The following is a 103,907-nucleotide window of genomic DNA, read 5'->3' on the forward strand; positions in this document are numbered from 1 at the left end:
AATCTCAATTTGGAAAAAAAAAACATTCCTGCCCGCCCACACCTCATTTCTCGTTTTCCTGCCCGTTAACCATAATGACGGCCTAATTCTTTACTTCTCCTCTCCCACCCGCCCCCTTGTAATTTCAAACCTATTTCTTTGCTCCTCCCCTCCCCACATTCCCTCCAATCCCGACCGGGCGTTCGCAATGAAAGCCCCGCCCATGCCCATCTCGGCCCCGCCCAGTATGCTCAACCATTCCGGATGGGAGGGGCAGAGCCTCTCTGCGGGAGCGCTTCCATTGGCGCGAAGTAGGTCACCCCTCCCTCCCTTTCCTTTCGGTGCCGTCACGTGACCTCGCCTGTCAGCGCCTCCGCTTGGGTCTAAACTGCAGAGAGAGAACTCCAGCGTGGGAGCACAGCTGAGCGGGCGGGGCCGGTAAAGGCGGAGCAGGCAGCGCGATTCTCTGGTTCGCCGTTTGCTGGAGGGATGGAACGCCACGCGGTCGGGCAAGAAAGACATATAGGCGGGGAAGCAGGAAAGTTTCCTCTTTTTCTTTTTGGTTTCCGTTTCCATCTCCTTTTTTTTTCTTCCCGTGGGAGGCTGGATGAGAGTCCAACACCTGTGCTCTGGCACGTGGGGCTGACTTTATGTGTTTATTTATTTTGTTGGTGGGCACGTTCAGAAAAAAAAGACACCCTTTGTATTGATTTTTCAGTACACAAAAAATCTGCATCATCACTATAAAAAGAAAAAGATATAGAAAAAATAATGACATGCATATATGTTGTTTATACAAACACATATAAATATATATACAAACACATATAAAATATATACAACTAAAATTGAAACTAAAGTTGCATCTACATGGTCGAGTTAATTGCAGTTTGACACCACTTTAATAGCCATAGTCCAATACTATGAAGTCCTGGAAGTTGTAGTTTCACAAGGCCTTTAGCCTTCACTGCCAAAGGGTGTAGGTGTCCCACCAAACTACAAATCCTACTATTCTATAGCATGAAGCGTTGGCAGCAAAAGTGGTATCAAACTGCCTTAACTACAGTATGTAGATGCACCCATAGAGAACGTCATCTTATACCATTGTCAGTTGCCCATGCTGGCAGTGGCAGATCTGGAACTGGGATCTGGAGGTTTCCCAGCCCTTACCTAGAGTCGAAGGCATTTCTTTTTAGATCTAATCCCCAAAAGGAGAGAGGATCTCATCCCTGCAGTGCTGGGGATTGGACTAGATGGCCCATCTTCCAACTCTTTTATTCTATGATTCTAAATCAGTGGTTCCCAACCTTTGTGCCTCCAGGTGTTTTGGACTTCAACTCCCAGAAATCCCATCCATATTACCAGATGTTAGAATCCTAGAGTTGGAAGAGATCTCGTAGGCCATCCAGTTCAACCCTATTCTGCCAAGAAGCAGGAAAATCACATTCAAAGCATCCCTGACAGATGGCCATCCAGCCTGTTTAAAAGCCTCCAAAGAAGGAGCCTCCACCACACTCCGGGGCAGAGAGTTCCACTGCTGAACAGCTCTCACAGTGAGGAACTTCTTCCTAATGTTCATGTGGAATCTCCTTTTCTGTAGTTTGAAGCCATTGTTCTGTGTCCTAGTCTCCAGGGCCGCAGAAAACAAGCTTGCTCCCTCCTCCCTATGACTTCCCCTCACATATTTATACATGGCTCTCTTCATGTTCTTCTCTCAGCCTTCTCTTCTGCAGACTAAACATGCCCAGCTCTTTAAGCTGCTCCTCATAGGGCTTGTTCTTCAGACCCTTGATCAGTTTAGTCGTCCTCCTCTGGACACCTTCCAGCTTGTCAACATCCCCCTTAAATTGCGGTGCCCAGAATTGGACACAGTATATTGTATAGTAGAGTTAAACAGTAAAACTTTACGTGAAGTTCCCCTTCTAATTACTGGGGTTTTTTTTCAGTATCAATAATATCAATATAAAGGTTGTGGTGTGATATTGTAGGGGGTATAGGCTTACTTTTAATAAAAACTCTCAAGCAACCAGAAATTAAATTTATCTCGCATCTGCCAATCCCTGTTCATGCCAGTTCACTAAGGCTGGATCTACACTGGCCTATACTCTCGGATCTGATCCCAGACCGGAGTTGCTTCTGGAGTGAGAGAATTGGCCGTCTGCAAGAATGTTGCCCAGGGGACGCCCGGATGTTTTGATGTTTTACCATCCTTGTGGGAGGCTTCTCTCATGTCCCCGCATGGAGCTGGAGCTGATAGAGGGAGCTCATCCGCGCTCTCCCCGGGTGGGATTTGAACCTGACAGCCTTTAGGTCAGTAACTCAACCTTCAAGTCACAAGGCTTTTTATCTCCTGGGCCACCAGAGGCTCCTGCATCCCTGATTATATGGCAGTGTAGACTCATATGATCCAGTTCAATCTTGGATCAGGGCAGTGTAGATCCAGCCTGAGAATCTGCTGTATATGTGTGTGTCTTCTTTATGGATTTCATAGGGTTTTCTTAGGCAAGGAATTCCTACCGGCTGTTAGGAGTTGTGGAAGTTGCAGTCCAAAACACCTGGAAGGCCCAAGTTTGCCCATGCCTCTTTTAGGGTATTGAGTCCTGAATGGCGTTCTGCTTAAGGCCCTATGAATCAGTCCAACAAGCGACTGAAGTCAGAGGTCTTTTTACTTAGTAGTCTGCTTCTGGGGCCAGATGGGGAAGCATACTGTTCCTTCGGCTTGTGCCTCACGTTTTTGTCAGCCTTAGGGAACACGGTCCACGACTGCTGCACCGCACGGACAGCATCACCGTCCGGGGCTTATCTCCATCAGCTGGCCTGCTTCGGAGCAAGTTATCCCTGTCGCCTAGCAACGGGATTCGGATGACCGTGTAAACGCGTCGTCGGCTGCTGTTCCACGGCGAGGGGGTCACGTGCGACATTTGCTTTTGCTGCAGTTTCCCAAGGCACAACCTGCTCAGCAGGGAAAAGGCTTTGCGGCCCTGGCGCAAAGAATCAACAACTTTCGTAGTTTCACATCTTTTGTTGAAGTCATAGACTGGACCTCTGAAGGGCTCATTTGTTCAAACCTTGTCTCGCCTAAGGGCAAAATAAAATAAAATAAGATGGCAAATACAGAAAGTAGCAGAAGAAAATCATAAATATAGTCTATTGTACATTATCCTTTAATAACATGATTGATAAGATTGAGAAGAGACAATATATTACACTTCCCAGTGGGATATAGGGACTGTGTGGAAGAGCCCTTTGATATGGTTATCATGATTTTCTATGGGCAAGCAGATGGTGACTGGTAAACGGCATATGTTCTGTATCTCAAAAACTAGAGCAGGTAGATAGGGGGAAACTGGTGCCATTTTTGGAACCAGCAGGTCAAATATACCCAGAAACAGGTCTAACAAATTTTGATTGGGGAAGTACAGTACCTCTGGCACACTCTTTGAACTAATGTTGTGCAGCACTGTTGTCTAATTTGCACACTCCACTGCCATTTCTCTTTCTGTTGCTAAGCCTACCTACATATATAGACTTGCAAGCATTTTGCTTCCATTCAGGACTGCCTCCTTTTTGTCAGGGTGTCCGTAACAGGCAACATCTGCACTATATGTGTGAGCCAACAATTTTTTCCCCATATGAAAATGAGCACATGTGTCCAAACAGTGTGATGGAGGTTTTTAAGCAGAGGCTGGATGACCATCTGTTGGGAATGCTTTGATTTCATATTTCTGTATGACAGAATTGAGTTGGACTGGATGGTCCTGGTGTGGGGAGAGGGGATTTCTTCCAACTCTGTGATTCAAGGTGGCAAAAATATCAATGGGGAGGAATACACAAGCTAGAAGAGGCTGCAGTGGTTTTGTTTTTCCATGAGAAAATTAGGAATGGCAAGTTTCCACCCTTTCCTCTCTGTCCTATTAAGTGAATGGAGTACAAACTACTTTTACACTTGATCTGTTTCCAGCAATAGAAATAAGCCTAGGGCCAAGGGGAAACATGGGAGGAGGAGAGAGTGACTTGGACATTTTAAAAGCAGCTGCAAAAGTGGGATAACGGAAGATTATTTGTGGCCACTATTCCAAATCTTTTTTTTTTCCGTGTCAGGAGCGATTTGAGAAACTGCAAGTCGCTTCTGGTGTGAGAGAATTGGCCGTCTGCAAGGATGTTGCCCAGGGGACGCCCAGATGTTTTACCATCCTGTGGGAGGCTTCTCTTATGTTCCCGCATGGGTAGCTAGAGCTGACAGATGGAAGCTCACTCTGCTCCCCGGATTCGAACCACTAACCTTTCGGTCAGCAGTCCTGCTGGCACAAGGGTTTAACACATTGCGCCACCTAATCATGACAGTTGGTAGGTACACTTGCCCTTCACTTGCCTTTATGGACGCCACGGAGGGGGAGGGGACATTTTAAGTGTCCCAGAAGTGGTGCTTCTCATGTGAAACCAATCATACATGTGCCTAGTTTTGCCAAAAGAAGGAAATGGAGGGGTTTAAAAAATTAAATGTGGGCTTTTAGAGGACAACAGTTTGGAAGGGTGGTTCAGGATATGGTAGTTTCCCTGGGGAAGAAAATAGACTTGCAAATTCCTCTAAATTTCCCACTCCACCTTTATCAAGTGCGAACTCTCACTCTTTGTCCTGTAGAGTTTTAATCTAGATTTTATGGAAACTCTCTAAAGGTGGGGAAGTCTTTTCTCTCAAGCAGGATCAGCAGTTTGGATAGTTGCTTTAATACCTGGATTAACCCAGGATTCCTTAGTATACTGCCATAGCATTTAACATTAAATAATATCTGAATGCATTTCTATACTGTGTAAAAAAAAAAAAAAGGTCTCAGGTAGAAGCCAATTTCCAAGGTCTCATCTTGCCCTCCTTAAGTCTGTATGGACCAAAATTGACAGTTGAAGAACGTGGCTTCTCCAACACAGCATGTCTCGCAAGATTATGGTGATACGTTGCTATTACATTGTAATGCGACCATCTAAAGCCCAGTTAAAATTTACAGAAAAAAGGGCCGGAAAAGATTTAAATTGCATGGAATGTTGAACAGCTGTGCCAACACTAAACCTCAAAGTGTAATTTTGGGATAGCATGGTGTTTAGCAGCTCCATAACTATGAACGCCATATGCTTACATTTTAAAGTGCCACCTGAAATTCTTTTGATTTTTAAAATGTGTCTCCATTTTAGGCTTTCAACAGCTTCCTAAAAATAGCATGGTTTGAAAAAACCATGAAAGTTGTCAGTCTCGTGACTGAGCTGTGAAATGTATGCACTAGAAGAGGTTTTGGAAAAGAGCAACTTCTAAGTTTTCTTGTGCAGATCAAGAGTGACTCTGTTAAAGGCAGAAAGCACCAGATGTTGATACATATAGAACTACCATTAGAGCCAGGCCTACCCTTAGACCAGTGGTTCTCAACCTGGGGTCCCCAAATGTTTTTAGTCTACAACTCCCAAAAATCCCAGCCAGTTTACTAGCTGTTAGGATTTCTGGAAGTTGAAGGCCAAAAACATCTGGGGTACCCAGGTTGAGAACCACTGCCTTAGGCAGAGAGTGCATCTGTACTGCAGAACAAATGTAGTTTGACACCCCTTAAATTACCGTGGCTCAATGCTATGGAATCCTGGGAGTTGGAATTTGGGCAGAGAAGGCTGAAGACCATGTCAAAGTACAGCTCCCGTAATGCCCTAGCATCGAGCCCTGGCTGTTAAAGTGGTGTCAGACTACATTAATTCTACAGTGAAGATGCACCCTGAGAGAGGCAGCTATCCCAGGCAGCAGATTTCAGATGTCAAAGAAGAGCAAATACTCAGTTACTTAAATGAAAGTAGTTTTTTCTTTACTTCCAGAGATGGAGAAATGACTATGGGAATTTTCTGTTATGCTTCATAAACTTGAATAACCTCTCTGAATCTGTATAAGAAGGCTTAATGTGTATCTCAGGTTCATTCCCACATCGTTCATTCTTATCCTTTCCTCTTTTCATCTCTTACAGGACAAGAAGAGTATTTACTTCTGTGAATTAGGCATACTTTTCTCTTTTGCTTCTGTTCCAGATAGGAAGATGTTTGCATGTATTGGTCTTATGTGCAATTACTGAGGAGTAAATTCCTATTGTGTTCAATGGGACTTCTGAGCGGCCATCCCCAGGATTACGTTCATGCTTTTCTCCATCCTCCATCTGTTACATGATTGCAGTAAGTAGGGAGGTGCAAATGGACAACTGGCAGGCTAAAGTGACTTTATGTTCTACAATTTTAAAGAATATTTCAATACCAGGAGGAGACTGAAATTAATTGTCACTGGTCTAACAATTCTTCCTGACAGGATCTCCTAACTTTTAGGAGATAATCAATAATTACACATACTCTTTGATCTTCTGCAAGTTGGTAGAGGAGGGCTGGAGTGGTTGCCTGCATGGACTTTTTAGTCACCTGTAGCTACCAGGTGAATGCTTAAAAACAAGCTTGTGTAAATAATTGGGAGCTGCTCTTAGCCATAACTGTTGAAGTGAAAGGGAAAAATTTAGTCTTCCATCCTTAATGCTAGGTGACATCTATTTCACTAGAAGGGATTTCTGTCAGCTCCAAGTTTACCTGTGAAATAAAGACGTTCTGTTCCTATAAGGATCATTGCAGTAATCAAGTTCTTGCCATACACACCATCCAATAATAGTTACTTGACTTGCAATAAAATATACAAAAGCTGTGTTTGAAGCAGCCCTGTGTTCCTTGAGCCCTTTGCACGGGTTGGGTTTCTTTGAAGAAAGCCGTGATAATAAAAGGAACATAAACATCTACTTGGTTAATGTTTAGCTAAGCAGTCAAGGCAATCCTTTCTCTAGTGAAAGCCCCCTTGGCTGTGATCTGAGCACCATGACACGAGTGCTCTGAATGTTAGCCCCAGCTTCCAAAAGTCTTTTGGATGGGTGTTTTCCCATCATGTATGTAGTAGCTGCTGTCTGATGTCAGAGAAGCTCCTCTTTCCCAAAAAATTGGATGGTGGATATGACGAATGGGTATAAGTGAACAGCACTTCAAAAATTAAACTTGGAAATCAGCACATACAAACTAATGAAAACTAAAATGGATGCCCCTACATTACAAGTGAAGAATTTGGGTAATTTGGGAGCATAAAATCCTCTTTGAGTCCCCTTTGGGAGAGAGAGCAGGGTAAGAAGAAGAAGAAGAGGAAGGAGAAGAAGAAGAAGTCATGTGTGGTTCAGAATTTCATAAAATGGAAAACAAAGGGGATTATTACAGATAAAATGTCAACACGATCACGTCTGGTTTGACAAAAAAAAGAGCATTCCCCTTACCTCCAGTGCTGAGATTGTACATGGGTTTTGTACAATTGCTTTAAATAGGCTTCAAGGAAAAGCAGTTTTCCATAAAAAGGAAAATGAGCACTGCATAAACCCTGATGTGGACTCTGAGGTGCTTTTCACCCATCTCTCTCGGGTCCCATGAACACTAATACATATATAATACAGTTTGAAACTGCATATGGTCAGTGTAGACTCGTAGCTGGCTGTGTAGATGGGGTTAACAGAGGGAGCTCATCCTGCTCCCTGGATCTGAACCGCCGACCTTTCAGTCAGCAAGTTCAGCAAGAGGAAGAGGGGTGCCCCTGGGGAAGAACCAATGTGCCATTTGCCGTCAGGAAGGTCATTGGAAGAATGAGTGTCCCTCCGCGCAAGGAGCGGTAGGAATACAGAGGGGAGTACCACCCCAGAGAGGACAATGGAGAGGAAGAGGCCGGGGAGGAGGCCATCGGGGAGGATATACCAATCCAGCTCCTGTGGCTAGATATGGAGGAAACTTGGAAGAGGAATTTGTTGGTTTGGCTGGACTAGGAGAAGATTGGACAGAATAGGACAGACCGGCCCCCTTATGCCTAGGCCCGGGGGAGCCACTGGTCAAAATGAAAGTTGAGGGCCAGGAAATGACTTTTTTAGTAGATACCGGAGCTGACCACTCTGTGGTGACAAAACCAGTGGCCCCTAAAAATGGACAAGAACTTCGAGTGATTGGAACTTCGAGTGATCACAGCGGTTTAACCTGCTGTGACACTTTCCTAGGATGAAGTTTTTGTAACTAAGCACATAAGAAGAGCTATGCAGAACCAGACCTTATTTGTCTGTGTCTTCGTCTTACGGTGGCCAATCAGTCAGTAGTGGTGCCCATATCACAGGCATAGGCTGTTAGGAATTGCGGGAGTTGAAGTCCAAAACACTTGGAGGGCCAAAGTTTGCCCAGGGTTGCCATATAATGAATCTGCTCCATGCTTACTTTGGTCTTTGAAGGAGTTATCCAAGGTATTGAATTATTACATCCCCAGAGATATTGATTCTTTGATGTTCAGACAACAGTTCACCAACTCTATCAATGGAGCACTAGACTCAATGGTTGTCAAAAGCACATGGGTGCAACATCACCTGACAGCTTGCATCTTATAGAAACTGGTATCACAGACATAATACTTCTGCAAATAATATATAGCCAGCTTGATGTCCAGACATATCTACCTACCTACAAATGTGTGGACAACTAACTTTAGTGGCTTAGGGGCTCAATTTCTTCTGCTGGAGCTTTTCAGGGACCACATACTACCAAAGCTAAATGATAATGATAGTGGTGGCGATAGGTACTTTGGGAGCAATTCCCAAAAGATTGACAAAGGCATCAGATGAAATTCCCATAAATAGAATCACAATAGCTCAATTACAAAAACACTACTTGGGGGGTGGTACATTATCCAATGACACCTAATTGATTCTTAGATTTCTGGAGATAATCTCAACCTACTGTGGTCCAAAACTCCAGTCAGTTATTGCCTGGCAGACAGTGAAACTGAGATATACACCACCACCAGACATGGTCAGATATCTCTTTTCTATTTCGAAAAGCATTTTTAAATGTTTATCTGCACAGGGAGAACTGTAATCTGTTAAAAGTATAATCTGGTAAAAATCCCCACACATGGAAGTTTCTTCTTTTTTTTTCTTTTTTTGGGGGGGGGGGGGGGTCATTATTTTGGCCAGAAAATGAATCATCGAGAATCTGCAACAGTAAAAAAAAAAAACCTACTTTGGGCACTGTCTCTTTAAGTGTAACTTAATTACTTTTCAGTGTGCAGGCTAAGCTCTAAATACTCCAAGACTTTGTTCCATCTCCTTTTAAAGTAGTTTAACCTGACAGCCATCGTGACATCTTGGATTTTCAAATTTTGTAGTTTAGGTAAGCACAGCATAAGGAAGCATTACACCATTTTATTTGTTTTAAGCTGCCTTGTTTTAATATTATGTACAATGCTTTTATTATTGTTTATTGTTTAAATCAGTCAGGTCAGGTTGATTTTAATGTACACCATCCCGAGATTTCAATATACTGTATTAACATTAATATTTTAATAAATATAATAAATATTCTGGGGGATAGGGTTAGTGGGAATGTTTGTATCTTGTGTTTATTTGTTTTACTGAAAGACTTCCATATCTCCCCCAATTTTTCGAAAAGCATTTGAGTTGCTAGAAGTTAATTGTTTCTTGAATCACAGCTCGTTTTGCTATTCCTTACCTCATAATTGCATAATGATTGCCACACTGTATTATTTAATTATTATTTATTTTTGTATCATACTTTTTAAACCCTGACCAAAGTGTGAGATTATTAGCCACCTTAAATCCCCACAGGGAGAAAGGCGGGCTATAAATAAAGTTAAGAAGAAGAAGGAGAAGAAGAAGAAGAAGAAGAAGAAGAGGAAATAATAATGGATGGATGAATGAATGAATGAATAGCATCCAATCTGTCACTTCTATTAATTCCAGAACTTGAAATGAAGGTGCTTTTCTATGTTTTCTATATCCTGCCTTTCTTTAACTAAAAACAAACCAGTTTGTATAAAATCACCTGGTGACAAAAATTTCTTTAACAAAAAAAAAAAAAAAAAACTCCCAGAATCGTCCAAAGCAGCCCAAGCCTGCTTAATTTCAGTAAGGTTTTTTCACAATGTTCAGTTCATGTTTTGTGTGAAGGATTTACACTAGAAAGAATGCATTAGCAGCTTGTGCATCTCCATTTTGCACTTCAGTTATGAATCTTCAAATACTCTGCTGTGGACCCATGCATTAACCAAAGACAGATCTAGATGAAGACAGTGGGAACGTTTGCAGAAGGCTATCATCTCTCCTTGTCTTTGCAGATTTTGACTTTTGGTGGTTGGATCGTTTTTCATAGTTAGACTTTTGTCCCCTGGAACCTGGGATTTATTTCACAATCAGAACCAGGTCTCCCTGGCTTTCCTGTTTGGCAGACTATTGTATTTCACCTAATAATATTGTGCATGTTTTGCTTTAGACTGAAAACACGCTTAAGAAAGTTCAATTGTGTTGCTCTTCCTGCTCAAGGTTCCTTTGCTAATCCTAATCTCGGATTAACATTATTTGCTGGTATTTCTCAGCTTTTTCATTCCTGCTGCAGTTTATATTTCTGTTTGCTTTCCCTCTCACTTAACCTTATACTTCATAAGGGCTTTTCTTTGTCTTTACCAATGCAGAGATCAAATAAAATTCCATTATGTGGCATATCTCTCCCAAACAGTGCCAGCTATTTCCTCCTTGCTGGTGTCAATCTGGATTTAGGTAATGATGTCTCCGATAGCTAGTAATTTGGTGCGTTTACACACTCTGGTTGTGGATACAAATGCTTAATCCAGTGGTAGTTTTTGTGCTAGTGATTTGTAACTCCCTCTATCCAAAGAAATCTATTGTATGTTGGTTCTTAAGGCACTTCAATTACGTTTCAGTCATTGGTGCATTATAACAGTGGTTCTCAATCTATGAGTCCCCAGATGGTTTGGCTTTCAACTCCCAGTAATCCTAACAGCTGGCAAATTGGCTGGGATTTCTGGGAGTTGTAGGCCAAAACACCTGGGGACCCACAGGTTGAGAACCACTGCATTATAGGATCCTTTTTATTTACCTAGGATGACAATAGACGGCCGCTAACATACAAAAACAGAGGAGCCATTTATGTTGGCACCACTTTAAAGATGGGAAGCTGGTATAGTGTTCCTCCTATACTGGGAAATGTTATGCCCAAACTAACACTGGCACAATATCATTATGATTCTGGGCATGTGGAGCAATTGGCTGAATAGTAGCAGCAGAGATCAAAGTGAGTGCAGCAATCCCTGGAAAATCTGTTGCAACCCATCCATCACAATGTGTGTATTGACCTGTCCTTGTATTACCCCAGGAAAGAAATCTCCAGAGCCAAAGATGGTAACGGCTGAACAAGGGTGGGGGCAAAATGAGGGGCATTTCCCCAAATTAGATTATCTTCACTCCCCAACCTTCTAGCATTGCAATAACTTCTCATTTAGAAATGGAACCATGGAGATTCAAAATACAACATCCAGTCCAACCCCATTCTAGAATGCAGGAACACACAATCAAGGCACCCCTGATAGATAGCCATCCAGCCTCTACTTAAGAAAACACATGGGAGACTCAAATGCATCTTATTCTACTGTGTTTTTACCATTATGAAGTTCTTCCTCATGTTCAGGTGGAATCCCCTTTCCTGCAATTTGAATCCATTACTCCATGTCCTGGTCCTAGAGCAGCAGAAAACAAGGTGACCCCCTCTTTAGTGTGGCATTGTTTCACATATTTAAACAAAGCAATGATGTCCCCTCTCAGTCTTCCCTTCTGCAGGCTAAACAGACCCAGCTCTTTACACCACTCCTTATAGGGATTAATGATCTCCAGGCCTTGGATCATTTTGGTCACCCTCCTGTGGACACCTTCCAGTTTGTCAGTATCCGTCTTGAATTTCAGTGCCCAGAACTAGACACAGTCTTATTCCCGGGGAGGTCTCGCCAACACAGAATAGAGTGGGACTATGGTTTCCCTCGATCTTGACACTGTCCTTCTGTTGACACAGCCTATAATCACAGTGGCTTTGTAAAACTTTTTTAGAGTTTAGATTATTGCTGTGTGTCTTCACAACTACATGGTGACCCTAAAGTGACCCTATCACTGCAAGATTTGTTCAGAGATGATTTGCTTTTGCATTGCTCTAAGCTGAGAGGTTGATTGCGACCAGCATTGTTTGGATTTTTTTCCACGTTTTGCAACACCTGTATTTTTTATACATACAAAATCTCTTTGAGATTAGACCCGAGTGTAAACATGAAACGCTTTGATGTTTCGTATTCACCTTATACATATTTTCCCCCAATAATTTTGTGCATGAAACAAAGACTGTGTGCACTGAACCACCAGAAAGCAAAGATGTCAGTATCTCTTTCACCCTCGAAACAATGTTGAATTTTTGGAGTACTTCAGAATTCTACTTAAAGGATGCTAATGCTGTACTTTAGCTACAATGTGGCGGTGTTATCTGGTATGGGAGGAGATCCATAGGGGTGACAACTTGGGGAGCATCTTTAATGAAAAATTAATGTAGTTTGACCCCAGTTTAAACAGCTGTGGCTCAGTGTCAGGGGTTTGTAGTTTTACAGGCCTTCTCTGCCAAAGAGTTCTACTGTCTCACTAAGGCCCCACCTACACTGTCATATAATTCAGTTTGAATTGCATTATAATGGTCAGTGGTAGATTCATATAATGCAGATGGAAGTGGATTGTATGAGTTAATCCGTGTCAGGAGCAACCGGAGTGGGCAGGTGTTACCGTGTTTCCCCGAAAATAAGACAGTGTCTTATATTAATTTTTGCTCCCAAAGATGCTCTAGGTCTTACTTTCAGGGGATGTCTTATTTTTCCATGAAGAAGAATTCACATTTATTGTTGAACAAAAAAATGAACATTTATTATATACTGTACAGTAGTTGTCATCACAAACCAGCATAACCAGACAAACTATGAATCCTATCAAGAATTTCTTGTTATTACCAATATTTCCATGTACAAGTTAACACTCTATGGTATGTACATTTACCGATCCTGCATTCTCTGGTGTTCTGTTCGTTGGGCATGCTTCCAAACAAAAACTTTGCTAGGTCTTACTTTCGAGGGAGGCCTTATATTTAGCAATTCAGCAAAACCTCTACTAGGTCTTATTTTCTGGTGATGTCTTATTTTAGGGGAAACAGGGTAGCTGCCCCTGATTGTTTCATGTCTGGAATTCCTATTTTCAGTGTTGATCTTTATTTACTGTTCTGATTTTGCAGGGTTTTTTTTATACTGGTAGCCAGATTTGGTTCATTTCCATGGTTTCCTCCTTTCAGTTGAACTTGTCCACATGTTAGGCTGTTAGGAATGGTGGGAGTTGGAGTCCAAAACATTTGAAGGGCCGAAGTATGCCCATGCCTGGTGTAGTTTGACAAGGTTTTCCGCTTTCTCTGCCAAAGAGTGCAAACTACAGATCCCAGGACTGCATGGGGCTGAGAGCCATAGCAATTAAAGTGAGCGGTGCGGGGCTGAGTGAGTGAGAGAGAAAAGGCGGGCGCTAGGGCCTGGCGGAGTCCTCGCTTCCTCCCTCCCTCTGGGTGGGAGGGGTTGGGGCTTTGACGTCACGGCTGTCAGTGTCAGCACATGGAGGCGCAACTGGGCTGAGCGCGGAGGGAGGGAGCCAGGGAAAAGAAGGCAGGAAGGCGGAGCGAGGGAGCCTCGGAAAAGCGCTGCGGGGCTGTCGGACGGAGGGTTGCCCCTCTTTTTGCACTCCTCGCTCTCTCTCGATCTCCTCCTCTCGGCCGTGCTGCTGCCAAAGGGGGCTCCAGAGGGCAAGAGGACGGTCCCGCTTCGCCTGGAACCGAGGAAGCATTGAGGGCATCTTCGCGAGAAGACCGATCCTTTCCCTGGAAGCTATGGCTCGGCCCCTCGCCTTGAACCCCTCTTTCCTGCCTCCGACTTACGGAGTGCTCAAGTCGCTGCTGGAGAACCCGCTCAAGCTCCCGCTTCAGCACGAAGACGGTGAGTGCCCTGCCTTTAAGTCCCCCTCTCGCGCTGCAACAAATCCCACCATTCCATACCATTGAGCCATGGCCGTTGAAGCGGGCCGAAACTGCGTTAAATCCACAGTGTAGACAAGTCAACACGCACCGGCCATTTCGGTTTGTAGAATCAGAGAAGAATCAGGACCATCCAGCCCAACCCCATTCTGCCAAGAAGCAGGAAAGTCACATTCAAAGCACCCCCAACAGATGGCCATCCAGCCTCTGCTTAAAAGTCTCCAAAGAAGGAGACTTTATTTAGTCAGTCTTTGGATGTTTGTTTACCCATCTTCCCAGCTCGATAATAGGTTCAGGGATAGAGTTAATGCGGGTTGATACTACCTTGACTGCCAGGGTTCAGTGCTATGGAATCCTGAGAGTTAGTTGAGCCATAGCAATAAAAAGTGTTGTCAAACTACACTGATTTCATAGTGTAGGCCAGGCATGGGCCTGCTTGGGCCCTCCAAGTGTTTTGGACTCCAACTCCCAGCATTCCTCACAGCCTCAGGCCCCTTCCTTTTCCCCCTCAGCCGCTTAAGCGGCTGAGGGGGAAAAGGAAAGGGCCTGAGGCTGTGAGGAATGCTGGGAGTTGGAGTCCAAAACCCCAAGTTGGCCCATGCCTAAACACATCCTTAACTCCTGCAAGAAGTGTATCCCGGGATAGCGTTTGCATTCGAAGCAAAGTTCCTTTTCGGACTTTGCAGAGTTTGCTTTCAAGTAAACAACATCCTCTCAGGATTTTTTTTTTCAATCGCTTGGCAGTGGCATGAAGTTAAACAACATACCAGCTGCCAGCCTCCTCTTCATCCTCAGGGTTATTTCTGTCCTTCAGCTGGAAACTGGGCAAGAAGGCTGCTGGATTGGGTTTTAGACTGCAGAATTAATGCATTTTTCACATTTCCAGGTCTCAGTTTTCTGAATTGTAGCTCGGTGAGGCACCAGCCCTCTTTGGTAGAGAAAGCTAAAGGCCTTGGGAAATTACAGCTCCTCTGATTCTATAGCACTGAGCTATGGCAGGGAAAGTGGTGTCAAACTGCATTCATTCTGCAGTGTAGATCCACTCTAAAAGAAAGACTTTAGGGACCTCATCACATTAGAGCTTGGATCCATTTTAAATCCACTTTAGGGAGGGGGCTTTAAACAGCTCAGCCAGACAGATCCTCGGCCTCACCAAACTACAAACCCCAGAATTCTGCAAGAGGCAGAAACTGGATTTAAAGTGAATCCATGCTGTAGTATGGTGAGGCTGCATGTGTGGGTTAATGTGTGTTTTCCAGGCTGTATGGCCATGTTCCAGAAGCATTCTCTCCTGATGTTTCACCCACATCTATGGTAGGCATCCTCAGAGGCTGTGAGGTCTGTTGGAAATTAGGCAAGTGGGGTTTATATATCTGTGGAAAAATGTCCAGGATGGGAGAAAGAACTCTTGTCTGTTGGAGGCAAGTGTGAATGTTTCAATTGGCCACCTTGATTAGCTTTGAATGGCCTTTCAGCTTCAAAGTCTGCCTGCTTACTGCCTGAGGGAATCCTTTGTTGAGAGGTATTAGCCAGCCCTGATTGTTTCTTGTCTGGAACTCCCCTGTTTTTAGAGTGCTGTTTTTTACTTACTGTCCTGATTTTAATAATGGTAGTCAGATTTTGTTCATAAATTGTTTAGTATTAAAAAAAAACCCTCTAAAATCAACACTTTGAATACAGGGGAATTTCAGACATGAAACAATCAGGGCCAGTTAACACCTCCCAACAAAGGATTCCCCCAGGCAGGAAGCAGCCGGGCTTTGAAGATGCAAGGCTTTTCAATGCCAATCAAGGCGATGAATTGCAACATTCACACTTGCCTCCAACAGACAAGAGTTATTTCTCCCACCCTGGACCTTCCACAGATCTATAAACCTCACTTGCCTAGTTTCCAACAGACCTCACAACCTCTGAGGATGCCTGCCATAGATGTGGGTGAAAAGTCAGGAGAGAATGCTTCTGGAACATGACCATACAGCCCGAAAAACTCACAGCAACCCAATGATTCCGGCCATGAAAGCTTTCGACAACACTTTAGGTGTGTCTTGTCGAGTTTGTCCAGAACTAAGACTCACTCTCCTTTTCCATGACTTGCTTTCAGGTAGCTGTGCTTGCAGTCTGAGAGGATGTATCTCCACTGTAGAATTAATGCAGTTTGACTCTACTTTCACTGCCATGGCTCAAAGCCATGGGATCATGGGAGCTGTAGTTTAACAAAGTCTTTAGCCTTATCTGCCAAAAGGCACTGGTGCCTCACCAAACGACAACTCCAAGGACACCATAATAATATTGAACCGAAGTGGTGTCAATTAAAGGGATACAATATATGTCTCTGTGGATCCGAGTACTTTCAAAACCGATTGATCCTAACATTGGAAAAATTGTGGGGGGCTTTTCAGAAGATATTAGGAGACTGTGCCCCCTTCCACACAGCTGAATGAAATCCCACATTTTCTGCTTTGAACTGGAATATAGCAGTGTGGACTCAGATAACTCAGTTCAAAGCAGTTATTGTGGGATTTTCTGCCTTGATATTCTGGGTTATATGGCTGTCTGGAAGGGCCCTGTGGTTCTTTTCTGGGGTTTTAAGTTTAATTTGTAGTTTACACAATCTGTTATAATCCATTTGTAATTTTTTGTGTAACACTGCGGACTAAGGGATGAGTCCACACTGTAGAATTAATGCAGTTTGACACTGCTTCAACTGCCATGGTTCAATGCTATGGAATTATTAAAGGTGAGGTTATATATACAAGGTCTGTAGCCTTCTCTGTCAAAGAGTGCCGGGGCCTCCCCAAACTCCAGCTTCCAGGATTGTATAGCATTGAGCCAGCACAGTTAAAGTAGTATCAAACTGCATTAATTCTTCAGTGTAGAGCAGGCATGGGCAAACTTGGACCCTCCAGGTGTTTTGGACTTCAATTCCCACAATTCCTTATAGCCTCCGGCCCTTTCCTTTCCCCCCTCAGCCGCTTAAGGAATTGTGGGAATTGAAGTCCAAAACACCTGGAGGGCCCAAGTTTGCCCATACAGGAGGAGTTTCTTCTGAGTACACATGTGTAGGAGCATCGCTAGTACTGTATATTCTGGGTATAATCCTTTCTTTTTGAGAAATATGTAATTGCTTTCTTAGAAATTTTTGGCCACCTCTTGCCAAAAGGGACAGCGTTCTTAGATCTCTGTTCTAAAGTCAGTTTCTACCTGGAAGCAAGAGCCAAACCGCAAGTACAACCAGAGATCCTTGATTAAATCTCTTGATTTAACCCTGAAGCATAGCAGTGACTTTTTGTTCCCAGTAGTAGGGAGAAAAGGTATATTATTGAATGACAGGAACATTATATGTTATAGACTGGAGTAGAGTGCAATATATGTTTCGATATGATGCCTCATGAACTTGATATTATTGATGTACTCTGATTGTTGTTTATGTAATTTTAATATGTCGTAAGCTGCTTTGGGTCCCGTGAGGGAGAAAAGCAGGATATAAATAAAGATTTATTATTATTATTATGCAGTAGAGTCTCACTTATCCAACACTCGCTTATCCAATGTTCTGGATTATCCAACGCATTTTTGTAGTCAATGTTTTCAATATATTGTGATATTTTGGTGCTAAATTTGTACATACAGTAATTACTACATAGCATTACTGCGTATTGAACTACTTTTTCTGCCAAATTTGTTGTCTAACATGATGTTTTGGTGCTTCATTTGTAAAATCATAACCTAATTTGATGTTTAATAGGCTTTTCCTTAATGCCTCCTTATTATCCAACATATTCGCTTATCCAACATTCTGCAGGCCCGTTTATGTTGGATAAGTGAGACTCTACTGTAATTACTATTCAACACTCTTATCCTAAAGCAATTTTCCCATTTAAAAAATCCCCGTTCTGGTGTGAGTGTGTGTATTCATCTGCACCCTTGACTCCAGGCCAATAACAGCTCCAAATGACAGGCCACATTTGGGGGTGGCATGGTGCCAGGGCGTAGAAAGAGAATTACTGTATATCCAAACTACTTGATCTACACATGAGTGGAGAAGAGGCTAGAGTTCTTCTGGACCTCAGCTGCCACGGAGTTATCAATAAATGCTGCAAGAGCTAATCAAAGTTTTTCTGTGTAAGGAACAGTTTGGCCCACAATAAAATTTTAAAAACCTTAACCCTATTTTCGTTCTGGAAAGTTTCACATAGGCTGGATCCACACTGCCATGTAAAATCCAGATTATCTGCTGTGAACTAGATTATATGGCTGTGTAGATTCATATAACGCAGTTCAAAGCAGATAATTTGGATAATTTGCTTTGATAATCTGGATTATATGGCAGTATAATTCCAGCCTTAAAAATCTATGGAGACCCCCCACCTCCACCATAAATTACTCTTTACTTGCAAGTGCTTGTTTGAGCCTTTGCCATTTTTTCATATCTTAGAATGCATCTATACCAGGCATGGGCAAACTTTGGCCCTCCAGGTGTTTTGGACTTCAACTCCCACAATTCCTAACACCTGGAGGGCCAAAGTTTGCCCATGCCTGATCTATACCATAGCATGAATGCAGTTTGACCCCACCTTAACTGCAATGGCTGAATGCTATGGAATCATGGAAATTGTAAGGGGCCGTGGCAGCGCAATGGGTTAAACCCTTGTGCCGGCTGAACTGCTGACCTAAGGTTGGTGGTTTGAATTAGGCCTAGCTTTCCATGTGGGGACATGAGAGAAGCCTCCCAGCAGGATGGTAACACATCTGGCCATTCCCTGGGTAACGTCTCTGTAGACGGCCAATTCTCTCAGACCAGAAGCAAAAGGAAATTGTAGTTTTACATAGTCTTTAACCTTCCATGCCAAAGCGTGTTGAGGCTTTACCAAATTATAAATCCCAAGATCCAATAGCACTCAGCCATGACAGTTAAAGTGGTATCAAACTGCATTAATTCTACACTGTAGTTGCACCCTTAGTTTGAAGACAAATCTTTTCTAACTGCATTTATTTTTGTAGCACTTAAGTTGTATATTCTATACACCATTTTCTGTGAGCGAGTCCAACAGCACATTTCTTAGTAGCCACACATAAAGAATAACAACAACAACAACAACAACAAACAATAATCCTGTTTTTCTTACTTGATCGGGACTCAAAGCGGCTAATTACCTCTGAGTAGATGTGCACAAGGATGTGCCGTTCCTCGCTAATATATTCAGACGTAATTATTCTGTGTTGGGAATAATCTCATGGAACATTTTTTGAGGGTTTCAGCATTTTAAGATAAATAATTCAAGCTTAGAAATGAAAACTTCAGCTGCATTTTCCCTCCAGTCTGAGCCTCATTGAAATGAATATCAGGGAGCATTAGAAACACGTAGTGCTCTCATGTTTCTCCAATTCAGTTTGCTTTATTTTTTTAATTTTTTGCACTAGAGAATTTCCTCATGGATTGTGCCTCCAAGGCACTTTCTCTGATTCTCTCTCTCCCCCCCACCCCCCACCCCCCCACCCCAATTCCGTCTTTGGGTTTAAGTGTTCTGGTGAAATTTCAGAGTGGTGTTGTTTGAAGCTTTCATTTGCTCGAAGCTAAGAACGCAGAATAATCGCTAATTAAAAACAGAGGTGGAAGCTGGGCATAGATTTTAATGAGCTGGAAATATATCCAGAGATCTTTGAATTCTATACCAAACGTAAAGCCAGAAAGAGAGAAAGTTTTGGTTTATTTAAAAGTAAAAATCCAATAAAACCTTTATGGGATTTTTTGTTCCCAAACCATGAAACGATTCAAAAGTACTTTGCTAAAAATTCTGACTTCCTTTCCTGTTCCCCCTTTCTTCCCTTCTAGCTTTTTATAAAGAGAAAGACAAAGAAAAAAAGTTGGACGATGACAGTAACAGTGCCACTGTCCCGCAGTCGGCTTTCCTGGGCCCGACATTGTGGGACAAGACTCTTCCATATGACGGTGACACTTTCCAGTTGGAATACATGGACCTGGAAGAGTTTCTCTCAGAGAATGGCATTCCGCCCAGTCCAGCCCAGCACGACCACAGTCCTCACCAGCCCGCTCTCCAACAAGCTACCTCAGCATCACCCCCTTCGGTGGTGGACCTCAGCAGCAGAGCATCCACATCGGTCCACCCAACCATGGTTACTCAAAACTGCATGCAGAGTCCAGTCAGGCCAGGTAAAATCAGCCATACACGTGTTTTCTGTGAACACTAAACTATGAGCAAAGAAACATCTCTGGGGTTGGACTAGATGGTCTTTGTGGTCTCTTCCAGCTCTGTAATTCTATATAAATGTAGAAAAGCCAACACGGTGTAATGGTTTGAGTGCCGAATTAGGGGTGCACACACACATATATATGTCAGAAGCGACTTGAGAACATACTGCAAGTCGCTTCTGGTGTGAGAGAATTGGCCATCTACAGAGATGTTGCCCAGGGGACGTCGTGTTATCCTGCTGGGAGGCTTTTCTCATGTCACCCGAAGCTAGAGCTGACAGACGGGAGCTCACACCATCTCACGGATTTGAACCGGCAATCTTCAGGTCAGCAACCCAACCTTCAGGTCAGCAGTTTAGCCGGCACAAGGGTTTAACCCACTGCGCCACTGCGGCTCCATCTTATATTGTAGATATACCGGTAGCACTTGATGGTTTGGTGAGTACCAGCACATTTTGGCTGGTGAGGGCAACGGCCATACAAAACTACAACTCCCATGATTGCATAGCATTGAGCTATGGTAGTTAAAATGTTGCCAAACTACATTCATTCTAGCGTAGATGCACCCTAGATCTCTAGGAGACTCGAATCCCCATTTGGCCATGGAAACCCACAGAGTGACCTTGAACAAGCCACATCCTCTCAGCTTTAGAGGAAGGCAATGGTTCAACTTCTTAGTATAAATATGGAGTCCTTTTGCAATAACCATTAAAGCACAATGATTCCACATTAGCTGTCTTTATAGTTCCATCTTATAGAATTGGGGAATTTGCAGTCTAAGGAGTGTGACTAAGAATTCTTGAGTGCCTCCACAAACTGCAAATTCCAGGATTCTGTTGGATGTGTGGGTATGACATTTAAAGTGGAATCATAGTACTATACTTTTCCAGGGAAGCCCTATGATAGAGTCACTTAAATAAGTGAGTGTCCACTTGAATGCACACAACCTATAGATATAGATATGATGTCCACTAGCAGTGAGTGGCATGCAAGCCCTTGGACATACAGATCATGAACAAACAGAGCTTTATTCCTGTGTTATGTCTCAAAAAGGAAGGTCAAACCTGTATGAGGTAAGTGGCAGTGGCTACACCCCATTTCCATCTCTCTGTGCCACATTGAACAGCCCAATATGAGAGAGGCTTCTGTGCATGTTAATTTGAGCAGGAGGAGAACTTATGCATTATCTAAAACAGTGTTTCTCAAACTCTGCTCCTCCAGGTGTTTTGGACTTCAGCTCCCAGAAATCCGAGCCAACGTACCAGCTGTTAGGAATTGTGGGAGCTGAAGTTCAAAACATCTGGGGGAGCACAGTTTCAGAAACTCTGATCTAGAACTCTAATCCATCAGGGGTCCTAATTTCACAAAAATGCTTCACATGCCTTCAAAGCAACATACATAGAAGCTCCCTTTAGAGCAGTGGTTCTCAACTTGTGGGTCCCTGGATGTTTTGGCCTTCAACTCCCAGAAATCCTAACAGCTGGTAAACTGGCTGGGATTTCTGGGAGTTGTACGCCAAAACATCTGGGGACCCACAGGGTGAGAACCACTGCTTTAGACAGTGCCATCAATGGGGCAAGCCCATCATACTGGGATCACAGCATGAGTGTGGGTTCATATTATCCCAGTCAGGCTGGAGTTCAGAAAAGTTACTTTTTGGCTGATAATTTCTTTCTTTTGAAAGTGAATTCCCCTGATTAAATGGGAGCTTTATTTCGACAGCCACTTCATACATTAGTAGCCACAAGGATAGAGTTGCTGTCCTAGTGACTTCTTTCCATGGTATTCTATCAATGTTGTGTACAGAAAGTAGAGTTATGTGGCCTCCACATATACCTTCCCTATATTCAGAGAAGCCAGATGTTATTAGTGTGTTCAGGAATCCTGTTCTTATGGTTCTGCTGGACTATGAAACTTGGAAGTCAGTCTAGTGGGGAGAAAAAATACAATTCGTAGTTGCGGTTAAAACCTTTTTCTCCTATCTGCTGATTCCCCCTTGTGAGTGTTCTGGCCTGTATTTGTGTTATCTTGTTAAACATGATTCTGGAATGAGAAACCTCACATGGAAATATTACAGGTGAACTAGTCATCGTTGCCTGCGATACAGGCATAAAGAGGATTTTGTCTGACAGGAATCTGTTATTAGGCGCACATCCAGAAAATGTCAGAAATGTCCCCACCTAACATTTTCTTGTGAGGAGTGCCCACATGAGTAAAACTATAATAGCCTTCAAGGGAACACAGACCATTCTGCTGAAAATGGCCATCAAGTGGTACTGTTCTGGAAGAGAGCAGAAAATCCCTTTTAAGTATATCTATAATCTATTTCAACAGGGAAGCAATGAGATGAGTCCTAAAAAAACTTTTTAGGAAGTAAGCAGTGGCACTGAGATGTACAGTATAAGGGGACCACAGCACCATCTTGTGCATGTTTATTCACAAGTAAATCGATCAATCTGCATATGTTTACTCATATCAAGCAATCTATCAGCAACAAAAAGCTAAACAAGAAAAGTCGTTCTATCTGTGATGGTCCCGGGAATTTGGAAGTCATTCCTCATTGTGGGACAGTAATTTGTATAAATGGCAGTCGACATCTGACAGGCTAAGTGCTTTGTTCTCACTTGGGTTTGTTTATCTTGTTCCCGCATGAAACATTTTCTGGAAGGAGACACAGCTCTTGGGAACAGGAAACCGCTCCTTGCTCCCCTGGCCTGGGATGGCCGGCCATTCCAGCCGCACGAGACCATTGTCAGAGCCATCAGATAAGAAGTCGAAATAAATAAACAGAACGGGCACCATTGGGGGAAGTGGGAGAACAGTGTGGAAAACTCGCACAGCAGAGTCTGGGGAGCTGCGTATCTTGTCAGCGGAAAAACCAGCACTAGGAACAGTTTTTTCTGTTGTAAACTGAGAAGACTGTAGTCACTGTTTTTCCTTTGGTTTTGCCTTGTTTCTGTAAAAATAAGGATTGCTATCATCCATTTCTATATCTATATCTCCATCCATTAATGTCATGGAAAGAAAGTTTAAAATGACTTAAAAGAATTCAGATGAAAGCCTTTCTAATGCAGAAAATTTATATACTTTTTTCCAGAGTGTACTGTACTCCTGGCTTTGTTTTGGGTTTTTTTGGCAATCTATATCAGAGCCCCCCATGACGCAGCGGGTTAAATTGCTGAGAGGCTGAACTTGCTGACTGAAAGGTCGGCGGTTCAAATTTGGGGAGCGGGGTGAACTCCCGCTGTTAGCCTCAGCTTCTGCCAACCTAGCAGTTCGAAAACATGCAAATGTGAGTAGATCAGTCGGTACCGCTTTGACGGGAAGGTAACAGTGCCCCATGCAGTCATGCCGGCCACATGACCTTGGAGGTGTCTATGGACAACACCGGTTCTTCGGCTTAGGAAAGGAGATGACTTAATGTCAGGGAGAAATCTTTACCTTTTACTATCAGTTTTGCTCAGAATAAGACTAGAACTCTCAACCTCTGGCTGAAAAACAGAAGTTGTAAAAACAGAATCTAGAAGTGAAACTTTGACCACTTCTGTCCCTGCTTTCCTCCATGTTTTGGGGTTTGGTGTGCCCATGGGTGAAAAACTGACCCTAGGTTTGCCAGAGGTTACCCACCCTTTACTTTAGAGCAGTAGTTCCCAACCTTTGGTCCTCCAGATGTTTTGAGCTTCAGCTCCCACAATTCCTAACAACTGTGAAGCTGCCTGGGATTTCTGGGAGTTGAAGTCCAAAACAACTGGAGGACCAAAGGTTGGGCACCACTGCTTTAGAGTCATCAAGTGCAGCATACCCCAAGGAGATGAAGGCATGTATCAACTGACTCCACATTCCTCTCATTTTAAGGGCTGCTCTTTGTAGTCAGCTAATTCATCTTGGCATCCTCCAAGGGTGGCTTGATGCATCTTGTGGTGGCCACCCTTCCCAGTTTGCACAGTCAGGAACATGTGCTTTCTGCCACATGTATACATAGCAGAGAGCCACAAACCAGTCACTCAAGATCTCCTATATGGGCCTGTAATACACATGTGATTTGAAACTAACACTGGATGTGTTCCCTTGTTGTTTCTTCCTTTGTTTCTCCTGAAATACTCGCAGTACATAGAAGGTTAAGGCACCTGCAAGAAGGCTAGGCAAATATCATCTAGGATGTGTAAGTCTTCCAGATGGAGGTCTGCTGAATTGCTAGGAATTTTTTCCCTCAAACCAAACAAATTCACTCCCATGCATTCTCGGGTGGTACAATCTTTTGGAAAACTGCGCCGTATGCCGCTTGCACTTTTGAATGGGCTCTTTGGCTGAAAGCACATGCAGAAGCATGTGACAGAGGAGAAAGCAAATGATTAGAACGGTAATCCTTCCCTGTTCCCTTTTGGGAGAGCAGGCGGGGCAGCCAACCTTTTAATGATCACCTGTCAGAGTTAATTTGCAACCTCTTTTACAGGGTCAGCCATTCATCTGCATGACTTGCGCTTTTGGTTGATTGTAAAAAGCTTCCAAGTTGTTTGTAAAAGTGTTGGGAATCTTAAAGCAACTTTTCCTTCTCCTATATTGCTCTGGAGCATTTCTTTTGAATTTTCATGGATTCCTTTAATACTTAAGAATAATGCCCGAGGCTTACTTTGACTCACCAGGCTTTATGCCAAAAATTTGTTTTCAGTTTAGACCTGCAACACATGGAAGTAATAACAACAAAAGGGGCCTTTAGGCATATACAGAGTGCCGTTCCCTCTTGACGCAATGACCCAATTTGCCCCCATAGTTCTGGAGTTACTGAAAAATAACTTTGGGGTAAGAAGTGTTCATTTCCAGAACCTACAACTCCTCTCACTTTAGAGACTAACTGGGTAGTAGAGCATACGTTTTCTCTTTAGAAGGTCCCTGGCCTCTGCACTCAATCAAACCAGGCATTGTAAGTGTCAGTGAAAGATGTCATCCAAGGACAGACTGATATGGAATCAGCAATATGTTTCCAGGTTCCATCAATAAGAGTATAGATCAAGGGAAATCACAAACCTGCTCTATTCTGCTTTGGTCAGACCTCACCTGGAATAACCCTGTGCCCAGTTCTAGGCAACACAGTTCAAGAAGGATATTGACAAACAAACTAGTACGTGACCAAAGAAGGGTGACCAAAATGATCAAAGGTTTGGAAGCCAAACCCTACGAGGAGCAGCTTGGGGAGCTGGGGATTTTTAGCTTTGAGAAAGAAAGGATGAGAAGGGACATGATAGCCATGTTTAAATATTTGAAAGGATGTCACAGTGAGGAGGGGGATAAGTTGGTTTAGCTGCCTTTACTATGTCCTAACGCCTATCTCAAGACACATTCACTTTTTAGCCCCAGTATATCTCAGTTGGTCATATCTGAGTTCAAAGGGCAAAGGTAGTTTGCAATGAATTAACTCAGCAGGGAGGAAAAGGAGGGGGTTGAGTCTTGCCCTTGCCAGTAGGCTCAGGCAAAAGCAAACTGCTAAAACCTCTCCCAACTTGTATGTTCTTCCTCATGAAGAACTTTTGTTTGGTTCCAGATGTTCCAGTTGTCACCTGTGAATTGTCGGAGAATTTGGTAGCAGAATGCCAGGCACATGTAGATTACATGACTATTCTGGAGGGGTTTGCGGGCCCCAGCATTTGCCTCCAGTATCCTATGTACTGATGCAAAACTGGATCTTGTTGCTCCAGGGTAGAAAAAATTTCTAGCAGAGACCCTGAGAGAGGTGGCAGTTATTAGAGCAGGAGCTAACTAGACGAATGGTCATTAAGAGAATACAACTTAACATAGTACTAATATTAGCAATCTTGTTCAAATTAAGCATTCTAGACGTGTGGTTTCTATAAATGGTGTATACAGCAGAGCTCCCGTATCTGTGGTTTCATTTATCCACATCTAGACATTTGCTAGGCCCTCCAGTGTGACTCTATGATATTCTTGAGCTGGAAGTCCTTTGTTTTTATTAGGTATGCTATTATCCTTTGAGGACCGCAGTGGCGCAATGGGTTAAACCGCTAAGCTGCAGAACTTGCTGACCGGAAGGTCATGGTTCAAATCTACAGGACGGGGTGAACTCCTATTGTTAGCCCCAGCTTCTGCCAATCTAGCAGATAGAAAACATGCAAATGTGAGTAGATCAATAGGTACCGCTCCAGAGGGAAGGTAACGGTGTTCCATGCAGTCATACCAGCCAGATGACCTTGGAGGTGTCTACGGGCAACATCAGCTCTTCGGCTTAGAAATGGAGATGAGCACCAGCCCCAGAGTCGGACTCAAGTAGACTTAATGTCAAGGGAAAACCTTTACCTTTACTTTATTATCTTTAAGTACATTATTGAAAGCAAGCATACAGTTAAGAAAAACAGAATTTACAGCTTTTAGGTGTAGGGAAACAGGGAAATACATGTGATACTCAAATACCCAAAGGCAGCAGATCCTGCTTTACCTTGGAACCTAAGTAGGGTTAGTCTTGGTTAGTACTTGGATGGGAGACTGTCATCAAATCTTAGGAGCTGTAGGGAAGTATCAGGCAAAACCATCTCTAAATATTCCTTGCTTAGGAAAATCATATGAAATTCATGAGGTTGCCATAAGTTGACAGGCCACCCTGTGCATGCACACACAGAGAGAAATGCAGCTTTGAGAGGATGGGGGAAATTGTGCATTTTGGCTTTTAACATCTTCTGCACTGTTGTTGTAGTGTAAAGTCCAGGAGTTATTATAAGACACAGGAACATGGAGTTCCCCCAGCTGCATTGTTGACAACACTGTGATGTCATTTTGATAATTATACCTTCGTTTTACAGCATTACATATAGGATGTTGTATCACCTCAGACTTTTAGGAATTCCTTTGGGGCTTCATTGTGTATGCTAGTATTGCCTCTAAATTTTAAAGTGTAGGCAGTGGAATGCTATTCCCTTTTTGCATCTTAAAAATCCATTGGCTGTGATCAAATCCCAGCAAAATCCAATGGAATGTCTTCTTTTGAAATAGTTTTCATGGCACCTTGGCAGAAGTTTGCTAAGGCATGTGTAAAACATTGCTGAGGAATTATCATGGATGGGTTTTGGCCAATTGGATTGGAGACCAGCATCTGCAGCTGTAAACACGTCTGGAAATGTTCACAACACTAGCGATTACAGATGAGCGGCCAGGGCTTATTGTAGCAGGCCTCAGCCTTGGCATCTTTTTTAAATACCACAGCTCCACCCTAGAACACAGAAAATAAAAATAAATGCAAATGGCTTAGAGCAAGCACAGACATAAATGCGATAATTCTTCCTTGCAAAATGACAGAATGTTTTGAAGCACAGGTAAGATGGATTTCATGGAAAACTGTATAAGCCAAACCCTTGGGCAAGTTGGAAATGTACTTAAAGAGTTTATGAATATGAACATGTCAAGTGCTGTACTCCAAGTTTCGAAAACATAGGGATCTTGAAACCAAGGGCAACAAAAAGAGTTCTGAGGCTGCATGTTGCCCACCCCGATTAAGACAAAGGGGAAGAATGAACTGTTCTACGTACTGTCACTTTGCATGTCAATTGTGGTCCAGGGATCTGAAAACCAGGTAATAATAATAATAATAATAATACTTTATTTATATACCACCTTATCTCCTCAAGGGATTCAGGGTGGTTTCCAACATAACAGAAACCCATACAACAACTTAAAACCATACAACAACTAAACATAATACAATAATGAACATAAGTGCACAAGACATATAAATCAATCAGTTAACACAGACTTAAGAACTAATGACAGAATACTCCATCAACGAACCAAGATACAGTGTTCAATGTTGGGGTAGCTTTCAAAACGGTGATTCTCTCACCACTCTGGCTGTACAGTTTGTTCTGTCACCTCATTCTGCTGTGTATGTAAGCCATGCCTGAGATGATTGGATTCTTGATGGCACCGTTTCATATTTCAGTGTATTTTGGAATCACCTCACATAAAGAGCTTTCTAATTTCCTGGAATGCAATAGGAGAGATGCTACATATGCTCTTGGGTTTTTCACAGGTAAGGTAGTTTGGAGGTTCTTAATGTTAGGAGTACATAACAGCTTCTCTTCTTGAAATATTGACATTAAGAATTCCTCCACCTCATTGAACTTATTGTAGAGGCTTTTGAGAGGCTGGCTACTATAATTGAACATTCAGAACTTAAGCTTCATAAAAAGGGGGATTAAATCACAGGTGGCTCACTTTGTGCTTAAAACTTTGCTGTTGCCATTGAAAATTAACTGCACATTATGTTAATTAGAGCCAGTTTTTCCTGTTAGATTAGTCTGATGATAGACTTTCCATGGGGTTGTCCCTGTTGCCCACTTTGCCTCACTGCCAACACTTTGGTCAATAACATAGAACCATCATAAGGTGGATCAGGATAGTTCGGTAGACCTCTGGGTGGTTTTTGGTAGAGCGAGAAAGGTATCTGACCCCCAGCTGTCTAACAACTGTAGCCAATTGAAAACCTCTCTTCATATCCCAAGTTGGAATGCTGAAAAATAACATTTGGCCAGAATCTAGGAATAGATGTCACTGTGAAAGGACTTGTGGGCTTAGTTCACTTATTCTTGGGTTGAGCATGTGTTCAGTGCCATCCCAGTGCACCCACCTTCCTAAGCCAATCTTCCCCATTAGTGAATCTCAGTGTTCTGTCTAAAATAAAAATAAAGGGCTATACCTTAGTTTTGACCCCAAGTAAGTCAACCCACTGAAGTCAAGATTTATATAAATGGTGACTTTGAAATAGCATTCATTTCAATGAGTTTCTTTTGACTGGGAATAAAACTGGATTTAGATGGAAGTCTTTCTATCAGACCAGTGTGTTAGGGATGGGAAAAATCCAAATCTTGTTTAGAATTCTCTAAACCATTCCAAAATGCTTTAAGGTGCTGAAAAAATTGTAATGATCTTCCCTTCAGATCATTTTTATGGTGGCTGCAGGATATTCTACCAAGGTTAGCTTCTAAACTGAGCATATGTTGAATATATGATTTCATCTGAAACACTGTTCCCAGATCTTTGGCAGTTCAGAGCAACGCATCAGGAGGGTTGTACTGGCTGATTTTTGCTACTTTAGTTCTAGTAACTGCACTGTGGTGGCCACCGTTTGATTCCTGTGAGAAACATTCTATCATCCGTCATTCAACAAGGACCTCCATGATCATCTGGCAAACAAACTAGTCAAGTGTGGGCTAAGCAAAACTATAGTTAGGTGGATCTATGATTGGTCCAGTGGTTCCGAACCTGTGAGTTCCCAGATGTTTTGGCCTTCAACTCCCAGTAATGCTAACAGCTGGTAAACAGGCTGGGATTTCTGGGAGTTGTAGACCAAATCACCTGGGGCCCACAGGTTGAGAACCACTGGTGTAAAGCCTTTTTGGTTAGAAAATGGAAGAGCTTTCTTACAATTCTTCAGTGGGCTGGGAGCACGGGTTAGTAAGAGCCATTCTAGACACTGCACTTGACGACCTCTCCCATGCGCTGTCCATTTCCCATCCCTTGTCTAGAGGCTAGATAGCTCCAGCATAGGACAGTGTTTCCGGATCCCTGTAAATCCTGCCTTGTTATCCTTTCCTCAGCTCTCTTTGGAGTGTGTCTTCTTTGGTGACCCTTGCTTGACATCATCCTTCTCTCAGGCCACAGTAATGCGAGCTGACTGTACACAACCCTTGGGTGTTGCTGTCACAAGCCGTCATGTGTACACTAGATTTGATCGCCTCCGAGGACTGTGAGCTCTGAGGTCCTTAGTCTCTCCCGCCCCACCGCCTACGAATATGGATTGTGCCAAAGCAGAGGCAGCTAATCTATCCCCCCTCAAAAGAAAAAAGGATCTTCAGGAGAAAAAAAACCCTCAGGAGTCACTCATAGCCTGAGCCACCATGTGCCTGATGCACGTGGCAGGGCCTTGCACAGCACACACATGTATATGGAGCAGCAAAACAGGCAGATCCACGTCGTCTGTGTCCCTGCCGTGACCGGGCTTCCAGTGAAATGTAAGGCAAAATGGGAGGAGGAGGTAGTTGTTCGACTGTAATGGATGTCTTGTGCGAGGTAGACAGGGGAACGAACGTGTGAGAGGGAGGGAGGGAGAAAGAACAAACATAAGAGGGGAGATTTCCCTTCTTTCCCCTTCTCTGGTTTGCAAGAGCCTACAATGGAGATTTGAAATCTGTGGAATACATTTGGAGAAGTTTAAAAATAGATTCTCCTGGGGCAAGAAGGGGGAAAATGTTCACTGTGTGCGCTTAGAAAGGCTGGAGGCAAAGGGTTGGCGTCCTTTTCTGCCTTTGAGGGTTGAGACTTGATCATCTCAGTAAAATTGTCATGAATTTTTAAAAGATTTCTTTACCCTCACATATCTAGAAATCAAGAAAATAGCAACCCAAAAAAGCAACCAAAACCCTGGGACTCAAGGCAGCTTCCAAATAAAATCAAATTAAGTATCAAAAAAACACATTGAGGCTAAGATTAAAAGATAGTGAAACCATCAATAACATTAAGTACAGCTCCAGGAGTAAGGAAGGATATAATATAAAGACGTTTAAAAGTAATGGCAAGCAATTGAAAAAGAGTAGTGTTGAAATCAACTCAGTACCCATTAGAAACCCTCTTTTTGAAATAATTCAGTTCTTGAAAGCCTATAGGAATAAGAAAAGCTTTTGCCTGACAATGGAAAAATAGAAGGACGTCAGTGTAGTCTGCCTTGGAAGGGAGTGCTACAGTCCCCTGAAATATTTTTGGCTGTGCAACCCCATTGAACTGAGCAGAACACACACACACACACACACACACACACACACACACACAAGTGACATATCCATGAACTGGGAATTCCAAAATGCAAAATACTCCATGATCCTAAATTGCCTACCAGGGTGACATCTTTTCAATACAATACATGGTTCAATACACGCCAATTTTGTTTCATGCACAAAATTATCAGGCTTCATGTATAAGGTGTATATGAAACATAAATTAATCTTGTGTTTAGACTTGGGTCCCATGCCCAAGATTATGTACATATATGCAAAAAGAAACATTTCAAAATCTGTTCAGATCTGAAATCGAAAGCACTTCTGGTTCAAAGCTTTTTGGAAAAGGGATACTCAACATACACACACACATATAGCACATTTAATTGAATGTAAATATCACCTTTTCCTATTTAAGGGGCTTCGACAATGGGGTGCTCTTTACATTCAGTGGTACCTTAGGTTTGTTTTTTAGTTTCTTAAAAATTGGGTTGCTATGAGTTTTCCGGGTTGTAAGGCCATGTTCCAGAAGCAGTCTCTCCTGATGTTCCGCCTGCATCTATGGCAGGCATTGTCAGAGGTTGTGAGGTGTTGGAAACTAGGCAAGTGGGGTTTATATATCTGTGGAAAGTCCAGGGTGAGAGAAAGAACTCTAGGCTGCTTAAGGCAAGTATAAATGTTGCAACTGATCATCTTGATTACAATTGAATAACCTTGCAGCTTCAAGGTCTGGTTGCTTACTGACTGGGGGAATCCTTAAAATTGTCATATCTTTAAAAAATGTCAATCTCTGAGAGAGGAGGAGGATGGGTCCTAGCCCCAAATGGGTCTTCCAGCCCCCATCATTTTGGCCTTAGCCAGAAAGTTGTTTATGGTCCGACTGAACTAAACGCCACTTCCTTCTTCCTCCGCAAAGAGACATGGAAAAGTAGACTGATGCAGAGAAGATAACATTTGGGGGTTTTTCACACTCCCTCTTCACCCCATAGAAAAGATTGCAGTACAAAGCCGCATTGAAACAAAATAAAAGGTACTGTGCATGCAGAGGAAATTCTAAGAAATACTCCAAGAAAATCGCTTTTTTCTAAAATTGAAGTTTTGATAGTGCCTTAGATTCAGTGAAGTACAGTATCTATGTATGTGTCTGCAAAACCAGCGCTTTTTTGGAGTTTGCACAGGTGGACCTTCCTGTGGAATAAGTTAAGTGTTGGGACAAAGCCTGTCATGACCCAGGATGATATCCCTGCTCAATTATGAATCTTACAGGCTAACTTTGAATCACTTGCTCCTATCTCACACAGTTGTTGTGAGGCCAGCGTTCCACTTTGAACAGGGCAAAAGGGAGCACTGTCCACATGACTATGAACTACTTAAAGGAAGGGTAGAATAAAAATGTATTTGGAGGTAAAATCAATGTCCTTTGTGTTCATCTGTGACAGAGAACAAATTCAAGATCAGATGGCATTCATTTTTCTAGTTTTATTAATCATTTAAACCAGGAAGAGAATCATTTATGCGCTCCAGGTGTTGTACTGAAACTCCCAGCAGCCCTAAGCAGTAGGCAGGAGTGCTGGGAGTTCCAGTGTGGCAATAACCGCACTCCATGCACATGATGGCTACATGACCTTGAAGGTGTCTCCAAACAATGCTGGCTCTTCAGCTTAGAAATTGAGATGAGCACCACACCCCAGAGTTGGACACGACTGGACTTGATGTCAGAGAGAAACCTTTACCTAATAGTTGGAGAGCTGTGTGCTTCCTCCCAAAAGCTAGAGAGATCCATATATCAGCTCTGACCTCCTGTCCTTCAGTGTAGAAGGAGAGGGGATGTGGATGTTGGTACAGAGAAGAAGCCTGATTCTCCCCTTCAAACCTTTTCACAAATGATAATGAAGGGAGATTTTTGTGAATGAGTAAACAGGCAGAAAAAGCCAGGGGTGCTGGTCTGGTGAGGCAGAATCTGTCCTGTTTTTCTAAAAACCCATCCAGACTAATTTAAAAGTCCCAGATTTTGTTCTTTCCAAAATTATAGTGGATTACTATAAGCTGATCTGGGAGTTGATATAAAAAGTCTCTGATCATACTAGGAGATGACACAGAAAAATGGTATACCTCAAATAAAATGGCAAAATTAAGGTTTGCTTTTTGGAATATATAGAGTGAGTGAGAGAAGGAGAGAAAGAGAGAAGGGAGTAGGGAAAGAAAGAACATTTTAAAGCTATGGATAATGGACTCTGTGGGGCAGAATCCTTGAACATGGAAGGTCGACTATAACAGTTTTGTGTTTTCTTCCTCATTAATACCTTTTACTCACTTGTTGCCTGGTCACACTCTTCTGACATATTCTGATATGTCTTAACTGCATGTGTCTTCGTCATCTATGAAATGTTGGTCTTCTCCCAAAAGTGAATACATTCAGGATAAAATATTAGATCCTGGGTTTTCATCATTGTTGGGAGAGGCTAACTGAGTAATCTGCCCAAAACTCAATAGGGTCTCAAATAACCCCATTAAGTCTGTTGGGCATAGCTGCTGGCAAGCGATCAAGCCAATAATTAGGGAAGCAAAACTTGCCAGGTGTCTCCAAATCAATTGTTCCTTCGATTAGCGTGCACTTGTCCCTGGCAGGTGTCAGAAATGAGCACAGCGATAAATCTGTTGTGACAAAATGTCCTCTCCTAATGTGCAGCCGCATAAATAGGCGGCAGGCGGCAGGCATTGTTTTTGGCAGAGAATCTCCCTTGACAAGCGGCGAAGGGCCTCAGTATACTTCTTGCCCAATTATCCTTTGGTAGCCAGGCTTACAATGTGTTTCTCTTCTCTCTGGGAACCAGCTGGGGACAAGAGGTCAGAGATTAAGCATTTTGTTGGGAGAGGAGAAAAGAAAAATAGCAACCTAGCTCAATGCTGCTTAATTTAATAAATAAACAGTTGAACAAAGCACTCCATCCATTGCACTCCACTTCTCCACAAAAGAACAATAATGGAGATAAATAGAAAATATCCATTGTTTTGTATGGTGTGGATTGGTTCTCATGCCTGATAAACCACTTGAAGGCTTCTTATGGCCTTCAGAATGAAAGAATGGCAATGACTCTTTTTGGTAGCCAGGGAATTGAGTAAGTGCTGGCTAGAGTGAAGTACTGAGACATCGATTAGTCAAGTGGAGACAAGGTAGAAGTCTGTGGTTGGTTTGGGAGAAATAAATAAATCTAAACCAACTCTCTTTGCAAACCTACTGGCAACTTGCCAGTGCCAGCTAATGGAATACACGTAACGCAGACATATGCACCACACAGATTCGGGCAGGAGATGGCAACCATTTTTCTTGCTTATCGTTGATCTGGTACAAGACAAGACAGTGTCTAATAACAGAAGCATTCACTGGATTCCAGATCTGAACAGGAATCAGCAAAATAGATAGCTGTTGAGAAGCCATTTGGGACTGTATCAAATTGAGGTGGTGAAATGGCACAGGAACACTGTGCTGATCTACCACTTCTTTGTGGTGAAGCCATTAGGAGCTGTTGATGCGCAAAGTCAATACCATCATGATGATGGCTGGCTATGTACCAACCATCATGATGATGATAAGTTGCCACTGTTTCACATTGCAGGAATGTTTTGAGATTATGGAAACTGATGATAATATCCTTGGTCACATACCGCTGTGTGGTTCCCCGCCATTTGAGGGGGACCCAGGCCCACCCTAATATGAGCCCTATGAGACCTTCCTACCCTTGGCAGTCCCATAGTGGGATTCCATGAACTGATGGATGATTGGGCTGCAAGGCCAATCTTCCCCTGGATTTAGATTTTGCCACAAGCCACACAGTTCTCAAAATGATAGTAGATGACCAACAATTAATTTCAAACCACTGAGAATGCATTAACGAAGAGGAAAACCACACCATAAAGGAGAGCCCCATCAACCGCTCAAATATAAGCCTGGTTCAAAGCAATGGACTCATGGGACTTGTAGTTTTGCAACATCCTTAGCCTTCTCTGCAAAGAGTGATGCTGCGTTATCAAACTACTACTCACAGGTTTCCATAGCAGTGAGCTGTGGCGGTTAAAGTGGTGACAAATAGCATTACTTTGACATTAATTCTCTATTGGGTATGGAGTGGATCAGAACAAATGCATAGAGATGGATAGATGATTAGAAAGTGCAACGAGAGATAGAAGAACGGGGTTAAAGGGGTGAAAAAATGAGTATTCCTCACAGTCATAGATGTTTGACTTGATGTGGGTAGGCACATTAATTTTTGAAATACATGGTTGGTAAAACTAATTAAAGAAATAAAAAGGGGAAATAACGGTTTGGGAACTCCTTCAGTAGATGATGCCTCCTGGAAACAATTATGCAGTCTGCTCCCCAGAGTTTAAATTTGGGTCTTTATTATCTTGAGCCTTTCATCTTATCAAAGCAGGTTCCAGTGTCACAAGTGGAGAAAATGTGTCCAAATAACCTTGGGCATCTCTTGTATGCAAGTAATATTCTCAGCAACTGTTTTTTAATCCTTCATTATGGGAATAGGGAACCATATAGGGAAAATATAGATGCCTGTTCTTGTGTGTACATTGTTGTTATAGTGATGATAATGATAGCAGAAGTGGAAGCAAAGATACATAATGAAATTGTCCATGGAAAAGAGCATACTTTGGATGGGGATTTTCTTTGTGTGTCAGGAGTGACTTGAGAAACTGCAAGTTGCTTCTGGTGTGAGGTAATTGGCCGTCTGAATGTTGCCCAGGGGATGGCCATATGTTTGATGTTTTGCTATCTCGTGGGAGGCTTCTCTCATTTCCATGTATGGGGAGCTAGAGCTGACAGGTGGGAGCTCACCTCTTTCCACGGATTCGAACCGCAGACTTTTCAGTCAGCAGTCCTGTCGGCACAAGGGTTTAACCCATTGCGCCACTGGGGGCTCCTTTGGATGGGGAGAAGGGAAGGGACCAGAAAGCTAAAAAAAAAGCAGGCAATGGTTTGTTTTGCTTCCAATTTTATAGAAGTTGTGCAATTTATGAATCGGATTAACCTGGCATGACTTTGTTTTTCTGCCGATGTAGATAGGTTGAATTTCTTGGCATAGGGCATGGTACAGTACATGGTGTGCTGTAAATATGGGCGTGTCTGCCATGAGTTTCCATGCCACAAAAACCTTGCAGGAGAATATTGTTCTGCTTGCTGTCCACAACAGACTTCTAGTTTTTGCCAGGATTGTTAAAATGCATTATTTGGATGTGCTGAAGTAAGGTTCCCGCAGCACTCCAATCCATCTAAGGTGCTGGTATGAATATATAAAACAAAGAGACATGACATGCAAGGGAAGGAGGTATTTGCCTGAGAACCTTCCCTTTTGGTGATTGACTGGTATGCTTTCATTCACACTGCAGCTTGATTCCACTTTTAACTGGGATGCTTCTATCCTATAGAATGTTGTGATTTGTAGTTTGCTGCCTCCCTCTACAACACAGCACTAAAGCTTTCTCGGAAAAAAAAAGATCTTCACAAACGACAAACCCCAGGATTTCATGGGATGGAGGCATGGCAGCTGAAATGGTATTAAAGTGCTATAATTGTGTAGTGTGGACACAACCTAAGTATCTCTTACTGCTGGACTGTTTACAGTCTCAGAGGATTCTGAGTGTACCTATATCACTGACCAAAGGTTGCTGTGTACTCCTTCAGGGTAAAGTGTGGTTGGAATTCTTTCATACTTTAAAATATGAAATACTTTAAGTTACGGTGGCAAGAGATTGGTGGATTGGGCAGGAAGGCCAACTGACCATCGGGATCAGTTTTGAGATCCTGTGCAAGTTAAGGTGTGTCAGAAAAAATGCATTGGTAGGAGGATCATTCCTGGTGGTAAAATTAAAAGCTTACTCTTGCAGTATTTTCAGTCATTCAGTGGTTGCGTTTGTTTATCTTGTGTTAACATGAGTTCCATGTGCACGGCGTTCAGGTGCTTAATGGCATAGCGTCAGCAACCTAGTGACGATGAGGAGTGACAAAGAATAGCTAAGCAGGTGTTGGGAGGCAGGATAATCCAGCAGGCAAGAATCAAGGCTGGGTTTCATCCAGAAAGGAGGAAAAGACACGTGGCTTTTCTCAGTGGTCTGGTGCTTAGGTTCAAGTCCCATGAATTTAAGTACAAGAAGGTGATCAGTGATCGCCTGACATCTGTCTGGAATGATTCTGCCTAGTGTTGTCTTGAAAGAACTGCATTTGCCATAATGCCTTCCACGCAGCCGTATAACAGAATATCAAGGCAGATAATCACAATATCTGCTTTGAAATGGGTTATCTGAGTCCACACTGCCATATAATTCAAAGCAGATAATGTGGGATTTTATACAGCTGTGTGGAAGGGGCCTTGAAGACAGGACTCGCCTAAACACAAAATTCAGTTAGGTTTGAGATAGACCTCATACATATAGCCTGAAGGTATTGTACATAACAATTTTAATCATTTTTGCATGAAACAAAGTTTGTATGCATTAAACCACCAGAACAACAGTGGTGTCACTACCTCAAGTGGATAATTTTGGATTTGAGGGTATAGCAGCCACGTGTAGCCTCCATGTGGCTCCAAACTGGCTTTTTAAATGCATTAAGTGGCAGCATAGAAATACCGCTCAAGTCTATTTATTGCATTTGGAGATTTTTAATATAATCAGAATAGGCAACTTCACATTTTTGAATTCAAAAGAGTGTCTCAATCAAGGTAGAGGCTTCATTTTGCGAGTAATAGCAGCTGAACATAGTCTGAAAATCTTGAAAGCAATGCCCTGTGATATGAGAACTCCAGAGCAATTTATGGTAATGTAAAAGTGGGGATGGTTCTTGGATCATAGGAAATTTTATAGAAATCTTTGTGACTGCATGAACTCTCACCAGGTTTTACCAAGCCTCTGAAACAAAAATCATGCTCAGTTGTAATACTCAGAAAAGTGTGTCCATATCTTGTAGGTGAATGTTTTGTTCTCATGGCTGAAAGCATGTTGGCATCTCTTTGTCTTTGTGTGTATCACGGTCTTTGTACCCATCACAGAGACCTCCGCCTTGACAATTCCAGGAATTCAACTGAGTTCCAGCTGAATGGTACTGTGTACTTCTCTAATTCTTAGTCAGAGCTTGGAAAAATTCCTTCCCCCCCCCCCTTCCCTTCAAAACAGTTCCTAGAATCCTGTGCTGGCTGGAGGATCCTATAAGTTGTTGCTTTTTCAAAGTGTGTTCCTAGCAAGGCTAACTCCCACTTATTTGGGGTGGACCACAAACTTTGTCACCACCACAGCATCTATCTCACTTGAACACAGTGGTTTCAACTCCTCCACATGTAAAGTCTGCTGGATTTTTGGGCTGTTCCTACTGTGTTTCATGGCCCTTCTGCAAGGTATTTCAGCAATAAGCTTGGCACAAGGATTACAGCATTTATTCTCACAACAATCCTGTGGGGAGTGGGGTGGATGTGGATTAGATTGAGAAATACCAACTGGCCCAAGGCCATTCAAGCAAGCAGTGTGACAGAACAACTGCTTCAATATAAAACACACTTCTTTCACCCATGCAGAGTAAGCCCAGTCTGAATTGGTTGTGTGTGCTTGCTCTGATGTTTTGTGCCTTCAAGTCGTTTCCAATTTATGGCGACCCTAAGGTGAACCTATCATGGTGTTTTCTTGGCAAAATTTCTTCAGAGGGGGTTTGCCTTCCTCGGAGGATGAGAGAACATGGCTTACTTGGAAGCAAAAAAAGAAAACGCCTTTCATACGCGTGCAACGCATTTAACACAGCATGCAGTTTAATTCTGAACCCACGTGCGAGATGTCAGTCACGCCTCCACTCCGTGTGCGCAAAAACATATTCCACCAGCAACTTAGATATCACTTTCCTTCTGTCTTTATAATAATATGGTCATATGCACACCTGATATTTCACAATACCTGTTGATAAGACAAATCCTCTTTAGGTCGGCTTTGGTTCTGCTGTTACTGGTATTCTTTTACTCTTGATCTAGCAGGAAAACAACAGCAGTGCTGGAAGAAATCCCACTCTTGGGGCTCTTTCACACATGGCATCTTCTATCCTTCAGAGTGTCCCCTAATCCCTAGTGGCAGATCCTGAGGTACCGAGCAGATTGGAGGGAAAAAACCCATCAAAATAAAAGTAAGACAGATCCCAGAAAGGCTCCTGCAGTTAAAGGCAGCTGGGTTTAACATGGAAACTGCAAATTGTAGTGATTGTCTAGTTCAGATATTAGAATCATAGAATCATAGAATCATAGAATAGTAGAGTTGGAAGAGACCACATGGGCCATCTAGTCCAACCCCCTGCTAAGAAGCAGGAAATCGCATTCAAAGCACCCCCGACAGATGGCCATCCAGCCTCTGCTTAAAAGCCTCCAAGGAAGGAGCCTCCACCACGGCCCCGGGGAGAGAGTTCCACTGTCGAACAGCTCTCACAGTGAGGAAGTTCTTCCTGATGTTCAGGTGGAATCTCCTTTCCTGTAGTTTGAAGCCATTGTTCCGTGTCCTAGTCTGCAGGGCAGCAGAAAACAAGCTTGCTCCCTCTTCCCTATGACTTCCCTTCACATATTTGTACATGGCTATCATGTCTCCTCTCAGCCTTCTCTTCTGCAGGCTAAACATGCCCAGCTCTTTAAGCCGCTCCTCATAGGGCTTGTTCTCCAGACCCTTAATCATTTTAGTCGCCCTCCTCTGGACGCTTTCCAGCTTGTCAACATCTCCCTTCAACTGTGGTGCCCAAAATTGGACACAGTATTCCAGGTGTGGTCTGACCAAGGCAGAATAGAGGGGGAGCATAACTTCCCTATTACATTTGTTCACTTGAGAATGTGTCAGTCACAAACAAAAGTAGTAGTACTGTTTGGCTCTGCAAATAAGCAGATTTGGCCTAAGTCCAAAATATTTGTTTCTGAAGTTAGAAAAACATGGATGATGATGACTTTGCTTCACAATACACCCAAGAAGGAAAACTAGATAATAGACTTAGAAGTGACACTGAACCGAAAAGTATGCCTGAAAAAGGCAGATTTTATAGCCAAGATCCCAATTTTAGTTATTTCTAGGGCACCCACCTCAGATTTTGCCTTTGTTACCAAAGGGGCAATATTTTGGAAGACAATGATTGGGAGATTTTGCTTTATGTTGGTTGCTTTGGGCTGGATATTTCTCCGTATTAAGATGCTTTGTCCAGACTTGAAGAATCCTCCCAGGAGTTGTGTGTACACACATATTCCTGCAAGTGTGTTTGCTTTCAGGACAGGACAGGACTCTAGTTTTGTCGTCTTGTAATAGAGATTTTTTTAAAGACTCGAATTCGACAAACTGTGGGGACATTTGTAAAACAACATACAGGTTATATTTCACTACTGTTGGGATTTTCAAGTAAAAGGTCTTTTTCAATATTTGTATGTAGTTGCCTTCTGTCACATTGATTCAGTGGACCTGTGCTAGTTGCAGTTAGATTTGGGCCACAGAGAATGCCAGAAAAATACATATTTTAGGTGTAGTTGACAAACTTGCATTGGTTTTATCTCATTTATTAACTGTATCTTCCAGATAACAGTTAAAGTTATTTTGTTGCTCAGAGTATGTGTCTGCAAGTCGCCTATCAACTTAGGAGAACCCCAAGAATTTTCTTAGACAAGGAATCCTCAGAGGGAATTTTGCCTGTTCCTTCCTCTGAAATAGAGCATATAGCACCTGGTATTTGTTGGTAGTCTCTCAACCAAATACTTACCAGGGCTGTCCCGCTTACCCTCCAAGCCCAAAAGGGATCTGGTGCTTTTAGGGTATTTTGGCCATAAAATCTTTGCCATCAGTTTTAAATTGTGTTGTGTAGAAAGTGTTTAACACTTTAAGGTTGTAAATAAAAAATCAGTGGAGTTGGGGAAAAATATTTATGCTTCCAAAGTAATGTGTCTCAGCTGAGCTCTTCAAAAGGCAGCTGGCATGTAGTCAACTCTGTGTATGCGTGTAACTATGGCCCTTCGTTTGGCAAAGTGATTAACTGGCCTCTAATTGAGGAGGAGTTCCATGTTCTCTTTGCATTCTTCATTCAGAGCTGCTCAGCGTGAATCAAGGACTGGGCACAGTACCAGTCTGATCATGTTGAGAGTGCTCCATCGCCCGTCGTCAGTGTTGTTTGCTCAGAGTCGAAGAGCAGACAGTGAAACTTGCCAAGAAACAGCATAGTAACTGAAGACTGGAAAACTCTGGAAATAAGTCAATGGGAGGTTGCAGTCAGTTAGCCTACAGGTATCAGTGTTGGACATGAGTAGCCCAAGGTAGAGTTGGGGCAGAGGGAGACAAATACAACCAAACTATTGAGGCATTATGTACCTGAAAATAATCCTTGTTCACCCTAGGTGATCAAAGAAGTAGTCACAGAGGGTTTGCAGTCTTCAGAAAAAGGTAGTTGTATTTTTCTTTGGCATCCAACCTCACACTCTCCCCTCCGCTGTAATACTAAAGCCGCAATGCAGTGCATACATTACTTTTCATGGAGTGAGGGTTGGGCTATGAAACATATGCCTTGAGGGGTTTGACTTGGATAGCCTACGGGCCATCAATATTTGGCAGCCCTTGCTACACCTTACAGAAGCTTTGAAGTGAATTCTTTTGTTAACTACCATGCTTTCCCATGCCTTCATTTCATTTCCCCTGAATCTCCTGCCTTTATGTGGCTCTAGTATGTTGAGGAATGAAACAAAACGTTGCCTCATCTATGTATACTTTCATAGCCCTCTGTCATGTCCTAACTTAATTGTTTCCACCCTCTTAAGCCATAACTCCTTTAATGTACTTTTTCCATACAGAGGTGTTGCTTTAGTCCTGGGTAGCATCATCTGCTCCTTTCCCAGTCTCTTTTTTGAGCTGAAGGGATCAGAAGAAGTCAGTGTTCACGGTGCCACATGGTGGTCATGTCATAAAGGCATTATACTCTTCTTTTTCTGACCTCTCACGTGGAATCAGCCATTTCCATATAAAGTGCCCCCTTGAGCTAAGTGCAACAAATTCAAGACCTGGACATGTGTGGGCAAGCAACATCAGAGTGTTGTCAAGATGACAAAACTTCTTAAGGAGAAAGAACACAAAGCTAGGGGAGGTGGCAACAGTTTAGCTTTTCTTGAACATACCTGGAAAGGCAAGACTCTGCCTCTCCTCTTTTCCCCCTTTGTTGATTTAAGGGGATACACATTACATTTATGCTTTCAACTTGAAGCAAGCTGAGAAGAAAAGGGGGAAGTGGAAGGAAGAGAGAGGATCTGGGAATTTTTGAAAGCATCTGAGAAAATGAGATGAGAAAGTGGATTAATTGAGACTGGCCCTGCCAAATCTGGAAACGTGGAGGGCACGCCAGATCCGTTATCATGCTACTTCAGCAGATGCCCCCAGAAGTATCTAAACAGATGTGCTGAGCCAGGTCAAACACGGTTGGCTTTGTTTCTTTAGCCTTCTCATCCATGAGGAAGTTGGGTTTCTCAGCACCCCAAGTCAGCGTCTAGTTCAGAAGTACTCCCTCCTGCTCTGCAATGCTTTGTGCATGGTGGCCTCTCAGTGTAATTGCCTCTTCCCCCGTTTGTCCGCTCTTCTCCCTCTTCTCATGTTTCCCTAGTTCTGCCAGCAAACTGTCTCCACTGTGTGAAGATTACACCGAAGCACCGCAAGGAAATCAGCTTAGCCTGAGTGACCCTTCTGTCACGTGGGATGGAGTGTGTTCATGGTGTTCTGCCAGACTGTGGCTGGCTGAGCAAAATACAGTGAAGCCCTGGGCCGGCCGCCAGGTTTTTATTCCCACTTGGAGTACACAGTCACACATTTGCTATTTGGCAGGACATCCACGCCAGGGTTTGTTTGGATAGTAATCTTGTACAGTTGTGTTTTTCTTCTCCACTTTCTATCTTTCTTTCTTTCCCTCTTTGCTTCCTTCCTTCTCATTTCCTTCCTTCATCCTTCTCATTTCCCTCCTTTCTTCTTTCCCCCCTTAAAATGCACACAGGAATTGTAAGTATCCAGAAAACACAGTTGACAGTAGATACTGACTGTGGAAAGCCAATGTGCCCTACCTCACATTTGTCTTTGTGCTGAAAACATTGTGATCCAACCTTGGAGCCATTCATATATTTTTTTAATGTGTATGTGAAGAGGGGGGGGGGGGACTGTTTTCCATGAGGTCAGTGACCTATGCTATATGGAGAATTTTGGCACTGTCACATGTACAAGTTTCAATTGCCAAAGTCACACAGAGCAGAATTAAAAAAATCTATAAACTTGAAGTAACGAAGACATCACTTAAAACACGGAGATTGTGCATGTTTCCATCCAGCTGGTTTGTTCCATGCTGATATTTCTGCTACCATTTTGCAGGCAATATTGCTGTTACTATTGTTCAGATCAGAAACTAAAAATCAAAGGAAGTAGCTTTGTTTGGGCATCAAAACAGGAGATCAAATCCACCCCTCTTTAATGTTTTTAGGATCACAGCATAGATATCACACAATCCATTTTTTGGCAATTGCAACCAGGGTGCGGTTTGTTGGTGCTCTCATCTCTTCAAGAGTCAGGAGCCCAAAATGTTTCGCATTCTGATTTATAGGCAAGGAAAGATTTTGAGTTTTAATTCATCCAAATATAGTGACAACTGTTGATTAAGATAAATCTGCCAGGTGCATGAGCACTAAACCTGTCCCTGGTAACCAAGTCAATTTTAGCTGTGAAATCTAAATCATGTGAGGTCAGTGTTATAGAGCTGGATATACTTTAAAGGCCTAAACAGTTACATAGGTTGGTTAAGGGCAATGTAAAAAAGCCAAGGTCATGCAACCCTTTAGATGTTGTGAAATGTTGATTCCCAGAACTCTTCACTTCTGGCTGTGCTAGCTATTGCTAATGGGAGTTGGAATTCATCAATATCTGGAAGACTACATAATTCCTACTCCTACTAAAAGTTTAAATGATCTGTTGATATGGAATTACAAGCTGGCATAGGATTAAATGAAGGCAGAGCTGCTCTGTGTTTTTAGTTGCCATAGGATTAAATTGATCACAAGATCTGCCAATGATCTTGTTGACATTAGGATCTGCACACTGAAGAGGTGGGCTCTGCAACTAAACATGGCAATATGGGGTGTTCCTGTTGACTTCCCATCATCCAGCCTCACCCTTTTCTGCAATATTCCATTGCATCCCACCTTCCATCTTGTAGCCATTCCTTTGACTCCTGCCATCTGTATTCTGTGATCATTAAGCAATGTTTTAATGAGGGTTCTTTCCTTAGAATTTCTCCATTTAATGAATATTGTAGTTCTGCAAAGACTGTAGGTCCCACCAAGCTTTTGGATAGGGACTATTACTTTGGCCACTATTATTTTTCCACCATTCAGGCATCGAAAATAAAGAAAACTGCAAAATATAGTGTATGTGCATTATTGTTTAGTGTATGGTTTTAAGTTGTTGTATGGCTTCCTGCTATGATGGAAACCACCCTGAGTCCCTTGAGGAGATAGGGCGGTATTATTATAAAACAGTATGGGTTTAGCTTCCTTTCAGTACTTTAGCCATGATCAGTCAGTCCTGTTGGGAGAATAAAAATAAAATCTCTCCAACTAATATCAGTAGGATCTTTTTTGAAATCAAAAATTAAATTGATTTAGGATCATGGCAGTCTTTGTTTCTCTTTCCGACTCATAGAATCATAGAGTTGGAGGAAACCTCATGGGCCATCCAGTCCAACCACCTGCAAAGAAGTAGGAGTCGCATTCAAAGCACCATACCTCCATACTTATCTATTACACTGATTGGAGCATACTGAAGTTCCGGAAAGGAGTGATTTAAGGATTCTGGGATTCTAATTTAACTTTTAGTCCCGAATTGAGTAGGCTCATTGAATCAACTAGGACTTGGTAAATAAGTATTTCTGTAAATCCCATTGATGCAGTAGGTATGCTTACAGTTGGATTTACACCCTCGAAATGAACATTTGCAAGCTGTGCAGGACTATCTTGAGCTCAGTAGTTTGTTTTTCTTTAATTCTTTAAGTGGTTGCTTAATGTGTTTTTTTCTTTTTAAGTTTCACATTGCCCACCCCAATCTATATTATGTATCATCTTAGAAAGTAGATTTATGTTTAATTTGTAAATATAGATCTTTGAGGCCAATGGGCTGAACTGGCATAATGGTGCAAATTTTTACAGTGAAGTCTGAATCAGAGAATGGGTTGCATCCTTGTTCCTTAAAGGAATTTTTTTTGGTCTACTGAGGAATTTCATTGGTTCACAGCTATTCAAAATGTACCCTGCCAATGCAGAGCACTGTCTTTTTCCATGTCAGTAGCATGGCAAAGCCACTTTGAGATTGAGTCTGTACTTGAAGGAGCTATCCAACGTGCTGAACCTGTCTGGAGGCTAGAGTTAGTCCTTGGAAACCTCATTTAAAGTTTGGACTAAAACTGGGAGTGGATTCATCACCCCAGTAGTATGAAGATATGGGAACTACCAAGTGTCCCTGTTCTCCAACTATAGAAGATAGCCTGCCAAAAAGCTACATATTAAAACATGTTTCTATAAAATATATTATTATAACTGGCTTTACATGGACATTATTGCATTGTCTTTCTGGCAGACATCACACTCTGAGTAGAGAAACTTACTGTAATGCTTCTTTCTTATGACAGTAGGGAGACTATACCATTTTTTTCAAATCTAAATTTTGTTAAAGGTATACATTTAATTTTACCTCATGCAATATATCTAACTTTTCACATATTGAATATTTCTGATTTTACATTTTTATTTTAAATTCCCTTTGTACCACTAACTACATTCCCCTTTCCACTGATGGCAATGAAATTTAAAAATTAAACTTGACTTCCCACTTAAAGTCATATTAAAAGTAAAATTATATATCATCCCACTTATAATTCTATATTTAAAATCTGTTCTAACTTCAGTAACTTCTTATAAATTTTCAAACCCCACAAGTATCTTCACATTTCATTTCTTTCCAATATACACATAAAATAGTTCCCAATCATTTAAAAAGGTGCTGATAGATTCCTCTTACTATTTCAGCTTTCTGAGGGTGAGGAAAGTTTCTTAGCAATGTCTGGAAAAGCTACATTTTGTCCTACAGTTCCTAGAATCCCAGTCAACATGGCTGCGGGAGTGGCATTCTGGGAGAGGTAGCTGGAAAAATTATTTTTCTCAGACTTTGAATCTCAACAAAATTGAGAGGGAGCTTCTTTTAGAGGGGGCTTCTTTTAGCTTCTCCCAGAATGAACTAAACTATTGGCTTTTACCACTCCATGGGGTGTGAGAATGAAGGTACAGTACTCACACTGACCCTGGATAAGTTTCTAGACATATACATGCATATATAGCATAATAGCAAGTGGGTGGAGGATGGTACCGGATGTGCTATCCAGTGTTTCTCGAACTTTGTTTCTCCAGGTGTTTTGGACTTCAGTTTCCAGAAATCCCAGCCAGTTAACCATCTGTTAGGAATTGTGGGAGCTGAAGTCCAAAACATCTGGAAGAGCATAATTTGAGAAACTCTATGCTATACAAGCCTTCTCCAGCTGTAGTACCAAACTAAGGACCTCTTCACACGGCTCTTTTGGGCCATTGCACCAGCAATCACCAGCTAAAGGGAATGAGTGTGGGGCGGCTCGTAGCGCCCTACACACCCTCCCTTCTTTCCCCATCACATGGTGGGGATGGTACAGGGTGTGTTGGCACGCTGTTTTCATCAAATGGGAGAAAGGGCAGCAACACACGTTACCCCACCGCCCTTTCCCCTATCATATGGGGAAAAGGGGAGGAAAGGATGGGTAATGCCATTGGAGCTACCCAAACTACACTTTCCACCCCACTTTGGGAAGAATGTGGGCAGTGCCTGCCATGCGTTGTGTAATGGTGCATAGCAGGCCCTGTTCTTGCTGCGCAACAAAGCGGCAAAATAGGGCAAAAATGCCCCGTGTGAAGAGGTGGCAAAATACAACAGCTGGTCCAAAAAAGGTAAGATTCAAGTCAAGCTGCCAAATCTCTTCTGGACATCTTTCTTGTTCCATTTCATTGTTTATTATTGGATGATCTTGGCGAGTTGGGCAGATTTCATGAGGAATAATCATGTTTGTCCATATTACAACATGGCTCTTTTCGTATGGCAGCTGCCTGCCTTTGAAAATCGTGTGCCCAATGTTCTCCAGTTCACACAGCTTGAAAATGTAAGGGCTTCCCCCCTCCCTCTATCAAAAGCAAACTTTTAGTCCTCATGCTTCAAAAGAGAAGACATTTTGCAATCAACAACTTCAGCCTTTCTCCTTATATGTCCTTAGATGAACTTTCCTAGCTGCTAAAACTCATCAGACAGGTTCCTGTTAAGCAATTAACCAGCTGAGCAGAAAAAGGAATGGGGCTTCTCTCAGAGATTAATTATTTTTTCACACATTTTAACTCCTTCCTTCCTATTATGCCTCTCATTTGTTCGTCAATAGTCCCTCACATTCTAAAAAAAATCTGAGATTTGATTCCTAAAGAAAAGGAATGGTAGAACGAACAAAGAAAGGTCAATTCATATCACAAACATAGTTTTTCCTTGATGAAAAATACAAACAGGATTCTAGAACCAACCAGCACCCCTCAACAATTGTGTCAATGTTTCTCAGGAATCTGAATAGAAGTTTTCATACTCTTTCAATAACATAATATTGTATTTCAGGTTCCAATTCTTGCCACCTTCTAACACGGGAACAATCAAAGAAGACATAAGCTGATTCAGTGCAGTTTATGGACCTTTCACAGTAAATATTTATAGAACTCGGATTCCATTTTTATTGCAATGGCTGCAGTGGGGAATTTTAGTTTGGCTAGGCACTAGAGGAGCTCCCTGTCTGATAATACTAAACCTGTATGTATATATGTAGCTTTGCCTGTTTCCTAAGACCAGCCAAGTTATTTTTGGTACAAATCTGTCAAGACCCAGGCTGCAGGGCACCAATAACCATACACAGAGGCCAGAATCTATCTAATATCTTTATTGAAGGAGTATATAAAGTTAATAAAAACAAGTGTAGAAAATAGTCCAGAGTTAGACCTTTCAGGAAAGGTCAAAATTAGTCCAAAGAAACAATGTCCAATATGAAATATTAAGGTCCAAAGTTGTAATCCAATAACCGAAACACTCACTTTGCCAGGCAAAGTGAGGGGAGATGACAAGGTCCTTTAGTCCATAAAACTTGAGCGTGGCTATGGAGTAACTTGAAACAAGGCTTGGTACAAGGTAGCAAGGAACGAGAAGCAAGGACAAGATCCGTGGAATTACTTGGCAAAAATCCGGAAAACAAGGCAAGGCTGAGTCCTGGAAAAACAAGGCTAAGTCCTAAGAAACAAGGCAAGATCCGTGGAGGTAAACAAGGCTGAAACGGGAACGAAGGCTTGGAAACAGGAACGAGGCTTGGAAACAGGAGTGCGCTGTCCACACACAACTTACTCCCGTTGCTGACGAATTGACTCCGCAAGATCCCTCCGGGAGCAAGGAACCTAAATAGGCCTTGTTTTCCCCACCAGAGAACACTTCTCTGGGGAAACCAGAAACGAAAGTCAATCTCTGTGTCCAGATGTATGACTCCCTAAAATTTCTCATGGGAACAGGCTTAATCATCTGAATGCTTTGCTGCTATTCTCAAACTCCTGCGATTAGCCTGTTGCACTCCTTTCTGCTGGAGATAATAATTACGGCGCGAAAAAGGGGGAGAACTCGACTCCGGGCTTGTTTGGGAGATTTCTGGAAGACAAGCCTCTTGCAGGTGCAAAGGCTCAATTTCTGGCTGAAATGGTTCCTTTTCTGGCTGAAATGGTGGAAAACCCAAGTTCTCCTCTTCGTCAGTCACAACAGCACTAGGAATGGGACTACATGGCCCATGACTCATCACACTATCCCCCTCCTCAAGCCCCCCCTCAAACTGGGACTCTCTCCCCGAGGCGCGAGGCCGCGGCTTGGCGGGATAGGTCTGATGGAAGCGGCGGGTTAAATCGGGGGCATGAACCGTGGAAGCGTCTTCCCAAGAGCGCTCTTCGGGGCCAAAACCCACCCAGTCAATGAGATATTGTAGGCGGCGGCGGTGAAAGCGAGAATCCAAAATGTCCTGAACCTCGAACTCTTCTTCTCCGTCCACCAAAACAGGGGCGGGGGCCGGCCGGTCTGCATCAGGGCGCACACCATCCGCCGGAAGGAGCAGGGAGCGATGGAACACTGGATGAATGCGCATAGAGCGCGGAAGTTGGAGTTTGAAAGTCACGGGGTTAAGTTGCGCCACCACTGGGTAGGGACCAATGAAACAGGCATCTAGCTTCCGGCAGGGACGGTGGGAGGGCAAAAAGCGAGTGGACAGAAGAACCCGGTCTCCTACCTTGATTTCGGGGCCCGGCTGGCGATGTTTGTCCGCGTGGCGTTTATAGTCCTCCTTGGCTTGGTCCAGTTGCTGGAGCAAAAGTTGTTGCACTGCTGTGAGTTCCTGCAGCCAGTCCTCTGCTGCGGGAACTTCTGAGGTTTCAATGACAGGAGGAAAGAAACGTGGATGGAAGCCATAGTTTGCAAAGAACGGGGTTTCCTTAATTGAAGCCTGGACCCCATTATTGTAGGCAAACTCCGACAGTGGTAACAGGGAAGCCCAATTGTCCTGTTGGTAGTTTACATAACAGCGAAGGTACTGTTCCAAAGTGGCATTGGTGCGCTCAGTTTGCCCATCTGTTTGAGGATGATGAGCCGAAGATAAACGAGAGTCTATGCCCAATAGTTTTTGTAGTGCCTTCCAGAAGCGAGAGGTGAATTGGGACCCACGGTCTGTGACCAAACTCTTGGGCAATCCATGTAATCTGAAAACATGTTGGAGAAATAGATCTGCAGTCTCTTTGGCCGTGGGAAGGCCTTCACAGGGAATAAAATGGGCTAACTTGGTGAAAAGGTCCACCACCACTAGGATCGTGGTGAATCCACAGGAAGGTGGTAGATCAGTTATAAAATCCGCAGAGATTATTTCCCATGGGTGGGATGGAGTAGGGAGGGGATGTAGAAGTCCTGAGGGCTTTTCCCTTCTTGTCTTGGAGCGCTGGCATACTGGGCAGGTGTTGACATATTTTTCCACATCCTTGCGGATCTTGGGCCACCAGAAATCTCTTAGGATCAAATGCATAGTTTTGAATAGCCCGAAATGCCCTGCTGGCTTGCAGTCATGACACAAACGAAGTGCCTTTTCCCTGCCCGGTCCTGGGGGGATGTAAACATGATTTCTATAGCAAAGCAGCCCATCTTTAAGCGAAAAGGGGAAATGTAGTCCTTGGCGAAGTTGGTCCTGGGCCCAGGCATCTACTTGCTGACTAGCCCTGATTTCTTGAGCACAAAGGGGCCCTGGAGTAGAGGGAGTTGATTTAATGGGAGTGGATTTGGTGTTCCCCACTGTGAGCGTGGCAAAGTTCTCGGGTTGTAGCAGCTGGGACTCAAAGGTCTCCTTGCGTCCTGCAGCGTATTCCGGTTTCCGTGACAGAGCATCTGCTTGCTTGGTCTGGGCTGGGGTTACATAATGAATTTGGAAGTTAAAACGTTCAAAGAATAAAGCCCAGCGTTGTTGTCTCTGATTTAGCTTGCGGGCAGTTCTTAGATGCTCTAGATTCCGATGATCAGTATGGACTTCAATGGGAAATTTGGCCCCTTCTAACCAATGTCTCCAAGTTTCAAAGGCTGCCTTTATGGCCAATAGTTCCTTTTCCCAAATGGTGTAGTTTCTCTCTGGTGCGGTCAATTGACGGGAATAAAAGGCACAAGGATGAAGATGATCTCCCACCGGTTGTAGGAGTACAGCCCCAATTGCCACATCGGAGGCGTCCGCCTGCACGACAAAAAGGGTTTCAGGATCTGGATGCTGAAGGATTGGCTGGGACGTGAATAATTTCTTTAGTTGCTGGAACCCTTTCTCTGCTTGATCTGTCCAGCGGAAGGGCTGTTTCCCACGGATGCAGCTGGTGATTGGGTCAGACCAGCGGGCAAAATCTGGAATGAACTTGCGGTAATAGTTCGCGAACCCCAAGAATCGTTGCACCTCCTTTTTGTTGGTTGGCGCCCACCATTCCAATACTGCTGAAACCTTTGCCGGGTCCATGGAGAGCCCTAGTGGCGAGACGCGGTACCCCAGGAAATCTACCTCTTGTAGATCAAAAGCACATTTTTCCAGCTTGGCATAAAGTCCATGATCCCGCAATCGTTGTAACACCATTCTGACGTGGTTCTCATGTTCTGATTGTGATCTAGAAAACACCAAAAAATCGTCCAGGTAGATGATCAAGAACCGATCTAGATAATCCTGAAAGATGTCATTGACAAAATGCTGGAACGTTGCGGGAGCTCCACATAATCCATAATTCATAACTCGGGACTCGAATAATCCGAATTTAGTCTGGAAGGCGGTCTTCCACTCGTCCCCTTCTCTGATGCGAACTAGATTATACGCTCCCCGAAGATCCAGCTTGGTGTAGACCTTGGCTCCTCGAAGTCGGTCTAGTAGGTCCGAGATTAAGGGCAGGGGATAGCTGTTCCGCTTAGTGATATTGTTCAATGCTCTATAGTCCACCACCAAGCGTAATTCCCCTGACTTCTTTTTCACAAACATCACTGGGGAAGCGGCTGGGGATTGAGAGGGTCTGATGAATCCCTTGCGAAGGTTTGACTCTATGAACTCCCTGAGAGCTTCTTGCTCCGGTTCAGTCAGGGAGTAGAGATGTCCTCGCGGGATCGGGGGCCCCTCCACCAAGTCAATGGCACAGTCATAAGGTCTATGTGGGGGTAATCTCTCGGCCTCTTTTTCATTGAATACATCCCAATATTCTGAGTACTTCTTGGGCAAGGTGATAATGGGTTCAGTGTCTGTGGCATGGCAGATCTTGGCTACGAGGCAATGGTTTTGGCAATATTTTGAAGCAAACTGTAGTTCCCTGTTGGACCAGGAGATGCTTGGGTCGTGAAGTGTCAGCCATGGAATACCCAAAATCACAGGGAAATGGGGAACCTCGGTAACAAAGAAGGAAATCTCTTCCATATGTTCCCTTATCCACATTCTGGTGGGTTCCGACCACTGACTTACGGGACCCGTCTTGAGGGGGCGGCCATCGATGGCTTGCACCACACGGGCGTTCTTGAAGTCATGATATTGTAATCCCAGAGAGTCGGCATACTCTCTATCAATGAAATTGTTTGTGGCTCCTGAGTCTATCATGGCATGGACCATGACGGGTCCTTTTTTTGCTGACCACAAGGTGACCACTAGAAGAAACAGGACCCCAGTTGGCGGCTCTTGAGTGGGTTTTTTGACCGGGTTGGCGAGCCTCTCTACGCCCGGTCGCTGGCTTCCCCCGCCGGCTGTGCGCCTGCCGCCTCAGACGTCTTCGTCTCCGTGGAGGACGCCGCCGCCAGACGGGCGGCGGGCTTCCCTTTGGCTGGGCACTCTCTGGCGAAGTGGCCCCCGTTTCCGCAGTACCAACAGAGATTTAGGCGTTGGCGGCGGGCCTTCTCGGCGGCGTCTAACCTGGGACGCACATTGCCCAACTGCATCGGCACCTCCTCGCTCCCTCTGGGGTATGGGGCTGGTGGCGGGGGTCTCCATACTGGACGCGGCTGAACGCCGGTGGGAGCGGGAGGTTTCACCCCAGCTCTACCGCTCTGGCCTCGGACGCATTGTTTTCTGTTGGCCAGCATGACTTCAGCCCGTAAACATTGATCAATGAGTGCTTCAAGAGAGTGGGGGGGATCCACTTTGGAAATTTCCTCCAACATCTCGATGTTGAGACCCTCCCGGAATTGTCCTCTGAGGGCTATATCATTCCATCCGGTGCTGTGGGCCAACACTCGGAACTCGGCTATGTACTGGGACAACGGTCTGTCCCCCTGAGAGAGGCGCCGGAGTTTATGGCCGGCTGCCTCCAAATTGTCTTCGATCCCCCAAGTCGCCTTAATGTGATCCAAGAAGTGTTGCGCTGATCTTAGATGCGGGGAAACTTGGTCGAACAGTGCCGTCGCCCAGTTGGCCGCTGGCCCGTCTAAAAGGCTGTAGATCCACGCCACTTTGATGTCTTCTTGGGGAAACTCGGCATTGCGGGCCTCTAGATAAGCCTGGCATTGACGACGGGAAACATGAACCTTAGAAGCTTCTCCAGAAAACTTGGTTGGCAATGCCAGGGCCGGGAGTCGGATTCCGCGTTCCTTCAACCCCTTTATTTCTCCCTCCTGCGCATTGAGCTTATCGCGGATGCGGTCCACTTCCTCCTTGTCGATGGTGTAGCTGAGTGGCTGGCCTCCCGGTCCGGCTCCGGTAGACATTCTGGCCTAGGTTAATTGGTGCTTAGGGTGGCGGAGTCAAACTGTCAAGACCCAGGCTGCAGGGCACCAATAACCATACACAGAGGCCAGAATCTATCTAATATCTTTATTGAAGGAGTATATAAAGTTAATAAAAACAAGTGTAGAAAATAGTCCAGAGTTAGACCTTTCAGGAAAGGTCAAAATTAGTCCAAAGAAACAATGTCCAATATGAAATATTAAGGTCCAAAGTTGTAATCCAATAACCGAAACACTCACTTTGCCAGGCAAAGTGAGGGGAGATGACAAGGTCCTTTAGTCCATAAAACTTGAGCGTGGCTATGGAGTAACTTGAAACAAGGCTTGGTACAAGGTAGCAAGGAACGAGAAGCAAGGACAAGATCCGTGGAATTACTTGGCAAAAATCCGGAAAACAAGGCAAGGCTGAGTCCTGGAAAAACAAGGCTAAGTCCTAAGAAACAAGGCAAGATCCGTGGAGGTAAACAAGGCTGAAACGGGAACGAAGGCTTGGAAACAGGAACGAGGCTTGGAAACAGGAGTGCGCTGTCCACACACAACTTACTCCCGTTGCTGACGAATTGACTCCGCAAGATCCCTCCGGGAGCAAGGAACCTAAATAGGCCTTGTTTTCCCCACCAGAGAACACTTCTCTGGGGAAACCAGAAACGAAAGTCAATCTCTGTGTCCAGATGTATGACTCCCTAAAATTTCTCATGGGAACAGGCTTAATCATCTGAATGCTTTGCTGCTATTCTCAAACTCCTGCGATTAGCCTGTTGCACTCCTTTCTGCTGGAGATAATAATTACGGCGCGAAAAAGGGGGAGAACTCGACTCCGGGCTTGTTTGGGAGATTTCTGGAAGACAAGCCTCTTGCAGGTGCAAAGGCTCAATTTCTGGCTGAAATGGTTCCTTTTCTGGCTGAAATGGTGGAAAACCCAAGTTCTCCTCTTCGTCAGTCACAACAGCACTAGGAATGGGACTACATGGCCCATGACTCATCACAAAATCCCACAAGCACATATCTCCCTCCAAATGAGATAGGAACCAGATTGCTACCTTTTCATGGCACCTAAATGTGTCACTTGGGAACCTGCCATGCTTTATCTGGCCAAAGGGCAGATGTAGTATAAGCACTAACGTGTTTGGGGTTTTGAGTGGACTCTAGACTCTGGAAGACCAGGACTTGGATCCCCATTTAACCTTGGAAACCTGCTAGGTGACTGTGTACAAGTTACACTTAGCTTCAAAATAAGGCAGTGGGAAACCCACTCAGAGTAAATTTTCACAAAACTCTTGGGTACAAATCTCACAAGTTAGAATTGTTCTGAAAGCACATCAATAACAGCAGCAACGATATCAATAGGGTGGCCTAGAAGTAAGTAGGTTTTATCCCTCAAGAAGAATAAAAATTGACAGACCAAAGTAAGGAGTTGGTTCAAAATCTTCAAAAATGTTGGGTAGGATTCTTTTGGTATATGGTGTCATTTCATGAGGTCCATTTCATGGTGTGTGTATGTGTAGCAGGAAGAATTTGGTCTTCCACATCTTAAATTCTATGCTTCTTAAAGATTGAAGGCAAAGTGAAACGAGATATCGGTCTAACCTTGTGGTTTCTTTTGTGCTCTTGGATAGGTTATGGCAGAGAGGTCCTGTCAAAGCTACAGCATTTCAGGTGTGTCTTTGGAAATCCTCTCAAATTAATAAGCCAGGAATCACCATTGGACCATATCAAATTTCCCTGAAATCTGGCTCTGCGGTCAGTTGCCTTGTTTTGCAAGTGCATCACATGCTGAGCAAACAGCAGCAGAGGAGTGTGGATGTGTGTTTGCGTGTGTGCATGAAAAGTTCAGTGGAGTTCATTTCAGATTGGCACCTGCTTCTAAATAATTGTTTTCATGCTTCTTGGAATTGGCACGTGGAGGAGGGGCTCCCTTGCCACTCTGCAATGACAGCTGGCCCTTGGCTGTAGAGAAGGACAAATCCCAGTTCTGTTCACTGGCAGGTTTGAGCTGTTAGAGAAGTTGTAAGTGGGAAGGGGGAATGGGAGAAATGGCAGGGGGAGGAGGACAGTATTATGGGTTTTTTCCCTGCTCCTGTGAACCCCCTGGAAATTTAAGATATTGTGAATTTGCAAGCCGGCTTAGCATTAAGGCAAAGGGAATGGAGGAAATTCCCACATAGGCATGTATGTGAATCACAGTGCCTCCTTTTAGACTTGAGGCAGATGTACAGCCAAGGCTTCACTGGAGGCCCATTCACTTAAAAGTGGGATTGAACGGTTTCAGATGTCAGGGTTTCCTCCTTTTGGGATTGGGACTGGAAGCAGTTCAGAGGAGAAAGAGTTATAAATATATTTGGCGCACCCACTGTGGACATGCTAGACTTTAATCTTGTTGTAAACTTGAGCTCTGTCTGGTGATAGCTTGGCTGTGAGATCAGTACTGGCCAAAACTAAAATTTCTCCCTTGAATACTGAATGAGGAATAAGGCGCAGGTGTGGGGACTTTAAATATAATAATAACCAAAATGACTTCCTCCACTCTTTCCTCAGCTGCTTTGTTTCACTCAACAGATGGTTCTGCTTATGTTCATTCAGTGTTCAGCTGAAGCAAATTCACACACTTGCATATCCAACACTTGATTTGCAGCACCATTCAGTGACATAAATGTGTGAAATAGCTGATCTCGATCAAATACTGCATATGGATTTTTACGATGCACCTACACTTTATAATTAATGCAATGTGGGTCCTAGTGTTGATGCGCAGCAGAATGATGTGGTAGAGTTCTGATGTTTGGGATGGACTGTACAGCTTCAAAATGGTGCAAGTAGATTGGCACATTTTAAAACCCATGTTCAGCTGTGAAACTCACTGCCAGTAGAAAGTTAGAAGTGATTGAAATGATGTTGTTCCACTTGCAGAGAGGTCTTCTTGTGTAGGAGTGGCATTCTTCCACCCACAATTGATTATAGGACTGCAGAATTCTGCCACCTCTACAGAGAGACCAGCCATTCATTAAGGCAATTCATGGGTCTGAGCTGGAATTTATCCAGCAAACAAATAGTCAAGTAATGACATGCTGAATAACACAGGTACATGCCATGCACTTGAGTCAGCCCTAACTTGTTGTGATGAGAAGGTGAATAGCAACGGTGGAGTCCCTGGCGTTTCCATTCTTTTCCTGTAGCACAAACAGTTCTGGGACAGACTTGTGTACTCACTATTTTCCTGTAAGTTAAAGTTAAAGGTTTTCCCCTGACATTAAGTCTAGTCATGTCCGACTCTGGGGATTGGTGTTCATCTCCATTTCTAAGCTGAAGAGCCGGCGTTGTCCATAGACACCTCCAAGGTTATGTGGCCGGCATGATTACATAGAGTCCCTAACTTTCCCGCCGGAGCAGTACCTGCTGATCTACTCACATTTGCATGTTTTCGAACTGCTAGGTTGCCAGAAGCTGGGACTAACAGCGGGAGCTCACCCTGCTCACTGGATTCAAACCACTGATCTTTCGGTCAGCAAGTTCAGCAGCTCAGCAGTTTAACTCGCTGTGCCACTGGGGGAGTGGAATTTCTCCATGGGATTTGTATGTGGACTCTCCAAATGAGAGACTAAAAAGATGTCTTACCTTGAGGGACCAATCAAGACCTTTGTCACTATTGAAGTAGGACTTTTTGGTGAAATAGCTAAAACATTATAAGGTCAGCAGAGCCTGGCATGTTACCAACAGAAAAAAGTTCAGCTCATCTTGACTACTATTGGGCATAGTTGAGAAGTAGTGGAGAATATATCTACTAGACAGTTGTAGCCATTCAATTCGTACTTAATTGTAATTTGCCAAACAGCCATCCCATGTACAGAAACACAGGATTTAAAAATGAAGCCGTGTCTCATTTGTGTGTTAACATTGTTTTGGATGGTTTGTGAGCAATGTAGAATGAATGGACACAAATAGACCAGGCATGAAGAAGCAAACTTCTTTTCTTTGCTTCTCATTTTTTTAATCCATGAATTCTTGAAGCAGGTCCCATCAACACTGCCATTTAAAATCCAGATTATCTGCTTTGAACTGGATTATATAGCAGTGTAGAAGGGGCCATAGTAGTTTATCTGAGGATCACCACCAGTACACTGGGTTTTATTCTTCTGGAAGAACATAGACAATCGGGACAAGGAACATCTTCCTATAAATAACGACTTCACTGTTCCTGCAGCAACACACATAGGTGTGTGTGTGTGTGCACGCACGTAAGAATAAAAATATGGCTTATACTTAGGATCCCCCCCACACACCTGCTATATGCATTAGATAGTTCAGTGCTTAAATAGACAATTTTCTATATTTTTGTGGAAGAAAACTTTTTTAAAAATCCACTTATTCTTTCCCTCTCTCCCTCTCTCTTTTATGATGATGATGTATGTCAAAGACAGCAGGAGTGATATGTCATGACAGTTGCTGTGGCAACTCTGCCTACAGCATGAAAATAGGATATAGATGGGACTTCAAAACAGTAAATCTCAGAATTTCCTGAGCCTACGAATTAGAGCTAGCCTCATTGCCACAGGAGTTTTGAAGCCTTCCTAGCGCCTCTGGGTTAGACTTCAAATATTCTGCCTGTTCACACAGATCTAAATAATGTATACAGTATGACTCCATTTTTCAGAGGGATAAGTCCCTGGACTTTGTGTAGACACGTGAACGTGTAGGTAACAGTGAACCTTATTGAAATGAAGGACTTCTAGCACAGGAATACCATAGAACAGGGGTTCTAAACTTTTTCACCTGCAGAGCCCTTTTTGAAGCAAAAGTTTCTCATGGAGCCCAAAGAAATGTTTATATATTACATTCTAATATAATATAATATAATAATATAATATAATATTAGAGCCCTTGTGGCACAATGGGTTAAACTCTTGTGTCGGCGGGACTGCTGACTGAAAGGTCTGCAGTTTGAATCTAGGGAGTGAAGTGAGCTCCCATCTGTCAGCCCTAGCTCCCCATGCAGGGACATGAGAGAAGCCTGGATGGTAAAACATCAAACATCCAGGATTCCGCTGGGCAACATCCTTGCAGATGGCCAATTCTCTCACACCAGAAGTGACTTGCTTTTTCTCAAGTTGCTCCTAAAATAGGAAAAAAATTGTTTTATGTGCATATATATACGGGGTGTGTGTATGTATATATATGTGTGTGTGTATATATATATATGTGTGTGTGTGTGTGTGTGTGTGTGTGTGTGTGTGTGTGTGTGTATATATATATATATATATATATATATATATATATATATCTCAGGCATGTGCAAACCTTTTGACACATTGCATTTTAAAATTTGACAGATGGGTGACCAGTGGCAGATGAATGGAGAGTGTTTGTGTGAACTAATTGAAAAAATGAACAAATTCCTATGCCCACTGCACATATCTCATTTGTAGTGCAAAAAAAGAAAGAAAGAAAGAAAGAAAGCACAATACAATATTTAAAACGAACAACAAATTTAAACAACATAAACTTAACAGTATTTCAGTGGAAGACCCCAGGGGCCATCCAGTACAACCCCCTTCTGCCATGCAGGAAAAGCACAATCAAAGCACCCCCAGCTGAGGGACACCCAGCCTTTGTAATAATAATCATAGTAATAGGAACAACCCCAGGGGTCATCTGTTGGTGACAAAAGAAGGCTTTTGGAGTGAGGGAGGAAGAGGAGCAGGAACGGGAAATGAAAGCTTGGAGGAGGAGGAGGAAACCACGGCGCCCCTCAAGATGCTTCATGGAGCTCCAAAGACTTCACGGAGCACACCTTGAGAACAGCTGCCATAGAGTCACACTGGAAGCCCTAGAAAATGCCTAGTGATGCCATATTTTGGCAGGTATTTGTCCTTTGGATACATGGGCCACACTGTACTTTTAAATGTAGGGTTTTCAGAGTAGTGTAGGAGTCTTCTAAGAAGAGGTGGATGAGGATGTATCAATTTTACAGGATATTTTTGGTATGCAAAGCCTACATGCAAAACTGCTTCACAAGTTCTACTAATCACAAATGTAAAGTAGATTCAGTTGCAGGACTGACTCTTGGGTTTGATCCCATAGGGATTCCCATAGCTTCAAACAGAACAGTAGTTGCTCAGTGGCACATTGAGGTTCCAACCATGTAACGCTGTGCAGGTTTACATGGGAGAAAGCCCACTAATCACAGTGTGACTTACTTCCAAGCCAGTTGAAAAACATCTCAGTTGGAAGAGACTTTGAAGCAGAGTTTCTCCTCTTTCGGAGTAAATATCTGATATAGGAAATGCTCCCTCTGCTGGAAAAATTATAATTTTTCACAGTATTTTGTCAGTACTCACAATTGGCTAATGGTTCCTGCAAGCTTTGTGGTATTTGTGTCTTCTGGACAATGAATTGTATGTGGGGGGAAACGCATTACAGACCTAGTTCAATTCATATCTACTCATCAATTGCTCTGCCATTACTCATGCGTGCAGTTGCAAAACTCAAGGGATTGTGTATGATTTGATATCCCAAACTTCCTCCAAGATGCTCAAGAGAAGAATAGACATGTAATTCCTATTGCAACCCTGCAAGATAGTTGGAGTGACAAGGAGAGAGTTCCCCATGCTCACCTTCTGGGTTTAAGGATGCTGCTTTGATCTCACATTTATCCAGCTCAAATCAAAAGCTCAGCTACACTGTGAATGATGTGACTTGTAAGATTACTTTGTTACATGTGGGGTTTTCATGGTTTATTTTTTTCTGTGTCAGGAGTGACTTGAGAAACTGCAAGTTGCTTCTGGTGTGAGAGAATTAGCCGTCTGCAAAGACGTTGCCCAGGAGACACTTGGATGTTTTACCATCCTGTGAGAGACATCTCTCATGTCCCCGCATGAGAAGCTGGAGCTGACAGATGGGAGCTCACCCCACTTCTCAGATTTGAACCTCCAACCTTTCGTTCAGCAGTCTTGCTGGCACAAGGATTTAACCCATTGTGCTACCAGGGACTCCTGTGGTTATTATGACCATTGGTTGTAATGAACACCTGGTGATATAACAGAGATGAGGAATTGACGCTACCTAAATTTATTATTTTACAGCTAAAGAAGAAAATTGGAAAGCAGCCCTAAATTCTTTCCAATGTATACTATAGGGGCATAGTATTAAAAAACTAAAAACAAAGCTGCAACATTACAAATATTATTCTGTGGGGAACAGAAGAGACACCCAAGCATTGACTCATTCTTTTTAAATTGACTGTCTAAACATTTCTGTTCAAATAAGAAAAAGAATCTGAGTAGTCCTGCTGCTGCCCTCAAACCCATAAGACACTGCTTTTTATTGGATCAACTCATGCTCAAAATGCTGGAGCAACTCATTGAATTATACAGAACATTTCTTCAGGAGTATGTGATTAGCATCCATAGAACCCCAAAAGACCCTGATTTACAGCCAAAACCACCAGCACGGTTGCATTTTTCTTCTAAACCTAAAATCAATTGACTGTGCACAGACCAGCTAAGGATAAGCTCTGCTAAATCCCACTGATTTCAATGAAAGAATAAAAGTATGCGATTAACTCTCTCTTTTACTGAAATAAATAGCTTTTGCAGCCCAGCCCTATGGCCCAATTTACATATCATAGAAAAGCATGGCAGGTTTTTATACTTGATGAATTCTCTCCTGCACTCTCCCGTCTGTGTTCCTCTTGAGTATTGTAATGATTCTTTCCTTTGCTTGTATTAATCGTAGTTTGCTGTTGTATCTGAGCTAGGCAAACCGTGGTTCATGCAAACAAGTTCATGCACAGTTGAAATGGCAAACTTATTTGCATGAATCAGGAAGGGAATGACTCAAAGGGAAGGGAAGAATATGTGAATCCCAGGTGCTGGCACAAATGGTGAAACCATGGTTTGCTGTTCGGTAGAAACCAGACCTATACACCGTAAGTCAGAAGTGGATCCCACTTCTCTCAATGCAAGCAATGCCATGAAGCAATTACTACATTTTTCCAGCTTTCTCATCATGTCAGATATTACTTTTACTATACTTTCCCATCAATAATTAAAAAAAATGATTTATGCCAGAAGTTTATGTTTTTTTTAAGTGTTTGGCTTTTGTGGTTATAATATCATTTGTTCTACTATACCAATAGAAGCTAATCACATTTTAATACTTGGGATGATTGATGCCAGTTCCATATCCAGGTTGATTGATGCAACTCTTGTAAAAAAAAAAGAAAAGGTAAAAGTAAAGGTTTTCCCCTGAAATTGAGTCTAGCCATGTCTGATGAGCATCATGGGGATTGGTGCTCATCTCCATTTCTAAGCTGAAGAGCCGGCGTTGTCCGTAGACACCTCCAAGGTCATGTGGCTGGCATGACTACATAGAGCACCATTACTTTTCTGTCAGAGTGGTACCTATTGATCTACTCACATGTGCATGTTTTCGAACTGCTAGGTTGGCAGAAGCTGGGCCTAACAGCAGGAACTCACTCCTCTCCACTCCCCGGTTTCGAACCACCGACCTTTCAGTCAGCAAGTTCAGCAGCTCAGCGGTTTAACCCGCTGTGTGACCGGGGGCTGTAAGTTCTCTAAATCAATTCTGGCTGTTTCTTTTTGAAGACATCCAACTCTGGGCTTAACTTGGGGGTCCAGTGAAATGTAGAATTCACTATGAAACGACTTCCTGGCACCAAATAACAGAATGAAAACAGGATCCATAGAATCAAGATGTTGCTACAGTTCATGTGATTGTGATTGAATGGCATTTTCATAAGGGTGGGGCGGTTGGTTAACTAGCCATCTTTTAGTAGTTTTCTTGGCACTTGAACTATGCACATCTTAATGTCCCTTTGTTTCAAGTCAGCCAGGAGAGGCCTCTTGATGCTGCTTTCTCAGAAGTTGCCCTACTTAAACACTGGTCCTTAGAAATATTTCCCAGAAACTTCCAGGAATTTTGTTATTCAGCACAGTGTTGTGATTGATCTAGATTTTTATACATGTATGCATAATGTATATATACACAGAGAGCATATTAACTTTCCATACATGCATAAGCATACTCACAGACTAAGGATAAAGCAGGAAAAAAGTATACAGTTAGGTGTGGGTATGGAAAATTAATTCTCTCTAGGGATGTGATCCTGCAGACCAAGGAATAAATTTCTAGATTCAAACAGGAATACATATTTTATTTATTTTTATTAATTGCATTTATATTATATACTAGCTTAAGGACCCAGTGTTGCCCAGATCACTCGAAAAAGTCAATTTTCTATTTTACAAAATGCATAAGGTTATGGATGAACTACAGCTCACATCATGCCAGGTTCACCCACTGTCTAGGTAAGTGAGCACCCCAGCCACACACACGCATACACACATACATATTTTCACTTTTATTATGTGTATGGATGTCCTTCAATAAACTCATGGTGCCATGCCTTGCTCTTTCTTCTCCATTTTATCTTCACAACAACCCTGGAAGGTAGGTTAGGTTGAGAGATTGCATTTAACCTGATTAGTTTTATAGTTCAATGAAAACCTGAGCCTAGATTTCCCACATGGAGTCACACACTTTAACTCCCACACTAGGATGGCTATGTTGATTCATACTAATGCTCATATGTTGATGCCAATTGTTCTGGAGCTTTATGGAGAAGATCATTTTCCACTGTTAGTTGTGCTTATCCTTTGGTTACTTCTGTGCTTACCAGCAGCTTGGTTTAGATAAGGAGATCAATAAGCAATGAAGTGAAAAGGGAACAACAATAGCAGTTGCAGCACCTTTCTGTTTCTGTGGTCAGGCAATCTACAGGTATGTTTTGAGAAAGTATTACTTTTAAATAAAACTGCTGAGTACCAGCTGTCTCCAAAATAGGTTTGCTTTGACACATGAATCAGAAGGAAATTCCATCTGAGCCCTGAAAATAATAATAATAATTGTTGGTGATGGGCACACTGGGTGTCGTGCCAAAAGATCTCAGCTGGCATTTGGAAACAATAGACATTGACAAAATTACGATCTGCCAACTGCAAAAGGCCACCCTACTGGGATCTGCACGCATCATCCGAAAATACATCACACAGTCCTAGACACTTGGGAAGTGTTCGACTTGTGATTTTGTGATATGAAATCCAGCATGTCTATCTTGTTTGCTGTGTCATACAATAAAATAACAACAACAACAACAACAACTTTATATACCATCCTATCTGGGTATATAAATATGGTCAAACTTGCCTTATCCTCATGAACAATAATGTAAGAGCGGTTTAAAAGTGGCACAGTTGCTTCTGCTGAGCATCACGTTTATTATGCAGTGATTTCCTGTGGTGTGGACCAAACTTTGGTTCTCTTGGTTTCTTGATCCCACCATACTATGCTTCAGATGGAGAAATATGGATACTACAGGATAATGGGCTCCCGGAGGTGAACCAAATAGTTGGCTTAGCTTTGGAAAGAAGTCCCACAGGTTTTCCTCTGTCTACTGCCCAGTTGTCCCCAGCAGCCATCTCGGTCTTCAATCCATCCCTCCCTTGTGTACTGAATGTTGTCACAGCTGTGGAGTCTTATGATTTTTTTTCGGCTTGATGTAATGACCTTTGTACACTGTCCTCCCTTGACCCACCTTGGACTGGAATGAATATAAGCTCCTAAAAATAACACAGGAGACCTGGTATGGGTTCTATGGAAGGCTTAACAGAAATGCCAGTATCACAGTGGGAGTGGGCCAGGGACACCATCAACAACTCTGTGTATACCCATATATAGGAACAACTGGGTATAGATAGGTATTGTGTTTGCTTGAGCAGGTTCAAGTAACACATAGATGAATACTTTTGGGCTGTAAATTCTTGGCAGGTATCCTTTTGTTAAACTCACAATCCTTTTTGTACTGTATATTTATCATAGCTTTCTCATATTACCAAGGTTTGCAATTTATTCCCTTGGACCCTTGTTAGTGAATCTAAATAATAATAATAATAATAATAATAATAATAATAATAATAATAATAATAATAATAATAATAATAGCTTTATTTATAGCCAGCTTCTATCTTCCTGAGGGGGAGCGGTTCACATGGGGACCAAGCCCAATCAACATGACGGCAGCATATATAATTAAAACAATAACAGTAAAATAATATTAATAATATATATAGCGAGCATTATGATTAAACAGTAGGGCTATTAAGAAATTAGAGGGAAGGCAAGCATGTGCAAAAACGCAAGGCAATGAGATTCAGGAATAAAGTGCTGAGGGTTAGGGAAGTAAATAGTTAAGACTGGATGGTGATGAAAACGGACCTACTGTTCCAAAGCATATTGCAACATCCAAGTCTTCAAATTGTTGCGGAATGTGGCCAGGGTAGGTGCTAATCTAATCTCCCTACAGAATGATTTTATCGAATATAAGGAACCCGATAAATTGATTTCTGGTGTTCACATATTGTCCTCCCTGTTTACCAAAATAAAAAGAACCTGCCATCTTCAAACATCACTTTCTAATTTTTCCCTTACTACAATAGACCACTGAAGTAATGAAATAACATTTATGAAGTCACAACAGGATATACCTAGTTTTCAGCGCTTGGCGTCAAGTGACATGGCCCGCAGCGTGAGAAGGAAACTTTCTGTTCATGGTTCAAGGAGCAACAATTGAATCACTTGCCCTCACCCCATTTGAAAAAAAACTGGAAAGGAATATGCTTTTGATCCACCTCTGACTCTTCTCCCAAGTGCTCCCCAGCCCTTCCTGGAAGCAAATGTCATTGGTGCTGTTCCACAGAAGACATTTCACAAAGCATTGCTTCCAGTTCCCTTCACAGAAACTCCCTCCACCTTCTTCCCAGTTTTTTTCCCTTGAATGTCCTGTTATTTTAGAAATCATTACACAGTGTGCTAAGAACTTGTTTCAAGTGAGATAATAGCACTTTGGATTTTGAGGTTTTTGTTTTGGAGGTCAAGCTGGGACTTCTCTCTTTGCATAACAGTGGATAATGGGACTGGGACAGTACTGTTTGCAGTGCACAATGAAGCAGGACGAGGAGCCATGTGCAGGAAGGAGCCTGTGCTCATTCTTAGCCATTCCCTTCTGGAGACTTTGCACCCATCATCCCATCCTTATAATTTCAAAAGCAGCTTTAAAAAAGGAAGAAAAGAGACACGAGACTGTCACTGCCAAATTTGTATAGTTGGGAAATATGCTTTATTCTCATCTACCTTGTTGTCTCCTAAACACTTACAGTAGCTCAAGGCATTAGCATAAGACATGGAAGAAACCAGTGTTTTAATAGTGTAATATAATCTTCCTGTGCGATTTTATAGGCAAAACTCCCATAACTATAAAACGCAATTAAAGTATTATATTTATTTCACAGAAAGACTGTGTTATGTCTCATTAAGTTCCAGATGTCATATTACTCAATTATACAGTACATCCCCCATATCTTGGAGGGGGGTATTCCCAGAGTTTGTGTGTGAAGCTCCAGATAATAGTGAATCTTATGTCAATAATAATAACTCTACTCTATTTTTATATCCCACCACCATCTCCCTGAAGAGACTTGGGGCAGTTTACATGGGGACCAAGCCCAGCATAAACAAACAAAAGCTAAGACACAATTAAAAACATAGTAATATATAATATAAGGTCAACAATCTAATTAAAACCAGCATAATATAAAAACATCATAAAAATGTATCAAAACCAACATCGACCACCAATAATCTGGAATATGGTGGGCATGATCAGATTAGAGAGGGCAGGGCAAGGATTTGTGCAAAATGCAGACTATATAAGTAATAACCTGCACTTTGAATTGGGACTGGAAACTTATCAAGGACATCTTGTCCAAAAGTGGTGGAGGTTGTAGAAGATGCCTAAAGATGACATATTTTGTCAGATGTGGATGAATGAAACCACAGATACTGTTTCTTCAGATATTGAGAATCATGCAGTACCTACATTACTAGAGAAAGGAACTATGAGGAGCTTGTCGTATATACAGTAGAGTCTCACTTATCCAAGCTAAACGGGCCAGCAGAAGCTTGGATAAGTGAATATCTTGGATAATAAGGAGGGATTAAGGAAAAGCCTATTAAACATCAAATTAGGTTATGATTTTACAAATTAAGCACCAAAACATCATGTTTTACAACAAATTTGACAGAAAAAGCAGTTCAATACGCAGTAATGTTATGTTGTAATTACTGTATTTACAAATTTAGCACCAAAATATCATGATATATTGAAAACATTGACTACAAAAATGGTTTGGATAATCCAGAAACTTGGATATGCGAGGCTTGGATAAGCGAGACTCTACTGTAGTTCCTTCCAAGTTTCAGACCCTCTCAAGTAACAGTAACAGTGAAGTAATGGTTCCCAGGGAAATGGTCACATTCATTACAAGACATGGTACAAACAGGAAGAAACAGAGCACTATTCTGTGTGATAGGGTCTCAGGAAGGGCTATGTTGGAAGGCCAAGAAAGGAAGGTGTAAACTGATAAAAATGCTAGAAGCATATAGAGTGTAATAGGTGTTATTCCGCTACATCTAGACATGTTCTTTTCATTCCGTTTCACCACCTGATTTATCTGTTTGCTTCTGCAGGCCAGATCTTGCCTACAAACCGCAACACCCCAAGTCCCATTGATCCAGAGACCATTCAGGTTCCAGTGGGGTATGAACCCGACCCTGCTGATCTCGCCCTCTCCAGCATTCCTGGCCAGGAGATGTTTGACCCTCGTAAGCGCAAGTTCTCTGAGGAAGAGCTCAAGCCACAGCCAATGATCAAGAAAGCCCGTAAAGTTTTCATCCCAGAAGACCTGAAGGTAAATTGGAACTGGTGCCCAGCTTAGGGCAAGTACTTTAGAGATTGTGATGGAATGAGAGTGCTTCGACATTAGGCCTGCTTCAACCAAAGAAAAATTATGTTGAAATCCCAGTGGTATAAAAGTAATAATAGACAATAATCAGGAGTGAGGCCTAGTGGGCTCACTGGTTTAGTTTAGGTGAGATTTCATCTCATGGTATGGTTTGGTTCATAGAATCAGATTCCTGGAGAGATCTTGTACACATCTTCTGATCCAATCCCTTTTTTGGTGAAGGAATGCTGAACTTCCAACAAATGGCTCTCCACCTTCTTCCAGAAGATCTCAGTCAAGAGCTAACCAGTAAATCCTTTCTAGATAATGATTCCATTCGCAGTTCATCAACACACCTCCCCTAGTATTCAAGTGAATTCTGATGAACTTCATTCCATTAGATTTGAAAGTATAGGGATGCAGCCAACCTTTTGAAGAAGATTTAGATGGGAAGATCACTGGGACACTGTGATATATCTGAACTTACCTAGGATTTTTTTAAAATGGTTGATTAAAATAAATAACATATGCCATGTTGAGTCCACTTATGAGAGAAAAGTGCAACACAAATATGACATACAGTAATTGGTTTGAATTTTCCATTTTGCATACAAGTATTATTCTGGTATGCATTTAGCTCAGGATCAGGATCTGTGATGCCGTTAGGCAGCATGACCCTCAGAAGGTCATGTTTAATGTATTTATAATTTGTTATCTTTGTTTGTTGTGGTATTGAATTGTGCCAAGTTGTAAGCCGCTCTGAGTCCCCCCATGGGGTGAGATAGGGTGGGATAGAAATATGGTAAATAAAATAAATAAACAAGGAAAATTCTGGGTGTCCTAAGAGCAAGCAGTTACCTCTTTCAGTAATTATTGTTATATTTCTACTGCCAAAGGCAGAGAATTTTGGGGATTTTTCTAACACAGCTGCCAAAATAACTTGATAAGTGAGTACTATTTGTTACTCTGCCTCAGGAAGCAAAATGTGTTGCGTTAGCCTCATTCAAGAAAGACAAATCTGTTTGCATGACTCTGCATGTACAATTGGCCCTCTGTATCCACAGATCTTGTATTCATGGGTTCAACTATACATGACTTGAAAGTATATTTTAAAAACCCCAAAAGCTATCTTTGTTTATGGCATTTTATATAAGGGACACCATTTTATTACACAACTACATATCATAAGACTTGAGCATCCACTGATTTTGGCAACCACAGGGGGTTCTGGAACCACTCTACATTGGATACCCAGGGTTCACTGCATGAGAAGAAACTGGGGGGGGGGGGGGGGGGGGGGAACTAAAAACAGAAAAGATTCTGAAAGGTTTATTGAGGTCCTTAGCATGTTATATATAATTTGTTGTTCTAAAGCTCTGATGGCTCAGAGGAGTTTGCTTTGTGGTGGCATAAATATTGCCCATGGCTTTCAGTGGGAGATGGGGCCACAGCTTTCCTCCTTCAATTCCCCAGCGCCATTACCATTTGCTGGTTGGGCCACTGGGCTCTGGAAAGGGGTAAGCAGATTAGGCCAGTCAGTCGTCTCTGTGGTGCATGTGATTCTGAGATGCCAGACCTACTTCTTTCAGGCTTGGATTAAAGGATTTGCCTTTATAATTTGTTAAAATAAAGATATGTGTGGCCTTAAAAAGCCCAGGAAGGAACTGAAGTTTAAAAAAATGGATAGAAATTATAGGGGAATTGATTAACGTTGAGGAGCCCACTCCCTACCTTTCCCATCGCTCTTACATATGGGGAAGAGGGAAGAAAAGGAAGATTTAAGGAACTGGCCTCAGAATACTTGAACAAAATAGCAGAGTCAACTTTGAGGATTCATTTCAGATCATATCAATATTAAATCTGAATTGTTAAGAAAGATTGGATAAGGAGCCCCCCTGGTGCAGCAGGTTAAACCGCTGAGCTGTTGAACTTGCTGACCGAAAGGTTGGTGGTTTGAATCCGGGGAGTAGGAAGAGCTCCCACTGTTAGCCCCAGCTTCTGCCAACCTGGCAGTTCAAAAACATGCAGATGTAAGTAGATCAACAGATACCGCTCTGGCGGGAAGGTAACAGCGCTCCATGCAGTCATGCTGGCTACATGACCTTGGAGGTGTCTATGGACAACGGCGTCTCTGCGGCTTAGAAATGGAGATGAGCACCAATCCTCAGAGTCGGACACGACTAGACTTAATGTCAAGGGAAAACCTTTACCTTTACCTATCATTGGATAAACACTCTCAGGAGAAAACAAGGCATGAAGAAATATAAGAGAAAGGTTTAACCAAAACAATAAAATTGGGTTCCATACTGCTTACTATGGGGGAAACTGAAGTCCAGGAGTTGGTCTTGGCCAAAGCTCGGCTAATTTTGCCATGCTAGATGGAGATTTTTTGTTTTTGTTTTTTTAAAAAACTCCTGAATGCTTCCACTTATATCTTACTTTTGTATTGTTTATATTCCATTGAATTAACACTGATTAACAATTCAATTACAACACCTGTATCTTTTTCCAAATCATCAATGAAAATCTCACAGAGTGTGATTGTAGTCCCATGCACTTGGGAGTAAGATGCATGAATTTTGTGGTGCTTGTTGTTTTTGCGTGTATATATGTGTGCCTGTTGACTTACGGCAACCCCATGAAATCGATAGGGTTGTCTGAGGCAAGGAATACTCATAGTTTAGCCAGTTCTTGCCTCTGAAATATAGCCTACAGCACTTGGTACTTGTTAGTAATCTTCCATTCAAGTACTAACTGGGGCTGGCCTTGTTTACCTTCCAAGATCTAGTGCTGTTAGGGTATTTTGGTTCAATTCATTAAACACATATCTTAACAAAATATTTTTAGCCAGCTACATGCCCCGACCATCATAATGATACTTGGTCATAAATCAGCCATGGCAAAATTTGAGAGTCTTGTTGTCACTTAGCTCAAGGAAGGCCCTTCAGTGATGCCAGTGCTCTCACTCTGAAGGGGAAAAGACAACTCCCTTTCCATCACACCTCTGTCTTAATGTGTCTGAAACATTTACTACTGTTTGCCTTCCATATTTGCAGCTTTCACTTTTGTGGATTTGACTGGTGGATTGGAATAAAAATATTTTTTCTAGGAATCTCTGTGTCCTCCAGAGCAATTCTGTGACCTGAAGTTTTCTATAAAGTTGCACAAGGAACTGCGGTGGCGCAATGGGTTAAACCCTTGTACCAGCTGAACTGCTGACCTGAAAGTTGGGTTGCTGACCTGAAGGTTGCCGGTTTGAATCGCGAGATGGGATGAGCTCCCGTCTGTCAGCTCTAGCTTGCAGGGACATGAGAGAAGCCTCCCAGCTGGATAATCTGGACGTCCCCTGGGCAATGTCTCTGTAGATGGCAAATTCTCTCAAACCAGAAGCGACTCTCCAGTCACTTCTGACATGATTTTTAAAAAACCGTGAACAGGCCTGCAGAACATACAGCCTATGGGCCGGATGCGGTCCTTAAATGACTTCTCTGTGGCCCATGGAAGAAGCTGGGCTTCTCCATCGCTGCTCAGTCTTTCGCTGCCTGCTTTCCTGGTCATGCTGGGAGGGAGAGAAGGACAGAGTGGCTCGTAGAAGAATTTTTAGAATATTGTGCAGTTGTGCAGGCCTGACATAGAGATTCTTAGAGAGAACACTTCTCCAGCCATTTGTAGATCTTCCAGCATAATTCTGTGCTCGACCTCTGGTAGATGTTGGCCATAGAGTAACAGAGGAGGACCTAGTGATTCCTAGAGATTAAAAATACTTTTACGGGGGGTCCTGTGCCCTTACCCCAGAGAATGTGGAAGGCTGGCCGTACATCTCAAGCTTGAAAGTATTCTGGAAATCTGATGCACCATTTCATCTGCTGAAATCTAATGTCTTCTTTCTGCCTCTCTGTGTTTAATGAGCAGGATGACAAATACTGGGCAAGACGCAGAAAGAACAACATGGCTGCCAAGCGATCCCGTGACGCCCGGAGGCTTAAGGAGAACCAGATTGCTATCCGCGCCTCGTTCCTCGAGAAGGAGAACACAGCACTGCGCCAGGAGGTGGCCGACCTACGGAAAGAGCTGGGCAAATGCAAGAATGTCCTTGCCAAGTACGAAGCCCGGCATGGCCCTCTGTAAATGGCATCCTCCTCACTTCCCTTTCCATTCGTTCCTCTCTTCCCCTTCCCTTCCTTTCCTCCCCACCACTGCCTTTTTTTTTCTTTTTGGTGAGTTGACATTTGATGAATAGATGGACAGTGTGTTTCCTCTTCAATAGCACCACACCCAAACCAACCTTTCAGTCATCAGCACTTTACCGGAACGCAGAAACAAGAAAACCAATGTACAACTTTTTGTTTGTTTGTTTGTGTGTGTGCGTGTGCATGTGAATGGGTGGGACGGGACGGGGAGGGGATGTGTGTATGTGTGTGTGGGTGCATGTGTATCTCAGCACTTTCCTTTTTTTTTGTATGAAACCCTCAAAACAGGGTGGCATATTCCACTTGGATAACTGAGATATGCCACAGTTAAGCTTTTTACTACATAAATAAATATATAAAGATATATATGTATATTTTTCCCACTGCTGCTTCAAAGTAGGTTGTTTTTTTTTATCTTGCCATCCTCTCAATCTTACTTGGGGAAGAATTGCAAAATACAAAAAATTAAAACAAGCCTCCCCAGGATAAATAGAGGAGAAACAAGAAAAGAGAGAGAGAGAGAGATCTCTTTTCAAGCTGTTGTTTAAATACGCCTAATCAGAAAATTTTAACTTGCTAATACAAAAATGCACAAATGATATTTTAATGCTACACGGCAGAAATATTAATTTATAGACTGGCTTCCCTTTTGTCGGTTTCTTTCTGTGTCCTTATGTTTTGGTAATAAAATGTATTTTCAGATTCATACTGCTGTCAGTAGTTCTCCAGCTGGTAGATCTCAGATGGAACAGCTATGTTTCCTCGTTGCCATGAACCCTGAAATAAATTGAAATGAGTACTACAGACAGATCACAAGCAAGCGGGTGGGTTGTTTTTGAGAGGTTTTTTTTTACCCATTGCCTGAACTGAAGCAATAATCCTAATGTACACTGGTGCATGTTGACTGTGGTGTTCCTGGTGGACAAAGGATGACTTCACTACCTACCTAATCAAATAACTTTTAACGGTTGAGTTTTTGTTTAAACAAAACTTGGAAAGACTCCTTGATAGGCTACTTTAAAAATTCCTGAAAGCCTGAGGGGAGAAAAGCCTTAACTCCAGAGTTTTTTGCATGGCCAGCCCAAGCTTTTTCTTCCCTTAGGCACATTTAAATTTTTTGCATCCGTTTGCATTTTCTTCTTATGCTGAACACAATTTTAAATTAGGAACTATTCGCCAGGACTGACATTTCTAAAAATGTCATAAACTCTGTCTATACCTCAGGGAATCACCGGATAAACTCCTGAGCTGCAGGCAAGGTTAAAACTCAGGATGCATCTACATTATAGAATGAATGCAGTTCGACATTATTTTAAGTGCCATGGCTAAATGCTATGAAATCCTGGGAACTGTACTTTGGTGAGGCATCAGCTCTCTTTGACAGAGATACATTGAGTCATGGCAATTAAAGTGGTATCAAACTACATTCATTTCTGGTATGCTGGGCTCCTCCAAAAGTGCAAGTTGTGGTAATTGGAATAAATCAAGCTGCCCTCAATTTTGGGCACCATCAAACGTTGTCTACCTTTGCCTTGATGTGAAGCCAACTTTAGTGACATGTTGCTGCTGGATTTGCTGATTTCCACCAGCTTCCTTGGAGCCCCAGTGGCGCAATGGGTTAAACCCTTGTGTCAGCAGGACTACTGACCTGAAGGTTGCTGGTTTGAATCCAGGGAGCTCCCCATGCAGGGACATGAGAGAAGCCTCCCACAGGATGGTAAAACATTAAACATCTGTGCGTCCCTTGAGCAGTTTCCTTGCAGATGGCCAATTCTCTCACACCGAAAGCGACTTACAGTTTCTCAAGTCTCTCCTGTCACATACACACACACACACACACACACACACACACACCTCCCTTTTTCAGAGGGGTGGGCAACTTGGACCTTCTAGACATCATTCACCTTCTAGACATCTTTCACCTAAAACTCTCATTCATGTTTCCTGGTTTTCCAAAGAGCCATAAGAGGAAACTAAAATTAGTGTTGTGCCTAACTGACAGTGAGGTAGTAGCTGTTAACAAGTTTGTTTTATACCGAAATACCAAAAGGAAAGCATTGATTTCAGTTCCCTTAGGCATGTATTTCAATGTAAAATCAACACTGCAGTTTCTGAATTATGGCAGCACTAAGGCAACTCTATCATGGGGTTCTCATTTTCCTACTAATATGATAAGTATGACTAGAAGCATCTCGATTTATCAATGGGTCATATCAAAATGTATATTTTTGCACCCAGAATCTGTCCTTGGCTTGAGGCCAATGTATACATGAGTATATATAGTAGTCTATATAAAAAGGAAACGCTTTGTAATCTCCAAGTAGGAGACATCCCATATAATATGGGGCACCAAACAGTCCTATAAGTACAAGCTTTTCAACTTTCAAATAAGGCCTGTCCCTTATAATAAGAGACATGTGATAACCCACTTCCCATAAACATGAGGGATGATGGAAATTGCAGTTTGGCAATGTCTGAAGGCTATACTTGCCTCTCCATTGCTCTGACAGATGATGGTCCAGATACATCTACCCATACTGATCCCATTAGTAGGAAAATGATAAAGTAGCCTCAGTCCCTCCAATGCACTTCTCCGATGGTCCATTTGTGTCTATGGGTGTGAGGATGTCGTTCCTAGGTCCAGGTGACAGCAAATACATGAAAGATATCTCGTTAGCAAGAGAGCAAAATGAAAATATTCAAATGAACCATGAAAAGGGTTTTATTTTTATTCTTTTTGTGTCAATCCACATTCACATTTCCCAAAGTCCTGGTTTTGTGATCCACGTTTTTGAACATTTCTGTAATATGTTTTCTGTGGACTCCTCCTTGGTTATTTTTCCGTGTTACTCAGTCAGAAGTTTATTTGCCATTTCCCTTTTCCTTGCAATGTTGTTTTGATTGTATCATGAGCTGGTGGTTCTTGAGCTTTTTTCCTGTTGTTTAGCTTTTGATTTGCTTTCTAAACTTGTGTTATATTATAAATTGGAATATTTTTGTGGGGGTAGGGAAAATGAATGTAAGAGTTTCAGGTATATATTGAAAGGTGATGGTGTTGTTGTACTGTGGTTAATCCAATCCATATAAATATTTTCTGAAGACCAAAAGAAACTGATTATTATAAAATGTATAAAGTTATACAGAAATCATTGGAGATTGTTTTGTTTTGTTTTTGGTACAGTATTTTTCAAGGACAAACGCTGACTCTGTATTTTGGTGAATGAGAGTATATGAGAACTGCAGGCATGCAACAGAAGATATAGATATTCTATGTTTATAGAAAGAATAAAGATATATTCCTATAGAGTTATTAATATTGTACAGAAAGAAAATGCTTCTAGTTATATTTTCCCCCTATAAAATCTTCTCTATTTTCTGCTAACTACTGACACATTGGCACTGTTCAGGGTGCATCTGCAGTATAGGATTAATGCAGTTTGAAACCACTTTTAACTGCTGTAGCTCAATGCTGTGGAATCATGAGAGCTGCAATTTGGTGAGGCATCAGCACTCTTTGAGAGAGGGGGCTAAAGATTTTCCAAAATTTCAACTCCCATTATTCCATAGCATTGGACCAAAGCAATCAAAGTGGTGTGAAATTGCATTAATTCCACTGTGTAAATGCATCCTGTCTTTTAAACTGGCAAGTCTGTATCGGTGCAGGGACTCCCACTCACATATAGATGGATCATACAGTACTCCAAAAATGGATTTACTTGCTATAATCCTCAATACACTATGACCCCTCCCCATATCCATGGGTTTTACTTTCTCAAACTTTGCATGGATATATATTTTTTTGTGTCAGGAGTGACTTGAGAAATTGCAAGTCGCTTCTGATGTGAGAGAATTGGCTGTCTGCAAGGATGTTGCCCAGGGAATACCCAGATATTTTGATGTTTTTACCATCCTCATGAGAGGTTTCTCTCCTGTCCCCGCATGGGGAGCTGGAGCTGACAGAGGGAGCTCATTCTCTCCCCCGGATTTGAACCACCAACCTTCAGGATAGATGAAACCAGGGATAATAGCAAACCACCAGAGGACTTTGGAAATGCATAGAAAGGACACATTTTGTCAGTTCAGCAATACCTGAAGGTTATATTATGACATAATCCTCCAAACAGCTCAAAGATGCTGCTGCCCTGAAGAGTTAAGGGGAATCGTATCTCTGCTGAACCCAAATAGCCCCAATATGAGGAGGCGGTTGTTCCCATCTGGACATGCTTGTTGTTAAGAGCTGTCAAATTGACTACAACGTATGGTGACCCCATCATGGGGTTTTCTTAGCAAGATTTATCCAGAAGGGTTTGCCACTGCCTTCCACCAAAGATTATGACTTGCGCAGGATCACTCAGTGGGTTTCAGTGTCCAAGGGGGGATTCAAACCCTGCTCTCCCAGCGTCCTAACCCAACACTCCAACCACTACACCACAATGGTGCTCTCTTGTATCCCAAATATTTGAAAAAACTAAAATGGTTCATCAGGATCCTTCATATTTCTAATAAATAAATAATTGTTTTCCTTCACTGTCCCTTTCTATTTTTTCTTATTCAGTGATTCCATTTTGCTACAGACAGAGCATATAATATGCTGTGATGTTCATGACATTGTCTAACCACATTTTCACATGAAATAATGGTGGCAGTATGATTCCATTCTGTTTGTCATGCAGTCTGGGATTTGCACTTTGGTATGGGTCCAGAGGAGGGCTCTGGCAGAGAATATTAAATGCTCCTGCAAATCCCAGGATTCCATAGGATAAAACCAGACCAGTAAAAATGGAATCGTAAGTCATTCACACATGTAGAATTATAGCAGTTTGACACCACCACCCCCTTTAATTGCTATATTTTCATCCTTCGGAGAACCCGGAACGTGTTGCTTTTTAGCAACACGCCCCAGGTGTCCCTCAGCCAGGCCCTTGCCAGAAGAAGGAAACTCTTCCCTCTGGTAAGCGTCTGGCCATCGGAGAACGCGGAGTGTATCGCTAGGCAGCAACACGCACTGGGCTTCCCTAAACCGGCTTCCCTATTATCCAACAGATCCGGTTATCCGACATTCTGCCCGTCCGTTTAAGTCGGATAACTGGAACTTTACTGTATATTCAGTTTCCTGAGGGTAGTCTGGGTCATTTATTCATTTCACACATTATACTGAGGCCAGAGCCGGCCCTAGGTATTTTTCAAGTGTAGGCGAACAGAATTTTGCCCCCCCCCCCCAAACCAATCACTGAAAAATAAAAGCGTTGGATAAGCGAAAATGTTTGATAATAAGGAGGTATTAAGGAAAAGCCTATTAAACATCAAATTACATTAAGATTTTACAAATTAAGCACTAAAAAAAGCAGTTCAATACCTTGCGGAGGCAGGCCACAGGAGACAGGAGTTGCCTCGATGGTGCCCTATACAAATGAGCTTTTCTGTCCAAGGTCCAAAAAAAGCGAAGATTTTTCAGGCCTTGGGCAGCAAAGCGTCAGGGTCAGCCAGGGCCTACATCCGAGTGGGCCCGGCATTTGGCTCTAGGCTCTGCCTGTTGGGCCTACGAGTGTTGAGTGCTTGGCTGTAGGCCCTGCCTGTTGGGCCTATGAGCATCGAGCACTTGGCAGGCAGGGCCTACAGCTAAATACATAAAATCAGCCAACCAAACGGCTACCATTCCTTCCTTTTTTCCGTTTTACTGCTTCTTTTATTCTGGAGGGGGTTGTACTATTCAGTGCAATCCGAATGGACGGAATGGTACAAAACCACAAAAGAAACAGATGAAACGGGATTCGGGCCCAACTCTATTAAACTCAGCTTCCTGATAAAACAAGTCACATCTCATACTCAGCATTTCCAGGCATGAGCCAAAAGCTACAGCAGGTTTGTTTCTGAATTATGGTGACCCGACTCGACTCTAAAGGGGAATCTATTATGGGCTTTTCTCGGCAAGGTTTGCTCAAAGGGGGTTTGCACTTGCCTTGCTCTGAGGCTGTGTGTGACTTGTTCAAGGACACCCAGAGGTTTTCCATGGCTGAGAAGGGATTTGAAATCTGGTCTCCAGAGTCCACTGTAACCACATTGGCTCTCTTCCGAAGGTGGATGTTGTACTCAAAATATACCGAGTGACAGGGCCCACTAGTACACTTGATTTCAGTTGATGCATCTGAAAGTATGCCAAGTACTAGGCTTTAAGTAAATTAGATTTTGGATTAAACTCTCAGAATCTGCTAGCCAACATGGCTATGATAACTGGCAAATTCTGGAAGTTGTAACTCAAAACATAACTTTTACCCAGGTCTAACTTATGCCTTGGATCGATTCTTGGAGCTAGAGCAATGACTTCCCATTTTTGATGCTAAAGTCCACAGCATTGATCCTTCACTTTTCCTCCAGGTTTAGGACAAGGTTGGTCAAGGGCAAGTGAGCCATCTCTCCTATGTTTTACCTTTCTTATGCTCAAGCAGCCCTGAATAGTTGCTTTCTTATACTAGCAATAACTATGAGGAAGTTTTTTTGTTTTTTTAACCCAAACAAAACAAAAGCAAACAATAGACACCAAGTATTTGTACATCAGGAAACAATGCTGCTGGACACTTTTCCTGAGTTATTTTTTAAAATAGAAAAACCAAAGACTAATAGGCTATTTATATTCTATTTTAAATTATTGTAATCTGAAGAATGAAACAATTTTGGGCCATTAATATGAAGAGTTCTCTTAATGTATCCAGATGTCCAAATTGTTATTCTGGGTATACTGACCATCGTTTTGAGTAACTTCAACATTTGGAAAAATTACTTTTTTGAGTGATAACACTCGAAATCCCAAATCATCATAGCTGGTAGAATGTGTTCCAGTAGTTGTGCTCCCCAAAAGTAACTTTTTGGAACCCTGGATAGATTTCTTCTTTCAATTTAATGGCAACATTTTCGAATGCAGGTGCATTTTTGAAATCTTTTATAATGGCCACATTCATTGCTTCTTGCAGACAATTGTTTATCCTGATGGTTGTGTCATTATAGTCATCTCTCCACATTTGTAGGTAAAATGCTTACAGATTTAACTATTACTATATTTACCGCCACCTCGTTTGCTGTCCTATAGATTGACCATAGATTTGGCTGGAGGACTTCGAAATGCTTAGAAAGAACATACTTTGCTCTATTAATGCTTTTCACAGCAATCCTGCTGCTATAACACTTGCAAAGGTTAAAGGCTGAATGTACAGTAGAGTCTCACTTATCCAACACTTGCTTATCCAACGTTCTGGATTATCCAACACATTTTTGTAGTCAATGTTTTTAATATATCGTGATATTTTGGTGCTAAATTCATAAATACAGTAATTACTACATAGCATTACTGCGGATTGAACTACTTTTTCTGCCAAATTTGTTGTCTAACATGATGTTTTGGTGCTTCATTTGTAAAATCATAACCTAATTTGATATTTAATAGGCTTTTCTTTAATGCCTCCTTATTATCCAACATATTCACTTATCCAACATTCTGCCGGCCCGTTTATGTTTGATAAGTGAGACTCTACTGTATATATCAATACAAGTGCAGACACTGGTTTATTGTCTCCTTTTGGCCATAAAAGTGTTTTTAGTCTTTCTCCTTTCCATTAAATAAGTCCTTCTCATTGGAGCACCTGGTGATGCAATGGGTTAAACCCTTGTGCCGGCAGGACTGTTGACTGACAGGTTAGAGGTTCGAATCTGGGGTGAGCGGGGTGAGCTCCCTCTGTCAGCTCCAGCTCCCTATGGGGAAACATGAGAGAAGCCTCCCACAGGATGGTAAAACATCAAACATCCGAGCGTCTCCAGTGCCATGATCTTGCAGACGGCCAATTCTCTCACACCAGAAGCGACTTGCAGTTTCTCAAGTCACTCCTGACACGAAAATAATGGATTATTAGAGCCCCCGGTGGTGCAGTGGATTAAAAACACTTGTGCCTGGAGGACTGATGACTTGAAAATTGGGTTGCTGACCTGAAGGTTGCCGGTTCGAATCCAACCTGAGGACAGCACAGATGAGCACCCTCTGTCAGCTCCATGCAGGGACATGAGAGAAGCCTACAACAAGGATGTTAAAAACATCAAAACATCCGGGCATCACCTGAGCAATGTCTCGCACCAGAAGCGACTTGCAGTTTTTTTGTGTCGCTCCTGACACAAAAAATTAACTTATTTATAAGGATGAGAAGAAGATATAGAGGGATTGCATGCATGTAGTGAATGTATGTTATTTAAAATAACAACCATAAACGATGTTGTTTGATGGGGATGAATGACCCTTTCTAGAGATAAATATCTATTTTGGGATTTCTTAGTTATGGAAGCAATATAACCCTTTTATTCCATGGGGGTTGGGGGTTATGCTCCAAAGATTCTCCATGGATACCTTAAACTGTGGATGACAATGAAATCTATATTTGGACTATACTATATATGGTCTTGAAACATACCACAGAATTACACTGGAAGACCTAGGCTAGATCTACACTGCCATATAATCCAGATTATCAAAGTAGACAATCCAGATTATCTGCTTTGAACTGGATTATATGAATCTACGCTGCCATATAATCAACTTCTGGAAGACCATATGTTTTCTAGTTTTGAATCAAGCCGTACTGGTTTGGATATTTTTCCTTTTGATTTTGGGCAAACACATTTCTTTTTCTTCTCTCTCGTAGTTTCAAGAGTTCAACCATTGTATTTCTGGCAACATCACAAAACTGTCTTTGTTAACAAGAGTTTATTAACAAAGATTGAATTAAATATATGTCAAAAATGTATTGTGTTGTGTATGCTTTTTAGCACATATTTTTCTTTTCTGATATTCTTTAAAGTTTAATTAAAAATATACATTTTCTTCTCTTGAATGTTTCATTTGTCTGTACATATCAGAACAAAGAAAGATGGTAACAGTATAATTAAGTGTGAAGACATTCCCCTCCCCCCAAAAATAAGAACTCTACCTCCCAAATGAAGGCTACAATTCACAACTACTTATCATCTCGTGATCCAACTCCCCAAAACTACCTGAACAGCCAGAAACCACATTGAGCAATAGAGCTCTGTTTTGCTGGTCATTGACCATTATACAGGATGACATTTTCCAATCCCCTCCTACCAGTGAGCTGCAGGTTTGAAAAGGAGTTGTAACAGGGATCTTACTTCTGATCGGTGCAGACTATATCACAGCAGTTTAGGCAGGAGAAGTTGTCAAGGGATTGCAAACACAGAAAAACAAGAATGTGAAGTGCAAATTGTTTTCACTGCCTCATTCTTTGGTATGTATATTTGTGGGGTAATTCCCACATTTTGACCCCCATGTAGTTATACCCCTGAATGGTAGATAGCTAACACATCTGTGAATTATCAACCAAATTTTATCCTGCCGTCAGGGTTGAATTAAAATCCTATCACCAGGAGCACCTAGTGGTGCAATGGGTTAAACTTTTGTGCTGGCAGGACTGCTGACCTGAAGGTTGCCGGTTCGAATTTGGGGAGTGTGTGGATGAGCTCCCTTTGTTAGCTCCAGCTCCATGCGGGGACATGAGAGAAGCCCCCCACAAGAATAATAATAATAATAATAAAACTTTATTTTTACCTCGCCACCATCTCCCCGCAGAGACTCGGGGCGGCTCACATTGTAACAAAAGTAACAACACAAATAAATTAGCACAATATACACAGGTTAAAACACAATAAGGTAATAAAACAAAAGTTAATACAATAGTAATAATATCAAACAACCACCAATACAATTCAGTCAAATTTCATAGGTGGGGGGGGACTGCAGCAGCAATATAAAGATAGAATCATTAGATTAAAATACCCAGATAAGAGGGTATTCAGAATAGAATTATTCAGAATAGAATTATAATGAGGCTGGTCATCCAATGGCTGTCTCTCCAAAGGCCAACCTAAACATCCAAGTTTTCCATTGTTTCTTAACAATGGTAAAACATCAAAACAGCCGGGCGTCCCCTGGTAAAACGTCCTTGCAGATGGCCAGTTCTCTCACACCAGAAGAGACTTGCAGTTTCTCAAGTCGCTCCTGACATTAAAAAAAAAATCAGTCCAGTTTGTTTTTATATTTTGGGCTGGGGGAATTTTGGCCTTTGCCTCAGGCAGCAAAACATCTTAGCTCACCATGATCAGTGGTAGTGGGACGAGAAACAATGCCTCCAAAATTGACCTAAACAAGCAAATAGGATCATGATCTTCTTAACAAACTGGTCCGAAACTATGTGCACATTCAGCTGTAAAATGTTCACAGAAAACAATTTATCTTTCAATATCAATCTCCTTTGAATAGGCCACCTTTTTAGTATTACCTTCACAGAAGGAATCACTGAAAAATTATTCATTGCAGAGAAGTTCATCTAAATAGCCATTGCTGTTGGCCGGTTCAAACATTCTCATCCATTCTCCTCAACCAGAGAGCAACACAGAGCTTTACTCTGGTAACGGATCCACAAGAGTGGCAGCAACATGGAGGATGAGGTAACAAGAGGAACTTGAAATTGAAGATAATCCTGGCACATGGTGTGACACAAGCTGGGAAATTGCAGCACAATAGTAAATTAGGGAGTGGAACGAGAGCAGAGTAATCATGACTAAAGAGGAAGGATTGAGCAAGGTAGCACTCACCATTTCTAGGCCATCCTCAACTTATTTCAGCTTATCCATAATTGCCCTGAAATCAATTACAAGAATCTCACCAGTTAAGTTCCTGTATCTTTCTTGGTGAAGGATTTCTTTCCCCTATAACTTGCTGTAGGCGATTACTGCTTTGTTGCTCAAGGTATTTTCAAAATTGATAATCTATTGGATACCTGCCTCTCCTATTCATCCCAGAGATCCTTGCAGTCCAGGGTGTAGAAGACGTTAGAAATAACTAGTTACTTTCAACACATTTTTTACAGTGACCAAGGATTTTATCACACAAGGCAGGTGAACTATCATTGAAGTTGGACCATCATCTTTGGTCCTCTCTCACAATGCAATGCATGGTCTGCCTCCTCCCTGCAATTCCAACAGGACTCGTTGTGAAGAGAAGAGAACAACCCCACTAACCACATGAATGCTCATCAACACATACTTCTGATTGGAACATGGTTCCAATGGAATGCAACGTCTATCAGACCAAGCCATTGAGAAATGCCTGGGCAAGAGGTACAGGTACATCATGCCACATTTAAATGATCCCAGTCTGATATCCAATTTGATATCCAATCTTTCCTCCCCCTGGGAGAAAAAGAGAAGTGACTGGTTAACCTTGCACCGAAATCTCCGTCTTTTCTGGAGAATTGGAGCAATTGATCTTCAGACTTTTGTGAGCGGATGGACTCCAAAAAACATGGTGGAATGTTTTGAAATCAGGGAAGGGATGGGGAATGATGCTCCAAAGCAAAAATGTTCAAGGTGAAATTCAGCACCCATTTTTGAGGGCACAGCTAAGATTTTCAAATGAAAGCACTCTAGTTAATTTTATCAGATTTTTTTTTCATATTGCACAAACCTTTGGGATGCCCTCTTGCTGTGCAACAATGGGACTTTCCTAATATTATGTTCACATCTTGCTCCTTTAATGATATCCTATAATGTAATGGAGCCCCGGTGGCGTAGTGTGTTAAAGCGCTGAGCTGCTGAACTTGCAGACCGAAAGGTCCCAGGCTCAAATCCCAGTAGCAGAGTGAGCGCCCATTGTTGTTCCAGCTTCTGCCAACCTAGCAGTTCGAAAACATGCCAATGTGAGTAGATCAATAGGTCTACTTCCCGCTCCAGCGGGAAGGTAATGGCGCTCCATGCAGTCATGCCGGCCACATGACCTTGGAGGTGTCTACGGACAATGCCGGCTCTTCGGCTTAGAAATGGAGATGAGCACCAACCCCCAGAGTCAGACATGACTAGACTTAACGTCAGGGGAAACCTTTACTTTTTTATAATGGATTAACCTCTAAGAATAGGAATCCATTATATTTCCTGGTGGTTCTGTGTATTGTTCCATGATTGCCTAGAGGACAGGAAATGGTAGAAATGTTTTGAAAATGGACCTAGTTTTTGCGGAGAAATGGTGTCCTGGCTTAGGCAACTGGATTCAGAAGACACCTCACCCATAAAGAAAGATTCCAAAATATATACCATATATACTCGAGTATAAGCTGGGTTTTTCAGCCCTGTTTTAGAGCAGAAAAGTACCCTTGGCTGGTTTATATTCAGGTTGGCTTATACAGTATATTTATTTTTCTCTATTTTATCTATTATTGTTGTTATTATATTTATTATTTAACCCTATTTATTATTATTATGGGGCCCCTGGTGGCACAGTGTGTTAAAGCGCTGAGCTGCTGAACTTGCGGACCAAAAGGTCCCAAGTTCAAATCCCAGGAGCGGAATGAGCACCCGCTGTTAGCCCCATCTCCTGCTAACCTAGCAGTTCGAAAACATGCAAATGTGAGTAGATCAATAGGTACCGCTCTGGCAGGAAGGTAACAGCGCTCCATGCAGTCATGCTGGCCACATGACCTTGGAGATGTCTACGAACAACGCCGGCTCTTCAGCTTAGAAATGGAGATGAGCACCAACACCCAGAGTCAGTCACGACTGGACTTAACGTCAGGGGAAACCTTTACCTTTTATTATTATTACATTTATTATTTTACTCTATTTATTACTATTATTACATTTATTATTTTATTATATTATTATTGTTATTATTACATTTATTATTTTACTCTATTATTATTGGAAGGATATGTAAGTAGTAGCACATTTACATTGACGAGGGTTAGAATAATGATTTAATCAGAGTTGGACAGTCTTATCTTAAATTACAGTTTTATGTACTCGAGTATAAGCCTAGATTTTCAGCCATTTTTTAGGACCAAAAAAGCTCCCCATGGCTTATACTCGAGTGAGGGTCCTGGCCAGCTTCTATTCAGGTTGACTTATACTTGAGTATAAAGGTATTCAGAGTTGGACAGTCTTAAATTATTAAAGTCTTATTATTATCTTAAATTACAGTTTTATATAAATATTCAAAAACATTTAACCCACTGATGCCTCAAATAATGCAATTTTATTAATATCTATTTTTATTTTTGAATTTGACCCATGGCTGTTGCATTTCCCACCCTCGTCTTATACTCAAATCAATAAGTTTTCCCAATTTTTGTGGTAAAATTAGGTGCCTTGGCTTATATTTGGGTCGGCTTATACTTGAGTATATATGGTAAATATTCAAAACCATGTAACCTACTGATGTCTCAGTTAATGTAATTTTATTGGTATCTCAGGGTTGTTGTATGTCTTTCGGGCTGTGTGGCCATGTTCCAGAAGGATGCCTGCCATAGATGTGGGCGAAACGTCAGGAGAGAATACTTCTGGAACATGGCCACACAGCCCGAAAGACATACAACAACCCTGTGATCCCGGCCATGAAAGCCTTCGACAACACATTATTGGTATCTATTTTTATTTTTATTTTTGAAATTTACCAGTAGCTGCTGCATTTCCCGCCCTTGGCTTGTATTCAAGTCAATAAGTTTTCCCAGTGTTTTGTGGTAAAATGAGGTGCCTCAGTATATATTTGGGTTGGATTATACTCGAGTATATATGGTAAACTGAAATGTATTCTTATATTGTCTGTACCTTGATTCTCTGATTGGTGAGAACTTCAAAGGTGCAGGTTTTACTCAGGGGTTCCTGGAATGAAATAAGTAGCAACTTCTGGCATTTTTGTAATGTGCTTTGTTTTCACATATATTGATGTTGGGCATATGCAGAAGTTTAAGCTGTTAACGCTACAACAGATTTTTGGAGCCCTTTTATGTTTCGGAATGAGGACGAAAGCTCCTTTAGGGCTCCATAGAAATTGCTAGCTCTGACCTTTCCTTTGTCAATCATCTTTTTCTGTTGTTCCCTATTATGTTGTTAGCTGGGATCCTCTACTCCTCTTGTTCTAGTGTGAAGAGGGTGAGAGTGGACCACTTTTCTCCCAACTTGTTTCCTATACATTGTGAGGCCATTTTCAGAACCCATCAAGAACAATTAACAGACTCTGAATAACACCAGCTATCGACAATCTTGTTGTTGTGTACCTTCATATCATTTCCAACCCTAAGGCAACCGTCTCTATCTTTCATTGTGTCTTTAAAATCTTGCTTTTGATGAATCCAAACGAATCACTCTACCCACGGAAAGCCTACAGTCAAGAATGATGCATACAATTAAAAAGGATGGGGGGAAGCATCCAGATCAACCTCGAATTTCAGCACGGTACTGTGCTCAATTACATCCGAAGGGAGATAAAACAGAAATGAAAGGATGCCGGATGAGATGCTTACTAGTCACTGTACTTCAATCAACAAGATGTTTTTTGCTTTTATACTGGAATGCTAACAGGCAGGGAATAGGCATTAAAAATTATTATTAGCAACGGGTGTGGACGGGATTGTGCATCATCGTGAAGCGAACTATGACATAATCTTAAGTGCAGGCCATTCCTTGTTGATCTCTTTTGGTATCATATACACAGCCTAAGTAGAACTCACTTCCTGTTTGAGGTCTTAGCCAAGACAGGAAGGAAAGACGTCCCCTGACCCTTAACCAAGCTACAGCACCTTCTTTTGTTGATGTATGTAATAGTTTACACCCCTTGAACAATGGTGTCAATGGCCAGATGTGCTCGGATATAGTAGAGCAGTGGTTCTCAACCTGTGAGTCCCCAGATGTTTTAGCCTCCAACTCGCAGAAATCCTAACAGCTGGTAAACTGGTTGGGATTTCTGGGAGTTGTAGGCTCAAACACCTGGGGACCCACAGGTTGAGAACCACTGCAGTAGAGGGATGACTCCTCCAAATGGGGTAGACATAACTGTCCATCATGCCTCATCTCCTGTGTACACATGTCTCCCTGCCTTCCCTTCCGTCTCCCATGTCTCCTCTCCTGAGCGCACACATGTCTCCTTGTCTTCTGTTAAAAATACTTGGGTGAAAGGGGATCTTGAGTCGAAAAATCTTAAGAAGCTCTCCCCAACGTCACTGTCTTCCTTTAAAAAAAATTGGTGGATCTTGCGTAACTGGGCAGGTTCATGACCTCCATCTCAACAGAGAAACATAAAAACATTTTTTTTGTTCCTACAGAGTTGCACAGTACTTTTTTATTAAAAAAAGAGGAAACAATGAAAGAAAACATTTATAGCTTTACTCAAGGCCTTTCTCTGACTTGCACTGGAAACTTACTGCTGGCTGTTTCAGCAAAGAGAATCAAGTGGGATGAAAAGGCCATCCTCAAACATATCCCGAAAGACACATCACTGCCATAGAGGATGACCTACAGACAGATGTACCTCTGACATGCCTCTGACGCATGTGGAGAAATAAAGGACGAATGAAGTCGATGGTTTCCCATTTTACAAACGATACTGGCAACAGATTCTTTGCCTATGAGTGCTTACGGGCTACTGATGAAATGGATTTTGCTTCATGTGATAGGTTCCGTAGGCATCAGTAAGCAAAGGGAATCAGAAATAAGTTATAAGACTGTCTGTTGAGGTCTTATGAAGGGGAAGGAGGCTCACTCAAAGCACTCTTCCATCCAAACAACTTAAGAGTTCTCCATCTGTTCCTGGTGTTTGAATAACACCTCTGGGACTCAGCACCTTGGCTGAGTTCTGTCTGTCACAACACCAAATGCTGTTGCCATTTACTCATGGTTTGCTAACAGCGGGACACTCATTTTCTGAATAAACAGCAGTAAAAACCTGCTTGATACAGCAGCCCTACCTGTAATTGCTTGTTCTCCTCTGACTGTAATGCAGAAAGGAGCGGAAATTATGTGCTGCCTGTTTTCCTGGAAGAAAGCAACAGGCGTCCAGCTTGTTAACGAACTATTTTAAATTTGATTTTACTTTCACCCCTCTATGCAAGACAGCAAGCAAGTACCCACAATTCCCCGGCAAGCTTTTAATGAAATCATAGTCCTTGAAAACTGGACATCTGATAACAAATGCAGAGGAACAGTATCCTTGAATCTCAAATTTCTTTCTTTCGTTTTAAAAATAAGATTGACTATCTTGCATTTTGTTCTTTTTTTATTTATTTATCGTGTCAGAAATGAATTGAGGATACAGTTATTGTGTATTTAAAAACACATTAGATTTCCTTTGACCAGAAGCTGGCCACTTGGAGTGCCTCTGGTGTCACTGTGAGAAGGTCCTCCAGTGTGCATGTGGCGGGGCTCAGGCTGCATTGTAGTAAGTGGATCGTGGTTTGCTCTTCTCCACACTCCCATGTTGTGGACACCACTTTGTAGCCCCATTTCCTAAGACTGGCTCTGTATCTCGTGGTGCCAGAGTGCAGTCTTTTCAGCACCTTCCAAGTTGCCCAGTCTTCTGTGTGCCCAAGGAGGAGTTTCTCATCTGGTATCAGCCAGATTCCAGGTTTTGAGGTTCCAGGTTTTAGCCTGCCACTTTTGGAGTCTCGCTTGCTGAGGTGTTCCTGTGGGTATGTCTGTGGATCTTAGGAAGCTGTTTAAAAGGAGCAGACCTCCAAGTCACCGTGTCCTCAATAGCTTTGCTCAAGTCTTGCAGATTCAGGGCAACTGTGGCTTCTTTGATTGAGTCCAGCCATCTGGAATCCAGTTTTTCTCTTTCCGGCTGCCTTATTTATTTATTTACAGTATTTATATTCTGCCCTTCTCACCCCGAAGGGGTCTCAGGGCGGATCACAATGCACACATACATGGCAAACATTCAATGCCATTATTAGACATACAGCGCACAGAAAGACAGATAGTAGAGATGATTTAATATTTTTCAACTTCCGGCTTCAGTAGGTTATGTTCAATACCGGCCACTATGACATTGAGTACTTTTGATTGTAGTATTTCTCCTCGCTCTTGGGTCTGCCAGCAGTTTTATGGTGTCATAAATTAAATTGAATTAACCTCCCCGCATTAAGTGGTTCCTAATTTCTCTACTCGAAGTGCAGCTGTTTTCCAACTGCTTAGATGGACAATAAGCTGGGCTATTAAACAGTTGGGACTCAATCCAACCGCGGGCTTCGATCTCATGACCTTCTGGTCAGCAGTGATATATTGCTGCTGGCTATTTACCAGCTGCGCCACAGCCCGGCTGCCTTCTACCTTACCAAGCATGACTGCCTTTTCTAGTGAATTGTGTCTTCACATGTTATGTCCAAAATACACAGTCTCAGTTTAGTCATTTTGGCTTCTAGGGAGAGTTCACGCCTCATTTGTTCCAGGACCCACTCCTTTGTCTTTTTATCAGTCTATGGAATTTGTACAGCTCTCCTGTGGCACTGCATTTCAAAGGAACTGATTTTATTTAAAGTTTGAAACACGTAGCTGCAAGTACCCCAAATGTAGACTTTTCAAACAAAACTTAGTATGCTGTCACTTTGTGTATACTGTACTTGCTAAAATACTGGTATATGTATCAAAGTATTTTTTAAAGAGTACTGCTGAAATACAATTCAACATAATTGTACTGTAAAACAACATATTATTTCTATGTCGTGGAAGTGTTCTTTCAATCTCTTTTGTTTAAATGGTTATGGGATTTATTACTCTTGGGCAAAGTTCATATCTCCTTGATATTGTGAAATAGATAGTGGCATAAATTGTGACATATGAAATCAGAAGAGAGAGAAAAACACGGATGTGAGAAAAGTGGGGATGCAGGAACAGTGACTGAGCTTCAAGAAGCAAAAAATATGTTTGTGCGTGTATCACCAATGGATAGTGGTGGGGGACTGAGCCCCCTTTCACTCTTCCTCCTAAATATACTGTGGGACTATAGACACAGCTCAGTCTTTTTGGCCACCAATTATCTGTAGAGGTGTACTTCGGCACATTACACCTGCCCTTGCACACACCTCTACTCTCAACACAAATCTACTCCATGTGTGCAAGATCAGCTAGACCAGTGGTTCTCAGCCTGTAGATCCCCAGGTGTTTTGCCCTACAACTCCCAGAAATCCCAGCCAGTTTACCAGCTGTTAGGATTTCTAGGAGTTGAAGGCCAGAACATTGGGAACCCACAGGCTGAGAACCACTGAGCTAGAACATATCTCTCCAGTCACTTGGTGGCATAGGAGATGGAGTTGAATCCACAAGTCCCTCTGCTGTTGTTGTGGGCCCTCGATAAGGGGCAGTTTGGAAGGACATACATAATTCCTCCTTTCACAATGTTCCCAGAAATATATGCAGGAATGATAGAAGGTTACCAGCAAAAGACTAGCCATATTCAGCTAGCATTATTAATTTACATGATGGGTTGACATTATTATACTGTTATACAACTAACAAAGACATCAACTTTGCTGCACTGTTTTATTGTCGTGGTGTTCAAGGCCAATGTGAGCGAAAATCAAATGTTGTTGGCTTTCTAAAATGAGAAGTGACAAAGCTGAGAGCTGCTGTAAACTGGTACAAGGATGCATGCTTGAAACTTCTCCCATTGTTATAGTCTCAGCATACTCACTCTCTCACACACACATACACAAAGTATATCAAGGACTTTGTGAATCTATTTCCCCTTGGTCCTTCTTGATTTCTCCTTGGTACTCTAGCTAATGCATGTTTTTTAATTCCAAAAAGATCGATTTTATGCTTTGGAGTTTGTTTGTTTTTTTTAAAAAAAAAATGTGACAGTCCATTTCCACCCTCTGTCTGAAGTGGTATGTTGTTGTTCATTCGTTCAGTCGCTTCCGACTCTTCGTGACCTCATGGACCAGTCCATGCCAGAGCTCCCTGCCAGCTGTGGCCACCCCCAACTCCTTCAAGGTCTAGCCAGTCATTTCAAGGATACCGTCAATCCAGCTTGCCCTTGATCGGCCCCTCTTCCTTTTTCCTTCCATTTTTGCCAGCATCATTATTTTCCCCAAGCTTTCCTGTCTTCTCATTATGTGGCCAAAGTACTTCATCTTTGCCTCTAGTGAGCAGCCGGGCATTATTTCCTGGAGTATGGAGTGGTTGGATCTTTTTTTGGTCCAAGGCACTCTCAGAGTTTTCCTCCAACACCATAGTTCAAAAGCTCCTATCTTCCTTCGCTCAGCCTTCCTTATGGTCCAGTGTGTGAACTTTCTGCCCATGTGCCCCCTGTTCTAAGCATTTGTGAATTTGAACTGAAGTCTGTTTATTAACTGAACATATTCAGTTGAAACACATTTGCCTGCTGTTCCCCACTCCCTTTTTAAATGGTGCCCATGTCTGGGGATTCCTTTCTATACGTATGTTGTACTCCCATGCTCCAGGTCTGAATCCTGAGTTTGAAATCTTTGAAACTTTCCAGAATTTCAATGCTGAATACAGCTACTAATTCAGCCACGGTATGTCATGTAATATCAATCAACAGAGCTCTTTAAAAATATTACTTGCACTGACAGCTCAGAGGGCAGGAGAGTTTATTTTTTCCTTTTTTTTCGTGTCAGGAGCAACTGCCGTTGCCCAGAGGACGCCCAGATGTTTTGATGTTTTACCATCCTTGTGGGAGGCTTCTCTCATGTCCTAGCATGGAGCTGGAGCTGATAGAGGGAGCTCATCTGCGCTCTCCCCAGGTGGGATTCGAACCTGGCAGCCTTCAGGTCAGCAACCCAACCAAGTCACGAGGCTTTTATCCCCTAGGCCACCGGCCACCCTTATTAGGTCTTTTTCACAGACCTGTTCACAGCTGCCATGTTTGGGCTCTTGAAGGCTTTTAAAAAGAAGGGCTGATTGACATGACTTGCCTTCAGCTGTACCACAGGCAGGTAGTACAGCTGCTTTGTGATTCCACTTCAGCTGCCATGGTGGTCTGTGGTTTGCTCTTCTCCGCATTTGCATGTCATGAATTCCACTTTGTAGCCCCATTTCTTAAAGTTGGCTCTGCATGTCGTGGTGCCAGAGCACAGTCTGTTCAGTGCCTTCCAAGTTGCCCAGTCTTCTGTGTGACCAAGGGGGAGTCTCTCATCTGGCGTCAGCCACTGATTGAAGTTCCGGCTATTAGTCACTTTTGGACTCTCGCTTGCTGGGGTGTTCCTGTGAATATCTCTGTAGATCTTAGAAAACTATTTCTTGATTTAAGGCATTGGCGTGCTGGTTGATATCTGTACAGGAGATGGGCCGGAGATGTCAATGCCTTGTTCCTTTCATTGCTGCGTGGTGAGGTGTATTCCACACTGTGCATGCGTATTCAGCAGCAGAGTAGCAAAGCGCAAGGGCAGATGTCTTCACTGTGTCAGGTTGTGATCCTCAGGTTGCGCCAGTCAGCTTTTGTACAATGTTATGTGTGGCACTCACTTTTTGTTTGATAAGTTTTTCTGAGGAGTAGACAATGATTTACAGTGTCATAAGCTGCTGACAGGTCTGTGAAGACAGCTCCTGTAATCTGCTGCCTTTCAAACCACAGACCACCTACTACAATGCAGTCTGATCCCTGCCACATGCACAATGGAGGACCTTTTTACAGCAACACCAGAGGCACTCCAAGTGGTTTGCTACTGGTCAAAGGACATTTAGTATAATGCCAAGTTTTTTTAACTTTGTGTTTTCAAATACATTACAACTTTTACTCTTGGTTCACTTCTGACATGATAAATAAATAGCTGCCACAGTTGCAGCTCATGGAAAAGGACATTCATAACTCTTAAACATAAAGTTTATCTGGTTCCCTTCAACCAAATGCTTATCCTACTGTTCAGCATTGATATGGCTGCTGCTGCCCTCTAGTGTCAAATAGTTTTTTGGATCTGATAATAGTGCAAATTGTGTCTTCCTTCCCTGAAAAAGCTTTTACACATTTCAGATTTGGTGGTGGTGGTGGTGGTGGGGGGGGGGTATGGAATACTTGCATTTACATATACAGTAGAGTCTCACTTATCCATGCCTTGCTTATCCAAGCCTCTGGATTATCCAAGCCATTTTTGTAGTCAATGTTTTCAATAATCGTGATATTTTGGTGCTAAATTCGTAAATACAGTAATTACAACATAACATTACTGTGTATTAAACTACTTTTTCTGTCAAATTTGTTGTATAACATGATGTTTTGGTGCTTAATTTGTAAAATCATAACCTAATTTAATGTTTAATAGGCTTTCCCTTAATCCCTCCTTATTATCCAAGATATTCGCTTATCCAAGCTTCTGCCGGCCCGTTTAGCTTGGATAAGTGAGACTCCACTGTACATAGTGAGTGAAGGAAGGGGAGAAAGGGACTAGTCACACATCCAGCACTGAGAGTTTTTGTTTCTCAAGGAGCCTTGATGGGGGAAGAGAACAAGAGGAAGAAAACCCCGGGAGAAGGACCTTGCTGATATAAGCCCCATGTAAAAAGCAGACATCCCTGGCTGTCAGCACAATTTATGTCCTTTTAGCAAAGTAGATGGGAAGGAAGAATAAAATCTTCCCCCTCCCACCCCACCATGAATCTTTTTCATTCACTCTGGTCTGGATACAAACAATGGTGTTACCTTTGTTGACAAAGACTTTCATGACCAGAATCACTGGGTTGTTGTGAGTCTTCCAGACTGTATGGCCATATTCCAGAAGCATTTTCTCCTGACGTTTTGCCCACATCTATGGCAGGCATCCTCAGAGGTTGTGAGGTCTAGACAAGTAGGGTTGATTTATCTGTGGAATAATGTCCAGGGTGGGAGAAAGAACTCTTGTCTGTTTGAGGCAAGTGTGAATGTTGCAATTGGCCAGCTTGATTAGCATTGAAAGGCCTTGCAGCTTCAAAGCCTGGCTGCTTCCTGCCTGAGGGAATCCTTTGTTGGGAAATTTTCATGGTTCCGTCCTTTCTGTTGAAATTGTCCACATGCTTGTGGATTTCAATGACCTCTGTGTACTCTGAGACGGTGGTTGTTAGAGTGGTCCAGCATTTCTGTGTTCTCAAATAATATGCTGTGCCAAGATTGGTTCATCAAGCGCTCTGCTATGGCAGAGAAGCCATTGAAATCCACAAGCATGTGGACAATTTCAAAAGAAAGGAGGAAACCATGAAAATCTGACTACAGTGTTCTCTCACTACTTTGCGGTTCACTTTTCGTGGATTCGCTGTTTCGTGGTTTTTCAATAAACTCTAAAACACTATTATAAATCATAAAAAATACAATTTACAGCCTAAGGAAGGGAGGAAGGAGAAGCCAAAGGGAGAAAAAAGGAGCCCAAGCGGCAACAGGAGGAGAAGAAGGTGATTTATCAACACACAATTGGTTGATAAAGACTTAAAATAGTGTATAACTAATAAAATAATGTATAAATATTAAAATAAATATAGTGTCCCTGCTTTGCGGATTTTCACTTATTGCGGATGGTCCTGGAACCTAACCCCAGTAATAAGTGAGGGAACACTGTACCAGTATTTTAAAAACCCTCTAAAACCAGGTCAGTATATAAAGAGCAACATTGAGAAAAAGGGGGAATTTCAGACAAGAAACAATCAGGGCCAGCTAACACCCAACAAAGGATTTCCCAGGCAGAAAACAGTCAGGCTTTGAAGCTGCAAGGCCATTAAATACTAATCAAAGTGGACCAGTTGTAATATTCACACTTGCCTCCAACAGACAAGGGTTCTTTCTCCCACCCTAGACCTTCCACAGATATATAAGCCCCACTTGCCTAGTTTCCAACAGACCTCACAACCTCTGAGGATGCCTGCTATTGATGTGGGCGAAATGCAAGGAGGGAATGCTTCTGGAACATGGCCATAGGGTGCCTATTCTGCTGCACCTGGGCAATAGCTGGGATTTCTGTCTTTAGTTATGTCTTTCCCTGCCCCCCTTTCCTCCATTGGGGCTCCTTGAGGGAAAACTCAATGGGCACTGGATGTATGACTAGCCCCCTTTCTCCGAAGGCAGAAGTGGATAACTGACTGCAGGAGGGGAAAGTCAGTTTTTGAAGTATGTTGCAAACTCGCAATTGCTATTCTCTTCATCTAGCATGGACCTTCAATAGAGCAAAGTTAACATCTACAGTCACCCCTTTTGAATTTTTCTGCTTTGTGGTTGAAGGCAAGACTCAGTGGGGGGAGAGGGAGGGAGGGAGAACTCAGCATGTTGTCTTGCTTCAAAATTCTATAAAAGACTCCGGACTTCAGAGTCCATTGTTCTTTTTTTCTTGTGTCTTGTTCTTTATTTCTTTTGTGCTGCTCCCATTCTGAAATATTGAGCTGTGCCCTGCATTTTTCTGATTTCTATGTATGGTTATGAAAGCCGGCCTGTGAAAAAAAGCCGACAGGGAAAGAATCAAGTTGTTTGAAATGTGGTGCTGGAGGAGACTTTTGTCGGTACCCTGGACAGCCATAAAGACAAATGGATGGTCCTGAATTCTCCCTAGAAATCAAAATTACTAAGGTGTGCTTTTTTATTGCACTTTTTATTATCGCATGTAAGAAAACAGTTAGTGTGTGTGTGTGTGTGTGTGTGTGTGTGTGTGTGAACTGCAAAATAAGATGCATGAAGCTTATTGGTTGAACCATGTCTGGAGAGTTGGCTAAGCCTGGGACTTTTTCATACTGTTGTATTTTGTTCAGGCTTGAGCTATGCCTGTGCAGAGAGAGTTTGAAGAGAGAAGCAGAGAGAGACATTGATTTTGAAGTGTGCTCTTGCTTCATGAACTTCTGAAGGAATTTATCCACGTGGACAAAGGAAAGACTATTTTAAATCTCTCATGAAAGGACATTATGTGAATTTGTGCAACTGATCACATTGTACATATGTTGTTCTGGATTTAAGAAGAATAAACCACTTGTTCTTTATTGTTCTCCTGCGTAGCCCATATCTTCTGTCTCTGGCAAGGCAGTGTGTGGGCTAATCAAATGTGGACTACACATTTTGATTTTTCATTCCGTTACACTTTTGATATATGAAATGATGTGTTTTATTAGAAAAGGAAATAATGCTTGATTAAGGACTTCATCACATTGAGCTGCAAAAAATGAGGGAAAGCTGGGGAAAGGGTGGAGTTTCATGGGGTTCTGTCTTTAAAGAAGATGACAAATGTATTCACTCCCATCACACTAAGATCGCCTCCTCCAGCTTTTAACTCAACCATCCACTTAATTCCCATCACATGGGCAGGCGATGGCTCCTCCCATTTCAAGGATACCAGCACGCTTTTTGAAACAGGCATTCTTTAAGGCAGCATTGCCTTCAAGACATTTGGACTGAAACAGTAGCATCGTTCTTAAGGTGGCATTTTCCCTGGGGGCGTTTGCACTCAAGATCCTTCCACTGAAGCAGAAGCATCTTTCCCAAAGTAGTACTTTCCCTGGGGTTGTTTGCACTGAGATTTCCTCCCATTGTCCATCCATGGTTTTGATTGGGTTGCTGTGAGTTTTCTGGGCTGTATGGCCATGTTCCAGAGGCATTCTCTCCTGACGTTTCGCCCTCATCTATGGCAGGCATCCTCAGCAGCTGTGAGGTCTGTTGGAAACTAGGCAAGTGAGATTTATATACCTGTGGAATAATGTCCAGGGTGGGAGAAAGAACGCTTCTCTGTCTGAGGAAAGTGTGAATGTTGCAATTGGCCACCTTGATTAGCATTGAATAGCCTTGCAGCTTCAAAGCCTGGCTGCTTCCTGCCTGCAGAAATTATTTATCTTTTTTTTAAAAATCACCCCATATTGTAGGAAGTGGTGTTAAATTAACCCTCATCTTTCACAGAGACTTTGCATTGGTGATTGAAGGAAGGGGTTTAAAATTAACTCTTTCTCCAAAAGCCTCTGCATTGGCAATCTTGGGAAATAGGCATTTCAGCTCCTCCCACACACAGTGTCATTATTTTATTTACCAGCAGAGAACAAAAACGGGCGACAGGAATTAACATCACATGGGAAATTGACTGTTTTGCCCATCTCTATGTGGGGAATTTTTGGGGCCCCTGGTGGCACAGTGTGTTAAAGCGCTGAGCTGCTGAACTTGCGGACCAAAAGGTCCCAGGTTCAAATCCCAGGAGCGGAATGAGCACCCGCTGTTAGCCCCAGCTCCTGCTAACCTAGCAGTTTGAAAACATGCAAATGTGAGTAGATCAATAGGTACCGCTCCGGCGGGAAGGTAACGGCACTCCATGAAGTCATGATGGCCACATGACCTTGGAGTTGTCTATGGACAATGCCGACTCTTTGGCTTAGAAGTGGAGATGAGCACCAACCAGAGTCGGACACGACTGGACTTAACATCAGGGAAAACCTTTACCTTTACTATGTGGGGGATTCAAAAATAAGTTGATTGCCAACCAGCTTAGGAATCACTGTAAAAACCAATGCTTTAGAAATGGCAAAATACCTCACTCCCACTATTAAAGCTTGCATTGTGTGGAGGGCACAGTGGGTTGCCATTTCTTAAATGTGTAGAAATGCTGATTTTATTGTGTGTGATGAAGTCCCAAGTTATACCAAGGATCCCTATGCAAGGGCTACGAAATGGCAAATACCAAATAGTGCTGATACCTAACCAAACTACAATTCCCAGCGTTCCATAGCATTGAATTATGGTGGTTAAAGTGGCATAAAGCTGCATTCATTCTGCAGTGTAGATACTGCCTCTGAATTTTCCCCTCACTCTAATATAGTCGGAGCCCCTGCTGCCACAGTGGGTTAAACTGTTGAGCTGCTGAATTTGCTGACTGAGAGGTTGGTGGCTCGAATCCGGGGAGCACCCAGAGCTTCTGCTGTTAGCCCAGCTTCTGCCAACCTAGCAATTCGAAAACATGCAAATGTGAGGAGATCAATAGGTACCGCTCTGGTGGGAAGGAAACAGAGCTTTCTGCAGTCATGCCAGTGGCCACATGATCTTGGAGGTGTCTTGGACAATGCCGGCTCTTTGGCTTAGAAATGGAGATGAGCACCAACCCTCAGAGTCGAACACGACTAGACTTAATGTCAGGGTGAAACCTTTACCTGTACCTAACATAGCCATTTCCAGCCTCACAGGGAGATGGCAGGGTCAGAGAAGCATCTGGCTATGTCCCCGTGGCCAGTAACAAAATGTTCACATCAGTGCTGAGGACCTCTGGAGTTGTCAGCAATAGCCAGCTGTTTTTCTGGTCCTGCCTACATTCCACAAGTGATGGAGGCTGTATAGTAATTCAGGAAGGAACTCTGGGCACTTTGGAAGGAGGTAGAGAATATCAACTTCCACAGAGCCTTAAAAAAAGGTATACTCCAGTATAAGAGAAACATATGCATCTGCCACTAACAGAAGTCCAATCACACACTTCTGCCATCATCCAAAAAGGAGGTTTTGTCTGCTACTCTCCTCATAAAGCCCTGCTTCTGAGTTCTTCTTGTGGAAACATTGCTGAAATCAGAGAAATGTAGAGTCTTAGAGTTGAAAGGGACTACAAGAGCCATCCAACCTGTCATGCAGGGGCACATAAATAAAGCATTTCTGAAGGATGCCTATCCAGTTTTTATACAAAGACCTCTAATGAAGAAGAAGGAGCCCCGATGGCGAAGTGTGTTAAAGCACTGAGCTGCTGAACTTGCAGACCGAAAAGTCCCAGGTTCAAATCCCTGGAGCGGAGTGAGCGCCCGCTGTTGCTCCAGCTTCTGCCAACCCAGCAGTTCGAAAACATGCCAATGTGAGTAGATCAATAGGTACCGCTCCGGCTGGAAGGTAACGGCGCTCCATGCAGTCATGCCTGCCACATGACCTTGGAGGTGTCTACGGACAACGCCGGCTCTTTGGCTTAGAAATGGAGATGAGCACCAACCCCCAGAGTCAGGCATGACTGGACTTAACGTCATGGGAAAACCTTTACCTTTTTTAAATGAAGAGGCCACCACCCTACAAGGAAATCTCTTCCACACTGAAGGAGTTCTTACAGTTAAAAAGAAATCTTCCAATGTTGAATCCACTGGGTCTTACTCTAGTCTCAGCAACACAGAACAAGCTGGTTCCATCTTCTACATCAGTGGTTCTCAACCTGCGGGTCCCCAGATGTTTTTGGCCTTCAGATCCCAGAAATCCTAACAGCTGGTAAACTGGCTGGGATTTCTGGGAGTTGTAGGGCAAAAACATTTGACCCCAGTTGAGAACCACTGTTATACATGATATACCTTCAGGTATCTAAATATAGTCATGATATCAGTGACCCAGGCCTAAAGTCTTGTTCATATTTAGCTGAAATAATTTCTCCTCCCTGAGCATGACAACTTGGGATTTTCACCAGAAAACCTATTCAGATTTCAAACACCTTCTTATCTTGTTTTTTTTAAAAACTGAAATCTTTGCCAAACCTAAAAGGGAGATGTGAACTGGAGAGGATGGAAGATAATGCTTAGGCGAACATGATGGACAACAAAATGGGGGTGAAAGCCATGAGATGATAAGGCTAGACCACAACACTAGCAATTCTAGTGAGAAGGTAGCCACTTCATTGTATTCAACTCATGGTTGTTTTTCAGTGTTTGTCGTTTGCCTTTTATGAAGTATTTCAATGCTGACTGTAACCCTGTATCAGGAAGCAAAGTATCTAATGCCTGTTGCTGTACATTCAATTCTTGAAAAGAGATGGAGGAATTCCTATTTATCCCCTCACTCTCCAGAAATAAGGGTGTGAGCTGCTTAAAGGGGAATTTTAGTTGTTTCAGGGCTGAAATAGACTTCCAGCAACAATAGAAATCGGGGATTATATATTATACATCTGCAGAATAAAGGAGAATAACCTCTAAATGTTTGTACACTGGTTCCCAACCTGTGATAAGTGGACCACCAGTGGTCCACAAGAACTAAAATATGGACCATGGCCTCACCATTACTAATATGGATAATAACACAGTCCAAACAACAAAAACACTTTTTCTTGGTGTCTTCATTTTTAGGGCCTGTTCCTAGGGTTATTTGGGGTGCTGATTCAGAAAATTGCATTGGATAAACCACATCAGCTCTAGATTATTAAATATGGTATTCTGTGGGCAAGCAGATGGCAACTACTGAATGGCATATGTTCTGCATCAGAAACTAGAGCTGATGTGGTCTATACAATGCAATTTTTTTGAAGTAGCACCCCAAATAATCAAACCGAATCTAAAGTTGACCAAAAACTGATTCATAACCCTTTTGGTACTAAATTTGGAGAGTGGTCCCTGGTCAAGTGGTCCCTGGTCAAAAAAAGTTTGGTAACCACTGTTGTAGATGGACCTGATTTATTATTTTAAAAGCCTATTGTGCTGTGACTGATACTCAGATTAATTAATTCACCAATTATGTAAAGAGAAAAGAATTACAGGCATTTACTTAAAATCTTTTACAGAAGCGTGACACATACATACAATTATTTAGCTAGAGATATTCAGTTCCAAAATTCAATACCTAACATCAATTAGCTAATACAGTAGAGTCTCACTTATCCAACATTCTGGATTATCCAACGCATTTTTGTAGTCAATGTTTTCAATAAATCGTGATATTTTGATGCTAAATTCGTAAACACGTAAATAAGTAATTACTACATAGCATTATCTTGTATTGAACTACTTTTTCTGTCAAATTTGTTGTATATCATGATGTTTTGGTGTTTAATTTGTAAAATCATAACCTATTTTGATGTTTAATAGGCTTTTTCTTAATCCCTCCTTATTATCCAACATATTTGTTTATCCAACCTTCTGCCGGCCCGTTTATGTTGGATAAGTGAGACTCTACTGTACCAGAAATTTCAGAAAAGTAAATACACTTCCTAACTGAACTGTTGCATCCCTAGGCTGCAGTGACACCTCAAAACCATGCTGGAGCCTCAGACAATAAGCAAATCCAGTTGTTTATTGAAGAATATATGTAAGCAATAGGAAATCAAAGTTCAAAGTCAATGAAACAAAGTTTTAGTCCACCCGGTACAAGATACTTAAAGGTCTTGAAGCAAGGGTCCAAGAGAATCAAACACAAGAATGAACTTCAACAAGGTATCAAAATGAGTCCAAGGAACAGGAACAAAACTGGAACAGATAACAGGATCTTTGGAACAAGGAATCCAAACTGCAAAACTTTCAGGAACAATGACCGGATAATCCAAAATTCCCCAAGAGCAAGAACAAAGACTGGAACAAAACTCAAGATACAAGGCTACATGAACCTGGCATGAAAATCCACAGGAATATGAAAACAGGATTCTTTGAGTTCATGAACAGGAATCATGCTTGATGAGCAAAGTTACCACCTCTGAAAGTTTGCTCAAAACCTTTTCTCATTAATAGCCTTTTGCTGTGTCTCAAAACCTCCCTTTCTTGTCTCTGTTGATATATAGCTTCCTTTCTGTCAACCTCGTTAGCCTTATCACAACTGAAATGCCCATCTGGCAAAAGAAAGTCCGACCTTGACTCTCCCAAGGAATGCGGTTCAAGCTGCCTGCTTGAAACCATTGTGTGCCTGTTCCCAGAATCCTCAGGGGCAGCAGCCTCCTCTAACTCTGGCTGTCCAGAACCAGCAGACCCATCTGGCTGCATGGGAATGCTAGGCTCCAACCCAGAGCCTTCTGGCAAGTCAGGCGCAGGTATAATAATCACAGGCTGAACAGGCCCAACCCAAGGCTCACAAGGCTCACCTGACAGCTCAGGTGCAAGCTGCATTGCAACATGAACTGATAAGTAGTAAAGGTTTTCTGGATCTTCTTCCAATACATAAGGCCTTCATTCACAAAAAGCATGCTGACTCTCCAGTTAGATTGTATCAGGTGTTCATGGAACTGGTCGCACCACATTCTCTAGCTCCTCCTTCACCTCTGACCATCTGTGAAAATGTTGAAGTAATAAATAGCTTTGCAGTTGTCTTTCTTTATTACTTTTTTTGTTAAATTAATGGAGAAAGTACATACAGATTTCTGAAATGTCTGCCAGTTACTGAAACCAATCTGCCTACTCATGCTCTCCCAAGGGCTGATGATTTCTTTGTTTCAGTCATGTATTTGGAAAACACACATGAGTTTTGGGAATACACATGGATGAGAATAAGTGTGTTAGAAGTAACAACCTTGGCATGTCAATCAATAGCTGTTAACTTGTATGCCTCTCTAGATTTGAACTCATGTCATTTCCTGTTGGTCTTAGCTTTACCCCCCTCGCTGCATCAGTTAGTTTGTAGATATGTAATTTCAATTTGTCTTTAGTTGTATAGTTTTCAGTTCCCTCTCTAATCTCCATATTTGAAGAATACAAGATGCTCCGAAACTTTTTAGAGAGCAGGGTCAAAACTAACAAAATATAATAATAATAATAATAATAATAATAATAATAATAATAATAATAATCCCTTTACTTCTTGTGTCATATATTTATTAGATTGTAAGTGTGAAACAGGGAACCGTTTTGATATTTTTTGCTTGTAAAGCACCATGTACAGTGATTTTTGTTTTCGTGTCAGGAGCAACTGGAGTTGCTTCTGGAGTGAGAGAATTGGCCGTCTGCAAGGACGTTGCCCAGGGAACGCCCAGATGTTTTGATGTTTTACCAGCATGGAGCTGGAGCTGATAGAGGGAGCTCATCCACCCTCTCCCCGGGTGGGATTCGAACCTGGCAGCTTTCAGGTCAGCAACCCAACCTTCAAGTCATGAGGCTTTTATCCCCTAGGTCAGGGGTCCCCAAACTTTTTAAGCAGAGGGCCGGTCCACAATCCTTCAGACTGTGGAGGGGCCGAATTATCATTTGGAAAAAAATACAAACAAATTCCTATGCACACTGCACATGTCTTATTTGTAGTGCAACAACAACAACAACAACGAAAGAACAATACAATATTTAAAAATGAAAACAATTTTAACCAACATAAACCTATTAGGATTTCAGTGGAAAGTGTGGGCCAGCTACTGGCCAATGAGATAGTCAAGTTAGGATTGTTGTTGTTGTCGTGTGCCTTCAAGTCATGTCAGAATTTGGCCGAGCCTAAGTCTAAAATTAATTATTTATTTACTGCATTTATTTACTACATTTATATCCCACCCTTCTCACCCCGAAGGGAACTCAGAGCAGCTGTATATACATACAATATATTAGCATAACACAATATTAGCATTATATATTACTATATTGAACTATACCATATTATATAATATGTAATATATAACATATAATTAATATTATATGGTATTACTATTAGTATTGTATTGTATAACATAAGATTATTATCAATATTATATGTATATACAATAAATTATATTATTAAAACTGATATAAAAATATTATATTATAAAACTGAGGGCGGGGGCCAGGTAAATGACCTTGGAGGGCCGCATCCGGCCCCCGGGCCTTAGTTTGGGGACCCCTGCCCTAGGCCATCGGAGGCTCCATGTACAGTGATGGTGCTGCATAAAATAATGATAATAAGGCTGATAATAATAAATATAAATATAAATGATGAGGACCATCATGGAAACAATTTTTTCTCCGAATCATAATAAAAGGGAGCAGGCAAAGACTGAAAGTTTATTTTATTTTTTTTTAAAAAGTAAAGTGTCCATTTACTGTTGGTAAATTGTGATTGAAAAATACACTGAACTCACAAACAGTGAATTAAACTGTTTAACCCCCACCTTTTAAACTGAATTTCCCATCTCTGAGATCTCTGAGTGTATACATGTTAATTGCTTTTGTTTCCAGTCATCAACACAGGATTGTAGAAGCAGATTTCTCTTTTCACACAAGAGGTCATCCAAGAGCTGCATTGACAGCGATTGCCTCCATCTCTTTAACTAACTCACTGTTTGTCAAAGACTCTGTTTGGTCCAGTGTTTCTCAACCTGTGGGTCCCCAGGTGTTTTGGCCTACAACGCCCAGAAATCCCAGCCAGTTTACCAGGGTGTTAGGATTTCTGGGAGTTGAAGGCCAAAACATCTGGGACCCACAGAGTGAGAACCACTGGTTTAGAAGGAAAGAAAGATCCTCCATGATGAAAAAGGTGCATAAGGGCAGCGATTCTTGAATTCTCCTTCCTATCATGCAGTGGGGAAAAATAGATCTGTTAAGAGGCAGTATCCCATTTGTTTTGTTTTGGTTGTTTTCAGAAATCCTGACTGGAACTAGTTTAGTAAACATATGGAACAGTGACCTACACAATCATTTACTCGATTCAGGATGTGGATCAAAGAGATCTGGTTCAATCCAGAGTGCCTATACAGTCACCCCAGGAATTGGCTGCAAGCTCAAACACTTTGTAGTGTTAATAGAAGTCTCACTTTATTTTTATTCATGCACCTCATGACTATTGCCACCACTTCTGAAGCACTGAGTTGCTTTGAGTTTTTCAGGCTTTGGTCTATAGGATCAAATTAGATATTAACAGAAAGGCAGATCTCTACTATTCCCCCCCCCCCCCCAACAATGGGGTTTCCTCAGAAATGGTTTGCTCACCAATCAGATTGTCAAATTAAAAATATATTGGATTGCTGTGATTTTTTTTTCGGGCTGTATGTCCCTGTTCCAGAAGCATTCTCTTCTGATATTTCGCTCACATCTATGACAGGCAACCTCACAACCTTTGAGGATGCCTGCCATAGATGTGAGTGAAACTTCAGGGGACAATGCT

General features: G+C 42.3%; 1 protein-coding gene across 1 annotated transcript; it reads left to right on the forward strand.

Moving 5' to 3' along the window:
* The first annotated feature begins 13,455 nt into the window (after nucleotides 1–13,455).
* hlf (HLF transcription factor, PAR bZIP family member) lies at nucleotides 13,456–75,916 on the forward strand. The gene is made up of 4 exons (XM_008116131.3): nucleotides 13,456–13,915; nucleotides 19,787–20,125; nucleotides 66,946–67,166; nucleotides 71,109–75,916. The coding sequence occupies exons 1-4, from the start codon at nucleotides 13,810–13,812 to the stop codon at nucleotides 71,325–71,327; spliced, it is 885 nt and encodes a 294-aa protein (XP_008114338.1). The 5' UTR covers nucleotides 13,456–13,809; the 3' UTR covers nucleotides 71,328–75,916.
* Nucleotides 75,917–103,907: the final 27,991 nt, after the last annotated feature.

Source organism: Anolis carolinensis, chromosome 2 (genome assembly GCF_035594765.1).
Source record: "Anolis carolinensis isolate JA03-04 chromosome 2, rAnoCar3.1.pri, whole genome shotgun sequence".
In the NCBI taxonomy this organism is placed as follows: domain Eukaryota; kingdom Metazoa; phylum Chordata; class Lepidosauria; order Squamata; family Dactyloidae; genus Anolis; species Anolis carolinensis.

Coding starts and splice junctions, on each gene's coding strand:
- hlf (XM_008116131.3), top strand. CDS start 13,810: ATGGCTCGGCCCCTCGCCTTGAACCCCTCTTTCCTGCCTCCGACTTAC. Junction 13,916..19,786: donor CCCGCTTCAGCACGAAGACG/GTGAGTGCCCTG, acceptor CTTCCCTTCTAG/CTTTTTATAAAGAGAAAGAC. Junction 20,126..66,945: donor GCAGAGTCCAGTCAGGCCAG/GTAAAATCAGCC, acceptor TTGCTTCTGCAG/GCCAGATCTTGCCTACAAAC.